Source organism: Trachypithecus francoisi, unplaced genomic scaffold (genome assembly GCF_009764315.1).
Source record: "Trachypithecus francoisi isolate TF-2019V2 unplaced genomic scaffold, Tfra_2.0 Lachesis_group15, whole genome shotgun sequence".
In the NCBI taxonomy this organism is placed as follows: Eukaryota; Metazoa; Chordata; class Mammalia; order Primates; family Cercopithecidae; genus Trachypithecus; species Trachypithecus francoisi.
Genome location: NW_022681460.1, coordinates 104,384,796 through 104,511,143, shown reverse-complemented (window position 1 = coordinate 104,511,143; position 126,348 = coordinate 104,384,796). Strand labels below are relative to the sequence as shown.

At 47.8% G+C, this 126,348-nt stretch overlaps 1 protein-coding gene, 1 non-coding gene and 1 pseudogene across 5 annotated transcripts; 1 reads left to right on the top strand and 2 right to left on the bottom strand.

The window, feature by feature from the left end:
* Nucleotides 1-5,811: 5,811 nt before the first annotated feature.
* Nucleotides 5,812-5,918, top strand: LOC117098228. The gene has a single exon (XR_004443269.1). It is a non-coding gene; the product is annotated as a U6 spliceosomal RNA (small nuclear RNA).
* A 14,970-nt stretch (nt 5,919-20,888) lies between these two features.
* LOC117097660 lies at nt 20,889-21,078 on the bottom strand (annotated as a pseudogene).
* Nucleotides 21,079-45,578: 24,500 nt separating this feature from the next.
* Nucleotides 45,579-95,072, bottom strand: EMP2 (epithelial membrane protein 2). Of its 4 annotated transcripts, none has more exons than XM_033235772.1 (6): nt 94,912-95,055; nt 61,685-61,911; nt 61,128-61,260; nt 57,193-57,283; nt 50,996-51,142; nt 45,579-45,924 (listed from the first exon to the last, which is right to left on the bottom strand). In XM_033235772.1, the coding sequence occupies exons 3-6, from the start codon at nt 61,203-61,205 to the stop codon at nt 45,737-45,739; spliced, it is 504 nt and encodes a 167-aa protein (XP_033091663.1). In that variant the 5' UTR covers nt 61,206-61,260; nt 61,685-61,911; nt 94,912-95,055; the 3' UTR covers nt 45,579-45,736. The 4 variants fall into 4 exon arrangements, with proteins under 4 accessions (XP_033091663.1, XP_033091664.1, XP_033091662.1 ...); XM_033235773.1 differs by having other exon boundaries at nt 61,685-61,908; XM_033235771.1 differs by lacking the exon at nt 61,685-61,911 and having other exon boundaries at nt 94,912-95,072.
* Between the last annotated feature and the right edge of the window lie 31,276 nt (nt 95,073-126,348).

Here is a 126,348-nt window from a genome sequence, read left to right as displayed (position 1 = left end):
GAAAGATGATCGATGCTCAAGTCTGTAGCAAATGAGCCTTTATGATCAAAGGAGGAGGGAGAAAGGCTGACAGCAAACATCGTAGAGGTGGTACCTCAGAAAGCATTACTGTTTTGCCTTTTGGAGAGGCAGGGGCAAGATCAACTGTTTGTTCATTTGTTTTTGAGATAGGATCTCTGTTACCCAGGCCGGAGTGCAGTGGCACCACCATCAGTGTCCCTGCAGTCTTGACTTCTTGGGCTCAAGTGATCCTCCCACCTTAGCCTCTCAAGTAGCTGGGACAACAGGTATGCACCACCATGCATGGCTAATTTGTTTGTTTGAATTTTAGTATTGCTGAGGTCTCACTATATTGCCCAGCCTGGTCTCGAGCTCAGGGGATCCTTCTGCCTCGGCCTCCTAAAGTGCTTGGATTATAGGCAGATCCTCAACTGTTAACACATCAGTGACACCAGGAAGGAGCTAGCCAGCCTAAGGACAAAAAAGTCCTGCCAGTAACACAGTCACACAGTACACAGAACCCACATCCGGACCCCACCCTATGAAATGCTTCCTATACTTCCAGTGGGAAACCTTTATACCTTCATTAGGTAACAGAATCAAACTGAGTAATGACTGAAAATTGAATACATTGAGAAAAGGCTATGCAGTGGCCCAAGGAATTACCAGGAATCCTAGAGACTCAAGGAAAAAAATACGTTGCAACAACCCAACCAAGTTTCAAACCTGATACAGTTTATGCAATTCACATTCTACATAATGGTATGTTAGACATTTTATGCCCATTTTAAAGATGGAGAGAAAGGCCCAGAGAGCTTAGGAGACTGGTGCAAGGTCATAGAGGCCCAGGGAATAATTACATCCGGGATTCAAAACCAGCTACATGGTTCTGATTCATGCTGTGTACACCATGCTCTGCTGTCTGTGGGAACTACACTGAAGGAACGGTTAGAATTCACACTCTGCTGCCTTGTGGCTCCAGATTGAAATCCCAGCATCTGATTGGCTTATCCTACAGCATACGTTCAAGTTGCAAGGTGAATTGGAGAAGCAAACCTCTGGTATTTCTAATCTTCAGTGAGAGGTGTACACAAGGTAAGGTTCTGGACTGTGTCCCGTAGCTAAGCTACAACTACCTACCCAGGATTTCTTTCCCTGGCTAGTTCAAGGTTAGCATTGATCACGAGAAATTATGCTGAGATTTGAAGAGCGGAAGTGAAATGGCATCACATGTCTTAGGTTCCGAAGGGCAGTGCAGGACATCAGAATGAGGCAGCTGATGTGCGCTGTTGCTGATCTGCGAGTTGACGGACCTGCAGCTCCTGTGGCTGCCATCAAAGCCACCTCTAGCCTATCCAAGTACAGGACACGTATGGGTGCTGCTGTGTGTTTTTCCCACAGCCCATTATTCCCATGGCGTCAAGGTGGGATTGGTGACACAGGTTCCAGTTTGTACTTGGTCCCAACCACATCCATCCTTCCTCCCCAACAGCCTGCCTGGCTGACTGATAGTGACTCCAGGGTTCACAATAGACACAAAAGGAACAGTTTGTGTGGACTTCTCTACCAGCTGTCATGCATAGGAACAAGTCTAACTCCATGAGAGATACGTCTTGTTGAATACCATGAGTTCTAAATTTCTCTTCAAACAATCGGTATGTCAGTATATTCAGTTCTTTGTTCTCCATTTCAAAGCTTAACTTCCTCATTCTCCTCACCCCTAGTTTCAGTAAACAACCTTTTCCACCAGTTCTAATCAGTAGTTCAGCTCTGTTCTCCTGTTCTGTCCTGAGTCACCCTGGTCACCTTCTCTGACCTGAGTCATCCTGAGTCACCTGTTCTGTAACCACCCTTCCCGCCAAACTACTCACCCCACCACTCCAGCTCATATCCCTGCTGTCTTTAAAATAGCCACTCGGAATTTAGCTTAGACTGTGTCGTCCAACCCTAGCCAATAGGGGAATGATACAGCAGTAGGGGCTACCTGTCTCAGAAATAAAAACCCCTTTCCCCTCCCTTGTTCAGGTGTGCTCTCACCATTGCTCCACCCACGAGTGGCACCTTTCACCACAACCTCGTCAAATGTTGGATGGAAGGAAAACTCAAACCGGCTTGGGAAAGGACTCTACCTAGTGCTTCTAACCACCGAGATCACAGTTCGAATAACTGACTCATCACACCTGGGTCAAAAGAGCAACACCCCCTCCAAAATCATGGATAGCTATTCCAGGGCCAATTCCAACCAAGCTACAGCTAAAACGGGTTTGATCTTCTTATATTGCATCTCTTTCTTTTCCCCTTCTATTGCTAGTCCTCTCGTTATTAATGTAACTAGGTCAAGTTCACCCCAAACTATTACTTTTGATGCTTGCCTTGTGATGCCCTGTGGAGATGTGCCAAACCAGAGGCAACTCACCACCTCAGAAAAGTATTTTTATCCTTCCTAGCTCTCCTCAGACTAGAAGTCTGTTAACTGGGATAAGTTAGTTTGGGAAGAGTTTGATGAAGATTCCAGTATAAACTGGGAATCTTGTCCTCCTAGAGCAGAGGTTCTCTGCCAAAGTTGGTCCAATGCTCTACAAAACTAAAGAGCAAGGATGGACCACCTCAACTAGTACTTGCAGCTTCTTGAAACCATATATTCATTTTACTAAAGGAGTTATCCCTCCCCATTGTCAGCTGAACCAGTGTAATCCAGTACAGGTTACCATCTCTTCTCCCCAGAGGTCTTCCCCTTCATTAAGCTGTTTCTATGATATAGGAACAGAAATCTCAGAGAAGGACCCCATAAGATCCTTTTAAATGTGCTTGATTGCCTCCTCACCTCCTGCACCGCCTTCTTCCTCTCCTAAGTTCTCCACTAACCAAACCTTCTCTCGTTATATACGCAGTGATAGGACCAAAGTAGACGTTGAGGAAGTAAATGATTTAAAATAAACTTTAGCAATAGAGACAGGATATCGAGATGCAAATGCCTGGTTGGAATGGATCCAATATTCTGTTCGCACGCTAAACAAAGCAATTGTTATGCCTGTGCACATGGCAGGCCAGGGACCCAGATTGTCCCCTTTCCACTAGGATGGTCCTCCAGTCGACCAGGCATGGGCTGTACAGTAGCTCTTTTCCAGGATCCCACCACCTGGGGTAACAAGTCATGCCAAGCTCCCTCTCTGCTATATCTCAAAGTTCGACACCCTGTGGGTCAGCCCACGAGGGCCATCCAACCTCCATCTCCCGACACTAAGGTCACTTCGTGTCTCTCATGACAAGGAAGGAACTTAGCATTCCTTGGAGACCTGAAAGGATGCACTGAGCTTAAGACTTTTCAGGAGCTTACCAGTCAGCCCTTGTTCATCCCCGAGCAGATGTGTGGCGGCATTGTGGTGGGCCTTTACTGGACACTCTGCCAAGTAACTGGAGCAGCACTTGTGCTCTAGTCCAACTGACTATCCCTTTCACCTTGGCATTTCATCAACCAGAGGGAGGGAAAATACAACATCGTAAAACAAGGGAAGCCCCTTAAGGGTCTTTTGACCCTCATGTTTATTTAGATGCAACTAGAGTCCCACGAGGAACACTAGATAAATTTAAAGCCCAAGATCAAATATCTGCAGGATTTGAGTCAATATTTTGGTGGGTGACAATTAATAAGAATGTAGATTGGATAAATTACACTTATTACAACCAACAGCAGTTTATTAACTACACTAGAGATGCTGTTAAAGGAATAGCTGAGCAATTAGGGACTACTAGCCAGATGGCTTGGGAAAATAGAATAGCCTTAGACATGATATTAGCAGAAAGAGGCGGAGTTTGCATCATGATTAAAACTCAGTATTGTACCTTCATCCCAAACAATACCACCCCGATGGAAGTACAACCAAGGCCCTGCAAAGTCTAACCATTCTGTCCAGTGAATTAGCCAAAAACTCAGGAGTAAATAACACTTTCTCAGAGTGGCTAGAAAGGTGGTTCAGTAAATGGAAAGAAATCATAGCCTCAATTCTTACTTCTCTTACAGCTGTAATAGGTGTACTCATTCTTGTTGGGTATTGTGTCATACCATGCGTCTGTGGACTGGTGCAGAGACTCATAGAGATAGCACTTACTAAAACTTCCCTTAACTCTCCTCCACCTTATTCAGAGAAGCTTCTTCTTTTAGAGAATCAAGCAGAACAACTAAGCCAAGAGAAAGAACTATAAAATTCAAGAGGATGGAGTTGTTGAATATAATGAATTCTAAATTTCTCTTCAAAGAATCATTATGTCAGTATGTTCAGTTCTTTGTTCTCCATTTTAAAGTTTAACTTCCTCGTTCTCCTCGCCCCTAGTTTCAATAAACAACCTTTTCCACCAGTTCTAATCAGTAGTTCGCATCTGTTCCCCTGGTCATTTGCTCTGTCCTGAGTCACCCCTGGTCACCTGCTCCATCCTGAGTCATCCTGAGTCACCTGTTCTGTAACTGCCCTTCCTGCCAAACTACTCACCCCACCACTCCAGTTCATACCCTTGCTCTCTTTAAAACAGCCAATCAGAATTAGCTTAGACTGTGTGGTCCAACCCTAGCCAATAGGGGACACGGCAGTAGGGGCTACCTACACCATGAATAAAAAACCCCTCCCTTCCCTTGTTCAGGTGTGCTCTTGCCATTGCTCCATTGTGGGTCACACCCTTCTATAGAAGTAAAATTGCCTTGCTGAGAAAATTAAATGTATGTTCGAGTGCTATTTCTTTTGTGGCACCAAAAAATTATTTGTAACTTTCTATAGCCTCAATGGCTCCCACCCTGAGATGATGGGGACTCCCAGAACACAGGAAGAGCAACCTTGCTCTGAGGAGTTGAGGAGGGCAGTAGCTTCCCAACCTATTGTGGAAAGCAGCATATCTCATTCACTGGTGTGTGCTAGAATATGGACTTCACAAATATACCCTTGGGTCTGAAAGTAAGTTCCAACACTTAACTGATTTGGGCAACATGTTTTATGTCTCTGAGCCTTCTTTTTCTCTATGTGCAAAATGTAGACAGTACTGGCTGCCTACATTTTGTAACAGTTTCCTTTCCTTCTCTGCCCTTCTCTTTTCTCTTTCCCCCTTCCTTCTCCCTCTTTTTCTCCATTTCTTTTTCCATAATTAACTGGTTCTTCTTCTATTAAGAGGTGAGACTAGGCCAGGTGTGGTGGCTCATGCCTGTAATCCCAGCACTTTGGGAAGCTGGGGCAGGCGGATCACCTGAGGTCAGAAGTTTGAGACCAGCCTGGCCAACATGGCAAAACCCCCTCTCTACTGGAAAAAACAAACAAACAAATTAGCCAGATGTGGTGACGCACAATTGTAATCCCAGATACTCAGGAGGCTGAGGCAGGAGAAATGCTTAAACCTGGGAGGCAGAGGTTGCATGAGCTGAGATCATGCCACTGCACTTCAGCCTGGGTGACGAGAGCAAAACTCTGTCTCAAAAAACAAAAATTTTTTAAAAGTGAGACTAAGAATCCTGATAGATACATACAGTGCCGTTGTAAGGAATATATCAGTGTGGTAAATTCTTACAGTTTTATGGTTCTGTTTGCTTTTTTTAGTTCAATAGTTTTTGGGGTATAGGTAGTTTTTGGTTACATGGATGAATTCTTCACTGGTGAATTCTGAGGTTTTATTATACCTGTCATCCGAGCAGTATACACTATACCAAGTATGTAGTCTTTTATCTCTCAGCCAACTCCCAATCTCAGCCCACCCCAAGTCCCCAAAGTTCATTATATCACTCCATATGTTTTTGCATCCTCATAACTTAGCTTCCACTTAAAAGTAAGAACAGTGCTTGCTTCGGTAGCACATATGCTAAAATTGGAATGATACAGAGAAGATTAGCATGGCACCTGTGCAAGAATGATACACAAATTCGTGAAGTATTCCATATTTTTTTGGCTGAAATCCCAGCACTTTGGGAGGCCAAGGTGGGTGGATTGCTTGAGGTCAGGGGTTGAAGACCAGCTTAAACAACATGGTGAAACCCTGTCTCTACTAAAAATATAAAAATCAGCCTAGTGTGATGGCGCACACCTGTAATCCCAGCTACTTGGCAGACTGAGGCAGGAGAACTGCTTGATGCTGGGAGGCAGAGGTTGCAGTGAGATTGCCCCACTGCACTCTAGCCCAGGTGACAGAGTGAGACTCTTATCTAAAAAAAAAAAAAAAAAAAAGGAAGAATGTACAGTATTTCGTTTTCCATTCCTGCTACTTCACTTAGAGTAATGGCCTCCAGGTCCATCCAAGTTGCTGTGGAAGACATTGTTTTGTTCCTTTTTATGACTGAGTATTCCATGGTGTATATATACCACATTTTCTTTATTTACTCCTTGGTCAATGGGCATGTAGGTCGGTTTCATATCTTTGCAATTGCAAATTGTGCTGCTATAAACTTGTATGCATGTGTCTTTTTCAAATGACTTTTTTTCCTTTGTGTAGATACCTAGTAGTGGGATTGCTGGATCAAATGGTAGGTCTACTTTTAGTTCTTTGAGGCATACTATTTTACAAAGTATTTGTTCTAATTTACATTGCCATCAGCAGTATAAACATGTTCCCTTTTCACCACATCCATGCCAATATATATTGTTTTTTGACTCTAATTATGGCCATTCTTGCAGGAGTAAGATGGAATCTCATTGTGGTTTTAATTTGCATTTGTATGGTTCCATTTTGAATACAAGTTACCCTTTCCTGTACCAGAAGCAGGGCTTAATTCCAATTAGCAGTTCTCCACCTCCTCCCAGTTCCTCAGTGTCATCCATCCAGATGTCTGCCCTATCCCAGTGACCACCTCCCCATGGGATAGCTACATACAACCTTCCTGACTCGCTCCAGTAAACCTCAAAGCCTGCATGTGCTGTGCAGATATGCCGCAGTGACCACTTTTCAGTCACAGCCAAACCCGTGCCTGCTTGCTTTAAACCAGGGCTGTTCAACCTTTTGACTTCTCTGGGCCACATGAGAAGAGGAGTCATCTTGGGCCTCACATAAAATACACTAATGCTAATGAAAGCTGATAAGCTAAAAAAAACACACACACACACAAATGCAAAAAAAATCTCATAGTGTCTTAAGAAAGTTTACAAATTTGTGTTGGGCCACATTCAAAGCCATCCTAAGGCCACATGAAGCCCGTGGACGGTGAGTTGGACAAGCTTGTTTTAAAGCCACCAGTGGGAACTCCGCACAGAAAACCTGCTGTGGTGATGCCCTGGACCTGAGTAAAGGCTTTAGTCCTGCAGATCCTTCTCTCTCTTGCTCCCCACCCACTGGATGAGCTCCCTGCTGCCTCTGAACATCCCATCAACCCTGTGGTCACCACTCTTCTCCTTGGATCTGTCAGTAAGAAAGCACTGCTGTGATTTCCTGTGTTTCGTTGCACTGCTGGCTCTGTGTCACCTGATTCACACACTTGAGCCTGACTCTCCTCCTAGTCAGCGCTCTCCTCCCAGAGAGTGGCTGTGTTGGTAAGAACAAAGTGGACACAGGTCAGACACGAACAAAAGGCTGCCTGCCAGTACAAATAAGTCTCCTGGGAGAGGGACACCTGGTAACCAGTTGGACGCAGGCTTTAGGTTGTCTACCAGAAAAAGAAGCATCCCATGAAAGGCACTGTCTAAACGCCCACTTCCCCTGGAGCCCCATCAGGACAGGGCTAGAGTTTATACATCCTCGCCCGAGAGAGACTTTAAGACCAAGTCACAGCAAAATCCCAACAATGAGATAACGTGAAATACCCAGGACAAGGCAAAAAGGCTAGGGGAGGGAGAGAATGAAAAAGACCTTGTTTCCTAACTGCTAATTTACCAAGACAAGGTCAACAGGAGACGGCAAGTCACTCAGAAGTAGTCATGGAAAGAAATATATATATCACTTATTTTTATATTTACTTTTATGTATAATAAAAATAAAAGATATATATTATATAATTATCATTTATTTTGTATAGCACTTCATTATATATTTTATATATAATAAAAATAAATAAAAGATATATATTATATAATTATCATTTATTTTGTATAGCACTTCATTATATATTTTATATATAATAAAAATAAATAAAAGATATAATTATATTACATAATATATCTTTTATTTATAAAAAAGATATATATAATTACATAAAAGCTATATATCATTAAATTATATATATATATTTATATATTAATGATATATATTATAAATATATGTTGGGATTTTTATATAATATGTATTATAGATAATACATACATATTATATATGTTAGGATTTTTTTTTTTTTTTGAAACGGAGTCTCGCTGTGTCCCAGGCTGGAGTGCAGTGGCATGATCTTGGTTCACTGCAAGCTCCGCTTCCCAGGTTCACACCATTCTCCTGCCTCAGCCTCCCGAGTAGCTGGGACTGCAGGGGCCCACCACCATGCCCGGCTAATTTTTTATATTTTTACTGGACACAGGGTTTCACCGTGTTAGCCTGGATGCTCTCAATCTCCTGACCTTGTGATCCATCCGCCTTGGCCTCCCAAAATGCTAGGATTACAGGCATGAGTCAGCGCGCCTGGCGTATTTTTATATATTATATATATGTATATATTTTTTATTTTTATTATATATAAAAATAAATAAGTGATATATATATTTATCTCCATGACTACTTCTAAGTGATTTGCCATCTCCTATTGATATATGTTAAATATTATATATATATATAAAGATACATATATTAAAATATAAATATATTTTATTTGGGTTTTGAGACAGGGTGTTTCACTCTGTTGCCCCGGCTGGAGTGCAGTGGTACAATCTTGGCTCACTGTAGCTTTGACCTCCCAGGTTCAAGCAAGACTTTCACCCCCCAAGTAGCTGGAATTACAGATGTGCGCCACCATGCCTGGCTAATTTTTGTATTTTTTGTAGACAGGGGGTTTCACCATGTTGGCCAGGCTGATCTTGAACTCCTGAGCTCAAGCAATCCACCTGCCTCGGATCCCTAATTTTCTGGGATGACAGGTGTGCTTGGCCTCTTTTTTTTTTTTTTTTGAGATGGAGTCTCACCCAGACTAGAGTGCAGTGGTGCGACCTTGGCTCACTGCAAGCTCTGCCTCCCGGGTTCACACCATTCTCCTGCCTCAGCCTCCTGAGTAGCTGGGACTACAGGTGCCTGCCACCACGCCCAGCTAATTTTTTTGCATTTTTATTAGAGACGGGGTTTCACCGTATTAGCCAGGATGGTCTCCATCTCCTGACTTGTGATCCGCCCACCTCAGCCTCCCAAAGTGCTAGGATTACAGGCGTGAGCCACTGCGCCCAGCAGCGTCTTTTTAAAAACTCACAATATGTGATCATATTCCCAATAGAAAATTATAAATACCGCACTTAAAAAAAATCAAAAGTCTCATTTTAGCACCACTCACTCCCAACTCAGTCTTTCCATGGCAGGCCAGGTCTCACTAACACAGGCCTCCATAACAACTGTCTCAGCACTGAAAGGCTAGAATGTGAAAGAAATCAGGCACATTCCTCAGTCCTGGGCCCAGTACAAACACCATATATCTCTCAATTTCCTGGGCCCAGTACAAACACCATATATCTCTCAATTTCCTGGGCCCAGTACAAACACCATGTATCTCTCATATCTCTCAACTTCCTGAGCCCATTACAAACACGTCTCACCATATATCTCAACTTTAGAAAAACACCACCTGGAAAAATCCCTGATAACGACACAGCCGTTTGTAGTTTTACTGAAAGCACGGGAACCAATAGATCACCGCTAAATATATAACTTAATATGTTAACCAATTGTAATGCTGTAACCTAAAGAATTCCCTTGTTCCTCTGTAACCTTACAAGTCCTATTTACATCGGGCTATAAAAAGCAAGTGCACGCATTGTTCGGGGCCCTCTTGTACGTTGTGGAACAGAGGGACCAAGTTCGAACTTGCAGTAAAGATCCTCGCCGCTTGGCTTTGACTCTGGACTCTGGTGGTCTTCTTCGGGGAATAAATGGTCTGGGCATAACAAATGTAACAAAAGTCCATCAAGAGTTTTGCCTAGGCCTTTCCTGGGCCTTATAAAGCATGACAAAATAACGAAGAAATTCTTTTTTTTTTTTTTTGAGGCGGAGTCTCGCTTTGTCACCCGGACTGGAGTGCAGTGGCCGGATCTCAGCTCACTGCAAGCTCCGCCTCCTGGGTTTACGCCATTCTCCTGCCTCCGCCTCCCGAGTAGCTGGGACTACAGGCGCCCGCCACCTCGCCCGGCTAGTTTTTGTATTTTTAGTAGAGACGGGGTTTCACCGTGTTAGCCAGGATGGTCTCGATCTCCTGACCTCGTGATCCGCCCGTCTCGGCCTCCCAAAGTGCTGGGATTACAGGCTTGAGCCACCGCGCCCGGCCCGAAGGAATTCTTAATGGGACCTGTTTAGGATTAAACAAGTTTTATTGGGAGGTCTGAAAAAACTCCCCAGGGCTTCAAAAAGAAGTTTACTGGAGGTCCTGTTAGAGCAGAGGGAGAGACGAGAAGGAACAAAAAGCAAGAGAGTGGCTCAAACACTTGAGACAGGGCTTCTGACTAGCAGGATCAGGGGGAAACTTCTCTTACAGTCTGAGGCGTTTAAAAAGGGCCCAGTTGGGGAAGTGTGCTCTGGGTGTGGTCCTACTGGGGAAGGGTTAGGTGAGTGCTGGCTGGCTGGGGACTGCTGGGGACTTTGATATGTTTGGTTAGGGTTGTTATGCTCTGTTGAAGATATAGGTGGGGCTGACTTTTGCGGTTTGGTCAGGTGGCAATGGACACTTCTGAGAAATGGAAACTTGATACTTTAAGGTGGTGGAGTCTTGTTAAGATGGTGGTAGTCTTGTCCTATCAAGACTAAGGAATTCCCCAAACCTCTGTGACTTAACAGGAGACAAGATAAGGGTAATCACCCCAGCACCTGGGGCCATTTAGATTAACTAAATTTACAGAGGAAGGTCTTCAGAATTGAGATCTTAGTTATAGACTAAAAGAAGTTAACCAGGTGCGGTGGCTCAAGCCTGTAATCCCAGCACTTTGGGAGGCTGAGGTGTGTGCATCACCTGAGGTCAGGAGTTCAAGACCAGCCTGACCAACATGGTGAAACCCTGTCTCTACTAAAAATACAAAACTTAGCTGTACGTGGTGGCATGTGCCTGTAATCCCAGCTACTTGGGTGGCTGAGGCAAGGAAAATCACTTGAACCCAAGAGGCAGAGGTTGCAGTGAGCCAAGATAGTGCTACCGTACTCCAGCCTGGACAATGGAACAAGACTCCGTCTCAAAAAATGAAAAAAAAGTTAATCACTTATGTCTTTAGATAAATGCACACTTACATGTAGACATACAGCTTAGAAGGTATATAAACTCTGGAAAACTTTCTAATTTTGAGTTAGTCTGGTGATATTTTCCAGGCCTTCTCCCTGTAACCAGTTACCCAAATAAAAATTCCCTCCTTTCCCAGTTCATCTGCATCTTGTTATTGGACCACAAGAATAAGCAGCCAGACCCTCCATTTAGTCTGGGAACATTTCTGTTGAGGAGGTAATTACTCTTACCAGTTGGGTATATTTTCTTCCAGGCTTTTCAGGGCACTTATCTGTGTAGAATCCTGACAGATTGCTCTCAAGGTTTTACCACTCCACACTTTCAACAGAGAATGGAGTATGCCCTCCCTATCATGAGATTTTTATTGTCAATAAAGTGAGGCAAAATTTTAAACCTGATGAAATTCTGTGTCTGTGTCAGAGACATTTGAGACGGAGCAACTCCATGTTGAATAGGGGCTGGGTAAAATGAGACTGAGACCTACTGGGCTGCATTCCCAGACGGTTAAGGCATTCTTAGTCACAGGATGAGATAGGTCAGCACAAGATACAGGTCACAAAGACCTGGCTGATAAAACAGCATGCGCTAAAGAAACTGGCCAAAACCCCATCAGAACCAAGAAGACCATGAAAGTGGCCTCTGGTCCCCCTCACCACTTATTATACGCTAATTATAATACATTAGCATGTCAAAAGACACTCCACCAACACCATGACAGTTTCCAAATGCCATGGCAACGCCAAGGAGTGACCCTATATGGTCTAAAAGGGAAAGAAAGGCTCAGTTGCAGGAATTCTCAGAAAACTCATGAATAACCTACCCCTTGTTTAGTATATAATTGAGAAATAACTATAAATATACTCATTTGAGCAACTCATGCCACTGATCTGCCTATGGGGTAGTCATTCTTTGTTTTTTTTATTTTCTTTTAATTGAGACTCTCGCTGTCTCACCCAGGCTGGAGCGCAGTGGCGCGATCTCAACTCACTGCAACCTCTACTCCCAGATTCAAGCGATTCTCCTGTCTCAGCCTCCCGAATAGCTGGGACTATAGGCATCCACCACCACGCCTGGCTAATTTTTGTATTTTTAGTAGAGATGGGGTTTCACTATATTGGCCAGGCTGGTCTCAAACTCCTGACCTTGTGATCCACCTGCCTCAGCCTCCTAAAGTGCTGGGATTACAGATGTGAGCCACCGCACCCAGCCAGAGTAGTCATATTTTATTCCTTTACTTCTCTAATAAACTTGCTCTCACTTCTTTTTCACACGAGGTCCAAGAACCCTCTCTTCGGGTCTGGAATGTGACCCCTTTTCAGTGACATCTGCTCTAGACTAATCTTATGTCCTGCGTTTGATGAATCAGGAATCTCAGGTGAATAGGGAAAATTGTTGGATTGGAAGGAGATTCTGGTTTCTGGTTTCCCTGGCTCTCGTTTAATATGTAACCCTGAGTAAGTAGCTTTCCCTTCTTAAATCGGTTTCCTCAACTACAATGAGAGGATTTAGATCTTCAAAGTCTCTTTTAGTACAGACCCTCAAAAAAATCCAAAACACACAGCCAGGCTCAGTGGGTCACGCCTGTAATCCCAGCACCTTGGGAGGCTGAGGCAGGTGGATCACAAGGTCAGGAGATTGAGACCATTCTTGCTAACAAGGTGAAACCCCGTCACTACTAAAAATACAAAAAATTAGCGGGGGTGGTGAATCACCTGAGGTCAGGAGTTTAAGACCAGCCTGGCCAACATGGTGAAACCCCGTCTCTACTAAAAATACAAAAATTAGCCAGGCATGCATGGTCGTGGACACCTGTAGTCCCAGCTTCTCAGGAGGCTGAGGCAGGAGAATTGCTTGAACTCGGGAGGCGGAGGTTGCAGCAGTGAGCCGAGATTGCACCACTGCACTCCAGCCTGGGCAACAGATCGAGACTCCATCTCAAAAAACAAAAAAAACAAAATAAAAAACACACAAGTTATATCAGAGCTGGAAGAATCTGGTGTAATGCCCAGACCCGCGATGACCCAAAAGCAACCACCGAAGTCCAGAGACAAAGCCAAGCGGCAGGGATCGCTTTATTTCGAGTTCGAACTCGGTTCCCTCCAGCTAGGTATCAGATCCTAGCGAGAGACCCCTAGCTCGGTGTTCAGCCGTCTTTTATAGTCAGACACAAACAAGTTACAGCAAGTTACAGAGTCACTGGGGATTTTTACAGTTGTACGTTTACCATTGGCAGACATTTAAAGTTAAACATTAGGCCAGGCACGGTGGCTCAAGCCTGTAATCCCAGCACTTTGGGAGGCTGGGACGGGCGGATCACGAGGTCAGGAGATCGAGACCATCCTGGCTAACACGGTGAAACCCCGTCTCTACTAAAAATACAAAAATTAGCCAGGCATGCATGGTCGTGGACACCTGTAGTCCCAGCTTCTCAGGAGGCTGAGGCAGGAGAATTGCTTGAACTCGGGAGGCGGAGGTTGCAGCAGTGAGCCGAGATTGCACCACTGCACTCCAGCCTGGGCAACAGATCGAGACTCCATCTCAAAAAACAAAAAAAACAAAATAAAAAACACACAAGTTATATCAGAGCTGGAAGAATCTGGTGTAATGCCCAGACCCGCGATGACCCAAAAGCAACCACCGAAGTCCAGAGACAAAGCCAAGCGGCAGGGATCGCTTTATTTCGAGTTCGAACTCGGTTCCCTCCAGCTAGGTATCAGATCCTAGCGAGAGACCCCTAGCTCGGTGTTCAGCCGTCTTTTATAGTCAGACACAAACAAGTTACAGCAAGTTACAGAGTCACTGGGGATTTTTACAGTTGTACGTTTACCATTGGCAGACATTTAAAGTTAAACATTAGGCCAGGCACGGTGGCTCAAGCCTGTAATCCCAGCACTTTGGGAGGCTGGGACGGGCGGATCACGAGGTCAGGAGATCGAGACCATCCTGGCTAACACGGTGAAACCCCGTCTCTACTAAAAATACAAAAACTAGATGGGCGAGGTGGCGGGCGCCTGTAGTCCCAGCTACTAGGGAGGCTGAGGCAGGAGAATGGCGTAAACCCAGGAGGCGGAGCTTGCAGTGAGCTGAGATCCGGCCACTGCACTCAAGTCCGGGCGACAGAGCGAGACTCCGCCTCAAAAAAAAAAAAAAAAAGTTAAACATTAGTCAGTTGTTCATTGGTTCCCACCCTTTGACCAAACCACAAACAGCCGCTTGCCCTGCTAGGGACTTTCCAGATAACCTTGTTGTTTTTAGCATTAAGGGGAGTTTCCTGACTTTTCTGACCTCTGATATTCCTGACTTTTCTGACCTCTGATACTCAGTATTTTTCCACTCCTCACTGGGAGCTCTTACTTTGGGAGATTTGGGTAAGGTTCTTATGGTCTCCTTTACAGTTTGTTTATTTCCGTCCAATCTGATAGATTCTGCCCTCAGACTCTATTTATAGTGATAACTGTGTGAAAGGAAAATAAATCTCAGGACCCCAAAAGTCACTAAGCTAAAGGGAAAAGTCAAGCTGGGAACTATGTCAGGCAAACCTGCCTCCCATTTTATTTCTAAATAACATAACTACAAAGATTTAACAACAACAGCAACATCAAAAAAAAAAAAAAGCTACATACCTCCCTCACAATTTACCGAGAAGGAAATTACTGTGGACAAAGGACAGACAGAACCGAAAGTCTTCCTTCACTTGAGACAAATGCCTATCTGACTGCTTCCTCTGCCTCTATTGTTTCACTAAACCGTAAGTGACTATTCCTCTACCCTCCTCTCACATGTAAACTGTATATTCATTGAAAGGCTAATCAGAGACTCAAAGGAGTGCAACCCTTTCTTGTCTACCTATGACCTGGAAATTCCCACTCTACACCCAGTTGTCCCAATGTCAGAGATAATTAATCTTCAAAAAGCTTTAGTTCCCCGTTCTGTCTCTTACAACCAACTTCCTTGTACTTCCTGATTTGTTTTTTCTAAGACCAGCAGAGCGGGCAGAAAAGAACCAGTGACTAGGCAAGGGTAGGAGCGAAACTGCAAATTTATTTTTGGTCACCTAGCTTCAGGGGAAGAAGGTGTGTAGGGAGAGGTCTGTCGGCCTCCGGCAGAGGAGGCCGACAGAGTCCCCCGGTGGGGCTCTCGGGCGGGGTTCCTGATGCAGTCCCGACATCCCGACAGGAGTGGGACTGGGAAGTCCGCGCGTGGCGTCCGTCCGGAGCGGCTTTTCTAGGAGTGGGAGGGCAATAGGCTCGTCCAAACACTTCCTACCTGTCTGTAAACAACCTACCTGTTGTTTTCTCCTACCTGTTCTGTAAACAACCTTCCCGCCTTTGCAGCACCCAGACAAGTCCTTCTGGCCTAGTAAAGGACAGTCCCTTTTCCTTCCCACCTAATAGACCCTATTCCATTTTAAACTTTGGCCAATCCAGTTAGCTTAGATTGTGAAGTCCAACTTCAGCCAATGGGGAAAGGACACAGAAGTGCTAGGAAGTGCGTCAGGGATCAAAACCCCTGCCCTACCTGGCTTGGTGTGCTCTTACACTCGTGACTGGCGCAAACCGCACTCTTCTGCAGAAGTAAATTTGGCTTGCTGAGAGATCTTTTGTTTGAGTGCTCATTTTCTTTATGACTCTGAGCTCTTATTTCTAACACCACCTTTCCAGGCCAAACCAATGTACATCTCACACGTATTGACTCATATCTCCCTAAAATGTGTAAATTCAAGCTGTGCCCCAACCACAGTAGGCACCTGTCATCAGGACCTCCTAATGTTAGAAGTGTGTGACCAGAGCAACTCCATCTTGATAGGGGCTGGGTAAAATAAGGCTGAGACCTTCTGGGCTGCATTAGACGGTTAAGTCATTCTAAGTCAGGACAACATAGGAGGTCAGCACAAGATACAGGTCATAAAGACCTTGCTGATAAAACAGACTGCAGTAAAGAAGCCAGCTAAAACCCAACAAAACCAAGATGGCTAGGAGAGTGACCTCTGCTTGTCCTCAATGCTACACGCCTACCAGTGCCATGAGAGCTTACAAATGCCATGGAAATGTCAGGAAGTTGCCCTCAGGCCTCTGAGTCCAAGTCTGCAGGTATTCATCCAGATGGCCTGAAGTAACTGAAGAATCACAAAAGAAGTGAAAATGGCCTGTTCCTGCCTTAACTGACAACATTACCTTGTGAAATTCCTTCTCCAGGCTCATCCTGGCTCAAAAGCACCCCCACTGAGCACCTTGTGACCCCCACCCCTGCCTGCCAGAGAACAACCTCCTTTGACTGTAATTTTCCTTTACCTACCCAAATCCTATAAAACGGCCCCACCCCATCTCCCTTTGCTGACTCTCTTTTCGGACTCAGCCTGCCTGCAGCCACGTGATTAAAAAGCTTCATTGCCCACACAAAGCCTGTTTGGTGGTCTCTTCACACAGACACACGTGAAAGTTACCCTATATGGTCTAAAAAAGGGGCGGCATGACTAATCCACCCCTTGTTTAGCATATAATCGAGAAATAACCATAAAAATGGGCAACCATTTTTTACAGGCTCATGCCTGTAATTCCAGCACTTTGGGAGGTCGAGGTGGGTGGGTCACCTGAGGTCAGGAGTTCGAGACCAGTTTGGCCAATATGGTGAAACCCCATTTCAACTAAAAATGCAAAAATTAGCCAGGTATGATGGCGTATGCGCCTGTAGTCCCAGCTACTCAGGAGGCTGAGGCCGGAGAATCGTGCCACTGCAGTCCAACCTGGGTGACAGAGCAAGACTCTGTCTCAAAAAAAAAAAAAAAAAAAAAAAAAAGCAGGGGGCAACCAGCAGCCATCAGGGTTGTTCTGTCTATGGAGTAGCCATTCATTCTTTTATTCCCTTACTTTCCTAATAAACTTGCTTTTACTTTAATCTATGGACTCACCCTGAATTCTTTCTTGTGTGGGGTCCAAGAACCCTCTCCTGGGGTCTGGACTGGGACCCCTTTCCTAAAACACTGAGACTGTGTGTCACACGCACATCCTTAACCTTAGCAAAATATACTTTCTAAACTGCGATCTGTCTTTGATACTTTTGGGTTCACAGTTGAAATGTGCAGTGAGACTTATTTTATACCATGTTATTTTGTATGTTTTTTTGTTTATTATCCTTTTTGTTTGCTTATTTTTCTCCTTCTCTTCCTTCTGTTGAAACCTTTCTTTACTTCCTTCTGCTTGTTTACAGCAATTTCATTGTTCTTCTGTTCTTTCAGTGACTTCCCTCAAATGTCAACATATATTACTGTTTTTGTTTTGTTTTGTTTTGTTTTTGAGACAGAGTCTTGCTCTGTCACCCAGGCTGGAGTGCAGGGGTACAATCTTGGCTCATTGCAACCTCTGCCACCCAGGTTCAAGCGATTCTCCTGCTTCAGCCTCCCAAAAATGATAGGTACGATAGGCGCCTGCCACCATGCTTGGCTAAGTTTTGTATTCTTAGTAGAGACAGGGTTTCACCACTTTGGCCAGACTGGTCTCGAACTCCTCACCTTGAATGATCCACCCACCTTGGCCTCCCAAAGGGTGGGGATTACAGGCGTGAGCCACCGCCCCCAGCCAACATATACTACTTTAAACCTTTTTGTTATGGAAAATTTCAAACATATACAAAAGCAGAAAGACCAATATAATAAACCCCATGTATCTGTCCAGTAAAAAACAAATCTAGCCTTGGGGAAGGAGAGACTTTATTAATAAAAGACTTATCACAATAGAAAAAATGCTCCAAACACAAGATCTACAAGTGTCTCAGAATAAAGGCGGGAATGGTTTTCCTTTATAGGAAGAAGTAAAGTAAATCTAGAAATTACTAGTTGTGGGGGAGTGGGGTGTTCCAGCAGTTGGACAGAAAATGCCTCAATCAGCAGGTTCTTGGGAGGAGTTGTTAAGGGGGAGGGTGGAGTAGGAGGTGTTACACATTCCATTGCTCACTGAAATTGAAGTGTGGCCAGAGTTCAGGAACCAGGGGAAAGAGAGATGCCTGCCTAAAATACGGTCAACTAGCAGGCATTTTGTCTAGATTGGTCAATGGGAACAGACAGTTCACCTAATCATTTATGTGACAAACAATGGGAATTTGGAGGGTCTGTGTCTGTCCTTATTAGAAAGTCAAACTATGGGTCTTGTCCCAGTCTCATGGGGAAGAGTGGGTTTCTTTACAGTAAGCCATTTCCTGGGTAATAGGTAATTACCAGGAAATTACCAGTAGTACTAAGGTTGGGGGTAATTCCAGAAGCACATATGAAGCTCAATATTGTGATGCTTATCCATTGCTCACCTTTAACAATTTTCTTTTTCCTTTTTTTGAGACGGAGTTTCACTCTCGTTGCCCAGGCTGGAGGGCAATGGCACATCTCGGGTCACTGCAACCTCCACCTCCCAGGTTCAAGCGATTCTCCTGCCTCAGCCTCCCGAGTAGCTGGTATTACAGGCATGCACCTCCACGCCCAGCTAATTTTGTATTTTTTAGTAGAGACGGGGTTTCTCCATGTTGGTCAGCCTGGTCTCGAACTCCTGACCTAAGGTGATCCACCCACCTCGGTCTCCCAAAGTGCTGGGATTACAGGTGTGAGCTACCACGCCCAGCCAACAATTTTCAACTCATGTCAACCTTGTTTCATCGAAACCCCATATACCCTCTCAGCTCCCATCAGCCACTGAATTATTGTGATACAGATCTGTGATATGTCATTTTATTCATAATGTTTTAATATCAACATACATTCAAAACCTTTTTTCCCCAACAAAGTCTAATCATCATATCCGTATCTCTAACATCCTTCCAGACAAGAAAAGGATCTTACAAGAAAATGCCTTAACGACAGGTTCCCTACCCCAGACAAATGCCTATTTGTTATTTATTTATTTATTTATTAAGACAGAGTTTTTGCTCTTGTTGCCCAGGCTGGAGTGCAGTGGCGCAACCTCGGCTCACTGCAACCTCTGCCTCCCAGGTTCAAGCAATTTTCCTGCCTCAGCCTCCTGTGTAGCTTGGATTACAGGCATGTTCCACAACACCCACCTACTTTTTTGTATTTAGTAGAGATGGGATTTCACCATGTTGCCCAGGCTGGTCTCAAACTCTTGACCTCAGGTGATCCACCCACCTCAGCCTCCCAAAGTGCTGGGATTACAGGTGTGAGCCGCTGCACCCAGCCTATTTGTTATTTTTATCAATAAGTTTAGAGCCATCTTTTAAAAGCAAAAAGCGCCATTACGGCTGTTTCCAGTCAATAATTGTTTAATTTACTGGCATTTTTATCACATTTCTATATTTACCATTTTCTTCCATCCCACACTTTTTCTTTCAATTAGGGGCTATCGTGTTAAATTATTTGATTGTGGATGTATCTGATATATCTTTATTCCACTCTCAATCTCAAATTTTGGTTCCAGGAATTGCCACATTCTTTTCATTAATGGATATCTAACAAATTCTGCAACATTCTCTTTACCATCAGCCTTGGCTCCAAACTGCTTTGACTTGGAAAGATATCCAGTCTGTTTACCCTCACTTCTTTCAAGACTTCGACAATTTTCTCGCTTTCTTTCCACAGGTTCTGCATTGAGTTCTTGCACTTCTCTATCAATATATAGACTTTAAGATGAGGTGGCTTAGAAGAACAATAAGGGGGCATAGTTTCGCATTAAATTCAGGTAAGTAGAGCTTAGACAGGATTTTTGGAAAACAGAGAAAATGCTAGAGTTTAGTTTGGTTTAGTTGCCAAAGGATTTCTCTCTACCCATCTCAGCAAGAGAGAATCAAGTCTCCTGAGATTAATTGGTTTTAATTAACTTATTTTTTAAGAGGGAGTCTCACTCTGTCGCCCAGGCTGGAGTGCAGTGGTGTCATCTCGGCTCACTGCAATCTCCACCTCCCAGGTTCAAACGATCCTGCCTCAGCCTCCAGAGCAGCTGGGACTACAGGCATGCACACCACCACACCTGGCTAACTTTTGTATTTTTTATTTTTTTTTTAGTAGAGTCGGGGTTTCACCATGTTGTCCAGGCTCCTCTTGAACTCCTGACCTCAAGTGATCTGCTTGCTTCCACCTCCCAAAGTGCTGGGATTACAGGTGTGAGCTACTGTGCTTAATTTGTTTTAACTAAGAGTATTCCAGGCACAAAAAGTAGAAAGAGAAAGAGATAACAGTCAAATTAAACACCTCTAAGTCTGAAATTCGCACCTGATCTAGCTCTCATAGAGAAATACTGGTTCTCAATCCTGGTCACGTATCAGAATCATGTGAGAAACATTTAAAACAGAAAAATGTTTTGAACAAATTCAATAGTAAGTCTCTGTAGCTGTAGGCTATAGGAAGCTATAGGAAGAAGTGACCTATCAGTTCTTCCTTTTGCTATTTTATTTTTATTTTTTTGAAATGAAAGGCCTCACATATTTATTACTGAACCCAGTCAACCAACGCATTCAGAATAGATTCAGAGAGGAAAACACATCAGACTCTCCAGATACTGGTGACATTTTCAGTTTGACATGGTAATGTGATCGTGACCTTCACACAGCACAAGTATGTGTGCCATCTCAAGTGCAATTCCTTATAGACCCAGCTTGGTTCTTCTCCAATGTCTCCTTTTGGAGTTGTACCTGATTTTATTTCCAGTTTTCATCCGAATCCACTGGGGAATGGGACGATTTTGCTTTTGTTTCTTGGCCAGGAATCACTTAATCCTGAAAGTCTTGTGAGAAGACATGGCGAGAAGCGGAGGCAAGAACACGCCACGATGGCGGAGAAAGGAAAAGAGAGGCCCTTTTGCTATTTTAATAAAAGCTGTCAGTTTTAGAAACAATTCAGGCATCAATTTTGGCTATAGTTGGACATTCCAAAAGTTTAAGTAATTGGTCTAAGGACATCTGAATAAGGACATCCTTTTATATTATAAAAGATCATTCTTTTGTAGTATAAGGACATCCTTGTATAATCTACCTAGGATATTCATTCAGTAATGAAGAGTTTTTGACTTTTGGCCTGGCCTGTGCTACAGTTGACCGCCTTAAACTAACTGTTAACAAAATGCAGATCCCATCATTGAGGACCCTGTGATTGCAAGCAAGTGTGTTGGGGAAATATCTTACAAGAAAGCTCTAGGTTGATTCACAGAAAGAAAACAACATCCAATTTTCTTTGTGATGCTCTCACTGGAATGACATGATATGCCAATCTTTGAAACAATAACTGTGCTAGGGAATGGGCTAATGTGATTAACATTCCCAACCTACCCCAAAGTAAGGAAAGAAAGGCCAAACAGGCAAAATTAACAGGTGTGTATGCCGGGCGGGGTGGCTCATGCCTGTAATCCCAGCACTTTGGGAGGCTGAGGTGGGTGGATCACCTGAGGTCGGGAGTTTGAGACCAGCCTGACCAACATGGAGAAATCCCGTCTCTCCTAAAAATACAAAATTCGCTGGGTGTTGTGGCGCATGCCTGTAATTCCAGCTACTCGGGAGGCTGAGGCAGGAGAATCACTTGAACCCAGGAGGCGGAGGTTGCAGTGAGCCGAGATCGCATCATTGCACTCCAGCCGGGGTAACAAGAGCGAAACTCCCTCTCAAAAATAAAACAAACAAAAACAGGTGTGTACTATGTAAATGCTTAAACAGTTGGGGTGAATTATTGCCACACTAGGCTGGCTGGTGGATTGATCTGGTAATTCTGCCTATTAAGTGACATGTTACTGAATAGGCCAGAGTAAAGCTGAACTGGCATCCTCTGTCTTTATTTGGAAACTTGGATCTCAGTTCAGGAGCTAAGACCATATACTTTGGTAAGGCAGCAAGCATGATCCCACCTAACTCTAGGTTCTTGGCTGCCACCTGGTGGTAATGTTGAAGGAACACACCACTCCCATCAGCAGATTAATGTGGATGGAAGGGATTCCACTCAAGACTTCATTTGGTTGCTGAGAGAGGAACTGAAAATATAAATGATTTTTAAGGGACACCGCTCTACAAAGGTGTGTGGTTCCCTTGCTAATGAAGAAAGAGAAACTGTACTCCATCATCAAGAAGCGTCCTCTGAGCCTTTCCAGCATTTATCTGCATCCTGTGTGCAGCTGGTTGAACTGGGTCCCCCACCCCAAGAGATGTCTTCATCCTAGAACCTGTGAATGTGACCTTATTTGGAAGAAAGGATCAGCCAGGCACGGTGGCTCATGCCTGTAATCACAGCACTTTGGGAGGCCAAGGTAGGAGGATTACTTGTGCCTAGGAGTTTGAGACCAGCAACATAGCGAGACCCCATTTCTAAAAAATAAAATAAAATATTACCCGAGCATGGTGGCTCACACCTGTTCCCAGCTACTCAGGAGGCTGAGTTGGGAGGATTGCCTGAGTCCAGGAGGTTGAGACTCCATGAGATATGATCATACCACACTGTACTCCAGCCTGGGCAATAGAATGAGACTTTGTCTTAAAAATGAAGAGGGGACGGGAAGGGAGCGGGGGGAGGGGAGAGGATCTTCACAGATGTAATTAAGAATCTCCAGATGAGATCATCTTGGATGATCTTGGCCCAAATTAAATGACAAGTGTCCTGATAAGAGACACACAGAGATGAGAGAGAGAAGAGATGCAATATGAAGACAGAGATGGAGATTGGAGCAATGCAGCCAAAAGCCAGGGAATGCCTGGGGCCACCAGAAGCTGAAAGAAACAAGGATAAGTTCTCTACGAGGGCCTCCAGAGGGGGCATAGTCCTGTGGATACCTTGGCCTCCAGAATGGCGAGAAAAATAATTTCTGTTGTGTTAAGTCACCAGGTTTATAGTAATTTTTTTTTTTTTTTTTTTTTGAGATAGAGTCTCACTCTGTTGCCCAGGCTACAGTGCAGTAGTGTGATCTCGCCTCACTCCAACTTCTGCCTCCCGGGTTCAAGTGATTGTCCTGCCTCAGCCTCCTGAGTAGCTGGAATTACACGTGTGTGCCACCATGCTCGGCTAATTTTTATATTTTTAGTAGAGACGGAGTGCCATGTTGGCCAGGCTGGTCTCGAACTCCTGACCTCAGGTGACCTCAGGTCCACCTCGGCCTCCCAAAGTGCTGGGGTTTCAGACATCAGCCACCGCGCTTGGCCATTTATGGTACTTTGTTACAGCAGCAGTATCCTGACTAATACATTCCATCTCCACTGGAAGCCATGGCTTGTTCAAAGAAATGATACTAGGCCCTCACTCCATATGCCACGGAGGTGGGTCCCCCTGGATACTCTTAGACACCCACATTTGCTGGGAGACCTTTTACCCACCAATAAGGAAGCTGCAAAGCCTTCCATCAATCCTCTCAAGCGCTCTTACCTCAGTCACATGTGCTCAGCATGATGAAAGCAGGGAAGCCTTATCCTGAATTGTCAGATGGCAGTGAAGGTTGCAAAAGCAGAGACAGACTAACGATCTTACTTGTTACCCACGACCACAAATCCAGGATGACAGAGTAGAAGAACTGAACTCAGAGGAAAAATAAGAGGATGGGTGTGGTGGCTCATGCCTGTAATCCCAACACTTTGGGAGTTGGAGGCAGGTGGATCATGGGAGGTCAGGAGTGTGAGACCAGTCTGGCCAACATGGTGAAACCCTGTCTCTACTAAAAATACAAAAAATTAGCTGGGTGTGGTGGTGGGTGCCTGCAAGGAGCCTGAGGCAGGAGAATTGCTTGAACCCGGGAAGCAGAGGTTGCAGTGAGCTGGGATCATGCCACTGCACTCCAGCCTAGGCGACAAAGCAACAATCCATCTCAACAACAACAAAAAAAATAAATAAATAAAAATAAATAAATAAAAATGAAGAGAAAGAGAGAGAAAGAGCCCTGTAAGGAAGAGAAATATGATCCTGTCAGTTCCCGCCTTTCACCCGCATGAGACTTTGGGAGGAGCCGTGTGCATCTACCTTGATTTTCTTTTCTTTTTTTTTTTTTTGAGATGGAGTCTCGCTCTGTCGCCCAGGCTGGAGTGCAGTGGCCGGTTCTCAGCTCACTGCAAGCTCCGCCTCCCGGGTTTATGCCATTCTCCTGCCTCAGCCTCCGAGTAGCTGGGACTACAGGCGCCCGCCACCTCGCCCGGCTAGTTTTTTGTATTTTTTAGTAGAGACGGAGTTTCACCGTGTTAGCCAGGATGGTCTCGATCTCCTGACCTCGTGATCCGCCCGTCTCGGCCTCCCAAAGTGCTGGGATTACAGGCTTGAGCCACCGCGCCCGGCCTCTACCTTGATTTTCTATCCATGTTGGAGGGCATCAGAATACATTACCCCAAAACAGGCCACTTTAGCATAAAGATTATTTTGATCTGAGGGCAACTGAGAAACTGCAGACAAAAAGAGCTCTCTACCCACTCCCTTTCTGCCTAAAAGCAGGGAAATTCCCCATGTAAAGATGTTTCTCCATTCTGTAGCAGGCTGACTGGCACAGAGATGAGTTGGCATGACAAACATTACTAAACGACCCCTACCCACCACTTCCTAGTCATCTTTCCACAATTTACCACCCCTAGGAACCCAAACTCTCCCTCCTTCCCTCTCTCTTTCTGAGTCTCTGTCACCTAGGCTAGAGTGCAGTGACACAATCATGGTTCACTGCAGCCTCCAACTCTTGGGCTCAAGAGATCCCCCCACTTCAGCCTCCTGAGTATCTGGGACTAGAGGCACACACCACCACTCCTAATTAAAAAAAATTCTATTTTTTTGACCGCGCACAGTGGCTCATGCCTTTAATCCCAGCACTTTGGGAGGCCGAGGCAGGCGGATCACCTGAGGTTAGGAGTTTGAGACTAGCCTGGCCAACATGGTAAAACCTCGTCTCTACTAAAAATACAAAAAATTAGCCAGACGTGGTGGTTTATGCCTGTAGTGCCAGCTACTCGGGAGGCTGAGGCAGGAGAATTGTTTAAATCCGGAAGGCGAAGGTTGCAGTGAGCCAAGATCATGCCATTGCACTCCAGCCTGGGTGACAGGGCAAGACTCCATCTCAAAAAAAAAAAAAAAAGGAAAATGATATGTAAGCCCCCAGGTCTAACCACTGCTTTGCATTTTTGCTCCTTGTATGTGAAGCCTTCATGCATCTATAACTATTAAAATTTGTCTTTCCTCCTGTTCATCTACCTGCTGTCAGTTTAATTTACAGACTCCAGTCACAGAATCTAAGAGGATGAATGAAGTTTTTCCTCTCCTGCAATTGAACTACGAGTGGTGGGACTGTGTCGGGGGAAGAACCCACTCTACTGGAATCCAAACATCCAAACACACAGGCAAAGTCTAAAAAGACAGTAAGTAACCACAGGAGTTACAACAGATTCGCTATTTAGATAGTGGGAAAGGACAAAAATTAATTAAAATGCAAACGATTACTGGTCAACAATCAAGGCCCTTTCATGCAGATAATGAAATAACAATCCATTTTATACCAGGATACAGTATTTTTCTGAGGTCTCTTTGAAAGGAACAGTTTCCCATAATTTTGATACTAGAGCTAGTGGGTGGTTTGTGGGGTGGACAACCATTTGTCAATGCCATTATGTTGTTTATTTATTTATTTTTGAGACAGAGTCTCACTCTGTCACCCAGGCTGGAGTGCAGTGGCACGATCTTGGCTCACTGCAGCCTCTACCTCCCCGGTTCAAGCAATTCTCATGCCTCAGGTTCCCGAGTAACTGGGACTACAGGCACATGCCACCACGCCTGGCTAATTTTTGTACTTTTTCAGTAGAGACAGGGTTTCACCATGTTAGCCAGGCTGGTCTCGGACTCCTGACCTCAAGTGATCCGTCCACCTCGGCTTCCCAAAGTGCTGGTTTTACAGGCGTGAGCCACCGCGCTAGGATGAAGTAAACTTCTTTAAAGATGACAGTAAGTCTGATCTACAAGGCTGATATCAACGAACATATCAACAGATGCTGTGATCACTGGGGCAAGGACACACCTGAACATTCTTTTTTCTTACTCTGATGGAGGTAAATGCTGTCCGATCTGTGAAAACAATCTTTCTACCCCAAGATTAAATAAACGGTTTCTAACCCAGTTATGATTCTCCAGATTTTGGGGAGCGGAGTATCATAAATGCCATTGAAGAAGCTGGGATTGACTGGATTTAGCCAAGATAACACAAAAGCCAGATGGTATTTGATTTCTGCAACACAGAGGTTTAACTATTCAGATTCAGGAAAGTATTGAGCCTCCACGGGCAATTCCTAATGATCTGAATAATCTGCAGGATTGATGTTCCAGATGCCTCTGAAGGGAGAACATGGGGCAGCGCGGGAGACTCCCTAATCAGAGCCAACCATCCATTCAAACCCATCTGACCACTATCGCAACAACACATGATGGTAATTATTTAAGATCATGGGGCATTCCCTGGACTACCAACAAATTACCCTAATCACCACTCCACAGCTTGAAATCAGTTCCTACTGGGCTAATTTTACTTATCTATCACTTATCTCCTTATAAAAAAAAAAATGTCCCATGAGCCAGGGACACTCACCCACCCCTTGCTTGCAAGTCAGGGCCCATGAGTAGCAAACAGAGAGATACTTGGGATTCTTAAATAGTAGGGCTGGAGGCCTTCTTTCAGGCCAGCGGGTTCTGTATCAATCTGATCTGGTACATCTATGGGCAGGGGTTACTTCTTGCAGCAAGATGGAGGCCAAACTTGGCTAGGTTGATTGTAACCCAAGACACAGGAGAAACTATTAGCAGTTGAACGAAGAGGTTTATGACATGGTAAAGGCCTGGAACATGCCACTCAGGCAACCCAAAACTCTATTTTCACCTATTTGTTAAATTTTCATTCATCAGGGAACTATCGACCAGTATGCCGGGCACTGCTACCAGGCACTATGATGGATAGCAAGACCAGACAGAATCCCTGCCTTCTTGCAGCTGACCTTCTAGTGGGGGACACAGGAGGTTGACACGTGAAAAGTACACACACAAGATTTCCAGAGAGCACTGTGATACAGTTCACGAGGACACGGGCAAGGAGACATGAGCTTTTATCTGGCCAAACCAGGTTGCTTTCTTTTATAAAGGCCTTAATTGGAAACAGAAAGGTACAGATCCCAGGTTAAGGGGAAGGAAATAACACCCAACCACGGCTGGAGCTGGAATGTTTGTGTGTTCAACTTAGATTCAACGACACGAATTTCACCCCTAAAACACCTGAAGAAACAATTTGGCTAAATGCCCACCAGGTGGCAGGAGTGCCTCTTCCCTTCATTTCTGCAATTGAAATCAAACATACATCTTACCCTTTTTTAAAAAAACCATTTTGTTTTCATAAGCTATTTTTATCCTTTTCAATGCTGAAACCAGTTGATTTCACAATGCTACTAAATAACATGTAAAATATAATGCCAATGTAGCAAGTCTCTAAGCTAGTATCTAGATAAAATATGGCCCTTACCTTGCAGGCCTCCATGTTGATCTCAGTTGCTTTTTATTCTTAACGTCATTCACAAATCTTACCTGGAATTGCTTACGAGTCAGTCCGCTTCTCTAAACTCAGACTTCAAGGCTTTTCTTTGGCTGTGTTCTTAATTCCAGAGCTTCAATTCTACTTAGAACCCAACGTCCTTGCTGACGGATTTTCTCATCAGCAACTTTCCCTACTGTTTTCCGTCGTGCGTTGATCCTTTTATAAAATTGGAATTGAATGATGTCAATTAAAATAAATTAGTTTAAGCTGCAAATCCAACACAAGTGGAAAAGTGTTCAAATCTCATTGAAACCACAGAAGCCATGTAGTCTATATAGTTGATGATGACAAAGCTTATCTGACAGACTAAGCTGAATGTGGTCAAATAAACCACATAAGAAACCTCAACTCTTTTCTGCTCCCTGCGAAAATATAAAACAGGACAAAGATTTCCAGAGCATTGCAGCAGGATGTAGTCATGGAATAAGAGAGAAAATTTTCAGCCAGGTGTGGTGTCTCAAACCTGTAATCTCAGGACTTTGAAAGGCCAAGGTGGGAGGATCACCTGAGGTCAGGAGTTCAAGACCAGCCTGGCCAACATGGTGAAACCCTGTCTCTACTAAAAATACAAAAACATTAGCCAGGCGTGGTGATATGCACCTGTAGTCCCAGCTACTAGGGAGGCTGAGGCACAAGAATCATTCAAACCTGGGAGGCAGAGGTTGCAGTGAGCCGAGGTTGTGCCACTGTACTCCAGCCTGGAGGACAGAATGAGACTCCGTCTCAAAAAAAAAAAAAAGAAGAAAGAAAGAAAAGAGAGAGAAAACCTTCTCAGAGTTGCCGAGAGCACTAGAACTTAATCAGGAGAGGGGCTGGGGAAAGCACATTGGGTAGCCCCCAGTGTAGGCTAGAGAAGTCTCAACACATAGCAAGGAGAAAATCAGAGAACAGGCTGAAGGGGAGACTTAATAGGAGACAGGTGCTGGAGGAATCAAGACCAACTGAGTTTCCATCCTTGTGGCATCCCACTGGGGAGCCCAGGAGAGGCTCCGAAAGAGGGAATTTGATTGGCCTGGTTTAGGTCATATGCTACAAATCACTTTGATTGACCTCTACAAGAGATTACCCATAGGGAGGGAGAGAGAACTCTCAGAAGGAATTCGGGGTGTTGATGTAGTTTGTATATTTGTCCCCACCCAAATCTCACATTGGTCCTTACCCAAATCTCACAATGAATTGTACTTCCCAGTGTTGGAGGTAGGGCCTGGTTGAAGGTAACTGGATCATGGAGGTGGTTTCTCATGAATGGTTCAGCACCATCCACTTGGTGCTGTCCTTGTGATGGTGAGTTCTTGCGAGATCTGGTCATTTAAAAGTGTGTGGTGACTGGGTGTGGTAGCTCACGCCTGTAATCCCAACACTTTGGGAGACCGAGGGAGCAGATCACCTGAGGTCAGGAGTTTGAGGCCAGACTGCCCAACATGGTGAAACCCTGTCTCTACTAAAAATACAAAATTAGCTGGGGGTGTTGGCACCTGCCTGTAATCCCAGCTACTCAGGAGGCTGAGGCAGGAGAATCACTTGAACCTTGGAGGTGGAGGTTGCAGTGAGCCGAGATCACACCATCACACTCCAGCCTGGGCAAAAAGAGTGAAACTCTGTCTCATAAATAAATAAATAAATAAATAAATAAATAAATAAATAAATAAAAATGTGTGGCACCCCCACCTTTGCTCCTGCCCTGGCCATGTGACATGCCTGCTTCCCCTTTGCCTTCTGCCATGACTGCAAGCTTCCTGAGGCTTCCCCAGAAGCTGAGCATATGTCAGCATCATGCTTCCATAAAGCCTGCAGAACCATGAGTCAACTAAACTTCTTTTTTTTTTTTTTTTTTGAGACAGAGTTTCTCTCTGTCGCCCAGGCTAGAGTGCAGTGGAGCGATCTCAGCTCACTGCAACCTCCACCTCTTGGGTTCAACTGATTCTCCTACCTCAGTCTCCCGAGTAGCTGGGACTACAGGCACCTGCCACCACACCCGGCTAATTTTTGTATTTTTAGTAGAGACAAGGTCTCACCATATTGGTCAGGCTGGTCTCAAACTCCTGACCTTGTGATCCGCCTGCCTCTGCCTCTCAAAGTGGTGGGATTATGGATGTCAGCCACCATACCCAGCCTTAAGCCTCTTTTCTTTATAAATTACCTAGTCTCAGATGTTTCTTTCTTCTCCTCTTCCTCCTCCTCCTCCTCCTCCTTCTTCTTCTTCTTGCTCTTCCTCTTCCTCCTCCTCCTCCTCCTTCTTCTTCTTTTTTTTTGAGACTGAGTCAGGCTCTGTCACCCAGGCTGGAGTACAGTGGTGTGATCTTGGCTCACTGCAACCACCGCCTCCTAGGTTCAAGCAATTCTCCTGCCTCAGCCTCCCAAGTAGCTGGGACTACAGATGCCCACCACCACACCCAGCTAATTTTTGTATTTTTGGTAGAGACGGGGTTTTGCCGTGTTGGCCAGGCTGGTCTTGAACACCTGACCTCAAGTGATCCACCTACCTTGGCCTCCCAAAGTGCTGGGATTACAGGCATGAGCCACCGTGCCCAGCCTGTTATTATATTTTCGAGACACCTCTTAGGGCCACTGTGTTTATTGTGCTTAGAGAGGGAAAGAAGAGAACTGACAGGGAAGAAGGAAGCTCCAATGCTCTGGGTCATAACCACCTCCTAAACTTAGCTCATTGGTCTAGTTTATGGAATCAAGCATCCCACAAAGTATTCCCAATTGCAATCACCAACGTCCCTCAATCCAAATCCCTGGAGAGCCTGTCAAAATGGCAGATCCCAGGGCCCCAGCCCTTGAGGTTCTGACTCAGCAAGTCTGGTGCACAGCCCAGGAATCTGCAATCTCAAGATGTCCCCCATGGATTCTAAGGCAGAGCATCCATACACCATGCTTTAAGCAACTATTTTCCCAGCCAGCAAATTATAGACTTTTTCAAGTGCAACGAGACAGAAAGCCAGGAGGAACTTAAAATTAGTTGACCTGCTGGCTACATCTGCTAAGCGGATCCTTGCCCCATATCACCCTCTGGCTCTCCGCATCATCTGCCAGGAAATGAGGCCAGCTGATGAGGCTGGAGCATAGCGGGCGGAGTCGTCTGTCCTTTAGCAGGTGCTCTGATTACTGGGTCAACTCACACATGGGACAGGGAGGCGGAGCCTGCAGGCCACACCTTGCCATCAAGTGGAGGCAACTCTTTTTCGTGTGTGAATATTCTTTTTTTTTTTTTGAGACAGAGGCACTGTCACCCAGGCTGGAGTGCAGTGGTACGATCTTGGCTCACTGCAACCTCTGCCTCCTGGTTTCAAGGGATTCTCCTGCCTCAGCCTCCTGAGTAGCTGGGATTACCAGCACCCGCCACCATGTCTGGCTCATTTTTGTATTTTTAGTAGAGATGGGGTTTCATCCTGTTGGCCAGGCTGGTCTCAAACTTCTGACCTCAAGTGATCATCCTGCCTCAGCCTCCCAAAGTGCTGGGATTACAGGTGTGAACCACCACACCCGACCTGGAGGCAACTCTTGAGGTTGGATGTCTGCCGTTCAGACTGAAGGCTCTTAATCCTGCTTGGAATTCCCAACAACCTGCCTCATGTTCATCCCATAGGAAAACCTACAGGATAAGCCAGCAGCTGCTCCACATGCTGACTGCACACCTTGCTGCTCTTCCTCAACTCCTCTCCTCCCCCAATGACAAGATCAGCCACCGCCTGCTCCAGTCCTACCCTTCTGATTCAGTCCTACTGTTTGCAGCCTCCCCACTTTAGCGGCTTCAGCACTTCTCTAACCATGTTTCAGATGTCACTGTTTTTTCTTTTCCTTCCTCCCTCCCTCCCTCTCTTCCTCCCGCCTTTCCTTCCTTCCTTCTTTCCTTCCTTCCTCCCTCCCTCCCTCTCTTCTTTCTTTCCTTCATTTTTTCCTCCCTCCCTTGATTCCTCCCTCCCTTCCTCCTCCTCTTCTTTCCTTCCTCCTTCCCTCCCTTCCTTCCTTCCTCCTTCCCTCCCTCCCTTCCTTCCTCTCTTCCTCCCTCCCTCCCTCTCTTCCTCCCTCCCTCTCTTCCTTCCTTCGTTCCTGCCTTCCTTTTTCCTTCCTCCCTCCCTTCCTTCCTCCCTCTCTTCTTTCCTTCCTTCCTTTTTCCCTCCCTCCCTTGCTTCCTTCCTTCTTTCCTTCCTTCCTTCCTTCCTTCCTTCCATCCTTGAGACAGAGTCCCACTCTGTTGCCCAGGCTGGATGGAGTTCAGTAGCATGATCTTAGCCCACAGCAGGCTCAAACTCCTGGGCTCAAGGGATCTTCTTGCCTCAGTCTGCTGAGTAGCTGAAACTACAAGAGCACACCACCACACCCAGACAATTTTTAAACTTTTGTAGAGATGGGGGGGGGGTCTCTCTATGTTGCCCAGGCTGGTCTCGAACTCCTGACCTCAGGCAACCCTCCCACCTCAGCTTCCCAAAGGGCTCCCCTCCCTCCCCTCCACTCCCTCCCCTCCCTTCCCTTCCCTTCCCCTTCACCTCCCTTCCCCTTCCTTTCCATCCCTTCCCCTTCCCCTTCACCTCCCTTCCCCTCCCTTCCATTCCCCTTCCCCTTCCCCCTCCCCTCCTTCCCTTCCCCTCCCTTCCCTTCCCCTTCACCTCCCTTCCCCTCCCTTTCCATCCCCTCCCCTTCCCCCTCCCCTCCCCTCCCTTCCCCTCCCTTCCCTTCCCCTTTACCTCCCTTCCCCTCCCTTTCCATTCCCCTTCCCCTTCCACCTTCCCTTCCTCTCCTCTTCCCCTCCCTTCCCCTCCCCTCTCCTCCCTTCCCTTCCCCTTCCCCTCTCCTCTCTTCCCTTCTCCTTCCCTACCCTCCCCTCCCTTCCCCTCCCCTCCTCTCCCTTCCCTTCCCCTCCCCTCCTCTCCCCTCCCTTCCCCTCCCCTCCTCTCCCCTCCCTTCCCCTCCCCTCCTCTCCCTTCCCTTCCCCTCCCCTCCTCTCCCTTCCCTTCCCCTCCCCTCCCTTCCCTTCCCTTCCCCTCCTCTCCCTTCCGTTCCCCTCCTCTCCCTTCCCTTCCCCTCCCCTCCTCTCCCTTCCCTTCCCCTCCCCTCCTCTCCCTTCCCTTCCCCTCCCCTCCTCTCCCTTCCCTTCCCCTCCCCTCCTCTCCATTCCCCTCCCCTCCCCTCCCCTCCCCTCCCTTCCCCTCCTCTCCCCTCCCTTCCCCTTCCCCTTCCCTTCCCTTCTCTTTTTTTTTTTTTTTTTGTTTGTTTTTTGAGATGGAGTCTCACTCTGTCGCCCAGGCTGAAGTGTAATGCCGTGATCTTGGCTCACTGCAACCTCCACCTCCCGGATTCAAGTGATTCCCCTGCCTCAGCCTCGATTGGCTGGGACTGTAGGCACGCACCATCACACCTGGCTAATTTTTTTTGTATTGTTAGTAGAGACAGGGTTTCATCATGTCCGTTAGGCTGGTCTCAAACTCCTGACCTCAAGTGATCTGCCTGCTTCGGCTCCCAAAGTGCTGAGACTGCAGGCCACTGCACCTGGCCTCCTTTCATTTTTGAGACAGTGTCTTGCTCTCCTGCTGGAGAGCAGTGGCACAATCACAGCTCACTTCAGCCTCAATCTCCTGGGCTCAAGCGATCCTCCCACCTCAGCCTCCTGAGTAGTTGGGGCCACAAGTGTGTGCCACCTCACCTAGCTAATTTTTAAAATTTTTTGTAGAGACACGGTCGCACTACATTGCCTAAGCTGGTCTTGAACTCCTGAGCTCAGGTAGTCCTCCTACTTCAGCGCCCCAAAGTGCCAGGCTTACAAGCATGAGCCACCACATCTGACCTGCCATCATTTCTTTCTGGATGAGGCAATGGCAGACCACAGCAATTGAACTTCCCTTCCAGGCCAAACAAATAAAAAATAAACATAAAAAATCTGGGCTTTAAAGTAATCCTGTGCCAAGGTGAAGTAACACCTCTCTTCCCTCACATGTGTTCAGGACCCTGGTGAAATTACACTATTGTCCTTCTACAAACACAGAGAAGCCATTTCTTCCTGGTTCCTCTGGTCTTTTTGCTCTAGCTGATGACAAAAATTGAGCCAATGTGCCGTTTCAGCTTTGGGATGGGGAACATCCTGTGCTGTTCTCCCATATGTTCAGAGACGCCAAGGGCCATGGTGGGGGAGACTGTCATTGGCTTTCCTTCCAGATGGGTGTGAGCTGCTCTAGACCAATCACCTCCCCTGGCAATTTCCAACAGCTCCCAGTAGCCCCACCATCATGGCTGCCAATCACCGTATTTCCTGGTGTATACAGGACCCAACAGCAGTGGCTCTCCCTCGTAGGCAATTTTGTCCCCACCCCTTGCATGGGGCATTTGGCAATGTCTGGAGATATTTTTGGTTGTCACAACAGTGGTGGGGGTTGGGGAGCACTGTTGACATCTAGTGGGTAGAGGCCAGGGATGCTGCCACACTTCCTATAGTGTACATACAGGACAGTCCCCACCAAGAATTCCGCAGCCCAAATGTCAATTGTGGTGATGCGGCAAAACTCTACCCTACAGGTATACAATATGGAGTTCTTACAAGAAAAACTTTAGAAAGAAAGAAACTTTTGAAAGAAAACACTCACAAAGACTTTTCATAATACACCTATTTAAAATGAGTTCAAGGCTGGGTGCAGTAGCTCATGCCTGTAGTCCCAGCACTTTGGGAGGCTGAGACAGGCAGATCACTTGACCCCAGGAGTTCAAGACCAGCCTGAGCAACATGGCGAAATCCCATCTCTAGAAAAAAATACAAAAATTAGCCGAGGGTGGTGGCATGTGCCTGTGATCCTCCCACCTACTCAGGAGCTGAGGTGGGAGGATCATTTGTGCCTGGAAGGCGAAGGTTGCAGTGAGCTGAGATCTCACTATTGCACTCCAGCTTGGGTGACAGAGTAAGACTCTATCTCAAAAATAAATAAGTAAATAAATAAAGAGTTCATAATAGGTTTGTACTGAAAATATATTCTCTTTCTCATGCAAGTATAGTCAATTCTACACTGACATTCCGTTGCAAACTAAATCTGTCTCAATGTAGTAATATTCTACTAATAAAAAAAAAGTACAAAAATCACATGGCTAATCCCATGGCTATATATTAATAAATTGAGACAAATGAAAATAGGTACATAGCCATGTTCTAGCAGTAACAGATTTAACTCTAAATTAATCAGGATTTGTGCACATTAGCTTTTATCAGCTGCGTTGGGTTTGGCTAAGTTGAATGTGCAATTGCTATCTTTGCTTCAATGCTTCATTGCTATACCGTGTTGTCACACACCACCACTAGGGGGTGGTAGTAATACCTGCTTTTTTACTTTCTGGACGCTTGGCTTCCCCTGGCCATAAAACAAACACATTGGAAGCTGGAAATTTTTGAGATACATGTTTTGAGGGATGAGTAGAGATTCATACTACGTATTGACATGTAAAACATTTTGGGTCCGGGCGTGGTGGCTCATGCCTGTAATCCCAACACTTTGGGAAGCTGAGATGGGCAGATCACTTGAGGTCAGGAGTTCGAGACCACCCTGGCCAACATGGTGAAACCTCGTCTATACTAAAAATACAAAAATTAGCTGGGGGTGGATCGGGCATAGTGGCTCACACCTGTAATCCCAGCACTTTGGGAAGCTAAGGCAGGTGGATCATTAGGTCAGGAGTTTGAGACCAGCCTGACCAACATCGTGAAACCCTGTCTCTATTAAAAATATGAAAATTAGCCAGAAGTGGTGGCATGTGCCTGTAATGTCAGCTACTCGGGAGGCTGAGGCAGGAGAATCGCTTCAACCCGGGAGGCGGAGTTTGCAGTGAACCGAGATAGTGCCATTGCACTCCAGCCTGGGCGACAGTGCGAGACTCTGTTTATTTAATAAAAAAAAAAGAAAAGAAAAGAAAAAAATAACTGGAGTGCCTTTAATCCCATCTACTCAGGAGGCTCAGGCAGGAGAATTGCTTGAACCTGGGAGGTGAAGGTTGCAATGAGCCAAGATCATGTCACTGCACTCCAGCCTGGGTGATGGAATGAGACTCTGTCTTTAAAAAAAAAAAAAAAAAAAACACTTTGGGAAGCCAAGGCGGAAGATTGCTTGAGCCCAGGAATTCCAGATTGCCTGGGAAACATAGCAAGACCCTATCTCCACAAAAATAAAAATAAAAAATTAGCCGGGTGTGGTGGTGCACGCTCATGGTCCCTGCTACTTGGGAGGCTTAGATGGGAAGATTGCTTGAGCCCAGGAGGTTGAAGCTGCCGTGAGCTATGATTTTGTCACTGCACTCCAACCTGGGTGACAGAGTGAGACCCTGTCTCAAAAAGGAAAAAAAAAAAAACCTAAATATATAACAACAGTGCAGACTATACATAATATAGCAAAAAATATGCAGGTGTGATATGGATGAATATAGTTTGGGAATAGCTGTGGGTAGACAGGGAACTGGGCTTGATAGGATTTAGTAGACATTTGATATTTTGTTTGCCCAACATCTGAACTTCCCTCGTATGTTGGGAAATTCCCTTCCTTCTGAGTCTTGGTGGGTTGCAGAACTAACCACCACGATGTAAACTGAAGTTGGCTGCTCATCATTTCCCAGCCTTGCCTGCAGCCAGGACACGGTCATGTGATCCAGGCTTCACCAATCAGAGGCACCATGCCAGGCTCCCAATCCACAGAAGGAGGGATAGCACACGTGCAAATATTGACTGCAAATGGTACCATCTAGTGGTGATGGCAGTGGGTTTTTTTGTTTGTTTTTTGAGATGGGGTCTTCTTCTGTCGCCAGGCTGGAGTGCAGTGGTGCCATCTCAGCTCACTGCAACCTCCGCCTCCCGGGTTCAAGTGATTCTCCTGCCTCAGGCTCAAAAGTGGCTGGGAGTACAGGCGTGCACAGCCATGCCCAGCTAAGTTTTCTATTTTTAGTAGAGATGGGGTTTCACCATGTTGGCCAGGATGGTCTCAATCTCTTGACCTCGTGATCTGCCCACCTCGGCCTCCCAAAGTGCTGGGATTACACGTGTGAACCACCGCGCCCGGCCCCGACAGCAGTGGGTTTCTTACCAAATTGTTCTGTGGAACGATCTGAGGCAACTAGGGGGGGATTTGGCTTCATGCTTTCAAGCCTGGGCACTACTAGCTTTCCCTTTAATAGATTTCCTTTCTGTTTAAATCAGCCAGAGTCACTATTGCTTGCAACTAAGACCCTTGACTAATACTAAGTTTGGTAGCTTATGTTGGTGCTGCAAGCAACAGACACTCATGTGGAAATGGCTGAATGGCAGTGGCAGGTCGGAGGGCAGTGGAGACCCTGTTATTCAGGCTGGGAAGCTGTTGCCCTTGTCACGCTACGGCAAAATACTCGGTTTAGACAAAATTTTTCTGGAAAGGGCCAGATAGTAAATATTTCAGACTTTGTGGTCTATATGGTCTCTATTGAAACGACCCAACTCTGCTTTGGAAAGCATCCATGAACGCTATGTAAATGAGTGGGTGTGGCTGTGTCCCAATAAAACTTAATTTACAAAATCAGGTGCTGCGCTGGATGTGGCCCATGGGCCATAGCTGAAGCCTGGTTCAAACTGTCACCTATTTTACACCAACCATGAACCTGTGGATGTTGTAGTATCAGGAGAAACTGTAGAAATACATCAGGATATTGGCAAGTTCAACTTCATAGATCCTTCAGTAAGATCCAACAAGAAAAAGTAAATCTTCGATCAAACATGGTCCAATGGCAAAATGGAAGAAAATGTGGCTTTGCTAAGATTCCTTCTGCCTGAAGCCTGCAATCTACATTGAAGGAGAATCCAAAGATTTAGAGAGTTACAGAAACAGACAAGTCAAGTGCTAGACCAAGAGTTGACAAACTTTCTCTATGAAGTACCGATAGTGCATATTTCAGGTGTTGCAGGCCACATAAGGGTTTTTGTTGTTGTTGTTTTGTTTATTTGTTTGTTTTGAGACAGAGTTTCGCTGTTGTCACCCAGGCTGGAGTGCAGAGGCGTGATCTTGGCTCACTGCAACCTCCGCTTCCCAGGTTCAAGCAATTCTCCTGCCTCAGCCTCCCGAGTAGCTGAGATTACAGGGACCCGCCACCACACCTGGCTAATTTTTTGTATTTTTAGTAGAGACGAGGTTTCATCATGTTGGCCAGACTGGTCTTAAACTTCTGACCTCAGGTGATTCACCCGCCTCGGCCTCCCAGAGTACAGGGATTACAGGCATGAGCCACCATGCCCAGCCAACATAAAGTCTTTGTTGTATATTCTTCTTTGCATTATTTTACTTTTTTTAAAAAAAACAGAGTCTTGCTCTGTTGCCCAGGCTGGAATGCAGTGGCATGATCTCGGCTCACTGCAACCTCCACCTCCCTGGTTCAAATGATTCTCCTGCCTCAGCCTCCCAAATAGCTGGGATTACAGGCGCCCACCACCACGCCTGGCTAATTTTTGTATTTTTAGTAGAGATGGAGTCTCACCATGTTGGCCAGGCTGGTATCAAACTCCTGATCTCAAGTGACCCACCTGCCTCGGCCTCCCAAACTGCTGGGATTACAGGCGTGGGCCACTGCACCCGGCCTACAACATTTTTTTCTTTTTTGATGAAACAGAGTCTCACTCTGTTGCCCAGGCTGGAGTGCAGCGGCAAGATCGCGGCTCACTGCAGCCTTCACCTCCCAAGCTCAAGCAATCTTCCGGCCTCAGCCTCGCAGGTAGCTGGGACCACAGGCCTGCCCCACCATTCACAGTTTGCCTTTTTTTTTTTGGTAGAAACAGTGTCTTGCGATGTTGCCCAGGCTGGTCTCAAACTCCTGGGCTTAAGTGATCTTCCTGTCTCACTCTCCCAAAGTGCTGGGATTACCCGTGTGAGTCACTGTGCCCAGCCATTTTCACAACTTTTTAAGAACGCAAAATAAATTCTCAGCTTGTAAACCATATAAAAGCAAGAAATCTGCTAAGCCCTGCTATAAACTAAGGATCAATAGCGTGGCAGCAAAAAGCTAAGCAGAAGATAAGATGTATGGGATTCCAGCAAAAGATACGCTAGGTCATTTAGCATTTTTCATCAGACAGAGGGACAGGCAGAGAGAGAGAGCTCAAATTAGAAGGGCTTTGCAGTTATTGCCTCAAGGGTGCAGTAAAGCTCAGAGGCGTGGGGCCAGGATTTCTGTGGCTCACATTATTAGGCCCATCACATAAAAGCCATAGGCAGAATTACCTAGATAAGCCACTACTGGATTCCTGAGTGTCAAAATCTCTGTGATAATCAATGTTTTGTACTTTGAAAAAAAAAAAAGACAAGATCTTACATGGCCAAAGGAATCCCATCTGCGACTGAGAAGAGCCTGTAACTGTGCAACCCTGAAAATCACCTCGGAGACACTAGGCCTCACACCCGGAGGAAGAAAGAAAGGGCCTCCTCCACACTGCCCGTCTTAAATCTGACCACAGGGGACAGTGGATGAGGGAGATGGTTCCACTGAGCAGAACCAAGAGCAACGGATTGAGCAGCCACAAGTCTCCCTCCCGCCAGGGAAGGGGCTTCCTGGTATTTGTGACCACTAACGAACCTGTGGCTACTGGACATGGATTCTCTGCCTGTCCCTTTTCCAAGGGGACAATTCATGGTGACATCCTGTGCCTTTGTCTCCATTACATACTAGAGACTTTTGGGAGGACATGATTGAACCTTTAGTCACCCATTACCAGGCCATAAGGAGCCCCAACTGGACCCAATTGAGATCACAGCACATCACCCATAGCTCTGGAGTGGGAGTTGGAAGTGGAAACTGGTTGAGACGTCAGGTTAGAGCCCTCTTGGGAAGGGGTTAGTTCATTTCGTGAATGTGTAAGAAATTTTATTTTTTGAAACAGTTTCTCTTTTCTGATCACAGCTCACTACAGCCTTGACCTCCCAGGGCTGAAGCGATTCTCCGCCTTAGCCTCCTGAGAAGCTGGGACTACAGGAGCACACTACCATGCCTAGCTAATTTTTCAGTTTTTATAGAGATGGGGTCTCGCTGTGCTGCCCAGGCTGATCTCAAACTACTGGCCTCAAGTGATCCTTCTGCCTTCACTTCCCAGTGATGGGATTACAGGCGTGAGCCACTGCACCCAGACCCTCATGTTTACATAATTTGATCTCACTCCCGACTCCAGCCAAGTACTGGGGCAATGATGAGTGAGTGTGTTACCCAAGACAGACCCATCAGAATCTAGCCCTGGAAGCTTGAAACTGAGACTAATATCATCTAGATCAAGGCAGGGACTAAGTTCATCAAGGTGATGGGTGATGTGCTGTGACATCAATGGGGTCCAGTTGGGGTTCCTCATGGCCTGCTAATGGGTGGCTAAAGGTTCAATCATGTCCTCTCAAAAGTCCCTAGTATGTAATGGAGACAAAGACACAGGATGTCACCATAACACCTAGCACAATGCTTGTACCATTACAGCTACGCAAATATGTGGTGAATGAATGAATGAGAGGCTGATTTCCTGAATGGAAGAAATATGAAATTGAGTGTTCTAGGATGATCACCATCCCCCAGCCACCTGGAAAAAAAAAAAAAATCCAATCTAGAAACACAAAGAAGGCAGACAGTAGTCTCTGAAAATTTTAGTTTGCAAACCCTGTGTGACAGTAAGGAAATGAGCGCTCTCAAGATACAGAGATAGCTTTTACTACCTTTGGCATTCCTTAGATATAAGTTAAAGGGATCTCTTTCTTTCTCTCCTTCTCTCTCTGTCTGAATTTTTCAGTTTTCAGCAGAGTATGCAGTAGAAAATAGTCTCATTCCATCATGACCTCATCCTTTAAAGCAGAGGTCTTTATTAAATACAAATGAAATGAAAGAACACGATCTAGTAACAATGAACAGGAAGGCTGAAAAAAAAAGAACAGGATCAGTCATTTGTGGGGATCCCTGAGAAGTGAAAAAATTGGGCTGCTTGTTCAAAATACAAGAACTTTAAAGCTGAGCGCAGTGGCTCCCACTGGCAATTCCGCTTTGGGGAGCCAAGGTGGGAGGATCACATGAGCCCAGGAGTTCAAAGCCAGCATAGGCAACATAGCAAGACCACCCCCTCACAAAAGAATGAATGAATGGATGGATGGATGAACGAATACATAAATTTTAGGAGCATTCTTCTTCATGACTATGAAATATTTATTTCTTGTAAGAATGTTCTAATTTATGCCAGATACAGTGAGTGGCTCACATCTGCAATCCCAGCACTTTGGGAGGCCAAGGCAGGAGGATCGCTTGAGGCCAGGAGTTCTAGACCAGCGTAGGCAACATAGCGAGACTCTGTCTCTACAAGAGATATATATAAAATAATTTAAAATGGCACGAGCAGATCATTCTCCCAAGCATGGGGGCCTTGGATGCATGGAACTGTGTGCGACTACACAGGCTGCAGGGCTGCAAAGCTGGCCCCATTAAAGAAGCAGAGGGAGACTGTCCAGTGACAAACTGTCCATTTATCAATTGTTCACTGTAAAAACCATACATTATTATCTTGATGAGAAATCGACTGACCCCCTGCCCCTCAAAACAGCAGCATTCTCCCCTAGATGTCATCACCGTTGGGAACATTAGAGTCTTGCTCTGGGCAATCTGGTTTTAAACTTTATTTTCCATGTACAGTTTCAGATTATACAAAACATAGAAAATAGACTATTTTCAAGGTACATTAAGTAGGAAGTTCCTAACTACCCTAAAATCACAAACCAAGATTCCAAATGAACCTCTAGGCCTCGCCCTAACATTTCCCCAACACCATAAAATTGGCCAACTTGCTCTATGGTAAGTAACCTTTTAACTATTAGCGAGTTAAGTAATATCCCGCAAGGCAGATTTTAAACTATGATACGGCTTCTATCTAGGCCACTGTGTTTAGTGTGTTTACAAACAGGCTTGGAGTTCTAGGTTTCTTCATCATCAGTGAACACAGAGCATCCTAGAGTGCCAGCCTGTTCATGAGGGGTGTGCACGAAAGCACGCAAACTATAGCAGAGTGTGTGGGAGTAAGGAGGTCTGATGTTCCTGTATTCACGTATATGTATACACATTCACACAGACCAATAAGTCAAGCATTCTCCAAACTCATTTGAACAGAGACCCAAAATAATTTTAATGCAAATAACAAAATGAGTTAGTCTGTCTCCATCACATTGCCCCTCAATGAAAGAATTACAGTACTTTATAAAAATGTCATAAAATGCGCAAACTACGGTTCCTTCAAACACAATTGATGCTATCTTTGGTCCTAATATTTGCTTCTTGGATGTCGACTAATTTTGTTGTTGTTATTGTTCTTGAATAACTGGTAATAAGCACCAAGTGGCGGCTGATTCTACCTACAGGTGAGAAGCTGGGATGTTTTCTCCCTGATGTTGTCATTTCTTTCCAACTTCCCAAATCCGTGTCACACAGCAGGGAAGAGGCATCTCTCATGTCTCAAAAAACCTTAATGGCACAGGTGGATGTGGGCACTGAATGTTGTACAGTAGTGGCAACCAGCCAGGAAAATCCACAGGGTCACTTCAGACGGCATTCAACACAGATACTCACGTAGCCCTGACGTTTCTTGTGAAGGGAGTTCACGTATTGCTTGGAGGGGGTTATCTCTGATTCTAAGGTGTTTTGTTTCCAGTGTGACTACCAGAAAATGATAGATGGCCGGGCGCAGTGGCTCACCCCTGTAATCCCAGCACTTTGGAAGGCTGAGGCGGGCGGATTACCTGAGGTCGGGAGTTCAAGACCAGCCTGACCAACATGGAGAAACCCCATCTCTACTAAAAATACAAAAATTACCTGGGCGTGGTGGCGTGCGCCTGTAATCCCAGCTACTCAGGAGGCTGAGACAGGAGAATCACTCAAACCCAGGAGGCAGAGGTTGCAGTGAACCAAGATGGTGCCACTCCAGCCTGGGCAACAAGAGCGAAATTCAGCAAAAAAAAAAAAAAAAGAAAATTATAGGAAAGCCACCAAGGTAGAAAGTTTCAAGGGAATTTAAGATTCAACTTCCTCTATGAGCCTGGGTAGCATCCTGTTAATCCCAGGGGTGTAAACCACATTCTAGCCCACCACATGATCAGTGATAGTATCTCATGGAGGCAGGAGGTGACATTTGTCCTGTCTTTGGCCCCAGGCCACCCTGTACTGCACTGGCGGCTTCTCCATAGGGAGGGGGTCGTATCTCAGACTCCAAACTTCATGAGGGCAGGGGGGATATCTGGATTTGCTCACCCCTGTATTTTCAGAGCCTCACACAGTGCCTGGAACATGATAAACATTTAATACTATCTGTCAAAAACAAATGAATGAAAGAGTAGATGGAAAGAACCAATCTTGCATTGAAGAGATATCCATGGTGGCCCTAAAACTACTCAAGTCAGACGTCTCTTCAGCTCCACTGGAACTGAGTTGGTGGCAAATCATCACTCCACTCAGCAGAAGGTCAAGTGCACAAGTATTTAAATAGCACAAGGTCCCACACCCCATCCCAGGACAGCCCCCAGCATCCTGCTCCAACATAAGCAGAAAAAGACAAAGAGGTGCAAACAGCTTCTCTCCTGGGGTGGTTCCTGGGTGGCCTGCATTGCCACACAGCACATCAGGCTTTGATCCTGAAGGACAAGCCCCTAAAAGCCCTATTTCTCACCACAGTCTTAAAATCACCTGCAAAACATTCACCCAGACCCGCTGAATCAGCCTGTCCCAAGCGGCATGGGAACCCATAAAGCTTGAAAACTCCGGCTCTATGGGACCCTCTCACCACATTTACTGTTGGGACCATGGGCCTCTCCACAGACATGTTTTCTGGGTGTTACACAGACAGGTACTGCCCAATAAATGTCATCTGCACGAACTGAATGGAGCTATATTTAGACTGATCTAAATGCCTAAATGCCTCCAGGAGCATTTAAAAATAGGCACACATAAAGCAGATTCCCTCCCATGTCACAGGCCTCGATTTTGAATTATTTTATTTTATATATATTTTTTGAGACAGTCTCAGACTGTCGCCCAGGTTGGAGTGCAACGGTGCAATCTCGGCTCACTGCAACCTGCACCTCCCAGGTTCAAGCGATTCTCCTTGCCTCAGCCTCCCAAGTAGCTGGTATTACAGGCGCCTGCCACCATGCCCAGCTAATTTTGTTGTATTTTTAGTAGAAACGGGGTTTCACTATGTTGGCCAGGCTGGTCTTAAACTCCTGACTTCATGATCCACCTGCCTCAGCCTCCCAAAGTGCTGGGATTACAGGCGTGAGCCACTGCACCCAGATGATTTTGAATTCTTAGTGGTATTCTTTGCAGTCTCCATCACAGTGTGTAATTAGTTTCTTTTCTTTTTTTGAGATGGAGTCTCGCTCTGTTGCCTAGGCTGGAGTGCAGTGGCACAATCTTGGCTCACTGCAACCTCTGCCTCCTCGTTCAAGTGATTCTCCTGCCTCAGCCTCCTGATAGCTGGGATTACAGGCGCGCATCACCATGCCCAGCTCATTTTTGTATTTTTAGTAGAGACAGGGTTTCACCATTTTGGCCAGGCTGGTCTCGAACTCCTGACCTCAGATGATCCACCCGCCTTGGCCTCCCAAAGTACTGGGATTACAAGGGTGAGCCACTGCACACAGCCAGTTTTTCCAATTAATTTTAAAACTGTCTCCTCCATTAAGCCATGAGCCCTAGGAGGACATTGTTTCGAGAGGGTATCCCCTGTGCCTGGCACACGCATGCAAGTCATGATTTATGTTGATGAATGAATGAATGAATGAATGAATGAATGAATAGTGGGTGGGTCCTCTGAGGCTCTAGAAATAGGGGTGAGAGGCCAGCCAGGTGTAGCATAAAGGGCTGGACAAGAAAGGAGAGGCCTTCTGAGATAGGACGGGAAGGAGGCTGCACCCCACTCCCTGAAGGTGTCTGAGTTCACATGGCCCAGGAATGGAGTTTGGGGGCCCTAGACATAGACAGCTGTGGCAATGGAGGCCAAGGTTTTGGCCTGCTGTGGGGATTACATTCACCTCCCCATCTCCACATGATGACATCCTAGCATTTTTGAGGCAGCTCTGCTCACCCGGCCCAGGAACTGTGGTCCCCAACTTCAATGCATCTGAAGCGTTGCCCAAGGAGTGTGTTAGAAATGCAGATTCCCTAGCCCCATCCCTTGAAGACTCTGATTATGTAGGTCTGGGGTGAGGCGGGGCGCTATAGGTTTTGCCTGAAGGTGAGTTTAAATCCGGCACGCAGGTAAAGGATCACCATTCCTAAGGCAAGCAGGTGATGCTGTCGGCAAATTGAGGTGAGACTTTTTCTGACCCACCCCTATACCAGAGGGTTGTTTGGGCTCTGGTTTGGATCCAGACAGAACGCCAGGGGTTACACCTGCTTCTCACTTGGAACTTGGCCTAAACCTCTCAGGAAGCTGTCATTCTTCCATACCCCACTTCACCCTCTTCCACCCACCACTAGCAGAGAGATTCGGGAGGGGCTTGGGCCGGCTGAAACCTACAGGAAGCGCATCCCCAGAGACCCGGCTTTCCCAGCCTCTCGTCTCCTCCCATCACAGCCCCACAGTTAAGAAATGTCCTGTCAAGCGCTTTTGGATTTGAGCATTGCTGGATTTTTGCTTGTGTCTTGCTGAGACTTTTGAGTGGGCAGCAGTTCTGAATACCAGCGTTCATAGTCTATTCTCTGATTTCAAGAATGCAAAAACTCTTCTCTCTTTTGGAGTTCTTTTCTTTTCCTTTTTCTCTCTCTTTTTTTTTTTTTTTTTTTTTAGCTTTTAAAGGAAACAATACGTTTGCTAGAAAAACCTCAAAAAAATAATGATTATATACAAAATGGTTATCTGAATGTGGATTCTGTACGGCAGTGAGAGCGACCCAGCTCCGGGGCTCTATTTACGCTTCCTCAGTATCAGGTACATCATGCCGCTGACGAAAGTGCAGGCAAACGCCACCCACGCCAGGATGTAGGAGTAGCCGTAGCTGCCGTCTTTGGTCATGGAATAGAATTGCATATTTTTCTCGTGAATGTCTTCACGCCTGTCTGTATAAATGGAGGCCGCAATCATGACACACAGACCTGTCAGGAAGAAAGGTGAATTTTGAATAAATCATGGACCACAGTGCACCCTGGGTACAAACTTCAGCTTTTACTCTTTCTTTATTATTATTTTGTTGAAGAGACAGGATTTTGTCATGTCACCCAGGCTGGTCTTGAACTCCTGAGTTCAAGCAATCCGCCTGCCTTGGCCTCTCAAAGTGCTGGGATTGCAGATGTGAGCCACGGCGGCCAGCCTTAAGCTCTTATTATTAACAGGTATCTATTTTAGTCTACTGGAAAAATTACAACTGATGTTTTGTGGAAGGATATTGTCACCTACCCTGTAGCTATTTTGCTTCCCATCCTTGCTAACGAAACCCAGTTTTGTTTGGGCAGCCACATCACCAACCCACAGCGTGAACATAATTGGTCTAAGCCAGAGGTCTACAGATGTGCCCCGTAGACAGGAAGCAGTTTAGGTTTTCTATGGGCCATAGTCACACAAGTCCGCCACAGTAGCATGACAACACCCATAGAAGATACAAAAATGAATGATAATGGCGGTGTTACAACAAAATTTTATTTACAAAAACACGTGGCAGGCCAGATTTGACCAATGAGCCATAGTTTGCCAGCCTTCTTCTTGGCAATCTGGTTCCTGTTTACTTGTTACAGCCGATGGGTCAGTACGTGTACCAGTCCTGACCACAGAAAACCTTCAGTGAAAAATATGACTCCCTGGGCCAGGCACTGTGACTCACTCCTGTAATCTCAGCACTTTGCAAGGCCAAGGCAGGTGGATTACCTGAGGTCAGGAGTTCGAGAGCACCCTGGCCAACACGGTGAAACCTCGTCTCTACTAAAAATACAAAAAATTAGCCAGGCGTAGTGGCAGGCGCCTGTAATCCCAGCTACTAGGGAGGCTGAGGCAGGAGAATCGCTTGAACTCAGGAGGTGGAGGTTGCAGTGAGCCAAGATCGCGCCATTGCACTCCAGCCTGGACAACAAGAGCGAAAACTTCCTCTCAAGAAAAAAAAGAAAAACACGACAGCCTGAAAAGAGAGAGATGAGGGAGGGGAAAGCTTTTTTAAGTTGCTCTACTTTCTCTTGCTGACTGCTTTAGATATTGTAGGTGCAGGATGAAATGTCTGGAGTTGCAACAGCCTTTTTGGAGCCATGAAGAGGTCAACACCAACACTAAAGATGACAGAATAGAAGGATGGAATGAATGAGTGGAAGCTTGACGCTGACGCTGCCAAATCAGCTCTAGAAACTTTTCTACCTCCAGAGTACTTTTTACGTAAAAATAGTAACTATCTTTGCGACTGAAGACACAGTTAATTCGATTTTCTCTTACATAAGGCCAAAAGCACCCTAACTGTAATACTTGTGGTCCTTGGCCAGGTGTCTGTAATCCCAGCACTTTGGGAGGTTAAGGCGGGCCGATCACTTGAGCCCAGGAGTTCAAGACCAGCCTGGCCAACAGAGCAAAACCTCATGTCTACTAAAAATACAAAAATTAGCTCAGTGTGATGGTGTACACCTTGTAGTCCCAGCTACTTGGGAGGCTGAGGCACGAGAATCGCCTGAACCCGGAAGGCAGAGGTTGCAGACAGCCACGGTCGCACCACTGCACTCCAGCTGGGGCGACAGAGCAAAACCCTATCTCAAAAAATAAAAAAAGAAATACTTGCTGTCCCAATATTTACAGATATTAGAGCTAAGATGAGGTTAAGTGTTGTGGTTTTCCTTGGGGGACCTATCCCTCTCCTGGCCAGGCAGTTTTGGTGGGACTGTCCTTCAAGATGCCCAGACATTCTCTGGCCAGGGGCCAAGCACGCAATCTCTGCCAATCAGATTCTCACTCCTAGTAACCTGAATCTCAACAGTGACCCCGTTAGGCTTCCTTGATTCTGACGGCATCTCCCTGAAGCCGCTGCCTGTCATTGGCTGGTGCCTGGATCTTCTTTCCAAGACCTGGATTTTCAGCTTTTCCTTTGATTCTTGCAAGCTATCCCCAGAATCCCATCTCTCACATGAGTAAGGGTATCTGTCGCTTGCGTCTGCCTGATATGGCATCTAAACACTCTGCAGTTTGAAGCAGAACAGGGAGGGCCAGGTCTTTGGACCAGAAAATGGCCAAAGAAATTGGGGAGAAGGGGATGCTATGGAAGGAAAACAGGAAGACGTGTCACTTTCATATTAAAATATGGGGGAATTTTCATATATATGAAAATTTATATATAAAATTCCTAAATATATACATTAGGGTAATCAATTTTGACTAAGCGGCTTTACAGATCAACAGACAAACATAGACAATAACGAACATAAACTTCAGAAGCTGGGCGCAGTGGCTGATGCTCGGAATCCCGGCACTTTGCTAGGCTGACGCTGGCGGACTGCCAGACCAGCCTGGGCAACACGGTGAAACTCCATCTCTACGAAAAGTACAGAAATTACCTGGCCTAATGGCGCATGTCTGTAGTCCCGGCTATTTGGGAGGCGGAGGTGGGAGCATTGCTCGAGCCATGGAGGCTGAGGCTACAGTGAGCCAGGATCACACCACCGTACTTCAGCCTGGGCAACAAAGTAACCACCCAAGCCCCCCCACCCCAAGTTAAATGATGGGATTCAATTGCCTTTAATGGGGTCAGGGAGGGTGGGGGTCCACACCTCTAACTGGCAGATACACAGACAGTAAAGGAGGGAGATCAGACACCTCCTCACTACCTTGCCTGGGGTCCTTGGGGAGGTCGCATCCCCCCTTTAGGCCTCATTTGTTCTGGCTCATTGCTCTCCAACGCTTGGCTCAGGGACAGGAGTACAAGTCCCCATGCTCTAACCCAGCAGATTCTGATTCAAGAGGGCAGGCTGAAGCCTTGGGAGTCTGCACTTTAGAAAGGTCCCTGAAAGGGCCGGGCGCGGTGGCTCAAGCCTGTAATCCCAGCACTTTGGGAGGCCGAGACGGGTGGATCATGAGGTCAGGAGATCGAGACCATCCTGGCTAACACGGTGAAACCCCGTCTCTACTAAAAAAATACAAAAAACCAGCCAGGCGAGGTGGCGGGTGCTTGTAGTCCCAGCTACACGGGAGGCTGAGGCAGGAGAATGGCGTAAACCTGGGAGGCAGAACTTGCAGTGAGCTGACATCCGGCTACTGCGCTCCAGCCTGGGCGGCAGAGCCAGACTCCGTCTCAAAAAAAAAAAAAAAAAAGGTCCCTGGAAGGACTGTGGTGGATTTCAGGGGTTCTCAAGATCAAGTGACCATCTGGAGTCTTTTGCACTTGAAAACACTTTTATTCTCTGCCTAGAAGGCATGGTATCCTGCTGTCCAGTGAAAGTGCCCCAAGGGGAGGGGACGCTGAGTGTGACCAACCACCCCACTTTGCCCTGGACTGGGGTTTCCTAAGATGCGGGACTTTCAGTGTTTTTATTTTATGTTGTATTTTATTTTATTTTATAATTTTTTCAAGACAGTCTCACTCTGTCCCTCAGGCTGGAGTGCAGTGGTGCTATGGTTTGGCTGGGCTGGTCCCCACCCAAATCTCACCTTGAACTGTAATAATCCCCACGTGTCAAGGGCAGGGCTGGGTGGAGGTCACTGAATCAAGGGGGCGGTTCCCCCATACTGTTCTCGTGGTAGTAAGTCTCGCGAGATATGTTGGTTTTACAAATGGGAGTTCCCCTGCACACGCTCTCTTTCCCGCCGCCATGTAAGCCCTTTCGTTGTCCCTTGTCTTCCACTACGACTGTGAGGCCTCCCCAGCCATGTGGAACTGTAAGTCCATTAAGCCTCTTTCCTTTACAGATTACCCAGTCTCAGGTATGTCTTTATTAGCAGCGTGAGAATGGACTAATACAAGTGGTACAGCATCCCACAGCTCAAGGCAGCCTTCACCTCTCAGGCTCAAATGATCTCCTACTCCAGACTCCCGAGTAGCTGGGACTATAGGTGTGCTCTGCCATGCTTGGCTAATTTTTTTTTTGTATAGATGAGGTCTCACTATGTTGCCCAGGCTGGTCTTGAACTCCTGGGCTCAAGCAATCCTCCTGCATGGGCCTCCCAAAGTGTTCCTGTACCTGGTCAGGACGTTTAGTTTTAAACCAGAGGATGGTCCCAGGCAAACTAGAACAAGTTGTCACTGCACTGCACTGATGACACGTCTCAGGGTCATCCTGAGGGTATGGGAGGTTTGGACTTGAACCTAGCTGGGGAGGTGGAGGGCTGGAAGGAGGTGGTAGTTAGGGTGATTAGGGCCAAGCAGCCTAAGTTGGCTCTGACACCCGGATTTCTTGCCTTCATCAAGCCACTCATTAACTCCTGATTGGAAAGCACCCTAGAAGGGACTTCTGCATTTTGTCATCAGGAAGCTTGAAATCGTCACTGAGACACAACAAATGATCATGGTGTGGCTTCTGACTTCTGATCTGACTTCAGCCTTGCTAAAATTCCTAAGTAGAAAAAAATGCTCTGAGACCTCTGCTTCCTCCAAGTTTCTCCAGGACTGAGGCTGTGCCTTGTTCATCTCTTGAGCCCCTGCAGCCAGCACAGGCCTGGCGCAGTGTGGGCACATCTGTCACCCACCAGCCTGAAACTTGTGGATGGCTTCCTACCAGCTTAGAACAAAGACCCCAAACCCTTTCTATGGCCTGCAAGACTCCATGGAGCATGGCCCTACCTGTCCTGCTGGTTCATTTCCCACTGCACTCCAGCCCCACTGGGCGGCTCTCCGTCCCTCCCATCACAGGGCTTCTATCATGCTGTTCCCTCTACCCAGGACACTGTTCCCTCCTCTCTGTACTGAGACAGAACACTGTCAACAGCAACTCCTACTCACCCTCCAGATCCTCTGGCTTCACGTCTCCAGGACGCCTTCCCTGGACTCCCAACTCAATCCAAACTCCCGAATATAAAACGTCCCACTGTGGTACAGCATGTGTGCGCGCACACACATACACACACAAACACACACATGCACACAGCACCCCATGGCTGCCAATTTCTCCTTTCCAAATCCTCCCTCCTCCTGGCTTCCCTCCTGGTGGCTGGGAAGGGAGTGCTTATTCCAGGAAGCCCCTTGTTAGGGAAGCCTGTTGATTTACTTACATGCCATTAGCTGCATGATGGAGGTTAGGACAAACCTCTCTCCCTGCTTCAGGCGGAAGAGCTGGAGCACGAAGATGAAGAAGGCGATGCAGCAGAGAATGGTGGAGAGGATCATCGTGGCCTGCACCGCCTGCAGCGTGGAGTACTCTGCGGGAAAAGGGTGGGGGCGCAGGACTGAGGACCTCGGCCAGCCGGCACCGCGGGGTGCACGGTGACTGTGGCAGCTCCAGAGTAGGGGTGACAGGAGGCAAACAGGCAGGGGTTCAGGCTGTCACCTACACGGTCCGAGCACAAGGACAGCCAAGGAGTCTTCCAGACCCCCTGCCCTTCACCTCCAGTGTCCATCTGACCGGACAATCCTCAGCACCCTTATCTGGAAGACGAGGCAAGAACCACCTACTCTGCATTCTTCCCGGTCTGGGTCACAGCTCCCAAATGCTTGGTTCATGAACAGGGGATTCTTTCGAAGTACAAATCCCAGGTTCCAACGTGGTAGATTCTGACTCAAGAAATCAGGATGGGGCCTTGGGGGTCTATATTTTAGAGAGGGATTCTCGTGGACTCGGGGCTCACGGGACCGAGACCTTGTGAAGTGCTCTGTGGACTCCATAGTAGCCTGCAGGTATCAGAGGCTGATCTTCACGGTCACTACTTACAAAGAGGAGGAGAGCTCCTTTCTTTTCAGGGCAGCCTTAACAGAGACTGGGGTGTGAAGGTTTGGGGCTCAGTACAGAGAAATTTCAGTGGAGAAGGGAGGTCTAGGGTGGAGGGTGTCACATGGGGGCAGGTCACAGTGAAGCTATGCGTAGAAAGCTATGTGGCGTAGGGAAGGCGTCCTGCACATGGGTTACAGGCACCTTCGTGGGCCTCAGTTTCCTCTCCTGTAAAATGGGGATATATATATATATATATTTTTTTTTTTTTTTTTTTTTGAGACAGGGTCTCACTCTGACATCCAGGCGGGAGTGCGGTGGCACAACCATAGCTCACTGCAGCCTTGAACTCTTGGGATCAAGTGATCCTCCTGCCTCAGTCTCCTGTGTAGCTGGGACTACAGGCATGTCTGGCTAATTTTTTAAAAAGTTGTGTAGGGATGGAGTCTCGCTATGTTGCTTACGCTGGTCTTGAACTATAAAATGGGGATACTAATAGCTCCTCCCTCATCGGGCTGGGAAGGGAGAGTAAACTCATCTACGTAAGGGGGTTTAGAGGGTGCAGGCAAGGTGGGAGTCCTGTGTAACAGCTGAATGCTGAATGTTAACTACCAGGATGAGGCCAAAAGATAAGGTGAGGGGACAGTGTCCATGCTGCACAGAAAACCTAAGGACACACCTTCCTTTTCTTTTTCTTTTTTTTCCTTCAATTTTGCAGTTTTGCCCAAAAACTCACTGGAGTGAACATAATTTGTAAGTACTTAACAAAACGTCTAGAGCTGTGGATTTAATCCATTCTGGCTACACATTATGGTTACTTCGACAGCATCTAGTCTCTCCCCCAATTCCGTACGGGGAGCGAAAGAAGTCAGATCGGCTCCCCCTCTGTGACACACACCACATGACCCCGTTCCTACGAGGTCCAGGAACAGGTGGAAGTGAGTTATAGTGACAGAAGTCAGAAGTGGTTGCCTTCAGGGCAGAGAGCGGTGGCAACTGTGTGGACGGGGGCCCGAGGAACTTTCTGGAGAGTTGGGAATGTTCTCTGTCCTCTTTTGGATGGTGGTTACATGGGTGTTTATACAATTGTCAAAACCCACCAAACTGAGCCCTTAAGAAGCCTGCACCTTGTTTGTAAATTATAACTCTATTAAAAAACAAAAACGAAAAAAACCCCGCAGGCTCTACTGAGATGAAATAAATCAGAATGTCGGGCATTGAGACCAGGCATGAGAGCTTCATAAAGCCACCGAGGGAATTCCAATGCGGGGCCCAAATGGTGACCCTCTGGCTTAGAGCAGCACTTCCCAAATCTGCCCAATCCCAGGGATCACCTGGGATTGCTTATTAAAAATGCAGATTCTTAGGCCTCTCCCCCTAGAGACTCTGCTACCATTGTCCTGGAGTGGGCACCAGGAATCTGTATTTTCAGCAACAAGTGACCCACGATGGGGCAAATGGGGAAAACATGCCTTTGGGGGAAAGGATGAATTCATGCTCCTAGAACAGGGTTTCTCAAAGCTGGGAGGGGGTGCAGGATGTGCCCGCAAGGCAGTCCCTGAGATGGGTGTGTGTGGAACCCAATGAGGACGGGAAACAACAAAAACTCACTGAATGAGAGGGATGCTCACTTTGCTCAGTTTAAATTCCTCTAAGGGCCGGGTGCAGTGACTCAGCCTGTAATCCCAGCACTTTGGGAGGCAGAGGCAGCTGGATCACCTGAGGTCAGGAGTTTGAGACCAGCCTGGCCAACATGGCAAAACCCTGTCTCTACTAAAAATACAAAAATTAGCTGAGCGTGATGGCAGGCACCTGTAATCCCAGCTACTCAGGAGATTGAGGCAGGAGGACGGCTTGAACCCAGAAGGCGGGGGCTGCAGTGAGCCGAGATGAAGCCACTGCATTCCAACCTGGGTGGCAGAGCAAGACTGTGTCTCAAAAAAATAAATAAATAAAAATAAATAAATAGATTTCTCTAAGGACCTCAAGGAGGAGTTCTTCACCAGCTGCTTTTGCGCTTTAAAAACATCCACTAATATCTGGGTGTTTGGGGTTGTTTTTTAACATGAAAAGGGCCAGAAACAGGCTCAGAGGCCTCAGGAGGGAAGTGTGTCTGGCCAGACTTTCATAATGTCACCGGGCTTTCGATCTAGTATTTTCAGAAAGCTTCCCTTCTTTTATGGCAAGTGAGACTAGTTTATCACTTTCTTTAACATAGACTTATGGTTTGGGAGGCCGAAGCGGGTGAAGCGGGAGAAGTGCTTCAGCTCAGGAGTTCAAGACCAGCATGGGCAACATGGTGAAACCCTGTCTCTTTTTTTTTTTTTTTTTTTTTTTTTGAGACAGAGTCTGGCTCTGTCGCCCAGGCTGGAGTGCGGTGGCCGGATCTCAGCTCACTGCAAGGTCCGCCTCCTGGGTTTACGCCATTCTCCTGCCTCCGCCTCCCAAGTAGCTGGGACTACAGGCGCCCGCCTCGTCGCCCGGCTAGTTTTTTGTATTTTTTTTTTAGTAGAGACGGGGTTTCACCGTATTAGCCAGGATGGTCTCGATCTCCTGACCTTGTGATCCGCCCATCTCGGCCTCCCAAAGTGCTGGGATTACAGGCTTGAGCCACCGTGCCCGGCCACTGTTTTTTGTATTCTTTAGTAGAGACGGGGTTTCACCGTATTAGCCAGGGTGGTCTCGATCTCCTGACCTTGTGATCCGCCCGTCTCGGCCTCCCAAAGTGCTAGGATTACAGGCTTGAGCCACCGCGCCCGGCCTGGTGAAACCCTGTCTCTACAGAAAATACAAAAATTAGCCAGGTGTGGTGGCACACACTCGTAGTCCCAGCTACTTGGGAGGCTGAGGTGGGAGGATCACTGGAACGTGGGGGGCAGAGGTTACAGTGAGCCGTGATTGCACCACTGCACTCCAGCCAGGGTGACAGAGGGAGACCCTGATTCAAAAAATAAAATAAAATAAAATAGATTTATGGGCGAGTGCAGTGGCTCATGCCTACAAATCCCAGCACTTTGGGAGGCCAAGGTGGGAGGATCACTCGAAGCCAGGCATGAAAAACCAGCCTGGGCAACATAGCAAGACCCTGTCTCTACTAAATAAATAAATACAGTAGATTTATGTACAGAAAAGTGGGCTATTTTAAAAGTAAACTTTTTAAAGTAAAAAAAATGGGCAAACTTCAGGAGAGAGAGAGTGAATATTTTCGGTTTTGTGAACCATATGGTCTCTTGTCAAATGTTCTTTTTGTTTTTAGGGGGGTGTGTGCGTGTGTGTGCGCGTGTGTGTGCGTGTGCGTGCGTGTCATGCGTGCGTGTGCGTGCGTGTGTGTGTGCGTGCGTAAGTGCGTGTGCGCGTGCGTGTGTGCGTGTGCGCGCACGTGTGTGCGTGTGTGTGTGCGTGTGCGTGTGTAAACAGCTTTTGAAAATGTAAAAACTGTTCTTAGCTCCCAGGCCAAACAAAAACAGACCTTGGACTGAATTTGGCCAGTGGTTCACCAACCCGTTTTAAAGAAAAATAAGTTAACAATCCCACGTGGAGGATGCGGAAAAGCAGCCACAGGGCACAGCAAGCCCTCCCAGCTGGCCTTGCACACTGGCGACAGCGGGGGCTTGCAGAGCACAGGGAAGGAGGGCTGCTCCCAGGGCCAGAGGTTAGTGTGACAGAATAACAGATGAGATGGAAGGGAGCACTGATGGTGTTCCGTGGTTAAGGGCACCGGCTTTAGCATTGGTCACATCGAGACTGGAATCCTGCCGCCATCATTTGCTCCTGGCTATGTGGCCTTGGGTAACTTAACTGCTCTGTGTCTCAGTTTCCCCATCTTAAAACGGGGCCTATGGTCCCTGCCTGATGGGGCTATTAAATCACCCATGTAAAGGACTTAGACCCATGCCTCACAGTTAAGTAAATGGTGCCTTCTACTGGTATTTTTGCTGCTTTTATGATGAATATAGATATTGTGATTGAGTGTGGTGAGAATCTGGGACCCAGGGAGTAGACTCCTTTGCTCCCTAACAGGATTGTCAGATTTGGCAAACAAACCAAAACAAACACAAAGACAGGAGGCACAGTAAATGAATATCCAATAGACAACCAACAATTTTTAGGCGAGGCATGGTGGCTCGTCCTCCTCCTTTAGGCTGAGACAGGCAGATCTCTTGAGCCCACGAGTTCGAGACCAGCCTGGGCAACATGGTGAAACTCCATCTCTACAAAAATTATAAAAATTAGCTGGGCATGGTGGTGAGTGCCTGTAGTCCCAGCTGTCTGAGAGGCTGAGATGGGAAGATCACTTGAGCCCGGGACGTCAAGGCTGCAGTGAGCTGTGATCACACCACTGCACTCCAGCCTGGGTGACAGAGTGAGACCCTGTCTCAAAAAACAAACAAACAAAAAACTAAACCCTCCCCCCCACCAACAAAACCAAATAATTTTTAGCATAACTATGTCCCATGTTATATTAACATTTGGGCCATAGTCATACTAAAAAAAAGTACTTATTGTTTATCTGAAATCTCCAATTTAACCGAGTATACTGTATTTTATCAGGCAACTGGGATCCCAAAGTATCTATTCCATCGGTTCTATGAAGAAAAACAGAACCATTCACTTCATAATGACAAACAGTGGTCAGCATGTTTTCGAATGGAATTTTCGGTATTTCAAAGTCTTTTCATATATTTTAGCTTATTGAAGAGGTGGGCACAGCAAGGGTCGTTATTACTTCTGTTCTACAGCCGAGGATGTTGAAATTGACCTGCCCAATGCGAGGCTACACAGCTTGTCTAGGAACAGAAGCCAGATCTCAGATTTCTGTTTGCTTGTTTCTGAGACAGGGTCTCATTCTGTCACCCATGGTGGAGTGCAGTGGCGTGATCTCGGCTCAGAAAATGCAACCTCTGCCTCCTGGGTTCAAGCAATTCTCTTGCTTCGGCCTCCTCAGTAGCTAGGATTATAGGCATGCACCACCACGCCCAGCTAATTTTTGTATTTTTAGTAGAGACAGGGTTTTGCCATATTGACCAGGCTGGTCTCAAACTCCCGACCTCAAGTGATCCATCCGCCTCTGCCTCCCAAAGTGCTGCTGGGATTACTGGCATGACCGACTGCGCCCGGCCAGATCTCGGATTTCTTACTGCTGGACGGGGAAAAGGGACTGGAGAGTAAATCATGGTCTCTGAGACCATTCAGAGGCAAGTCTTGGATAAAAAAGAAGGGAAGAGAAAATTCTAGATGAGAGCTGAAGCTGGAGAAAAGATGAGGAAGGGAAACTCGGCTGTGCCAAGAGACAGAGAAGAGAAGGCACGAGGTCCAACTCAGCTGGAGTTGGTCTCCCTCCAGCCTCCGGCTTCTCCACACCCCGGACATCTCCAGCTTGTGCTGTCCTCCGCTCCAGCACACACTGAGCAAACGTGGCCAGGCCCACCGGAGTATGCAGCAAGTGGAGGAGAGGGTGCGGAGTCGGGGAACCCGAAAGCCTCACTCCTGAACGTTCTTTCCTCCCTCAGTGCTTCTCAGTCAGCTTCCTTCATTCACACTCACCTTGAAAGCTGTCACTGATTACTGTACAATTCGTGTTGTTGGTACATATTCTCCAGACATCTGCAAAAAAGTCATCTCCTACCCACCAGGCCTGTAACACAAAATGGAACCAGAGAGAAAGGCTGTCCGTTAATGATACAAACACTGACTCCTAACTAGGCACGAGGCATGGTGGGCCTCTGGGATTCTCAAACTGCAGTGCATTTGAGAATTCCTAGGGAGCTTATTCTAATGCAGACTGACTCAGGAGGTCTGGGGTGGGGCCTGGGATTCTGCATTTCTTTCTTTTTTATTTATTTATTTTTTTTGAGACAGAGTCTTGCTCTGTCGCCCAGGCTGGAAGGCAGTGCCATAGTCTTGGCTCACTGCAGCCTCCATCTCTTGGGCTCGTGCAATCCTCCCACCTCAGCCTCCTGAGTACCTGGGACTACAGGTGCACATCACCATGCCTGACTAATTTTTGTATATTTTGTAGAGCCAGGGTTTACCATGTTGCCAGGCCAGTCTTGAACTTCTCACCTCAGGTGATCCGCCCACCTCAGCCTCCCACAGTGCTGAGATTACAAGCATGAGCCACTGCGCCCAGCCAGGATTCTACATTTCTTTTTTTTTCTTTTTTTGGTTTTTTTTGAGATGGAGTTTCACTCTTGTTGCCCAGGCTGGAGTGCAGTACATGATTTCAGCTCACTGCAGCCTTCCCATACCGGGTTCCAGCGATTCTTTTGCCTCAGCCTCCCGAGTAGCTAGGATTTAGAGGCATGCACCACCACACCTGCCTAATTTTGCATTTTTAGTAGAGACAGGGTTTCGCCATGTTGGTCAGGCTGGTCTCAAACTCCTGACTTCAGGTGATCCAGCTGCCTCGGCCTCCCAAAGTGCTGGAATTACAGGCGTGAGCCACAGCACCCGGCTGGGATTCTACATTTCTAACCGGCTCCAGGTGATGCCCTGCTACTGTCTCCCAAAGGATAAAAGGTGGTCCAGGCCCTCAGAGAGTATGGGAGAAAAGATGAGGCTGAGTTGGTAGAAATATTAGCAGACAGGACTGGGCACGGTGGCTCATGCCTGTAATTTCAGCACTTTGGGAGGCTGAGGTGGGAGGATTGCTTGTGCCCAGGAGTTTGAGACCAGCCAGGGCAACTCATCTCTACAAAAAAATACAAAAAAATTAGTCAGGCGTGGTGGTGCATGACTGTAGTCCCAGCTACTCAGGAGCCGGAGGTGGGAGGATCACTTAAGCCTGGTCAGTAGAGGCGGCAGTGAGCTGTGATCGTAACACTACACTCCAGCCTGGGTGACAGACAGAGACCCTGTCACAAACAAACACTGCAATGGATGGGATGACCAGACAAGATTCTCCTGTCTTCAGCCCAAAGCATTCATTTCCCTCTGTGCTTTAGTGGCTGCTGTCCTTCACCTACTGCCCAAGATGGCCTTCCTTCTACTTTCCAGTTGCCAAGCACAATTCCAAATGCGTAATGAATACCCTCAGACGCACTGATGGACAGAGTCCATCTGCGTCTTCTGAGTATGTGCCACGATAATATACATGCCCTGGGAGTGCTAGATACGATTCACTAAGGCTGATGGTTTCCTGCCCCTAATGTTTGTCTATCCTTTTCACTTAGTCTGGGGCCTTTTCAGGATCCCAAAGGACTAGATGGGAAGAAATAGAAAAAAGATTCTAAAAGAACATTCGGTCCCATTGATTTCACAGTGAGCTCCTGGAATGGTGGGTCCAAATACTATCATCCAGAGTTCCCCAACCCATGGGCCACGGACTGGTACCTGTCTGTGGCCTGTTAGGAACCAGGCCATGCAGTAGGAAGTGAGCAGCCAGTGAAGGAAGCTTCATCTGTATTTACAGCTGCTCCCCATCGCTCACACTACTGCCTGAGCTCTGCCTCCTGTCAGGTCACCAGGGACATTAGATTCTTATAGGAGTGTCAACCTTATTGTGAACGATGCATGCCAGGGATCTAGGCTGCACGCTCCTTATGAGACTCTAATGCCTGATGATCTGTCATTGTCTCCCATCACCCCCAGATGGGACCGTCTAGTCCAGAAAAACAAGCTCAGGGCTCCCACTGATTCCATTATGACGAGTTATATAATTACTCCATTATATAGTACAATGTAATAATAATAAAGTACATAATAAATGTAATGCACTTCAATCATTCTGAAACCATCCCCTTGCAATGCCCCCTCCCCGATCTGCGGAAAAATTGTCTTCCATGAAACCAGTCCCTGGTGCCAAAAAGGTTGGGGACCACTGCTATACTCTATAGCATCAATGCGGTCTCTACCCAGGCCACTCACAGCAGCTGAGCAAGAAGCTCCAGAACCCAAATGCGATGACTGCGCTCATCACCCCTGACAGGCTCTAGGACCAAGAGCCTCTGGAATGGCTCAAATCCTGGCTCTGCTGCTTACTGCACTGTAAACTCTGCCAAGTGCCCAAATGGCCCTGAGACTCAGCTCCTTCACCTGTAACCCAGTGCAAGGAGAGGTTGGTGCCCTACCTGGTACAGTTGGGGTGGAGATCACATGAGATGACATGCATAAAAGGGCTATAGTGATCACTAAGTGACAGATGTCATCATTTATGTTATTATTGTCATGATGATTCAACAGAAGCCGTATATGTACGCAGAGTTGGTGGCCACTCGTATGGTGTACTTTTTGGCTTTCTGAGCAATGTGTCTGCCCTTTAATTATCTCTGCAGTCTAAAATGAGCAAGATGGACGCCAGGTCTTTGGATCGGTGTATAAGCCAGAGAGAAGCTCTGTTAAGAAGCTTCCCTAATGTCACTCCCTGCTTGGGGGGATATTAATCTATGCCAGGAGGTTATTTATCCAATACGTTCCTGCCATATGGCTGCAAGCTGGATACTAAAGGAAAACGTTAAATTTTTCATAGGGGCATAGGTTGAGTCTGGAAAGTTCCATGCATGAGCTCTGCTGGGGAGGACATGGCCGGGTGGGCTAGCAACAGGGGACCCTGGTTGATAAAGAGGTGTCAGGGGTTGGGGGCAGAGGCCACCTGGGATAGGTCACCTGGAGGATCTAGGGCAGTGGTCCTCAACAAAGGGTGATTTTGTTCTCCATGGGACATTTCCCAATGTCTGAAGATATTTTGGATTGTCATAACCAGGGGTGGGGGTGCTACTGCATCTAGCGGGTAAGGCCAGACATATTGCTGAACTTCCTACAATGCACAGGGAGGCTCCCATAACAAAGGATTACACAGCCCAAAATGACAATAGTGGCAAGGTTGAGAACTCTGATCTAGAGGAAAGCTGAAATCACACAACATCCTCAAAGGGCTTCCTAGAGACCAGCTCTATGAAAGAATCACGGATGGGAGGACAATCGTCCCTGCCTGCCAGGACCTGCCCCCAAAACCTGAACCTTCACATTTAGGCCAAGAGTCCTCAGCCCTTGGGTCAGAAGATGGGTGTGCCTTCGCAGGGAGGACAACCCTAAACTATGGTTGAACCTTGGCAGGGTTCTCAACCTGTGATATGGTTTGGCTGTGTCCCCACCCAAATCTTGAATTGTAATTCCCATAATTCCCCCATGTCATGGCAGGGACCCAGTGGGAGGTAACTGAATCATGGGGCGAGTTTTTCCCGTACTGTTCTCGTGGTAGTGAATGGGACTCATGAGATCTGATGGATTTATAAAGGGCAGTTGCCCCGCACACACTCTCTTGCCTGTCGCCATGTAAGACGTGTCTTTGCTCCTCCTTTGCCTTCTGCAGAGGCTTCCCCAGACATGTGGAATTGTGAGTCCATTAGACCTTGTTGTCTTTATAAATTACCCAGTCTCTGGTATGCCTTTATTAGCAGCATGAGAACAGACCAATATAACCCACTTCTATTGACTCCAGGACCCGGGGTTCTGAGCGAGTGGAAGGAAATGAAACTTACATTGTCGATGGTGGCAATGAACAGCAAGGCTGCAGAGGTGATGTGGAAGGCGATGATGAAAGCAAGAAGCACCAACATTTTCACAGGGCAGGGCAAGGCGAGGGGTCACGTTTAAAGCCCAGAGTGGGATGTGCTGAAGGGGTTAAGAAAGAGAAATTCAAAATCTGTCAACGACAAAACAAAATTACAATAAAAAATAAGCACCTTTTAGCTGGGTGTGGTGGCTCATGCCTACAATCCTAGAACTTTGGGAGAAGGCAGGAAGATAGCTTGAGCCCAGGCGATTGAGACCAGCTGGGGAAACATAGTAGCCACTGTCTCTAAAAACAATAAAAGAAAATTAGCTGGGCCTGATAGTCATACCTGCAGGCCCAGCTACTTAGGAGGCTGAGGCAGGAAGATTGCTTGCGCCTAGGAGGCTGAGGACGCAGTGGGCCATAATTGCACCACTGCACTCCAGCCTGGGCAACAAAGCAAGGCTCTGTCTCTTAAAAAGAAAAGGCAACATTTCATGGGGTCTTGGAAAAGCAAAAACAGTGCTCCCCATCTTTACTCGCCTGGAGACTTTACTGGACAAAAGTCTGGCATGAGAGGGGCTGTCTGCTGTTGCATTCACATGCCAAATATTCCTTGTGGAGGAGGAGGGTGAGGACTCATTAGAATCCCTAATGCAGAAAAGCATCACGCCTCTTCGGCACGAAGGAGTGGCTCTGTATGTGGTAAGATGCTGTTCCTGATTCCCCACGCCCAGAAGCTCATTGAGGATTCCTGATCAGAGCGCCTGCTTCATAATAAAGAAAAAGTGATCACAATACATAAATATTTCCTAATGATCTGACCATTTATAAAATTAATACCCAGCTGGGCATGGTGGCTTATGCCTGTAATCTCACCACTTTCGGAGGCCAAGGCAAGAGGATGTTAATTAAGTCCAGGAGTTTGAGACCAACTCGGGCAACAGAGCAAAACTCCATCTCTACAAAACATTTGAAAAACTAGCCTAGTGTTGTGGCATGTGCCTGTGGTCCCAGCTACTTGGTAAACTAAGGCAGAAGGATTGCTTGAGCCCAGGGGGTGCAATAAACCATGATCTCACAACTGCACGCTAGCCTAGGTGACACAGCAAGACCCCATCTCAAAAAAATAAAAATAGGCCAGGTGTGGTGGCTCACGCCTGTAATCCCAGCACTTTGGGAGGCTGAGACGGGTGGATCACGAGGTCAGGAGATCGAGACCATCCTGGCTAACACGCTGAAACCCCGTCTCTACTAAAAAACACAAAAAACTAGCCGGGCGTGATGGCAGGTGCCTGTAGTCCCAGCTACTCAGGAGGCTGAGGCAGGAGAATGGCATAAACCCGGGAGGCAGGGCTTGCAGTGAGCTGAGATCTGGCCACTGCACTCCAGCCTGGGTGACAGAGCGAGACTCCATCTCAAAAAAAAAAAAAATTAAATTAAAAATAAAATAAATACTCACTCAGAAACTATTCTTCTTAATATATATTCCCATTTCAACAACACTGGACCCCAGAAAAATACAACATGTGGCAGACAGCTGCCATTTAATTTTTCCCTCTCTGATCACACAGGAAGATGACATTTCCTGGACTCCCTTGCAGCTAGGGGGGGAACTCGTGGCTAATAGGCCAGAACTACATGGCATGGCCATTTCCAGGCTGATGAAGAGGAGAGCAGGTACTCATGACTAATTCTAACCAATGGGCCAGAATTGCATGACATGGCCATTTTCAGGCTGATGCAGAGGAGAGCAGGTATGAGTTTTCCACGTTCCCTCTCCCTAAGGAAGTAGCTGGGGATGGTGCACCCATAGTAGGTTGAAACCTCACATCTTGGACAGATACCATGATTGGGGAATTAATAAGCCTTTGAATGTTAAACCACTGAGATTTCAGGGTAATGCTTTACTTTGGCAGGACAGTTTGAATGATATACAAACGAAGCAACTGCAAAGTGAAACTGCAAGTCTTACAACAGAACTACAGTTGTCCAAAGTTGATGAAAATGTCACGGGAGATCAGATGAAAATCCACTGAGGGCATGAATACCTGAGGACTTGTCTGAGCTGGACAAGTTCCCAATAAATGAGGAAAAAGCATTCAAAAGAATGCTTTAACTATCAAACAATTAAAAGTCACATTGGGGAAAATTGATAAAATCTTTGAGTATATTATAACCATCATCTTGGTCAACAAAACTCAAATGTCAAGAGAAGATGTCACATCAAATGATCTAGCTGCAAGATGCAACCTCCTAATATCAACATTGGTTCATTCTTCTTTTATTCCAATAATTTGTGACCAGACAGTTACTAAATTTTTTGGAAAAAAATTAATTTGTAGTTTCATGTTTTGAAGTACAGTGCAAATCAGACCTTCTGTTCACTGGGATGAAACTGTAGCCCCAGTTTTAAATGGATTAATGCACACCCACACACACGCTCTCTCTCTCTCTTTTTCTGCACCACTTGAGAGTAAGCTGCCTAAACCATATAACTAAGTGCTTTAGTGTGTGTTTCTGAAAAACAAGGACATTTTCTTTCTTTTCTTTTTTTCTTTCCTTTTTTTTTGAGACAGAGTCTCACTCTGTCGCCCAGGCTGAAGTACAGTGGCGCGATCTCCGCTCACTGCAACTTCTGCCTCCCAGGTTCAAGTGAGTCTCCTGCCTCAGCCTCCTGAGTAGCCATCCATATTGTGGCATGTGTGGGAAGGTATTTTGAGATATTGTAAAGATCCTATCTCTCATGAAACTTTCACTCTGAGTTTAAGCATTCGCTGATATTTCTGAAATAGGACTTTTTTTGTTTTGTTTTTGAGACACAGTCTTGCTCTGTTGCCCAGGCTGGAGTGCAGTGGCACAATCTTGACTCACTGCAACCTCTGCCTCCCGGGTTCAAGTGATGCTCCTGCTTCAGCCTCCTCAGCAGCTGGGACTACAGGCACATGCCACTACACCCGGCTAATTTTTGTATTTTAGTAGAGATGGAGTTTCACCACGTTGGCCAGGCTGGTCTCGAACCCATCACCTCAGGTGATCTGCCCGCCTCGGTCTCCCAAAGCGCTGGGATTACAGACGTCAACCACCATCCCCAGCCCGAAATAGGATCATTTTAAAAGGCGTTTTTCTGATACCAACTATTCCCCCTCCTCTAGTGGACATGCACTGACTGCACAAACCCTCCACCTTTTCACTGCCAGCTCTCCTCTCCAACCATGCTCATTCTCACCCCCATTATCCCCTCACAGAATGGAACAAGGCTCCTGGGCTCATACAGGGTCCACTCCTTGAGACCTAGGATGCATTAACAATGAGCCAGGAGCTGTATGGCTGCAGAACTCAGTCTGAGAGGTCCTGGCTGTGAGTCTGTGCATCAACAATTAGAAGGACCCAATGAACCAGCTTAGAGATTCTTCTAATTCTTTCAAAAAGGACAAATTCCCCTTTGTTTAGGCCTGCATCATTCTTAGCTGCCATCATATGCTGCTGCCTCCAAAATGATGCATTCCTTTTTTTTTTTTTCTTTTAAATAGATGCATTTCTGACCCTGGGGGGAAAAAGTGCTCATGTACCACGCTGAATGCCCTGTTACTTTAACATCAGCAGGAATGCCCAAATGCCAACTTCACCAGGGCCATTAACTCCAGGGTGATAATGGCTTCATATGCTGTTCAGCTCAGATGACACAAATGCATATGGACATGTAACTAAAACTTTGTAGAAAAAAATGGTTTTAACCCATTCTTTCCCAAAGGATGGAATTAAAATGTTATAAGGCATGGTTTTGGATAGGGCATTAAGCAACACTGAACCACATAGTGAAAAAGTCCCCATTCCAATCCTTCTGAGTTCACCAAGCAAAGACCCAGTTTGGTGCTAGTCAGTCTCCAATACTTGCTAATTTCTTTTTAACAAAAAGAGAAAGCAGATCTTTGGTTAGAACGTATTTGTAGCTAGAATTTAATAACATCATTTTGAGTTTATTGTATTTATTCGTAACACTCTTTTTATAAGAAATAAACACCACTTATAGTAGTGATAAAAAGTATCATTTTAAACCAAGTTATTGAAGCCTTAAAAGTGAACAATTCAGGGAAAATGTTATGTAAGTAAAAGGACAGGTGGTCCTCAGTGTCAGCTGAAATCCTCAGGGTGGCTGTCAAATGCTGATGTCTGGGAGGTACTGCTTTAAGCTCTGGGAATGGTTTCAATTGGACATTTCAGACATCAGGAACAAGCTTCTACAGAGAAAGGGATACGTTTTTATGAGAAGTCAAGTAAGGTTTCGACTACAGTGTAAGGGAAATGGCGGCTAGCGGTTGGTTTGAACCATCAGGCGCTCTAAAAAATAACAAGAGAAGTAAAGGTCTCCTATGACATCTGGAATTCAGATCTCCAGTAAAAACCATAATGGGGTAGCTCAATTTTAGAACTTGTGAACCCAGGACATTGCTGGTGACTTCACCCGAGGCTTTGGAGGAAGTTATTCACAAGTAGCGGAAATCCCCCGAATGTTTAAGAGGGAATAAAAATAACTCTTTATTCCTGCATCTCTATACCAAAATAAGTCTCCCTTCTGCGCCACTATTCCCGACGCCAGTCAGCCCCTGCCCTCTGAGAGGCAACCACGCTTCTCAGTTTCCTGTGCCTCCTTCCAGAGATATTTACTGGGAAAACACTTATCCTTCACTCCACGTTTCCGTGTGGCGCGAGCTGTACCAGAGTAACAATCCCGGCCTCTTGTCCCGCCCCTCACTCACCCCTTCACACCTGATTGGAGGAAGCGCCACTGTTCGCTTTCTGGATTGGTGGAGCGCATTTATTCAGGCCCTGGTGCAGTGCTTTGGCCTCGACCGCCCCTCCTCCTGGGCATGGCTGCTCCCACCGCGCCCCAGTCAACTTTCTTTGGCTGGAGGGGCCGAGGGCTAGTAGGGGACGGGGTGGAGGTGGGAGCTCCAGCAAACTCCTTTGGCCACAAGTCTAAGCCCCATCCTCCAACCTAGCTTTTCTAATAATATCCCTCAGAGAACATTCTTTCCCTGTGCCTACGAATACACCTCATTCCTTGAATGGCTGCCTGGTGTTCCCTTGTGCGGCTACACCACAATTTACTTAACTAGTTTCCTATTGGTAGCCATTTAGGTTTCTCCCAGACTTTCTGCTGCTCCATACGGCACTGTCAACGAGCATCCTTCCACTTATTTCTTTCACCTTGCATTAATATATTTAAAGATAGATTCCTAGTGGTGAAGGCGTTGAATCAAAGAGTATGTGCATTGATTTTACTTGTAATTTAAACAATTTAATTTACTGCCATGTATACTGGACACTGTTCATACTGTGTCAGTCCTGATCTTCACAGGGTCTTCAGAGGGTATCGAAACCTTTTCTTTTTTTTTTTTTCTGAGATGGCGTCTCGCTCTCTCACCCAGGCTGGAGTGCAGTGGCGCGATATCGGCTCACTGCAACCTCCACCTCCTGAGTTCAAGCGATTCTCCTGCCTCGGCCTCCTGAGTAGCTGGGATTACAGGAGTGCACCACCATGTCCAGCTAATTTTTGTATTTTTAGTACAGACAGGGTTTCACTATGTTGGCCAGGCTGGTCTCGAACTCCTAACCTCAGGCGATCCACCAGCCTTGGCCTCCCAGAGCGCTAGGATTACAGGCGTCAGTCTCCGTGCCCGACCAAGCATTGGACCAACTCTTAAGCATTTATGTGAGTGGGTGGAGAAGCCGTGATGTTATGTCTTTGACTCCTGACATAAGTTGCCCCCAAGAAATATAATTCTGGTCCCTAGAGACCAGCTTCCCTAGGGCTTTTCCAAGTGGTGCTATCTCCTTGCCACCACATACACCCATGTTGTATCCTGCCCTCTCTGATGATACGAAAGAACAAACAGCTCCCGGGGCTGTGTGTCGGATGAAGGCTGGTCCACTAAGCCCAAGGTGGCATCAGAATTAATCCTTGCCTTTCACAAAAAGTTATTTTCCCTTTGAAAAGTGTAATAGTAAATACGGATCCATCTCCTTCCCCTACCACACCCCAACCCCTATGCCCGCCCTTGTGCCTGCAGACTTCAGTGCTCTGCTGCTTTAGGGGAACTAGCCTTGGTTCCCGGAACATGGTTCCCTGGAGCAGCTGGCTCTCTGGCATTGTCTGGGTCTTAATTCAAACATCACCTCCCCAGAAAAGCGCCCCTGAGCATACCATGTAAAGTAACCACGCCCCCTCCAGCATAATTTAGCCCATCCCCCTAGTTTATTTTCTTTGGAGTATTTGCATGGTCTGAAAGCATCTTATTTGTTCAGTTGTTTATTGTCTCTCCCCCTCTGACAGCTATTGCTATCATTGTCCAGTTCTAGAAATGTAGAGCTGTAAAGGCCCTTGGAAAACTCAAAGCCCTATTGTCCGGGGGCATTAACGGAAACCAAGGAGGGCCAAGACTTGCTCCAACTCACAGCAAAGCAGGAACAAGTTCAGGACTAGACCAGGGTCTCCTGGCTACTACTCCAATCACCCTATCTCAGTGGGAGACCCCTCAGAAGCCCCATGACAATCTTTCAAGAGTCAATGATGTTCCCCAAAAGCCTCTGCCACTTTGAAGCGTAACTTTCGCTGTGGAATATAAACTGCTTTTTTCCTTCTTCAATTTCTTCAGGGGCCAAGCAGAACATTCCAAAAGGCCACTTGAGTTTTCGCATTTACCCACCTGAAGGTAGGAGACTACACTAGATGAAATGTTCAAGTTTCTATGTAGAAATCAAAGTCCTATGATTTGCAGAACTTCTGTTTTAAAAATGTTTTGATATACATAAAATGATGATTTTTTAAAGAAGATAACAGAACCAAAAGGCATATGGTGAAAAAACAGTCTTCTGTCATACACCTGTCCTACAACCTGGAAGCAGTCACTTTTTTTTTTTTTTGAGATGTAGTTTTGATGTAGTTTTGGTTTTTCTTCCCAGGCTGGAGTGCAATGGAGCGATCTCAGCTCACCACAACCTCTGCCTCCCGAGTCCAAGTGATTCTCATGCCTCGGCCTCCCGAGTAGCTGGGATTACAAGCATGCACCACGACGCCTGGCTAATTCTGTATTTTTAGTGGAGATGGGGTTTCTCCATGTTGGTCAGGCTGGTCTTGAACTCCCTATCTCAGGGGATCCTCCTGCCTCAGTCTCCCAAAGTGCTGAGATTACAGGCATAAGCCACCACAACTGGTCAAAGCAATCACTTTTAATCTTTGCAGGTGCTTCTACTCTACTTCCCATCTCCATATTTCCAAACAATATTCATGAACTTCAATAATTTGTCATTTACATGATTGCTATATAAATATTGTACTCTACAGAGCCAAATAGTGTACTATGATTGCACTTTTCCTTGAAAAACTCCTTTTCCCCTAGCATTTCTAGTTTCCTTCCTTCTTTTCTTCCTTCCGTCTTTCCTTCCTCTCTGTGGTTCCACCTATTTTCCATATTGCTTCAGTTCCTTCCCATTTTTTTTTTTTTAAATAATTTCAAGTCTTCTGTTGCAGAACCCCAAATGCAACAAATGTATGGTTTTGGTTACAAGCCTGTGGTTGGCCTGATTCTTTGCAGTGCACATTCTCCAGCCAGTCTCTCTCCTGACTCTGCCTTTCCCTGCTGCCTGCCAGGTGCAGCCTCAGCAACTGCTGCTGTCACAGGATAAGTAGGACAAGCAATCCACGTGTGGCACTTTTCAGGGAAGACAGCAAATTCGCTTCTAACTGTGGGCAGGACACAGGGGTTCAACACAACCCCAAGATGAGTAGGCGATAAGGCAGATCCCTGGGGAAGGGGTGCCCATAGGGGTCATGCCACATGAAAACGAGATTCTTCATGATTAAACGTCAAGCTTCAGCTTACACAACACATCTTGCACCGGGTTTTCATGTCAACCTTATGATGCTGGCAGAACAAGGTATCATTATCCTCATTTTACAGATAAGAAACCAAGGCTCCTAATGGCTCTGGGTGATTTGCCAAAATTCACAGGACTGGAACTCACTAGTTTTCCAGTTCCAAATACAGGGCATTTTTCTACCAAATACAGGGCATTTTTCCACGACTCTCTTTCCTACTCACATGCTTAGGGCCTGGTGAAAACCACGCAGCAGCCTAACTAAGATCAGGAGAGAGGGCGCAAGGCAGTGTCAAATCATCTCTGTGTCCACTGAGCTTTGTACCAGACAGGAGGAATCTGTCAAGGTAGCCTCTCTCTGCACTGGCCCATTAGCTAAGGTTGAGGGATGACTGGGCTAATTAAGAGAGGGCCTGAATAAGAACCATGCTTTAGGCTGGGTGCAATGGCTCATGCCTATAATCCCAGCACTTTGGGAGGCCAAGGTGGGCGGATCGCTTGAGGCCAGGAGTTCGAGACCACCCTGGCCAACATGGCGAAATCCTGTCTCTACTAAAAATACAAATATTATCCAGGCGTGGTGGCAGGTGCCTATCATCCCAGCTACTCGTGAGGCTGAGGCATGAGAATGGCCTGAACCCGGGAGGCAGAAGTTGCACTGAGCCGAGATCCCACTGCTGCACTCTCCCGCCTGAGTGACAGAGTAAGACTCCGTCTCAAAAAAAAACCCAGAAAGCAAACAAACAAAAAAAACCATGCTTTAGGCTGCATAGGGTTGGCTGCATTTTTCATCCTGTTAGCTCACTGGCCAAGCTGAAGCGCTTGCTGTCTTTATTGATCTAACTTTGAGACTGGTTTGGATTATGGATAAAGTTTTTCCTTGATATCTAAAAGGAACTAAGCACATGTGGTAGAATGGGTTCAATTCTGTTTTCGAAATTAATTTCTAAATGAATCACTTTTTCTGAGTATCCAGAAACTCGGTGAGGTAGATCTCACTGAGTACACTAAATGGCCTGGATGCCCCAACCTTGATTCGATGCATTGTAGGTACCACGGTAAGCTGTCTTCACATTCAAGGCCTGAATACTCCCCAAAACTACGCATAAAAATAATCACATAAAATCATACAGAACACAGGAAAGTACAACTTCAGACTTAAATTTCTTTTTAAAGGAAAAAGAACCCATAACCAGGGTAGAAGAACAGCAAATGGGTTTTTCAAGCTGCAACAAGCATCCTCCGGGCATCAGAACTGGAGAGAGTGGGGCTGTGGAGGAGGAACAAGAGGGAGGAGAAAGGGGTGAGACACTGGGAAGTGTGGGTGGTGTTATGGAAATTCTGCACACAAAGTGGAACATTTGTGGCTCAGTGAGTTTCAAGTTTTTTTTTTTTAAATAGGATCTCTCTCTCTCGCCCAGGCTGGAGTGCAGTGGCTCAAACATTGCTCACAGCAACCTCGAACTCTTGGGCTCAAGCGATCCTCCTGCCTTAGCCACCCCAGCAGCTGAGACTACAGCTGTGCACCACCATGCCCGCCTAATTTTATTTTTCGTAGAAATGGAGTCTTGCTGTGTTGCCCAGGCTGGTCTCAAAACTCCTGGCCTCAAGCCATCCTCCCACCTTGGCCTCCCAAAGTGCTGGGATCACAGGCATGAGCCATGGTGCCCAGCTGGAGTTTCAAGTTCTATAGTTTGACAGGAAGAAGGATAGTGCTCCCAGAAATGTCCATCCTGACCCCAGATAACAAAGAGAATTATCCTCACTGTTTCCTAAGTAGAGGTGCCGTCCTGCTATGCCTTAGTCCAATGTTTGCTTAAAGTGTGTGTGTGTGTCGCACATCTAGCTCCGGGTGTGGAGAAACACAAACAACCTTCTGGAGGCTCTCTGGCTCTTCCTCTTCCAGAAGCAACATTTGCTTTGCTGTTGCTCGTGGGAAGTCACCATGAGGGTCTCGTGGATAAATAAAAGTCTTTGGGATCTGCCCACGGACAGGGTAAGGGTCCACTCCTGTCCTCTTCTTCATAGCAAAACGAATCTCCACTCGTGAGCCCCAGCCCCTGCCTGCTGTTGCCAAAGGAAGTCACTTTGGCACATGCTCCCTTACGTGCCAGGGAACAAGAGTCAGAGAGCCCAGCTGGCTTCCCGTGGAGGGAGAACGTGCTGTTAAGATGACCACTCCGTCCGCCCAACTCCATTCCCACCCTCGGGAGTTCTTCCTACTATTTAAACCACAGCCGATTCCCAGCCTGAGTTGGAGCCTTTTCCCGGAACTGTAGGCAAGAGGACAATCCCGAGGTGTGGAACCTTTCCATACAGACCTGAGATGTTTGGCGTCTGGAGGTCCGAGGCAATCTCCCAACTCAGAAGTGTTCCACCCACAGCTCCTGCTCCAACGGCCAGGAAGGCTCTGGCCCAGAACCCTGGGGAGGGCCAGGCTGGAGAGCAGTCACCCAGGCCACCCTGCAATGACTCCCAGGCCTACTCCGGGGCTGGTGGTTCAACCCCAGGCTGGCCAGAACCCAGGCCCCTCCTACTGCCCAGAGCACTCTGAGGGGACGGTGGCTTTGGCCTCTGTTTTCAGGAAGGCAAAGGTCAGCCCAGCCTTCTGCCCTAGTATCTGGACACCAGCCAGCCAGGAATATTCAGGCGTCTGAGATGTTATGGGGAAGGAGGAAGCCCATTTACCCTGTGCCGCCCAGCTCCATGCTCACGGTGGCTGGAGCTCTGGGCACAAAGTCAGCATTTGGCTCTCTCCGGAAATGGCAGCAGGCGGGACACTGGAATTTGGCAGTGCCCCAGGGCAGAAGCCACTGAGGATCATTCTGTCTGTGCAGCCCTGGGTCTTCCAATCTCTTGGAATAATAACAACCACAATTGCAACAATAATGATAGCCAACATTTGTTGCCTAGTATGTCCCAGGCACAGTTCCAAGCCCTTTTGCCTGGATTAATTTATTCATTATTCACCAAAACACTATGATGAAGGTGTTTTAATTAGCCTTACTTTATTTTTATTTTTTTGAGACAGAGTCTCGCTGTGTTGCCCGGGCTGGAGTACCGTGGTGCGATCTCAGCTCACTGTAACCTTCATCTTCCAAGTTCAAGCAATTCTCCTGCCTCAGACTCCCGAGTAGCTGGGATTACAGGCACCTGCCACCATGCCTGGCTAATTTTTGTACTTTTAGTAGAGACCGAGTATCACCATGTTGGCCAGGCAGGTCTTGAACTCCTGACCTTATGTGATCTGCCTGCCTCGGCCTCCCAAAGTGCTGGGCTTAAAGATATGAGCTGCCGTGCCCAGCAGCCTTGTTTTACAGGTAAAGAAAACAAGGCCTAGAGAGGTTAGACAACTTCCCCAATGTCACACGGCTAGTAAAAGCTGGAGGTGGCATCTGAATCCAAGCAGCCTGGCACCAGACAAACCATTATGTAGCCCACGTTAATCTGAATTTCCTTTCCCTTTTGGGGTCCTGTTACTTTAAGAGCTGATCAGGGATCTAGCCAAAGTCCTAGGCCCACACACGTAGCTTCAGATGCTGGCCACTGCTAAGTTGTTCCTCCAGGTCCCACATCCTGGAAACATGCTTTGCAAAGCACACTGGGGACAAGGGAAGCAGAGAACACAGGTCATCCCTGAGTCCTGCAGGATGACGGCTCTTCCCACCACTGCATGCAGGGCAGATACCTGTCAGTGAGGGGACAGTCCTGTCAGAAGGACGGGCAAGGACTACGATCCACTTTGTGGGTGAGAAATCAAAGTTAAGGAGTTTGTTCACATCATCCACTTTGCAGGTGGCAGAGCCAGAGCTCTAATCCCAGCCTTCTGATCACTGCCCCATTGCCCGTTCTTTAAAAATGGAGCAGTTATTCACCCAGCATTTATTGAGCACCTGGTATGTACTGGGCATGAGTAAGGCATGCGCTGTGTGTCCTGGGACTTCTGGGTCCCTAAAGGGCAAGGGTGTATAAACGGATGGACATGACGTGATGGCACGCGATGGGAGACACGTGTGCTGGGGTGGGAGCAGCATCCGAAGTGTCATGGAAGAAGCAACACCTGAGCTGGGTCTGTCACGATGGGCAGAGTGGTGGGGAGAGGGTATCACAGGCAAGGAGTTCGGGATACCCCATGGTGCAGAGTGGCACACTTGGGAGGAGAGCATGTGCTGGGCTGGGCCCCAGGATGGACCAGGACTCTCCACTGAGCAAGAAGTTGAAGGGCCTTGGAGACCACACGAAGGAGAGGGAATGTTATCCTGCAGGCCATGGGGGCTGGGGAAGCTTTGTAAGCAGAAAGGCATGATCTAATTCTAGAAGAAAACCATTCCACAGTCAGAAGGATGGAGTAGCAGGAGGCAAATGTGGGGAAGCTGTTGCAGCAGCCCTGTTGAGAAATGATGAGGGTAGCAAATGAGGTGGGAACAGAGGGGACGGGCAGAAGGGAGGGAGCAGAGAGTGCTTCCAGAAGCAGAAGCCACAGGACTTGATGATGGGCTGGGGAACGGGGCAAGGATTCTAGTGCCATGATCTGCACTGGGACAGGGAGCAGAAGGAGCATGTTTGAAGGATGAGGGAAACAGTTCATTTGGTTTTAGAAATTGGTGACATGGTAGAAATGTGTTCAGGTGGTTGGAAATATAGTCAGGACTGTCACTCAGGAGAAAATGGGCTGGAAACAGGAATGCTGGTGTCATGGGTACACAGATGGCAGAAAAAGCCACTGGGAATCCTGCCCAGGGAGATGAGAAATCCTGCCCAGGGAAAAAGCATTAAGGGAGAAGAAAGGATGGAAGAGAGAAAGCCAGAGAAGGAGACGGAGGAGTGGGCACAGAGGTGGGAGGACAACCAAGAGCACATGGCGGGACCCAGAAGCCAAGAGAGAAAAGACTAGAAAAATGGGACAAGGAGGGAGAATTAGCTCATTGGTCGACTCGGCAATCACAATTTTAGGGAAGTGAACTAAAGCCCTTTATTTTTCTCCGTGTAGCATCTCTCAGGGCCTGATGTTACCCCGTAGTTGTTTACTTGGATATTACGTATCTGCCTGCTACAGTGTCAGGGGCCTGGCATGTTTTTGCAGGACAGTATTCCCAGCACTTAGAACACGTCTTCCTTATAGATGGTGCTCGGTGAATATGTGTTGAATGAATGACTAAAGGAATCAGATTTCAAGGAGCTAAAGGGCTAATAACAAGTCAAAACATAAAGCTAGATTTTTCTTTAAAATCTGGCAATAAAAGGAGAAAAAAAGGTTTATCCAGGGCCTGGAGTCTCTTCTCATAGAGGAAACTCCAGGCACAGATGGCTTAATGGGTGAATTCTGCCAAACACTTAATGCAGAATAATACCAATTCTAAACAAACTGTTCCAAGAAATTGAAGGGAAGGGGACAGCCCCAACTCATTCTGTGAAGCCAGCATTGCCTTGATTCCAAATCCAGACAAAGACATTACACAAGAAAGGGAAAGACAGACCAATAGCCCACATGTGCACAAGTGAAAAAAATTTAAACAAAATTTTAGCAGATCAAATCTTCCCGTCAAGAGGTACAATCTATTTCTCCACCTGCTGAGGATCAGCTGGCCTTGAGATTTTTTTTTTTTTTATCAGTAAAAGGTGGCAGAAGTGTGACATTGTGCCAATTCTGAGCCAAAGCCTCAAGAAGCCTCATGCATGTCCTCTTTTTCTCTCTTGCCCAGTAACTGTGTGAACAAGCCCAGGCTGGTCTGCTGGAAGGTAAGATACCACTTAGAAGAAAGACAAGTGAAGGACACTTTGGTGAAGGACACCCTAGACCAGCCAGCCCCCAGCTGACCCACTAGCTGACCACAGACACATGAATAAGCCCAGCTGAGATCAGAAAAACCACCCGGCTGAACTCAGCCCAAATTCCCCACCTACAGAATCATGAACAAAATCAATGTTTTCTATTTTAAGCCATTACATTCTGGGGTGGTTTGTTACCCAGCAAGAGCTAACTGATACAGTGGAGATGCTGCTTTATTAGATTCAGAGTTCCTCAAGGACAGAAACCATGACTCACTGACCTTCGCCTGTGCCCAAGGCTGCTCAGCAAATACTTGTTAAATGTTTGCTAGTTTGTGCAGCTTTCACAGAGCGGCTAATAACTGCCATCCTGCCAATGACTGCTGCCTGACCCTGTCAATTAAAGAGCTCACTGCTGGCTGCTGTCATCCAAGGAGCTCCTATAATTACACCACCCAGTAAAACCACACTGCAGCCCAGAGAGGGTTAATGATATACCTACAGGCACACAGCATGTCAGAGTGAGAGGTAGGTTGATATGGATTACGCTGCTCGGGGTGAGGCAGGTGTCAAATATAAGGTGTTCCCCAGCCTCACACCCATTAGTTTAGGACTATTCTTTCCTTCACAGAGCACCTTGTCTTGGTGACTTTCAAGTAATCCCCAGGCCCATCAGTCACTCTTGGTTTAACAGTTTTTCCTCTTTCTTTTTCCTTTTCTCTTTTTTTTTTTGAGACAGAGTCTCACTCTGTCACCCAGGCTGGAGTGCAGTGGCACAATCTTACCTCACTGCAACCTCTGTCTCCGGCATTCAAGCGATTTTCCTGCCTCAGTCTCCCAAGTAGCTGGAACTACAGGCATGCACTACCACATCCAGCTAATTTTTGTATTTTCAGTAGAGATGCGGTTTCACCATGTTGGCCAGGCTGTTCTCAAACTCCTGACCTCAAATGATCCACCCGCCTTGGTCTCCCAAAGTGCTGGGATTATAGGCATGAACCCAGCAGCTTTTACCTCTTTCATAAGTGACAAGATGTATCATTTTTATAGATGGATCTTTGCTGGCAAGTTAAAGACTGTGCATCACTGTCAACAACTCAGCCAGGCCCAAGGAGTCTCAAGACTTGGAAACCAGGGCCTCACCTGGTTAACCAGGAAGTTAACATAGGAAGCAGCCACAGGGTAGAACATGAACAGGAAGTAATTTGAGTGAAATGAGGTAAGAGCACAGACTTACGCCAGACTGACTGGACTGTAGACTAGCAACTCAACCACTCAGTGTCCCTATTTCTCCTCTTATCTCTGAAGTGGGGATGACATTGGTATCCCTACTCCCTGAACTGTTGGGAGATAATGAAGTGAAAGTACTTAGAACAGCATCTGGCATGTAGCAAATGCTATGAAGTGTTACTGACACAGGGCAGGCGAGCCCCCAAATTGGGGCTTCACCCAGGAGGGTTCTTGGCTTTACCCAGGAAAGAATTCGAGGGTGAACCAGTGGTGTTAGCAACTTTTATTAAAGTGGCAGTGTACAACAGCAGCAGAGGGACTGCTCCCTGGGGAGCAGGGCTACCCCATAGGCAGTATGCCTGGAGGTAGTTCACCACTTTTAAGTATATGCCAATTAGGGGGTGGGTAATGCATAATTGTCTAGGAAAAATGAGGCATCAGGCAGTTGCCATGGAAACGTGCAGTCACTTCTGCGTGGACATGTCTTACGGTGGCCCGGTGCAGTGGCTCATGCCTGTAATCCCAAAACTTTGTCAGGTTGAGGTGGGTGGATCACCTGAGGTCAGGAGTTTGAGACCAGCCTGGCCAACATGGTGAAACCCTGTGTCTCCTAAAAATACAAAAATTAGCTGGGCGTGGTGGCAGGCACCTGTAATCCTAGCTATTCAGGAGGCTGAGGCAGGAGAATCGCTTGAACCTGGGAGGTGGAGGTTGCAGTGAGCCGAGATTGTGCCACTGCACTCCAGCCTGGGCGACAAAGTGAGACTTTGTCTCAAAAAAAAAAAAAAAAAAGGTACTTCTGCCCTGTCCCTATTTTAGCTAGTCTGGTGGTCTGATGTGTGAGCCCTACCTCCCAGTCCCACCTCCTGCCTCATTACCAATCGCTGCCAGCATCATAGTCAATGACTCTGTCATAGAACAGACACCCCAGGCCTTTTTCTTCCCCAGAAAGCTAGTGTTCTCTCCTCCCATTGACATCGACTACCACCATTCTCAGAAAGGAAGCCACCAAATGGAAATAAACCGCCAGGGCAGCCTCCAGGAGGGAAGGAAATGCAAACACACAGCTCAGAGCATGTGGACAAGTAGGGGACATTTCAGGCACTGTCCCAGCGACTCTTCTGTCGACATTTCCCCAAATCTGCCATTCCTGCTTAGCTCACTCACTTTTTAAACTTATATTTTTATAAAAGGAAACCTTATATTGCAACTGAGATGGAAAGTCAGCATCACCTGCCATAAATAGAAGGTGCTGGAAAAAATAAATACAATGAAAACAAAACATTGTTATTAAATTCCAGCTCCAAGCTCTTGCTGCTCAAAAGCTCCAAGTCCAAGGCTGGGTTTCTATTTCTTTGCTAAAACAGGATGTCACACATGTTTGGGAACTTTTAAAGACATATTTGCACAAAACTGAGATTTCCTCTTTGAAGAGGTGAAAGAGAATTTAAAAGGGAGTGATTTGAAAGGTATTCTATGTTACTTAATGTTATGTGTGTGGTCCAACAAAAGCATCTCAGACAGTTCACTTAATAAGTCAACTTGTCTGGGTCACGGTGTTTCTATGAAGGTGTTCTGGGATGAGATTCACATTCCAATCAGTGAACTCTGAGTCAAGCAGACTGCCCTCCCTAACGGGATGGGCCTCACCCAATCAGTTGAAGGCCTGGTAGAACAAAAGGCTGACTTCCTCCGAACAAGACGGAATTCTGCCAGCAAATGACCTTCAGACTTGAGATCAAGGGTGGGACAGCAGATTTTGAACTTGCCAGCCTCCATAATCCCATGAGCCAATTCCCTAAAACAGACTCTCTCTGTAAATATATATGCACCCCTTTGGTTTCTCTGCAGAACACTGACTAATACAGCATCACTGTCTCAGGGTATCCAGGCCATAGGGGCTCACCAACCCGAGAGCTGGAAGGTTGTCCCTTAACTGGGGACTTGAGGTGGGGAGGGATCCAACAGGAAGTGATACCACCATGAAAAATTTAACACCAGGGCAGATGCTGAGCCAGTACCATGGGAAGTCATTCCCATGAACTTGGAATCCCACAGTAACATTTCCCTGCTAGCATGCCTAGAGGGCTGTGAGGTGACCATGCTGGAAAGAAAGGCAACCTCTCAACCTCTTGCCCATCCCACTGGAGTGCTTCTGATGATGTTGCATCTGCTCAATGACATTGTCCGGCTGTGCAATTGGGAAACTGACTCAACACAATGGGAATCACGCACTCATGCAGTCTCAGCTGAAAGGCGCTGGTGTGATCATGAGAACACCCCACCCCCAGCCTCTGCCTGGATTATTTTTCTAGCATCCACTTTCCATCTGAACATGCCCCGGGACTGGGGACCTCACCATTGCCAAGACCACATCTGATGACTGGACCCTAAGCTCCAGAACAAGGGTTCCCAAACTTCAGTCATTTGTCTACCACCTTCTCGAGTACAGCTGGAAGATTTTCCTTCATAATTGTCCTTAAATCAACCCACTTTCTAACATAAATACATGTATTTTAAAAAGAAATCTTTTGGCTCCCTGGGAATGGAAAATCAGCATCATTTGCCATAAATAGAAATTAATTGTGAAAATAAATACCCCCATCCCCAAAGTTCACAAATTCTGGTTCAAAGCTATTCCCTGCCATAGGAACTAAGCTGCAGACCTGCTCTAAGTTAAAGAAGGGAAACTAGACTTAAAGAGGCACTAAACACCTTAGCCTCAGCTAAGATTCCCCGTTGATGGAATCAGAAGAACTGAAAGAGAACTGAAAAGGGAATTGCTTTCCCACTGAGTGATTTAATGTCACTTAATGACAGAGCCACCTAAAATCACCCCAGCATCATGAATTCCACTGTGTAGAAAACAGCATTAAACAGGGATCTCTCTTCCATTGATTCCACTTCTGTCTTCAGTGGTCTCCAACCAGGAAGCCACAAAGCGGGTGCCCTCACTTCCTTCTACCTCACCCAGCCCACTGCCCTGGGCCCAGCCTGTCCCAGAAGCTCTGGCAGGGCCTAGCTTAGACCCAGGAGCCCTGGCCCCTAGGAACCTGGTCTAGACCTATAAGAATTTCCCCACTGGAAGTTTTCTGTGAGCTAGGTATCAGGACAGGCCTTAAATTAAAACCTGGGGAAGCAGAGAAGTCGACCCCTCACAGACAGCTGGTGGGAAGATAAAATGGTGCAGCTACTTGGGAAAATCTGTCAGTCCTCAAATAATGAAACACAGAGTCGCCCTGTGGCCCGGCAATTTCCATCCTGGATATACACCCAAGAGAAATGAAAACAGACGTCCACAAAAAGCTTGCACATGAACGTTTATAGCATTATTCACAATTGCCAAAACACGGAAAGAACTCACACATCCATCAACGGATGAATAGATAAATAGGATATGTACATCCATGCAATGAAGTGTTAGCCATAAAAAGGAACAAAGCACTGATCCACACCACAATGTGGATGAACCTTGAAAATATTATGCTAAGTGGGCTCGGGGTGGTGGCTCACACCTGTAATCCCAGCACTTTGGGAGGCCGAGGCAGGTGGATCACAAGGTCAGGAGTTTGAGACCAGCCTGGCCAATATGGTGAAACCTGGTCTCCACTAAAAACACAAGAATTCGCCAGGTATGGTGGTGGGCGCCTGTAGTTCCAGCTACTCTGGAGGCTGAGGCAGGAGAATCGCTTAAATCCCGGAGGCAGAGGTTGCAGTGAGCCAAAACTGCGCCACTGCACTCCAGCCTGGGTGACAGAGTGAGACTCTATGTCTCAAACAAAACAAAACAAAACAAAACATAAACAAACAAACAATAAGAAAATATTATGCTAAGTGAAAGAAGTCAAGCACAAAAGGCCACATATTCTATGATTCTATTTAGATGAACTGTCCAGAAGAGACAAAACCATAGAAAGAAAGTAGATTTAGCCGGGCGCGGTGGCTCACGCCTGTCATCCCAGCACTGTGGGAGGCCGAGGCGGGCAGATCACGAGGTCAGGAGATCGAGACCATCCTGGCTAACACGGTGAAACCCCATCTCTACTAAAACTACAAAAAATTAGCCAGGCGTGGTGGCGGGCGCCTGTAGTCCCAGCTACTCGGGAGGCTGAGGCAGGAGAATGGCGTGAACCCGGGAGGCGGAGCTTGCAGTGAGCCAAGATCACGCCACTGCACTCCAGCCTGGGCGACAGAGTGAGACTCCGTCTCAAAAAAGAAAAAAAAAGAAAAGAAAAGAAAAGCCAGAAAGTAGATTCTTGGCTGATTAGAACTGAAGGAGGATAGGAAAATGGGGAAGTGATATCTAAAATGTATACAATTTCTTTTTGAGGTGAAGAAAATATTCTAAAATTGTCTGTGGTGATAGTCGCATATATCTGTGAATACACGAAAATACAACGAATAGTACGCTTTCAGAAACTCATTAAACAGGCCAGGTACAGTGGCTCACACCTATAATCCCAACACTTTGGGAGGCAGAGGTGGGGGGATAGCTTGAAGCCAGAAGTTTGAGACCACCCCAGGCAACAGAGCAAGATCCCATCTCTACAAAATCAAAACATTAGTCAGGTGTGGTGGCACACACCTGGAGTTCCAGAGACTCAGGAGGCGGAGGCAGAAGGGTTGCATGAACCCAGGAGTTTGAGGCTGCAGTGAGCTATGATTGAACCACTGTACTCCAGCCTGGGCAACAAAGCAAGACCCTGTCAAAACAAAAACAAAAACAAAAACCCTCCTTAAACAAAGTTTTTAAAAACCAGGAAATTCTGAGTTCACTGGAAGCTGGTATTTAAAGCCTCTGTCCCCCTGGGTCTAACGCAAGAAGGATAGCCTCTGTTGCCTCTGCTATGTGAGGGAGGGTGGAAACCATGGGTCAGGAGCCAGGGTCTTGAGTTGGAAAGGGCTGGTCTGGGCTGGGAACCCTCTCAACCCTCAGACCATGCCACAGCAACAACTGATCAGCTACCCTCCAGGGCCTGGGACAGCATTCAACAGGGATCTCTCTTCCATTGATTCCAGTTCTGTCTTCAGTGGTCTCCAACCAGGAAGCCAGTTCTCCACTTCTCTGAATGCCCCAAGAGGTGGGGCGTGTGTGTCCCCATTTTCCCAGGTGGCTACCTGTCCATCAGTGTGTTTGCTGAGTACACACAGCATGCAAGGCTCTTTGCAGGCACTATGGGAAGACAGAGAGACATAGACCACAGGGTCCCGGCCCTCACAGAGAGCTAAAAAAAAATGTGAGGTTGGTTTCACGCCTCAAACCAGTGCCCCTTCTTTTTCCCCAACAAACCAAGCTCATCTCCCACCCCTCAGAGTAGTGGGACCTTCGCGTGTGCAGACCCCTCTTTCTGGAACGTTCTTAGATCTTGATGTAACTGACTTCTTCTCTTCATTCAGCCCCAACTCCTCAGTCAGCAGAGAAGCCTCCCTGGCTACTCTGGTCGATGTGACCTGCTTGCCTTCAGCTCCTGAATCACTAAACATTACATGCTATTTTCTTATTTATCTCTGTGCACTTCTTTTTTCTGTCTTGCCTCTCTGGAGTGGAAGCTCCCAGCGGGCAGGGATTTATGTCTGTCTCATCACTGCTCTGTCCCGGTGCCCAGCCCAGTGCCCAGCCCACAGCAGATACTGAAGTCATTATCAGTGGAGTGAGGAATGCTGTTTTCAGGAGCGTTCTCCTCCCCATGCCAGGTCTCGTCAAGAAGCCTCAAGCCTCGAGATGACAGTATAGCATTCTCTTCCCACGGCCTCCAGCTCTCTGACTCCTCTGAGGGCAGGGAGCATGAATAATTCCATGGCTCATGATCTGCTTGGAAACTGTGGTAAAAACACAATGAGGATGCTTGAGGCAGGGGGAGAAGGGGCTCAGACCAGGCTCTGGAACACACGAGGGTGGGAGAGCCAGGCATTCGGTCCACAGCCCAGGGAGGGCCAGGAAACTCAAGGTAAGGCCAGGTGTGGAGGGGCAAGTCCAAAGTGAGGCTTTAGCAGGACGGGACACTGGTTCTCCAGGAGCCCTAAGACCTCCTGAGGAAAAGGCAAAGTGGAGAGACTTGGGTTTCCCCAAAGAGGACTGCCAGGGCCCTAACACCCTCATACAGCAAAACAAAGCTCTTCTTGATTTATATCCTACTAGGGTTGTACATGGACTCACGCTGTGTGCAGCACGAGATACCACAAAAGCAAGGGGAAACAGAAGAATTGAGACGTTCAAGCTAGTCTCCACCAGAATACTGTCTGCTTGGGTTCATTGCAACCCCCCTTTTATAGATGAGAAAATGGAGGGGTAGCGAGCTTAGGTACCTTGTCAAAGGTCATATCCCCGGTAAGTGGCAGAGCTGGGAGTGGAACAGTCATACCCTTCCCCACCATCTTGCCTCAGGAAGGCCAGAGCTATGGAATAAAGGAAGACAGACACAGAAAATACAGCAAAGGCTTAGATGTGATCAATTTACAGCAATACCAGGGCTGCAGAGAAATCAGGCTGCAGGAAGTAGAAGGGTATAGCATTGGGGCTTTACGTTAAACCAACTAAATCCAAACCTCTGGGGACGGCCCCCACCAATAGTTGCTAAAAGATGCCCAGTGATTCCAATAAACAGCAAAGTTTGCAAACCACTCCCCTTGGCCCTTAAATGAAAACATTCAAAGCAGCAGCTGCCTCATGTTCCTGATGAATTGAGGTCAAGTATAGCTTATACACACATATATATATATATAATATATTTACATGTGTATCCACAGGTGCCTCTCAGATTGCTTGGTTCCAGAGAGAGAACTAAATCCTTTTTTCATGATGCCTCCTTGGAAAGAGAACAGACTTATTTTCCCAACACCAAGACCCTGCTGCTAGAGTGGTAAACCCGGTCCCACTAACACACCAGCGAGTGAAGAAAAGTCATTGGTGCATCTTCCTTTATCTTTTGTTGCCTCCAACTGGCCCTGCCAGGGAGTCACAGGGTAACCTGGGGCAAATGGCACCTGCTCACTGGGCCACAGTTCCTCCCAGACAGACCAAGAGGATGGTCGGATTAAAGCCGCATTCCCTAAGCATCACCACCTTAGGTCCGGTTACCTAGAAGCAAAGGCTGGGGTGCAGATTCCTGTGCTACGATTTTCTTTTCTTTTCTTTTTTGAGATGGAGTTTCACTCTTATCACCCAAGCTGGAGTACGTTGGCGCAATCTCGGCTCATTGCAACCTCTATCTCCCGTGTTCAAGCAATTCTCTTGCCTCAGCCTTCTGAGTAGCTGGGATTACATGTGCCTGCCACCACCCCGGCTAATTTTTTGTATTTTCAGTAGAGATGGGGTTTCACCATGTTGGCCAGGCTGGTCTAGAACTCCTGACCTCAAGTGATCCACCCACCTTGGCCTTCCAAAGTGCTGGGATTACAGGCGTGAGCCACCGCCCCAGCTGTGCTAGGGATTTTCTAAGGGATACTCTTGGGTGAAACCGAGAAGAAAGTCATTTGAAGCCCACACCTATGACAGCCGGAGGTGATGATTCAGCAAATGGGACCTGGGTGGGGCCCCACTGTGACCATTTCTGTGGGTGCACCACCTGTTCTACTCATTACTCACAGTTTTCCTTAAAACACATTAAGCTTAAATTGATTCACTTTTAAAATATTTATTCTGTTCTGTTTTTTGTTTTTAAAACAGGGTCTCACTCTCCCAGGCTGGAGTGCAGTGGCATGATCCCAGCTTGCTGCAGCCTTGACCTCCTGCGCTCAGGTGATCCTTTTGCCTCAGCCTCCTACAGATGCATGCCACCACACCTGGATAATTTTTTTATTTTTTGTAGAGATAGGGGTCTCTCTAGGTTTGCCAGGTTGGTCTTGAACTCCCAGGCTCAAGTGATCCTCCCACCTCAACCTCTCAAAGTGCTGGGTTTACAGGCATGAGCCACCACACCCAGCCCGATTCATTTTTTAAACATGCATTACACTGTAAATGGAAAATCAGCATCACTTGCCAAGAGACGTTTAAGTAATACACTGAACACGAGCATAATACAGTCTTTAACATCGCCTGTATGCTACAGCAGTCATTTCCAAATGCCTGCGGGCGTGCAGACCCCACTCAGGCTGTGTTGATGATTAAGCCTCTCTCAGGCTCTGGTCTGGGAAGAATGTGACCCCGTGTCACACTGGTATAAACGGATGCTGATCATGCCACTCGGGCCTGATGTGGCTCCAGACAGAGCCAACTGCAGGAGGGAGAGGGAGCAGCTGCCCTGATCCTAGTGACTTCTCAGGGCTTCCAAACCCCCTGCCCCTGCAGCCTCCAGCTCAATGGTCACCCAAGGCTTGGGGTCTCCCTTCTCCCACTCCTCCCCTGGGTCCGCTGAGACGCTGAGGATACATTATGACGGTTACTGGGGTGCCCTGGGGAACTACTGGACAGGAATTGATGGTCCCTGTGCCTGCCAGCCCTTGCTGGGCTTAAACAAATACCAGCAGAACTAATGGCAGAGGAGAAAATCTGACTTAACTTAAGGCTAGAAAGCATCCCTGAAAAAATGGTGAGTCTTTTTTTTTTTTCTTTTTTTAAAGACAGAGTCTCACTCTGTCACCCAGGCTGGAGTGCAGTGGGACAATCACAGCTCACCATAGCCCTGAATTCCTAGCCTCAAGCGATCCTCCCGCCTTAGCCTCTGGAGTACCTAGGACTACAGGTGCACACCACCACACCTGGCTAATTTTTATTTCATTTTATTTGTGAGACAGAGTCTTGCCCTGTCACCCAGAGCTTGAGTGCAGTGGCGTGATCTCAACTCACTGTAACCTCTGCCTCTTGAGTTCAAGCAATTCTCCTGCCTCAGCCTCCCGAGTAGCTGGGACTATAAGCCATGCGCCACCACACCCGGCTTATTTTTGTATTTTTAGTAGAAACAGGGTTTCTTCATTGGCTAGGCTGGTCTCGAACTCCTAACCTCAAGTGATCCGCCCACCTCGGCCTCCCAAAGTGCTGGGATTACAGGCATGAGCTACCGCGGCTGGTTGGCTAATTTTTATTTTATTTTTTGTACAGATGAGGTCTCACTATCTTGCCCAGGTTGGTCTCAAACTCCTGGCCTGAAGCAATCCTCCTGCCTCGGCCTCCCAAAGTGCTGGGATTATAGGCATGAGCCACCATGCCTGGCCTGGTATGAGTCTTAAAGGTCTTAAAGGATAAAGAGAATTAGCTGGACAGAGAGAGGAAGGGAACATGGAAGAAGAAGGACAAGGGAAAGAGCAGGTAGAAGCAGTGGCGAGAGAGGATTAAGAGACGCAGGAAATGGCCAGGCCCGGTGGCTCATGCCTGTAATGCCAGCACTTTGGGAGGCTGAGGCAGGCGGATCATGAGGTCAAGAGATAGAGACCAGGCTGGCCAACATGGTGAAACCCTGCCTCTACTAAAAATACCAAAAGTAGCCGGGCATGGTGGCATGCGCCTGTAGTTCCAGCTACTTGGGAGGCTGAGGCAGGAGAATCGCTTGAACCAGGGAGTCGGAGGCTGCAGTCAGCTGAGATCACACCACTGCACTCCAGCCTGGTGATAGAGCAAGACTCCGTCTCAAATTAAAAAAAAAAAAAAGAGTTGTAGGAACTAAGAAAAAAGAGTGGGCTAGGGTAGAAAGCAACAGGGGAGAGTGATGAGTCCAGAGAAGGGGTTAGACCAGTACGTCTCACCACCAACCACACCAGGGCACCTGAAACCCCCTGTGCCCTGGCCCCTGCCTCCAGAGATTCTGATATCATCACTCTCAGGCGGGGACTGGAAATCAGCATTCTATCCAGATTGCCCAGGAGAGTCTGAGGGGCAGCCAGCCAAGGACCTCAAAGTTAGATCATGTAAGGCCTGGTTTTTGCTTAGGAACAGCTGAAACTACTGAAGAATTTTAAGTGGGGCAGGGGAAGTGACTTGGTCAGCTTTGTGTCTCTATCAGATCCTTCTGGATGCATACGGAAAATGGACCTCAAGACCAGAGTGGCTGCGGGGACGGAGGTCATGGAGCTTGTGCAATTGTCAAGGCAAAAGATGGCAGCGGTCTGGGCCAAAATAGAATCCACTGAGATGAAGAGAGGGGATGGATTCCAGAAGGACTGAAGGTTTGCATGAAGAGACAGAGGACCGCTCCAGGCTTCCACTGTAAGCCAGGGAAGGGTGGTGGTGGTGTATACTGAGAGGCCACCACTGGTGGCTCAAAGACCAGCCTGCTCCACTGCTCTCAGCCTCTCCTGCGCTCTAGGCCCTGGGCTTTAGGACTCATGACCATTCATCTGAATTTCAACACATTTTCCGCATAAATAAGAGAGAGGATTCAAGGCTAGCTTGCCACATTTTACTCAAAAGATCGTATCATCTCATGATGTGAACATATTCAGAGAAGTAAATGAGGGAGCAGGAAAGAAAGGGGTTTTTCAGTTTTCTTCTGTACCCTAGACAGACAAGGGCAAAGACCCTTAAAAGATTTGGGTTTCAGCTGGGCACAGTGGTTCACGCTTGTAATCCCAGCACTTTGGGAGGCTGAGGACAGAGAATCACTTAAGCCCGGGTGTTTGAGGCTGCTGTGAGCTATGATGGCACCACTGTACTCTAGCCTGGGTGACCCAGCGAGATCCTGTCTCAAAAAAAAAAAAAAAAAAAGACTTGGGTTTCAGTTGGGCACAGAGGTTCATGCCTATAATCCCAGCACTTCGGGAGGCTGAGGACAGAGGATCACTTAAGCCCGGGTGTTTGAGGCTGCTGAGAGCTATGACGGCACCACTGCACTCCAGCCTGGGTGACCCAGCGAGATCCTGTCTCAAAAAAAAAAAAAAAGATTTGGGTTTCTCTTGACCCTCCCATAGACGATCTTCCATCCACTGCTAGATAAATTCCATTACAGGGGCCGAGTCTATTTTTGTTCACTGCCCAGCTCATAGTACGTGGCCAATAAATGTTAGAATGAACACATGAGGAATAAATCAGCACAGATGACCTGTCACAGAACTCCCAAGTTCAGGAATTAAGGATTCTCTCCGGAAAAAAATGTCACAGCCTGGAAGTCAGTTTGCAAACTGCATCCCCTTGACCCTCCACATGTCTGTACACAGCCCCCTGCAGCACCCCACAATCCAGTTCTCTGATCCCACTGGCATCTGCCTGCTGTCTTCAGAATGCACCTGTCACCCTTCAGCAGACACCATTTTATTCATGCAAGAGTTACGAAGCACTCATTCTGGGACAGATGAGGACCTCAAGGCTGGAACACTGTGATGAGTTAGAGCAGCTCCCATCCCCACTCCAAAGACAAGTGTCCACTATAAGACAACTGGGACCCCAAAGCTTCTCCTCCATCAGTTCTAGGAGAGAAACAGAACCCTTCGCTTCACAGTGGAAGGGAATGGTCAGCATGGGTTTGTTAGTTTTTTTTGTTTTTGTTTTTTTAAAGAGATGGGGTCTTGCTCTGTCACCCAGGCTAGAGGGCAGTGGTGCAATCTCAGCTCATTGCAGCCTCAAACTCCTGGGATCAAGCGATCCTCCCACCTCAGCCTTCAGAGCAGCTGGGACTACTGGTGCGTGTCACCATGCCTGGCTCATTTTTCTATTTTTTTTTTTTTTGTAGAAACAGGGTCTCATTATGTTGCCCAGGCTGGTCTCAAACCCCTGTGCTCAAGCAATCCTCCTGCCTAAGCCTCCCAAAGTTCTAAAACTACAGGCCTGAGCCACCACACCTGGCCACGGTTAATCCCTGTGAACAGCAACCAGACTGGAAACACATTATGTTCATTGGCATCTGCAATGTGATGTTCCCAGGGGGATGCTTCATGGGGACTGGACAACACCTGCTCAGATTGGTTACCATTTCCTTGTCTCTGGATTTCCAAAACAGTTCCTAACTGGTCTATCCACGGAGTCTCTGACCCCCCCACAGTCAAACGCATCATCTCTCCCCATCGTCACACCTGCACAACCTCCACTGCTTACCAAGCTCAGGGAAAATGAGTGTATTATTACTGAAGTCGGTAATTCATGAAGATACTCTCTTGGTTACAGATAAGACTTGAGATAAGATTGTATCCTTTCAATCCAGTTCCTTCCCTCCCCTCCCATCAGAGACAACCACACAGACCTACTCCGAAGTCTCCTTCCAGACATTGTTCCTCATATAAACATGTGAGGCCACAGAAAATACAACAAGAATTTCTGTTTATGTTTATATGAATAATACATTTTCCCACATATACTTCTTCTGGTTGTTCTTTTTTTAAACTCAGTAATGCCATAAAGCACTTTCCATATGGGTACAATGGATAAACCTTGCTTTCTGTTTTTTTTTTTTTTGAGACGGAGTCTCGCTCTGTCGCCCAGGCTGGAGTGCAGTGGCCGGATCTCAGCTCACTGCAAGCTCCGCCTCCCGGGTTTATGCCATTCTCTCGCCTCAGCCTCCCGAGTAGCTGGGACCACAGGCGCCCGCCACATCGCCCGGCTAATTTTTTGTATTTTTTTTAGTAGAGACGGGGTTTCACCGTGTTAGCCAGGATGGTCTCGATCTCCTGACCTCGTGATCCACCCGTCTCGGCCTCCCAAAGTGGTGGGATTACAGGCTTGAGCCACCGCGCCCGGCCGTTTTTTTTTTTTTTGAGACAGAGTCTTGCTCTGTCACCCAGGCTGGAGTGCAGTGGCACAATCTCGGCTCACTGCCACCCCCATCTCCCAGGTTCAAGCGATTCTTGTGCCTCAGCCTCCCAAGTAGCTGGGATTACAGGCGCACACCACCACGCCCAAATAATTTTTGTATTTTTGGTAGAGATGGGGTTTCACTAGATTGACCAGGCTGATCTTGAACTCCTGAACTCAAATGATCTGCCTGCCTTGGTCTCCCAAAGTGCTGGGATTAGAGGCTTGAGCTACCGCGCCCGGCCCCTTGTTCTTTTTAACTGCTGTAAAACATTCTGCAAAATGGCTGATGGATATGTAAGTTGCTTCCACTTTTCCTTTTCTCTGTTTCTTATCTATCATTGGATATTCTATTCCAATAATGCTCCATAAGCATCCTCACACTTGCCTCCTTAGCCACATTCTTGGGGATGTGGAAGGGAAGCTGGCTGCACACTGTGGCCCTGCTCATCCCTCCCTGCTCCTTCTCCCTCCCTTCATGTACCCAGCACTGAAGACAAACCAGGCACCCACTTCTCCTCCAGCAGGGTCCCTGCTCACAATCTCTGCCTTTTCTTTTTAAAAATTATACATTTTTTTAAAAAAATATACTTTTTTTTTCTGTCACCCAGGCTGGAGTGCAGTGGCGCAATCTCGGCTCACTGCAAGCTCTGTCTCCCGGGTTCACACCATTCTCCTGCCTCAGCCTCCTGCGTAGCTGGGACTACAGGTGCGTGCCACCATGCCTGGCTAATTTTTTTGTATTTTTGGTAGAGACAGGGTTTCACCGTGTTAGCCAGGATGGTCTCGATCTCCTGACCTGACGATCTGCCACCTTGGCCTCCCAAACTGCTGGGATTGCAGGTGTGAGCCACTGCGCCCAGCCCATATATATATTTATTTTTTTAATGTAAGAGATGGGTTTCACTCTGTCTCCCAGGCTGGAGTATGTGGAACAATCATAGCTCACGGCATCCTCAAAGTGTCAGCAGCCTTAAGTGGCAGCCTCAAAGCCCTGGGTTCAAGCAATCCTCCCGCCCTAGCCTCCCGAGTAGCTGGGAATATAGGTGTGTGCCACCAGATCCAGCTAACCTCTGCCTACTCTCTCACTGTTCCTTATTGCCTGACCTTTCTGGAACCATCACTGCTTGGGGAATTTGAAATATCCTCCCAAGCCCATCTCCAACACCAGGAGCTTAAGGAAACCTTTGCACACCACATATGGTGGGCTTCTCTGAAACCACATCTTATGGCCCTGCTCCTGGAGCTTGCATTCTTGGACTTGTCACCCCCAAAGCTAGATGATAACCTCCTCTGAAGACAGGGAAATTTCCCATTGTATTGCCAAAGCCTGCAGCAGCTCATTGCACAGAGTTGCTTACTCATAACCCAACAAGATTAAAGTGAGGAAGCCAGCCTCTCCCTCAGCCTTCCTTTGCTTCAAGCAAACCACAAACAACTCAAGCCACTTCCATGTGCATCAATATATCATCTCCTCTGATCCTCAGACACCTGGCGAAGGTCATCAGAGTGGAATCATGACCCTCATTAAAAATGAAGGGACTCCCTTGGAAGTTAAGTGGCAGGTCTGAAGCTGAACATAGGGACCTCTTTGCAAAAGAGGGGCTTGGTCTGGGAGCTCTCAGATAATCTTTCAGGACGAGTCGTGTTTCAAAAAAGTGTGACAAGTCCATCCCAGCTCCTCTTATAAAACCATCTCCCAAAAAGCAGGCACTCTAGTACTCAGATTTTTGCCAAATGCAAGGACCACTGTGCTTCTTAACTAAATTCTTTGAGTATCTTAAACTGTTTTAAAGTTTACAGCATCTACTTTTGTTTCAACCTAAGCAGAAGTATCTGTGAAACCATGGGTTTGTGTGCTACTTACATTTTTCCCCCAATACCAATCAAGAAGAAGACATAATTATTCTTTTCTGTGTTTATGCCATGGGACTTTGAGAATTATCTTGTGTGACACCAGCGGTAACACGTTTTGGAAAACATTCATAAGATCGACAAAAAAACTTTGGGTCTTATTTATTCACTGCAATTTTTTAAAATTCATTGCATTTTGAGGAAAGACAGTTCAGAGAAGTTTGTGATCAGGTCGTCAGAAAGAGAAATCTTCAAAGCACACGACTTTGCGATTGGGAAAACCTTGCTTGATCTTAGACTATGAGTGGTCTGCACTGAGGGGCTTGGCTTGTCTGTCTTTATATCCCGCATGGTGATGGCTATTTTGCATCCTAGATTTCTCAGGACAATCCTGGTGTCAAATATCACCGTGGTGACCCCTCCCTCAGCTCTGGACCCAGAGTTCCAGGAAGCTTCTAGAAGCTGATGTCATCTAGCCTGTCCCTAAAGAGCAGAAACTGGAGAAGTCTCTTCTTTATCCTCAGTCCCTTTTACATCAACAGAAGCCCAGCTTGCTAAGGAAGATGAGGGCCCCAGGAATTCAATTATTCACTTTAACAACTACTCATTAAGCACCGGAGATACTACATGAACAAAACCAACAGTGTCTCTGCACAGGAAGGAGGGAGGGACTTATTCGGCCAGTTCTCCTCCAGTCTCCTTCCTCCCTATATCCTGCCCCAAGATGGGCCAGCATTCCCAGGGTTCAACAGCTTTGCCCGGGAGCAACCCAGTGCTCAATGGGAAGTGACCTACTGCCTGAGCAGGGCTCTTGCTCACCATTGTCCCATCAGCACGGGAGCACGGAAATCCAGCATCCTGGACAGATGACACGTGCTATAAGGGCCCCAGGCCCTGGGGACCTGGGCCTGGAATCCCACTGAACTCCCCTCAGCTGTGACCTAGATCTAGCCCTGGATTGGCTAAATTGCTGTGTGACCTGGGCAAGTCACTCCACCTCTCTGAGTGTCCCTAGCTGTCAGTGTGATCCTGGGACATTCTAAGGTCCTTATGCCCTGAAATTCTCCAGTCTTAGCCCAGGGCTGTCCTGAATGCAGTGAGCGCTCACCCTTTAAGGCACCTGGAGGAGCATGAGTACCTCTGGAGCAAAGCAGGACGGGTGACTTCCTCACCACCACCAGCCTCCGCCCAGGTGTCAGATTACCAGCCCGGCACTCTCGCTGGGTGGCAGCTCTGCCTCTGATATTTTTAGACTCCCCCCTGGCCTGTCCCTAACAAGAGCCAGATGCATCTGATTCCTGCCACAGTGCTGCCGAAATTGCACTCTTTGGCTAACTTCTGCAGGGAACCAGACTTCACCACTCCTGGGGTGAGAAGGGGAGACTCCTCTTCCTGCCACCTCCACACCAATCCCTATTCCTTCCCTGCCCATGCTGAGGCCGTTGTCCAAGAGTCAGGCCTCCAGTACTTTCTATGATGCCAACTGCCCTCTTCCTTCATTCCAGCTGCAGCTGCCAATCACCTGCCCTCCTGAGACATCCCGACACACACACACACACCCCTCCTGCACAGGCATCCCAAGGCTGGGAGAGCTCTGCCTCCTCAATGCCAGTGCCTGGGGCCCCACCCCACCTTTGGGTAAGTAATGTCACCTCCTCCCATCTGGAACTCCCATGGCTGGAGAGACCCGCCCCATCCCCACCTTAGCCCCTGTAGCCCGTGTCAGAGTCCCCACTTGGCTACAGAGCTGAGAAGCAGCCACATGTTGACACACACACACACACACACACACACACAATTATCTGACTCCCCCGCTCCCCACAAAAGGAGAGTAGCTGGACTCCTGCTTCCCAAACAAACCTCACCAAGCAGCCAGCAGTCCAGCGCCAGCCCATCTAGCCTGGAAAGACATTTATATATTTTCATCTCGACAGACTTCCCCTCCTGGTCCCATGTGGCGCAGTTTACTATGACAAAGAAGTGGCCTTTGCTGTGCCCTCCAGACCTGGAAGGCTGTATAGCAGAGGCGAGGGCAGGAGAGCGTTACTCTATGCCTAGGGTGAAAAATGGGCTGGTTGATCCGCCCTGTGAATTACCTGTTGCTGGAAAATGGGGAGTCTGTGCACAGATGCATGTGGTTTGAGCTGCTACTATGAAGACATTATGTGAAAGGCAGAGGAAAGAAATTGAGGTGAAACATTCACTTCCGTTCCAGGAAGAAAGGATTTAAGTGCCATTACTGGGGTGGGGGTGGAGAAGCAGGGACGGGTTGCTAAATGGATGTGTTCCGTAGCCACAATAAAATGCCACCAAGCCCTTTTAGCCCCTCATTAGCTAGACCCTAATCTGGGGTGGTGCCAGGCAGAGCGGGTGCACCCCCTCCTCCCGCCTGGGGTGGGGCAGTGTCAGCCCCAAGCCTCACCCTCCTCACAGGGACGTTTCCGCCTGGCCCTGCCCTCACCCACTCAGCTGGTCAACTCCGCGTTTCCAACACAAACACATTCTCTGGATTTCAGGCGCACCTCAATCTCTCCACTTGAGGGGCAGAGGAGGCTCCAAACTGTGGCCAGCCCTCTGCCTCCTACTCGACTCCCTGCTTCCCCACGGGATGGAGGTGGTGAGATCCAAAAACCCTCAGTGGGAAAACAGGTTCTGCACCTTCCTGCCACCTCCATGCCTCTCCCTGGGCTGTGGTCTTGGCATCTGCCAAGGCCCCCGTGGGCATCCACGCCTTGTTTTCCCCAGAAGAGTCTCCCCTCATTCCCTGCAAACCAGCAGGACATCTCCAGGTGGAAAGAAGGGAAGGGCTTGGGAGGCAGATGGAGGTTCAAGGTCTAGTTCTTTGCATTTACCAGGTCAGTAGCCTTGAGCAAACCGACTTAGATCTCTAGCCTGTTTCCCCACTTGCAACAGGAGAGTGTGCTGGAAACAGCTCAGGGGTGAGGCTCCCAGGGAGAAATGGAGATGAAGCGCGAGCACTAGCCAACTGCAAACCTCCAGCAGCTCAGGTCGCCATCCTTCTCCTTGTGTGACTCCTGGGAAACCAGGACCCCCTCCCTTCCTCATCCTCTTTAAGCTTTCTTAACTGGAGGCCAAATTCCAGGAAGAGGTGCCCAGCAATAGCATGTTGGTTCTTAGATTTCTCTCTGATTCAGACTTGAGTGCAGAGGTGGCTAGAGGTGGCTTTAAAAAAAATTTTATGATAAAATATATATAACATCATAATCATAATTGTAACCGATGGTAAGTATACAATTCAGTGGCATTAAATACCTTCACAATACTGTGTAACCATTGCCGCTATGTATACCCAAAACTTTTTCATCCTTCCCAACAAAAACTCTGTCCCATTAAACAGTAACTCCCAGTTCTCAGGTACCCCCAGCCCCTGGCAACTACCATTCTACTTTCTGTCTATAAAATTTGCCTATTCTAGGTGTCTCATAAATCACGCTGTATTTGAACTGGAAGCTTCTTAAGTCCCTCTCCAAGCCCCTTACTTAGACACAGCTGAATTTTAAGATCAAGGCACACACACACACACACACACACACACCCTCAAAGCTTGGGAGGGGCAGTGCTCACTTCCTCAAACCTGAAGCTGGCAGGGGTTGGACTCCGTGGCCTGGAGGGAGAGCTTTGCCCTGTGGTGTCTTCGGAGTCCCCATGTCCAGCTCCACATCTTCACCTAAAAGACCTCCCTGGAGCGTGCTCAGGTCTCCAGATTTGCTGAGCTCGTAGAATCCACACCCCGAGCTGCAGCCTCCCCTCCCTCTGGAACCCATGGGTGTGGTCTCGCCTCTTTAAAGACCCCCAAGCCCTACTAGAGTTGGCAGGGAGAGAGGTGTCATCCCAGCAGCGCCTCCGGGCTTCTCCACCGCTCCTAACCCCCAAGAAGTCGCTCCTCGCCGCTCGGGGGCGCGACGGAGCAGCGGTGGGAGCCGAGAGGGGTGCGCAGCCCAGGAGGACCCGCTGGCCCGGCCTGGCTCACCAGTCCTGCCCGAGCGGCGAGGCTGGGGACGCTGTCCGGGGGTCCCTCAAGCGACCTGGGGATCTCCCTGGACTCTAAGGGCCCGGGGTGTGAGTCCGGCGGGTCGAGAGGAGGCGCCCTGACTCCTCCCCAAACTTTTCCCGCCCGCTTCGGCTCAAAAGGCGTGGGAAGCTGTCCCGGGGTGGCGAAGTGGAATTCGGGGGCCCGAGCGAGCGTGGCGCAGAGTGGAGGTCGGCGGCATGGGTGGCACCTCGGCCCTCCCGTTACTGTCACCAATTCCGGGGGTTGCTCCCAGTCCAGTAACTGGAGGGGTCGCGTCCCTGCTGCCCGGACGTACGCGATCCCGGGGCCCCCCCGATGTCGCCCTACGCCCTGGGCGCGCCCGCAACTCACCCGGCGCTGGCGGCTGCGCTGGCTGCTGGACCGACGGACCGGCAGGGGTGCGAGGCGAGGCCGCCGTGCTGTTTTGAAGCTCTGGGCCGGGACTGCGCGCCCTCCCTCCACCCTCTTGGCTGCGGGGCCCCTCCTTCCCAGTCCAGCCTCCCGGGCCGTGACGTCAGGAGCCGGGAGAGCCGAGTGGGAGGGGCCGTCGGCGAAGGGAGAGGGCCCTGGAGGGAAAGGCCGAGCCCTGGAGCGCCCTGGCGCCCCCCAGTCCCCGCCCGCCTCCCTGCGGCTCTGTGGCCAAGTTTGGGGCGGAGCCGGTGGCACGGGCCCGGGAAGAGAGGGAGAAAGGGAGGCTCCCAAGAGCAAGGGGCTTGCCTTCTCTGCAGGATTCCACATCCCTCTCTTTCTCTTTCCTCTCCTCTTCTCCCCTTTTCTTTCCTCTTCCCTAAGGAGTTTTGGAATCCGGGCTCCCTGCTCTAGAACCCCTTCTCTGACCTTTTATGAACTTCCTGAGCTCGTCCATAATCTCCCCTGCCTCATTTTCCTCTTCTGGAAATGGGAGTGATTATAGGTCTGAAGGTGATAATATGTCCACAGTGCTTGGCTCATGGTACCTGTTCCGTAGACGTCAGCCATTGTTATTTTTATCATCTCACCTGGAGTTCCGGCCTTGGTGTGACATGCCCAGCAACCAGTCTTTAGACTCTTCCAGGACCCCCCCACCCCGTTCACTACCCCCACCAATACACACACACACATACATACTCACACTCACACAAACCACTCCCCACAGCCTTTCAACCCACAGTCCTGGAAGTCAGTGTCCCTGGAAATGACATCAAAGGAACTGCCTTTCTTTCCAGCCTCAGTTTCCCCATCTGGAAACTGGGAGGGCTGATCTGCTCTAGGGTCTCTTGGGAGGACGGGGGAGGAGACCAGAGGCGCCTGAGCCCCATCCTGTGTGTGGAAGGAGGGAGTTGGAGTCAGTGTATTTTTACAAATTGAAGAAATTCCAAAACAGGGTCACAACATATAACAGTATATTTTGCCGGGCGCGGTGGCTCAAGCCTGTAATCCCAGCACTTTGGGAGGCTGAGACGGGCGGATCACGAGGTCAGGAGATCGAGACCATCCTGGCTAACATGGTGAAACCCCGTCTCTACTAAAAATACAAAAAACTAGCTGGGCGAGGTGGCGGGCGCCTGTAGTCCCAGCTACTCCGGAGGCTGAGGCAGGAGAATGGCGTAAACCCGGGAGGCGGAGCTTGCAGTGAGCTGAGATCTGGCCACTGCACTCCAGCCCGGGCAACAGAGCAAGACTCCGTCTCAAAAAAAAAAAAAAAAAAAAAGTATATTTTAAAACTTTTAATGTAACAAGTTCATGTTACTTGCACATACTCCAGAATACAAGGCAATTGACTTGTGCCACTGACAAGAGAAGGAGAAACCCTTTTAAAAAATGTTAATTTATTGTGCAATCGTGTGCTCTGGTTGGACTCCATGTTTATATTTTCTGTTGAGCATCTTTTTTTTTAATGCTGCTGTGGAGCTCTGTCACGAGAGGGCCTTGCTGGGTCTAAATCAGAGATCCTTGGGGGATTTGAGACCCCCTCTAAAGGGCCATCCCCTCCCCCAAGCCTTGAGCTTCCCAAGTTGGCCTAGGGTCTGACCTGCCACATCTCGTTTAATTCTATTGTTAACCAAGACTCTCATCCCCCAAGATAATTGTGTGTGTGTGTGTGTGTGTGTGTGTGTGTGTGTGTGTATTTGGAGCTGGAGAGGGGACAGGAAGGCAATAATAGGAACTGAGTCCTCTTCCTCCATAAAAGGGGAGGAGAGTGAGGTCTGGTTGCTATAGAGGAGGGCCAGGCAGGGCCCACCTACCTGCCTGTGGCCATGTGGAGGAGAGAGAAAACCCCAAAGTGCTCCCAGCTAGGGGATGGAGCAGGCAGGTTTCTGCATTTGCTGAGGGCTTAGTGTGTGCCCGTTACTTTACAAACATAACCTTCAATAGAACATGGCAGCCCTGCAAAACAAGTTGCCCTCATTTTATCCGTGAAGAAACTAAGGCTCAGAGAAACTACACCAGTAACTTACCCAAAGGTTCTATGCAATTGATAAAGTTTGGGTTTGAATCCAGACTCACTGCAGCAAACCCCATTCTCCTCTTTCCACCCTATCGCTATTTACCAAATGCTAACCACACTCAAGCTCTAATTTTTGCCATATCCACCTTCCACCTGAACTAGTATTCACTTGCTTTCTTTACATTAACTCCGTTTATTTTGTTTATTTGAAAAGAAAGCCCTATATTGCCACGGTAAACAGGAAATCAGGGCCACCTGCCAAAAATAGAAGACAAACTTATGAATATAAACACTATTGAAATAAAACAGTGTTAGTAAATTGTAGCCAGATACTGTTGCCTGAAAGACTCCGTGAGTCTGAGGTTTAGGGTCTATTAAAAGGGAGCCAGGTGTGGTGCTGCTTGCTGGTAATCCCAGCTGCTTGGGAGGCTGAGGTTGGAGGATTGCTCGAGCCTAAGAGTTCCGAGGCAGCCTAGGCAACATAGCAAGACTCTGTCTCTTAAAAAAAACAGTGGGGGTGATCAGCAAGATGTTAAAAGCATGCTAACACAGAGAAGTCTTTTTCCTGTTATCAGAATTATTGCAAGATCATTGGAAAAGAGTGTCATGTTCTCACTCTGATTCAGAGCCAGGAGATGCCTCCTCCCTGTACTATCTCCCAAGCCACCACCTGATAGGGTGTGTCCCAACAGGAAAGAACCTGTCCAGACCCCCAAGATCCCTCTCCAAGACCCAGAGAAAAAAACGGGCCAATTGTTCCTCTCCCTTGTTTCTAAACCCTCTCCAGAGCCCAACCTGTCTGTCCCATTCACCTGCTACTTGCTATTCTTTGTTTTCTGTCTTTAAATATACTCCTGTCCCTCTAGGAAGATGGGAGACAGAAACCTGCCCCATACCTGCTTGTATTCCTGCTTCTGGTGTTTCGATAATGAACTTGGTGTAGGGGAAAGTAAAAGTGTGTTTGATTGAGTTCTGGTCCCAGTCCTTCAGCCCCTTGTAGTAGTATACATCCCGACTCTAGCCATAGCCTCATGAAGAGAGGAGTATATTCCTCAACTTGATCTTGAGCTTGGCCATGTGACTTGCTTTGCCCAATGAGATATTAGCAAAGATGACACACACAAAGAATGGAAGGGTGCCTGGGTGGTAGGATTTGCCCTCTCTCTCTTTTGCCATTTCCATGAGCATAGTATACCTCTGGTAGCTTAGCGGTCCCAGAAAATGAAAGGCTTGTGGAGTAGAGCTACCCTAAAGGACCTACAGAACTTCCGTCAGAGACACAGAGCTACTCCAGTCAAGCCACACACATGTAAATGAGAAATGCATGCTAATTGTTGCATGCCACTGCGGTTCATGGTTGTTTCATGAACAGCAGTATCTGGTCTATATGGAGAGAGAGAAAGAACTGTAAGGAAGGTATTTGAAGGTATGGAAAGTCACCGAGGATGGGGGCTCGGTTCAGGGTGGGATAGAAGATAATTGATTATGCAGTGATCTCTCTTGTGTCTTTTCTGGCTTGAACATTTTAGGGTTCTGCAGTCTCTTGTAACTGGATCCTGTTCACTCTTTCTTGTTCTTAGAAGGAATGACTAGGGGTGCCCACGCCTGGGTGCAAATCGGATCCCCAACCTTAAGAAAGCCGAACAGAACTCAATGTTGTAGCAGCACAGGTCATGGAGAAGACAATGTGGACTCTTGTTAAGAAGGATGAAGATTTTTTTCAAATAGCCACAAACTCCTGATGGGAATAGATTGAATATGAATGTGATTCAACCATCATAACCCACTTTTGGTTGGTGGGTTAGCTGAATCTTAACAGATGCCAGGGGTTTTACTAACTTCCATTCAGTAGCTGTTTCAGCTGAAAACAAACTGGTGCATAGGCTGCTAAGATGACTCCCATGCCCCTGCCTCCTGGTATTCATGCCTTTGTATAATTCTCTCCCGTTGAGAGTAGGCTGCACCTAATGACTTGCTTCTTTTTTTTTTTTTTTTTTTGAGATAGAGTCTCGCTCTCTCGCCCAGGCTAGAGTGCAATGGCACAGTCTCGGCTCACTGAAATCTCAGCCTCCTGGGTTCAAGCAATTCTTCTACCTCAGCCTCCCGAGTAGCTGGGATTACAGGTGCCTGCCACCATGCCTGGCTAATTTTTGTATTTTTAGTAGAGATGGGGTTTCACCATGTTGGCCGGGCTCGTCTCAAACTCCTGACCTCAGGTGATCCACCCACCTCAGCCTCCCAAAGTGCTGGGATTACAGGCGTGAGCCACCATGTCCGGCTAAAAAGGCACTTCTAAGTGTGGCTCAGCTGGCTACCATCGTGGTGTGAGACAGATGGTTAGGTAGGCCCCAAGTCCCTACTGTATGAAGAGTCAGGAAATCGGAATTCCTTAAATGGGATCTGAGAAACATGCTTTCTTGAGGCCATTTCCTCCCTGTCGCCCACCTCCGCAGACTGGGTTGGGGGAAGGATGGAGATAATGATTTCAAGCCCTTGTATCGTCCGACTTAAAGCTCAGAGCTCTGGGTCTCATAGCTTCTCCCCATGAGTCAGAGGGTAGAGCCATACGTTTTGAGTCTGACCTTTCCTGCTTCCTTTTGTCTCTGATTTCTGTCACAGAAATACCTACAAACTACTGTCATAAAACATCCTGCAAATGCAATAAGAATGAACAGTACAGGCCGGGCGCGGTGGCTCAAGCCTGTAATCCCAGCACTTTGGGAGGCCGAGACGGGCGGATCACGAGGTCAGGAGATCGAGACCATCCTGGCTAATACGGTGAAACCCCGTCTCTACTAAAAAATACAAAAAACTGGCCGGGCGACGAGGCGGGCGCCTGTAGTCCCAGCTACTCGGGAGGCTGAGACAGGAGAATGGCGTGAACCCGGGAGGCGGAGCTTGCAGTGAGCTGAGAGCCGGCCACTGCACTCCAGCCTGGGTGGCAGAGCAAGACTCTGTCTCAAAAAAAAAAAAAAAAAAAAAGAATGAACAGTACAAATAGTATCCATTTGACTTACGACAAAGAGGGCTTGACTAAGCACCAAAGGCAACAACCACAGAATTTCCAAACTTCTGGAGAAACAGCCCCAAACCATGCTGTCTTAGGCTGTTTCATGTCTCCTAAAGCCATCACATGAAATGAATGTAAATGTCTGTGAGTAGAACAAAGGTAAGTGGCTGTGCCCGGGCTTTTCCCATTACAGAAACATCTGGCTGCTTGACTCTGGTTCTGTTTTCATCAGGAGGTTTGGCACCACAGGGATGGAGCCTCAGAGCCCTCCCAGATTTGAATTTCCCTGAAATATGGTCAGAAAGCATAACAGGAAGCAGGGGGTGGGGCTTGTGCTCCACCACCAGAATCATTACTACCCGAACGTCTGGAACCCAGCATGGTTCATGGGATGTTCTTGGCAAGTCGTAGAAGAAAGTCCCCAGGTGTCCCCAGAGTGGCAAGGAGGATGGAGGCCAGCTCTCTAGGCCTGTCTTCTGAAAAGAACAGTTTGGCACTGAAAAGTTCTGCAAAGAAGAAGAAAAAAAGATGTTTCTGTTGTTAATAATGTCCCAGGAGTGGGCTGTCATTTTTCCAGGATCCTAAGTATAGTCATAAAAGCGATCCTTCAGTCTATGAGAGCATCCTTGTTCTTTTCTTTTCTTCTTTTCTTTTCTTTCTTTTCTTTTTTTTTTTTTTTTTTTTTTGAGACAGAGTCTTGCTCTGTCGCCCAGGCTGGAGTACAGTGGCGCCATCTCGGCTCACTGCAAGCTCCGCCTCCCGGGTTCACGCCATTCTCCTGCCTCAGCCTCCCCAGTAGCTGGGACTGTGAGTAGAACAAAGGTAAGTGGCTGTGCCCGGGCTTTTCCCATTATAGAAACATCTGGCTGCTTGACTCTCTTTCTGTTTTCATCAGCGCCCACCACCATGCCCAGCTAATTTTTTTGTATTTTTAGTAGAGACGGGGTTTCACTATGTTAGCCTGGATGGTCTTGATCTCCTGACGTCGTGATCCACCCGCCTCGGCCTCCCAAAGTGCTAGGATTACAGGCGTGAGCCACGGCGCCCGGCCTTCTTTTCCTTTCCTTTCCATTTCCTTTCCTTTCCTTTCACAGAATCCTGATGGTTTGCCCAGGCTGGAGTGCAGTGACATGATCCTGGGTCACTGCAACCTCCACCTCCCAGGTTCAAGCAATTCTTGTGCCTCAGTCTCCAGAGTAGCTGGGATTACAGGCACCCACCACCACACCCAGCTAATTTTTACATTTTTGTTAGAGACGGGGTTTCACTATGTTGTTCATCCTGGTCTCGAACTTCTGAGCTCAGGCAATCCCCACACCTCAGCCTCTCAAAGCGCTAGGATTACATGCATGAGCCACTGCACCATCCTTGTGCTTTTCTAAATATATTCTTTTAATTTTACAAAAAGTTTCTTTCTCTTCTGCCAGAAAAGTGGTTTTTTCCAATTACTCAATGTATACATATTTTGAATCTCCCGTGTGCCAGACATTATTGGAGACATTGGGAATACAGCAATGAGTGAACCAACTTGTCCCTAAAACCCCCTGATCTCATGGAACTCACTAACCAACTCTGGGCAGTTCTTCTCATTATCCTTCTTCATACTGATCTGTGTTTTATTTTTCTTTCCAAGATTGCTGGATATCTTTTTGTGAGGTGTCTCTTAGGCTATAAAACCATGGAAATATCTTCCTAATCCGAGTGACCTCAGTTGCCTACCCACCCCGCAGGCAACTTCAGCCTTAGGACTCTGGCCAGACTCTCGCATCCTTATGAATCTTTGGATCTGGGGAAGTAAGGATGCCTTCCATTTCTACCTACTGCCCCATGCATGGTCTAACAGTTCAAAATTCAAAGAATGACGTGGCGGGGGGAGGCCTAGGAATTCCTCCCCATTCTCTCCTCCTGGCAGCAAGGTATGTAAACTATTCTGGATGAATGAGATTCTTGATCTTAAAGGCCTTATACATTGACATTCTGGAACTCCCTCGTAACGTGGGATTAAAATCCTTTTGGACACAGGCTATGTCTGTTTGCTCTTGTTGGTTCCTCCCTTGTTTGATGTCCTCTGAGAGGTGGGGGTCCGAGATAAGGCAGTCTCAGCCTCCAGACTCCAGCCTCTGCCGTCAGCAACCAGCACAGTGGAGATGCTCACGTGAGGGGCTTTTCTTCCATAATGCTGATTCCAATCTGTAATTTCATTTGTATTTTTTCAACCGTGTGCTTTCTTACTTATTGTCTTCATTCCCCAGTAGAACACAAGCTTACCAAGAGCAGACGTTTCATCTATCTTACCCATGGCTTTTCCACCAATGTCTTCACATAGTGGGTGAACAATCAGTGTTCCTATTAGTCTTTTACATTTTTATTTAATTATTATTATTATTTATTTTATTATTATTATTATTATTATACTATTAATAGAAATGGAGGTCTCACTCTGTGGCTCAGGCTGGAATGCAGTGGTGAGATCATAGCTCATCACAGCCTCAAACTCCTGGGCTCAAGTGATCCTCCTGCCTCAGTCACCTGAGTAGCTGGGACTACAGGTGTGTGCCACCGCGCTCGGCTAATTTTCTTATTTTATGCAGAGATGAAGTCTCACTATTTTGCCCAGGCTGGTCTCAAATTCCTGGGCTCAAATGATCCTCCTGCCTCGGCCTCCCAAAGTGCTGGGATGGCAGGTGTGAGCCACTGCACCCAGCCCCACTAGTCTTTACAGTGCCTATATGAAAATAAGAAAAAGGTGCCTCTTCTGAGTCAGTGATTTAGAAAATAGTAACCTCTCAGGGCAGATAGCTTGACAAATAGATAGCACCTTGGTGCAAAGGGGGAAAAAATGCCCCTTCCTCTAGGCAGACACAACCCCAAGCCAGGCACATGGCTTGGTGAACAGTCTGTAGGCTGGATTTCACCCTCTAACCTCTTGGCTAGGAATCCTTGTGCAGGACACAAATTATACAAGAGGAAGGGGCATGAGAACCAATAAATATGTGATGAATGAGTTAATGAATGAAAGGCAGATCCTTGGGTGATATGTGGTGGTTTTTAAAAATGTCTGCAAATTCTATGACAGCCCATTGAGAGCTTTGGACCCATTGATCAGTATCCAGTCAATCAACAGTATATGGTGCAACCAAGTACGTGGCTTCCAAGGCTAGGTCATGAAAGACCATGTATGCTCACCCTGGTTCTCTGGAGGACCTACTTACTGAGCACCTAATTACTGGCATTGAGCCAGGCACTGGGACTACAGTGATGAGCAGAAACAAAGACAGCTCAAGGCCTCATGAAGTTTACAGTCTGTTGGGGGCACTACTATTAGGATGGCCACAACATGTATCATCCAAAGTAGGACACTTCTGAGAGTGAAAAGGGTGCTGTTAGTAACTGCAGTGGGACAGTAAGCACACCTAGAACTATCCCAGGGCAACAGGGATGTGCAATTGCCCTAACTATAATCAACTAATTAATCCCTCAACTAAATGTCAGTGTATCAGCGTGACAATGTGCTGTGAAGGAGGAGAAACCCAGTGCTCTGCAAATCTAGCGTAAGGGGATTGCCCCAGCAGAGACGTCAAGAGGGCTTCCCTGAGGAAGGGTACTGGAGCTTAGGCCGAGACCCAAATGGTAAGTAGGAGTTGGTTGGCAGAAAGCAATGGGAGACAGCACCAAGTGGAGGTGGCAGTTCGTGCAAAGACCTTGTGGATGGAAACATGAAAGGCAGGAGGACCTGAAAGAAACCATTGCAGCTAGAAAGGCCAGAGTGAGGATGAGGCTAGAAAGATGGTCGGGCTATGGTAAGGCTGGGGAATTCGTTCTAGGAGCAATGGAACACCACTGAAGGTTTTTCTTTTTTTCCTTTTTTTGAGACAGAGTCTTACTCTGTCACCCAGGCAGGAGTGCAGTGACATGATCTCAGCTCACTGCAACCTCCGCCTTTTGGGTTGGAGTGATTCTCCTGCCTCAGCCTCCCGAGTAGCTGGGATTACAGGTCCCTGCTGCCACACCTGGCTAATTTTTGTATTTTTAGTAGAGACGCAGTTTCTTCGTGTTGGCCAGGCTGGTCTCGAACTCCTGACCTCAAATTATTTGCCCGCCTCAGCCTCCCAAAGGGCTGGGATTACAGGGGTGAGCCACTGTGCCCAGCCGAAGGTTTTAAGTCAGTAACAACATGATCTGATTGACTGCTGTGTGGAGAAGTTTGGGGAGGGAAAGCGTGGGGTCAGGTGGAGAAATAACAAGATTAGAAATGATAGTAACTTGAAATTCAAGATTTCATTCATACTGCAGAATGATGCTGGGTCTGGGAGAAGAATAACCCAAAGGGCACTCAGAGATTCTTTTGGGGAGATGTCTAGAGAAAATCATGTTATTTACAGAACTGAAGAGTCTGGGGGTCAGATGAAATGGGCACTTCTCTGGGGGCCATATGTGAAGGGCTTGGCTTGGTGCCTTGGAGTGTCTGATGGTGCACATGTTTCTTGAAGTGCTGGGGACACCCTGGACTCTGGGGATAGGATGGTCTAACTCAGGTAATAAGGAATAATTCGCTGGGCAGCCTCTATGTAAGCTGCACTTTGATGATGGATGAGTTGGCCAGAGAGCAGGGGGCAGGGGTGGTTCCCATCCTAGCCTGGTCACAAATGAAGCTTCATGTATTTACCTGTCTGGCTTCCAAAGAGAAGCTTAGAGCAGCTTACCATCAAAGACACAGACACAATAGAGCTGACACAAAAGGAATACAAACTACACAGATGGAGGAGGAAGCAAATACATGTGCCCAGAGATTTGGAAAGGTGAATGCACCTATGAGTCACCTGAGGTACAGAGTAACTATGTAAATTTCTGGGCCCCACTTCCTAAGGTGCTGGTACAGTAGATCTGGGGTGAAAGCCCAGCAATCTGCATATTTAACAAGCCTCCCTTCCCTGCAAACTGATTCTGACATAGGTGATGAATGGACCACATTTCAAGAAACACTGCTTTAATCCGTTCAGCAAATGCGGCCATAGTAACTGAGTATCAAATTTAACTTTGGAGCCCCTGACACCCTAGGCACGATGGTGAGCTGACATCCTATTGAGGAAGGTTTCCTTGGTTGATGGAGAGTCGCCTTATATTCCCATAGAGGTGGCCCACAGGAGAGCATTGAACTACTTGATCTTCAGTTGCATCTCTCTGTTGCTAGAGAGGGCTTTGTGTGAATCCTTGGCTAGGGTAGGATTCAGATTTTGCCACCAAGGCACCGTGGCACAAACAGCACCGAAACAACCAGCCTAAGTGTGTAAACTGCTGGAATATGCATGGTCAACTTGGCATTGAGAATGACGATGAGCTGGTAAGATAAGGATGAACATTTCCAGCCCTGGAACAGCCACTCTCCCTCCTGGGAGAGATCCCGGGCAGACAAAGTGGGACCATGTTTGTTCAACCTCCAGGACCAGAAAAACTGGGAAGTGTACGGATGTGATGCCTTTGAAATTCTAGTGTGTGTGCTGTCCTCAACTAAGCTTCCAGAGCATCTTTGATTCTGTGCTCCTTGCACTTTCTCGTACTTCTTTATTAATCTTTTCTTAGGTTTCAGTAGCCCCTTCCTTGCTTCCGAAAAGCTTGAAACCTCTCCCCAGGCATTGAGCAATGGGAGGGAGATATAGATGGTGAGGTGGCCGACTGAGAAGGACAGACATTATGTAGGACACTGCTACTTAAAGGGTGTAAGTAGATGGTCCAGCAGCATCATCGTCCCTGGGAACTTGTGAAAAATGCAGCCTCTGAGGTCCCTCCCAGACTTGGTGGCTCAGAATCTACATTTTCACAGAATCTCTAGGTGAATCACCTGCAAGTTAAAGTTTGAGAAGTGCTGCTGTACTTATTCCTTCATCCCACAACTATTTTTTGAGGGCCTCCCAAGGGCCAGGCTCTGTCCCAGTGCTGGGACCCAGTGATAAATGAAAATGACATAGTCCCTGACTCAGTGAAGGGAACAGACTAGTGAGGGAGCTATGAGATATTAATAAATACCCAAACAAACAAATGTTCAATTACAAGTTGTGGCAGCTACAATTCAAAAAGGAAAAAAAGATCCAAGTGACAAAGTATAAAAAAAGTTGTGGCCGGGTGCAGTGGTTCATGCCTGTAATCCTAGCACTTTGGGAGGCCAAGGTGGGCAGCTCACATGAGGTCGGGAGTTCAAGACCAGCTTGACCAATATGGAGAAACCCCGTCTCTACCAAAAATACAAAATTAGCCGGACATGGTGGTGCATGCCTGTAATCCCAACTACTTGGGAGGCTGAGGCAGGAGAATCGCTTGAACCTGGGAGGCGGAGGTTGCAGTGAGCCAAGATTGCACCATTGCACTCCAGCCAGGGCAATAAGAGTGAAACTCCATCTTAAAAAAAAAAAAAACAGTCGTAAGACAACGGACTTAGAGAAGGATTTGTAGCAGACAGAATAGACACAGAGTTAAAAGGAGGGGAAAGACCAAGGACAGTCAGGGCCAGGGAAGGCCTCTCTGAAGACATGTCTTTTACACATGGAAAGTGGGTGGTCCTTGAAGGAGTTGGAAGATTCTAGAATGGATGCCCAGGTCTTATCCTGAATCAAGTGAATTGTCCTGCAAGTGAATTAGAACCTGAAATGTGAGAGCTCAGATTGTAAGATTCCTGGAGAAGCAGCTAGCACTGACCATACAAGGTTATAAGTTCATCCTGTCCATGTGCGCCCATGGGATCCTCTTCAACCCAGCCCTATGCAGCCTGGTGCTAAAGCATGGAGGCTGAGGCTCCCCGGGCTCATTTCTTGCTCCAGGATTGTAAACGCCTGTTAGACACCAGTCCTAGGGCTTGAAAACTGTTATTCTAGGGCCTCCTTCTTCTAGGGTGGATCCCAGGTTTTGTGGCCAGAAAACTGGCAAATCAGCTTTTGGCTAAAGATTAGGGAAGGAGATGTTTTGTTCTGTTTTTCCTGAAATGGTTTCTAAATGTTCCCGCTCTCAAGGGTACTAATCACGTCTCCAACCAGCCAGTTCCGATGGCATGACAGGAGCCAACGGCATGAGTCTCCACATGGTCACCCTCTCCCCTGGCAGCACTCGAGACTCCCCTAACCAGAGAGAGGAGGCCTCAGGTGGGAGGGGGTGCTCAGAGCTGAAAAAAATCCTGGGAAGCTGGAGAGATGAGGGAGGGAACCACAAAGACTTTTTCCCAACCTAATACAATGGAGGTACTCCCCTGGGCAGGGGTAGATTGGGTGGGAGGGGAGTGTTTGTTAAAATTTTACATCACTGGGTCCATCATCCAAACCCACTGAATCAGAATCTCCAGGGAAGGGGGTTGGGAATGATCATTTTTAGAAGTAAGGGGTGGAGCGCTAGGTGACTGTATGTCCAGGCGAGTTGGAAAATCTGATGTGGAAGGAACAAGCTGAGAGAGGACTTGACTTGCTCAAGGGCACATGGCAGGTCAGGAGACAACGCAAGATGTTGGTCAAGAAAACCAAGCTCCTGGTCCAGTGGATTTTCCCTTAATTTTGTTGGTTTCAACCTTTTCTTTTTTCTTAAAAGAGATGGGGTCTCACTTTGTTGCCCAGACTGGTCTTAAATTCCTGGGCTCAAGTGATCCTCCCATCTTGGCCTCCCAAAGTGCTGAGATTACAGATGTGATGAGCCACCATGCCTGGTCTCAACCTTTTAGGAGTCAGAATCTTTTATCTTTGTGTTCAAATGAAATATTGTAGGGAATAGAATGTATAAGTCAGACCTAAAGGAGTAGGGGGTGAGGGGACCATGGCACATAGTAGGTGCTCAACAAATACCTGTCAAATGAACAAAAGAATAATACCTCTCCTAAAGAAAGAGCACAAGGCCTCGACTCAGAAGTTCGATTAGGCAACAGCCTCCAGGTAGAATTGAAAAACATTCTTTTGCTTTGGCTCTATTTCTCTAATTTCTTTCCATTTAGGCTAGAAATTCTGATTTTCTGTTTATGGCAGTGGTAAAAAAAAAAATTTCATTTAAAAATAAATGTAAGTCAAAAACATAAGTTGATTTTTTTAAATGAAGTAAAATCAAAGATCACGAAACTTTTTCTGTAAAGGGCCAGATAGCAATTATTTTTAACTTTGCAGGCCATACATCTCGACTATAAATGGCTGGGACTGGCTGTGTTCCAATAAAACTTTATTTACAAAGGCAGACTTAGGATCATATTTGGCCCACAGGCTGCAATTGAACAAACTCTGAAATAATAATATAGGTAGGAGATACTGAAAAGGCAGTAACTGTAAAGGTGGTGTTGGGACAACCAAATTCAGAACTCTGTTCCAGCATAAATCTAGGAAATCAAGGACAATAACACAGAGTAGTAGAGAGTGAATCCTGGGGTCTCTTCCCACGTGCAGCCCCCAGACCTTTTGTGGCACATCTGTTCATCCCCCCCCTTTGCATCCCCCAAAGGGGAAGTTAAAGGATCCCCCCAAAAACGTTCTAAGGGCTTTAATTCCTGTCTTTCCTCTTTGCAGTTGAATCCAGTGCCTGTCCATTTAATAACCCAGGGCTGGGTCTAAGGACACTTAGCAGACATAGGAGAGCCCAGGAACCACCCTTCAACCCAAAATCACCCTCTCGTATCCCCTTCTCTGTGCCAGGCTCGGCAGAGAATGTTCCTTTGGCTTCTCGAGGTGTCACTGGGTAAAACTCTTAGATGGGAAAGCATGCTAATTATCCCATTAGCTACGCATCAACTGTTAGCACTTTAGCTAGAGCATGAGCAACCAGCTTTGCAAAGTGACAGAACAGAATATAGAGTGGAAAGAGTCCAGAGAGGTGGGGCCCATCACTTCATTTTCTAGGAAGGGAAAGTAAAACTTAGGTGAGAGAGAAAGGAGACACAGCAAGTGATAACAGACACCAGACTGTCCTCAGTATTGGCCATCTAAGCTGCTCTTCCTTATTCCCACCTTACTGAACGCCTAAGTGCTGAACACTTTTTACCTGCCCTGGCTTCATCTAATCCTCGCCACACTAGAAAGTAGGTGCTATGACGCCTGTTTTACAGATGAGGGAGCAGAGGCTCAGACAGGTTAATTAAGTAGGTGGCGAGAGGTCTCAAAGGTCTGCGGAACTTCAAATTTTTTTTTTTTTTGAAACCGAGTTTCACTCTTGTTGCCCAGGCTGGAATGCAATGGCACAATCTTGACTCACTGCAACCTCCACCTTCTGAGTTCAAGTGATTTCCCTGCCTCAGCCTCCTGAGTAGCTGGATTACAGGCGCCCACCACCACACCCAGCTTTTTTTTTTTTTTTTTTTTTGTATTTTTAGTAGAGACTGGATTTTGCCATGTTGGCGAGGCTGGTCTCGAGCTCCTGATCTCAGTGATCTGCTTGCCTCGGCCTCCCAAAGTCCTGGGATTACAGCATGAGCTTCTGCACCCAGCCTCTAAATTCTTTTTTTTTTTTTTTGAGACGGAATCTCGCTCTGTCCCCCAGGCTGCAGTGCAGTGGCCGGATCTCAGCTCACTGCAAGCTCTGCCTCCCACGTTCACACCATTCTCCTGCCTCAGCCTCCCGAGTAGCTGGGACTACAGGCGCCTGCCACCTCACCCGGCTAGTTTTTTGTATTTTTTAGTAGAGACGAGGTTTCACCAGGTTAGCCAGGATGGTCTCGATCTCCTGACCTCGTGATCCACTCGTCTCGGCCTCCCAAAGTGCTGGGATTACAGCATGAGCCTCTGCACCCAGCCTCCAAATTCTTTAAAAAACATTTTTTATTATTATTGCTACTATTTTTAGAGACAAGGTCTCACTATGTTGCCCAGACTGGTCTTGAACTCCTGGGCTCAAGTGATCCTCCCACGTTGGCCTCCCAAAGTGCTGGGAATACAGGCATGAGCCACCATGCATGGCCAAAATTATTTTTTTCATTTAAGTTAATGTATTCATTTTTAGTGATATATTAGATGTACATATTTTAGGGTACATGTAATAATTTGATACATTCATATAATCAAATCAGGATAATTGGAATATCCAAGAAGCTCCAGATTCTTTTTTTTTTTTTTTTTTTTTTTTGAGACGGAGTCTCGCTCTGTGGCCCAGGCTGGAGTGCAGTGGCCGGATCTCAGCTCACTGCAAGCTCTGCCTCCCGGGTTCACACCATTCTCCTGCCTCAGCCTCCCGAGTAGCTGGGACTACAGGCGCCCGCCACGTCACCCGGCTAGTTTTTTGTATTTTTTTTAGTAGAGATGGGGTTTCACCGTGTTAGCCAGGATGGTCTCGATCTCCTGACCTCATGATCCGCCCATCTCGGCCTCCCAAAGTGCTGGGATTACAGGCTTGAGCTACCGCGCCCGGCGAAGCTCCAGATTCTTAATGACCACACTCAACTGTCTTGTGTCCCCTTCAAGGTTTCTCTCCTTACTGTCTTCTTCATGCATTTATCTAGACCCAATCTCCAGTTCATTTCCAGCCCCGGAATACTTCCTCCTTTCCCTCCACCAGGAGGTGAGATGCTCTCAGGAAGCCTGACTCAAGTGACCTTCTGCCCAGCACATCCTCAGTTCCTGGAAGGATGCCAGGGAACCTCTGGGTCCTTTGAGTTGATGGTCTCAAACCCAGAGTCAATGCAGACTGGGGCTGCTCTGAGGGTGGGAGACCAGATGCCTCCCCATCTCCAGGGCAGGAGTGTCACAGTTCACTGGCTGGCACCCTCACCAGCCCACACCCTACACTCGCCCAACCAGTTGGGTCACACCACCCATATGCCAGGTGGATCCATTTGGACAGGCGCACAGCATGACCCAGCTTGTCTGCCACCTGTCCTCGGCTGCTGGGTTCCTCCCATCCTCCCACCTCCCAGGTGCCCCAGGTCCGGGTGTTCAAAGGCTCCTCCGTGCACATGCCCCTCCTCCATGAGAGCGCTTTGTGTGTCTCACAAAGAAGAGAAACAGGTCATTTCCTGGAAGCTCAGGGAGGCTCACTGCTGGGGATTCCCTGCCCCTGGGTGCCGGGCTCCCGTTTGTGGGAAGTGATTCGAAAGCCCAAGTATTCCTGATGGAGGGAGGTTAGAGAAGCTCTTCTCCAAGGTGATGGAAAGCCAGGTTGCTATTCTGATATGGCTTCCTTGTCTCTTGCCTGGCCTCAGTTTCCCCATTTGAAAACAGGACAAAGAATTCCCTCATTGTAACTCTCTGAAGTATTCCATAGGAGGATTACTTGGCATTACACACACTCCATTGCCCCATTAATTTATTCATTTATTCAAATATGTTTAAATTTTGTATTTTTTAATTTTTTTAAAAATTTTTTTGAGAAGGAATCTCAGTCTGTTGCCCAGGCTGGAGTGCAGTGGTGCCATCTCGGCTCACTACAACCTCTGCCTCCCATGTTCAAGTGATCCTCCTGCCTCAGTCTCCTGAGTAGCTGGGACTACAGGAGCCTGCCAGCACCACGCCTGGCTAATTTTTGTATTTTTAGTAGAGATGGGGTTTCGCCATGTTGGCCACGCTGGTCTCAAACTCCTGATCTCAAGTGATCCACCTGCCTCGGCCTCCCAAAGTGCTGAGATTACAGGCGTGGGCCACAGTGCTCGGCCTCAAATATCATTTTTTTGAAACGCTGGCCAAGTTCCAGGGGCTCTGCCTGGCCCAGGAAGGTAGGGGGAGGCACGACACTCAGGGAAGGGGCTTACACCAAACAGGGGAGGCCTACAAAAGCAAACCAACACATAAGGCAGCCAGCCAACCTCAGCTCACAATATGTGCCCTGAGGAAAATACAGCTGGAGGACATGACAGACGCTGACCACAGGGGCAGGGCAGGGCCTCTCTGAGCACACCGCTGATAGAGGCTGAAACAACCAGAAAGAACCGCCGTGAGAAGGAAGGTCTGCTGCTGAATGTTCTGAGCGAGGAAGCAGCAAGTACAAGTGCCCTGGGGTGACTAGGAGCTTGCCCTTCCGAGGCATAAACAGTGACGGTGTTGCTGAAACATGGCGCATGATAGGGAAAGTGGCAGGAATGAGGTCAGAGGGAAAGGCTGGGGCGGGAGCCTGTGGGGAGCCCTCTGAGGATTCTGTATACAGCAAGAGCCTCCCCAGTCACAGTAGATACAGGATCTTGCATGACTTAGGAGGAGCCCAGAAGTGGGTACCACCTTCCTCCTTCATCACCCCTGGTTCCCTGGGGCTGGGACTCCTGTTTGGAGAGAGGATCTGATCGGCTTAGGTTCGGTTATATGTCCACCACCATGGCCATGGGGAAGCCAGAACCCCGTATTAGACACCCCTGCCCCCCAGATCTGTACAGCATGGCCAAAGGGTAGTTCTCAAAAGGGAATGCATGCAGCTAGCAGAGAAAGGAGGCCTGGGCACTTGCAAACAGAAGCCACAGCTGTGCACTCCTTTCCACCCGACTCCCACTTCTGACCTAGATTCTGATGCCTTTCTCTGCTGTCTGAGCCCCACTCCCCACCATTTCCTACCCACTCCAGGAGTTTCTGGCATACTGGGTGGCACCCATTTGTCACTTAATAGAATCATAAAACCAAGAGAAATGCCCAGGACCATCCTGTCACTGTTGCACTTTGGAGCTGGGGAAACTGAGTCTGGTGTGATAAGAAGCCATGGGTCCTAGAACTTTGTGCTTCTGATGTGCCCACCATAGGATTCTGCTGCTTCTTTTACGATTCCTGAGGGAATTCCTTGTCCCCTGTTCCCGCCTTCAGCAGCCTCATTTCACCCACATGGGTGAGGCCACAATGTAAGGAGATGGATTTTCTTTGCCTTGTGCAACCCAGCTAAGAAGTTTGCATCACACCTCCTGTTTCCCCGTAGACATACTACAGCTTAGGGAGCTGGCTATGCCTGGGTTTGACTGACTATGTGACCTTACACAGATCATTTAACCTCTCTGTGCCTTCATCTTCTCATCTGTAAAATGGGACTACTCCTAGTACTCCCTACCTCCTACGATTGTGGAAAGGTTGAGCTCATATACACAAAGCACTTAGAATAACCCGTGGGGTGTATTACCTTCAGAGTGGTGATGTGTAATTCCTAAGCCCTACAGGGCCTTGCACACACTTCACACTTTGAAACTCTTTGTGAATTTCTTTTGTTCCTTCAACTAACACCTTTTGGGCATTTGCCAGGCCCAAATGCCCTCACTCATGGTGAACAGGCCAGACAAGGTCCCCACCCTCTCTAGGGGTAGAGATAGACCACGGAGGAAAAAAAATCAATCATCAATAAACAAGAAAACAAGACACTTTCAATAGTGACAAGTGCTAGGAAGAACTGAAACAGGGTGACAAAGAGAGAGAGTTGTGAGGGCGCTGTTTAGGCAGAGTGATCTGGGAAGATCTGCCTGAACGGTGACAGAAGAGTAACCAGCCACAGAACAAAAACTTCTTGTAGAGGACATAAACAGCAGGTGCAAAGTCCCTGGGGTAGGAAAGAGTCACGTGTGTGTGATGGAAAGGAGAAAGTTGTTATGGCTGGAATGAGTTGGCGGAATGGGAGATGAGAAAGCAGAGAGGCAGGCAGGGGCCACATGAAGCAGCTCTCCTTGACTATGGCAGAAATTTGAATTTGATCCTAAGGATGGTGGAAGCCTGTCAACAGCTGAAGCTGTGGAGTGAATGAGCCAATTCATGTTTTCTGGCTACTGTGAGAGAAATGGATTGGAGGGGACAAGATTAGAAAAGCAGAGACTGGTCATGAGGCTGTTGAGAAGTGGTGAGACATATCCTTGGGTCCGTACAGAGCACTTAGCCAGGTACCTGGGGCACCTCATCAAAGAGCACTGCTCATGGCCCGCAGGTGGTCCCTGTTTGTGAGGCTGCATCATTCCACCAATGAAAGAGGGTAACTCCACACAACCTGGGTGCCCTAGGCAGAGAACTGGAGATGAGTCCCTGCCCGGAACCTACTCCAGGATCAATCTTTTTTTTTTTTTTTTTTTTTGAGAGGGAGTCTTGCTCTGTCACCCAGGCTAGAGTGCAGTGGTACAATCTCAGCTCACTGCAACCTTCGCCTCCTGGGCTCAAGCGATTCTCCTGCCTCAGCCTCCTGAGTACCTGGCATTACAGGTACCCGTCACCACACCCAACTAATTTTTATATTTTTAGTAGAGACAGGGTTTCACCACATTGGCCAGGTAGGTCTTGAACTCCTGACCTCAAGTGATCCACCTGCCTCAGCCTCCCAAAGTGCTGGGATTACAGGCGTGAACCACCGCGCCCAGCCAGGAATCAGTCTTGTTCCAGCAGTCCTGCTAGGGCCCTGGCTCTGGCTTCCTTCCAACCTCCGGGGAGTGCCCAGGGCAGAAATCCGGCCCTGCCCACCCTGGGCTGCACACCGATAACCTCCCCAAAGGGAAGCCGTTTGTTTGGAAGGAAATGGTGCAGAATGAGCAGTGGCCACGCTTAAAATAGGGCTGGGGCCTGGTTTCCAGGGCTGAGCTGGGAGCGCTGGAGCTGAGATTTCAGTGGCTGAGACGTTTGGTGGCCTTTCCTGGGACTGTGGAGATCGGATCCGGTTCGGCACCCTCTGCCTTGCCCCAAGGAGCTTCCAAGAGTTTGCATGTAATGCCATTCTTGGGGCAATGCGCTAAGCACTCAGGGGCATAATCACTTAATTTTTTTTTTTTTTTTTTTGGAGATGGAGTTTTGCTCTTGTTACCCCAGCTAGAGTGTAGGGGTGCCATCTCGGCTCACTGCAACCTCCGCCTCCCAGGTTCAAGCGATTCTCCTGCCTCAGCCTCCCGAGTAGCTGGGATTACAGGCACTTGCCACCACATCTGGCTAATATTTGTATTTTTAATAGAGATGGGGTTTCACCGTGTTGGCCAGGCTGGTCTCGAACTCCTGACCTCACGTGAAGGGGCATGATCACTTTTAATCCTCAGTCCTGGGAAGTCGGGGCACAGTAAGCCCTCATTTCAAAGAGCAGAGCCCAGGGGTATTGATGGGTTTAAAGTCCTGTCCCAAAGCAAGCTCCTCTCAGTGCCGTGGGGGGCTCCGTAGGAAGATGACAGCTCCACAGAGGGGTCTTTGGGGCTGACCCATGACTCTTTACTCTCCCTGTCTCCACTTCCTCCTTCATTCTGGCATTTTCTTGTCCCCATCTTGTCCCATGATGAGGAATAGGGTTGGAAGTGGGGAATTATAACCGCCTGGCTGCACACTGGCAACACCTGGGGAACTTTTAAAAGTGCTGCTGCCAAGACCCCACCTCTGACCAATTCAGTCAGGTACTGGGGTAGGGCCCTGGCACTGGTCTTAAAAAAAAAAAAAAAAAAAAAGAAGGAAAGATCTCCCGGGGGATCCTAACATACAGCCAAGGTGGACAGCCACTGCTTTAAAGCCTTTCCAATCCTGCAGTTCCCGGCCTTGACTGGTCGTCGTAAATCACCTGGGTAGATGCTATGAACTCACGTCTGAGCTGCACCCCGGGCCAATCAAGCTAGGATCCCTGAGGATGGGGTCTGGGCAGTACATTTTAAAAGAGCTCTCACAGGCGATTCCCAAGGGCAGGCAAGGTGGGGAAGCTCTGTGAGTCCAGTCTCGTAGGTGTACACATATGGAAACTGTGGCCCAGAGGAACGTGGCAACTTGTCCAGGGCCACAGAGCAGCTAGTGGAGTTCAAACCCAACACTCTAGACCCCCAGGCTAGCACAGCCCTGATGGAGGAGGTCTAGGGGCCCACTGCCTGCTGTGATTGTAACCATCAGCCCCCGAGACCCTCACCCTTCTCTAATCCCCACTTTGAGGATGGATAGGACCTGAGAATATACTGAGCTATCGCTCCTGTGACTATATTACCTTTATTACCTTACTTAACAAAAGGGATTTATCAGTTGCCTTTGAGTTCATCAAAAGGGACTTATCTAGGTGAGCCTAATCTAATCACATAAGCCGTATAGAAGCAGAGTATGGCCAGGTGCAGTGGTTCATGCCTGGAAGTACAAAGCCCAGTACTTTGAGAGGCCGAGATGGGCAGATTGCTTGAGCCCTGGAATTCAAGAGCAGCCTGGGCAACATGGCGAAGCCCCATCTCTACAAAAAAGTACAAAAATTAGTTGGGCATGTTGGCACACACTTATCGCTCTAGCTTTTCGGGAGGCTGAGGATGGGAGGATTGCTTGAGCCCAGGGGGTTGAACTGCAGTGATCCGAGATTGCACCACTGCACTCCAGCCTGGGCGACAGAGTGAGACTCCATCTCAAAAAAACAAAACAAAACAAAAAACCCACCACCCTTTCCGGTGGGTGGCCCACGGTCCCCCACTGTGGCCAGGTAAGTATAGGCAAATGTAGCAAGGTTACTGCACCCAGTCTCCCCTACAAAGGTGTGACCCACCTTCTGAGGCTGTTTCTCAAAAGGACAGCTTTGCCCACTCACTCCTTTCCTTGACTCAAAAGTCCCAGAGACTTTCCCTGACCCCAGTCCACACTTGACATACTGCACCCCACCAACCCCACCTTCCTTGATCCCTTTTTGCATCATCCTGTTGTACTTCCCTACAGCTCGTAACATCACCTGAGACCATCTGTTTCATTTACCCGTGTGTTCACTGTCTGCACTCAGTCCCAATTCGCAGTCACAGGAACCCAAACCCAGAAAGGCAGGGACCTTGTGGATCTGCAGCCTAACACAGTGCACCAGCAAGATCTGTGGGGCTACTGAGGGGGTTTCAGGGAGAGGGTTGGGAGGGAGGGGAGAGGCCCGGGGCAAAGAGTTGACCCTGAGCCAGCTGCCTTATGCATCCCACCCCAGGATCCTGGGAGCCGCTGAGGGATTCCTGGGTCCTGTAGACCTCAGCCAGGCCATGCACACTCCCTGCCCTTCGGGGAAGCCCTGGCAGGTCCCCTGGAAGTTCCTGGAGGGTCCGAGCTCAGAGACATGGAGGAAAGGAGATGAGGCAGGGTGATCCTGACAGCTCCCAGGGGAGCTCTCTTCCTGCAGGTCCCTTAGCTCGGTGTTTTTCAAATGATTTGTGGTGAAGGACCAGTCTGTGCATCTGTTCTCAATTGCTGATTCATCACACACCAATACTTTCACAATTTACCATAAAAATCCCCCTGTGCCTACATGTCGCAGCAATGGCTAATTGCTATGTAGGTTTCCAAACCCTTCCTCTGGGAACTGCACTCAGCTCTTCGAGGACAGATAACTGTGAACGGCTTGCAGGCCACACTTTGAGCTGTACAGATCTGGATACGCCAAGGCCCAGGATGGGTGGGTGGGTGTTGGCAGCTACAAGGGCCCTGACACCTGCCCAGAGGCTGGGTGTTGGAGGAATGAAGGGCCGGGTGGGATGTGCGGGTGAGGCGGGGACCTGATGTGCAAGTCTATGTCCCCCAGCAGTAAAGAGCCAGGGCTGGGAAGTAGAAGGAATCTCCTCTGTTCTCAAACCACAGGAGACAGGCAGGCAGGAGTGGGGAACTCCTCCAGCTCAGTCCATGCCTCCTGGTCCTTCTCACAGTTCAGGGGAACCTTCTTTGGGGGAGGGAGCAGTTTTGCCCCACTCCGTACTTGTCATCGCCATGCCACTTTGGCCTGGAGTCATTAAACTCCTCTAGAGCTGTTTGCCTTGTACCTTCTAGTGCAGATTCCAGTCTGGAAGGAATGCACGCTCATGACATGAAGGCAGTGTCAGAGGGCCTTGCATCTCTCTGCACCCAGCCTGGGGACAGCTGGTTTCCATCTGCCAGACGTCAGGCTGTTGACAGGGGTGGGGTGGTGATACCGTCCCAGCCCAGCATTCAGGGAGCTGGCATCTCAGATTGCCCCACCCTGCCCCTCCCCGGCCCTCAAGGAGCCGAGAGGAGAGTGAGATCGAAACTCCACTCCATCAAGAGTGGGCTGACCCAGCCCCCTCCGTTTCGGGTGGGGTCCCAGGAATGCCTCACTGCTCCCCCACCCCCACCCCGTCTTGCACATAGTAGGCACTTAGAGTATTTGCTAAGCACATGCAGGGTCCTCAGCTGGCCTGGAGGGAGCCCCAGCCCAGTGGCCTTCCCCAGGGTCACCTCAGTAGCCTTCAGGCCCTGGCCGCATTGTTCCAATTCCTACAGGTTTGGAATGTCTCTGTTTACTGTCAATGTCAATCTGACTGGGAGAACATCCAGTTCCCAGAGGCCTTCTGGGGCCTGGCAGGGGACACAAGGCTGAGAGATGGGAGCAGACCACACCTGGGCCCCCCAGCTCCCTTCAGGATCCCCTGTCTTACAGACCCCAATCCAGGCACATTGTCACTCTGGGTCCTGGTATTGCATAAGCAGATGGGTGGCAGCCAGCAGGATTTCCACAGGGCCTCGTACCTCTACCCACGACTTCCAGCCCTTCCCCTCCCTCCTTGTCCTTTTATTTGGCAGGATATGGGGAGCAATGGCTGCTTCTGCAAGGAGCTGCCCCTCCTCCTATGCCTTTGAACAGAGTCCCTCCACCTACCACCTCCACCTGTCCAAACCCTCTCCGACTCATAGATCTCAGCTCTGTATCCAAATGGCTTGGATTCAGATCTTACCTCCACCATTTCTAGCTGTGTTGCCTGGGCAAGTGACTCAACCTCTCTCTGCCTGTTTTCTCACCTGTAGAGTGGCATGTTGGGAGCATTTCTTCTATTTCTGACTGCCCATCATCTCGGAATCCCCTTTCTGTAACTGGAGATTTCTCCATTTGTCCATAGTATGAGTCTGTACTCATGAATGTAGAAGTCAGAATTCAATTTCCCAACCCCTGTTTGATTATCAATCTGGTGCAACCATGTAGGACTTCCATGGAGAGACAGATCATTAGTTCAAGCACTACCTTTTCTTTGGTGAACATGGTGGCAGGAACAATCGGATCTTTGGGGACATCAATGGCTGAACTCGTGTGTCTGTAGAAGCAGTTGCACATTTGCTAAAGCATCCTCCGTAGAGTGGTTGGGTATTATCTCTCACTACCTACCACCCAGACCCAGTTTTCTGTCTCCTCACCCTGAATTCAGAGAGCTGCCTACTTTTAAAAAGCCTTTGCTGTTTAAATTAGCTAAAATTCTGTTATTTGCAACCAAGACCCTTAACAAAGTCATGAGGGCAATAGTAATAACTACCTCGTGGTGGTGGTGTGAAGATCAAACCCTCCTATAGGCTTGGTGGGAAGTCAAGAGGCAGCCAGGCCAGCTCTTTGAATATCTTCCTTGTGTCCAGGGTGTCCAGCTTTATGGTTTGGGGACAGTGTCCTCTGCCTGTGTCCCAGAACACAGCCTCACTTGCAGGCAAGTTGCTCTTCTGAACCTTCCCTCTCCTTGAAGAAGCACAAGAACCTCAGGGTTGCACTAGGTCCCAGGGTCAGTCACTCACCTCCCCGAAATAAAAGCAGGACATCTGACCCATATGGCAAAGAGCTCCATTCTCTGAGTGCAGCATCCGAAACAAGACCTGTTTGCTACAGGGGATGCTACGGCAGCCCGGCAGCCTGCAGCTGGGAGCGGCCCCTTTCCCCTTGGGAAGTTCGGTGGAGACTGAGAAGCACTGAGGCTCCGGACATGGGGGCACCTCCCCAGTCCCAGAAATACCTAACTGGAGAAGACCTGGGATTTCTAGGTCCCTGCTAGTTAGTGACACAGCCAGACCTTGCATGTGGCTCCTATATTCTTGGTCACTTCCCTGGGGCAGCCATGGTGAGCTTGACCGGGCAGATCTTAGAATCCACTGCCTTGCAGCCCCAGAACTGACATCTTCCCTTAGTATCCCAACTTTCTGTACATGGAGACATGCCCCCACATGGCCACTCTGGGGCAGGTCTGGCCTCCCAGGCATCCTGAGAGTGACCCATCGGTCACTGAGAGAATCGATGCCAACCCTTGTCTACTGGCGGTCCCCAAGACATGGCCTCTTTCCATTTGCCTCTTATTCACCACAACAGGTCGCCTTGGAGAAGACCTTCGGTGTCCCACTCAAGTAGGTCTCTGTACCAGGTTGAATGGTGTGCCCCCAAAACTCACATATACTTGGAATTTCAGGAAATTACCTTATTTGGAAATGGGGGTCTTTGCAGATACGATTAGTAATGAAGATGAGGTCATACTGGATTAGGGTGGGCCCCAATCCAATGACTAGCGTCCTTATAAGACAAGGGAAATTTGGACACAAACACACAGGAGAGAAGACCACGTGACAATGGAGGCAGAGGTTGGCGTGATGCAGCTGTAAGCCAAGGATTGCTGGCAAACCCCAGGAGCTGGGATCAGATTCTCCCCCAGCCCTTCCCGCAGGAACCAGCCCTGCTGACACCTTGATGTTGGACTACTGGCCTCTGAACAGTGAGAGGACGCATGTTGGTTGTTTTAAGCCTCCTAGATTGTGGTAACTGGTTACAGCAGCCCTGGCAGATGAATACAGTTTCCTTTTAATTAATCTTGTTATGAACAGCAAAGACAGGATTGTGGGAAGGAGTGAGTGCCAGTGATACTTTTCAGACTTGGGTTCTGTAGGCAAATAAAGATGAATTGCCCATCTTTTCCTCCCTGTGATGTTTAATTGTAATTTAAACATAATTGTAACGGTGATGTGTAATTTAAAGGTGGCGACAGCCGGTCGTGGTGGCTCATGCCTGAAATCCTAGCATTTTGGGAAGCTGAGGCGGGCGGATCACTTGAGGTCAGGAGTTTGAGAACAGCCTGGCCAACATGATGAAACCCTGTCTCCACTAAAAATACAAAAATTGGCTGGGCATAGTGGCATGTGCCTGTAATCCCAGCTACTCTGGAGGCTGAGGTGGGAGAATTGCTTGAACCCGGGAGGCAGAAGTTGCAGTGAGCTGAGATTGCGCCACTGTGCTCCAGCCTTGGCGACAAAGCACGACTCCATCTCAAAAAAAAGGGGTGGTGAGGATTGCAGTTAGGAAATTTTGCATAAGCAGCCTTTGGCAAAGGAAGCAATTGAGACACTGCCCCCGATCTATGGGTCAGGGATTGTCCAAACCCTTCCCAACCAAGAGATGTCAGCTCTGTATCCAGGCAGCTCGGATTCAAATCTTACCTCCACCATTTCTAGCTGTGTTGCTTGGGCAAGTTACTCAACCTCTCTGTGCCTCTGTTTTCTCACCTGTAGAGTGGTGTGCTGGGGGCCTTTCTCCTATTTCTGGCTGCCCATCATCTCCGAACCACCTTTCTTTCACTGGAGATTTCTCCATTTCCCCATAGAGTGAGTCTGTACTCATTAATCTAGAAGTGAGCTCAACAGAAATACAGTAAGAGGCCGGTGGCTCACGCCTGTAATCCCAGCACTTTGGGAGGCCGGGGTGGGCGGATCACGAGGTCAGGAGATCGAGACCATCCTGGCTAACACTGTGAAACTCCATCTCTACTAAAAATACAAAAAATTAGCTGGGCATGGTAGCATGCACCTGTAGTCCCAGCTACTCGGGAGGTTGAGGCAGGATAATCGCTTCAACCCAAGAGGCTGAGGTTGCGGTGAGCTGAGATCACGCCATTGCACTCCAGCCTGGGTGACAGAGCGAAACTCTGTCTCAAAAAAAACAAATTCAATTTATTTTATTTTAATGTATTAATTTTTTTTTCAGAACAGGGTCCTGCTCCCTGCTCTGTAACCCAGGCTGGAGTGCAGTCGTGCAATCATAGCTCACTGCAGCCTCAAACTCCTGGACTCAAGTGATTCTCCCACCTCAGTTCAAGTAGCTGGGACTACAGGTGCACGCCACCATGACTAGCTAATTTTTTGTAGAGATGGAGTCTTGCTATGTTGCCCAGGCTGGCCTCAAACTCCTGAGCTCAAGCGAATCCTCCCTCTGCAGCCTCCCAGTGGGCTGGGATTACAGATGTGAGACACTATTCCCTACCCAAATATCTCAATTTAAACAGTAGCATCTAATTTTTAAGCTTTGTGTGGAAAAACTGAAGACACCAGTTTGCACTAGTTTTTATGAAACAATTGGCCAAAAACTGATGGTGTAACTCTCTCCAAACTGTAGATACATTTCATCTTCTGTACTCAGCAAAAGACCCCCATTATCCTTTATTCGAGTAGTTCAATCAGTGATTTTCAGAAAGAGGCTTAGTGACTTTATGCCTCAGTTTCTTCATTTGTAAAAGAGAGATAATGACAGTTCCTACTGCATAGGGTTGCTATGAAGATTAAATGAATTAATTTTGTGATTCACTTACACAAAATAAGTGCTCAGTAAGGATTGGCGGTTATTGTTATTATCGTTAGCCAAAGCAGCTTGAAGGGAGGATGTTCTGTATTACAGGAAGTTCTCAATTTAGCCCACTCTGAGCCTCCTGCAGGCTTCCTACTGCATTCCTGGGTTCTCTCCTTCCCTATGGAGACTCAGCCAGAGGAGAACCTTCTTCCTGACCCACCCCCACCAGAAAGTGGGGGTCCCAACAAGGCACACACAGCCCTTGTAAAGACAGAGATTAGGCCGGGCGCGGTGGCTCAAGTCTGTAATCCCAGCACTTTGGGAGGCCGAGACGGGCGGATCACAAGGTCAGGAGATCGAGACCATCCTGGCTAACACGGTGAAACCCCATCTCTACTAAAAAAAAAAACACACAAAAAACTAGCCGGGTGGGGTGGCCAGCACCTGTAGTCCCAGCTACTCGGGAGGCTGAGTTAGGAGAATGGTGTAAACCTGGGAGGCAGAGCTTGCAGTGAGCTGAGATCTGGCCACTGCACTCCAGCCTGGGCGACAGAGCGAGACTCCGTCTCAAAAAAAAAAAAAAAAAAAAAGACAGAGATTACATCCTGGTTTTGGTGTGGTTGGGAGGTAGCCTCCTGAGCACTGTGCCTCCAAATCATGTTTGCAAAGTGATTGTTCAAGACCCATGGTTGGGAAGCTGAATGGCTCAGGTTCTTGGCTGAACAATAGATGAGAGGGGGCCCCTGGCTTCCCAGAGGAAGGGGAAGAAAGGGACATGAGTGAGTGAGCGGCATGGCAGGGAATAGAGAGCAAGCGGGTGACAGCTTGGGCTCTGGCTGGTCCACCCACCTGGTGCAGCCCCACACTGCATCACAAAGCTCTTGCTCATGACAAATCCCCGGGCTCCACTCCCATGCTTGACAGCATCCCTAGCTCCTAAGCACATTCGTTAGCATTCAAGACCTTCCTGGTTTCCCCTGCTGACTGCCACCTTCTTCCCAGCTTTGAACTTGATGCTGCCTGGAGGCCCCTTCACGGAACACACTCTCTCATGCCCATCAGCTGTTCCTTCTGCTCAAAAAGCTCTCCCCTTGCTGGATTCTAGTCCTCCTAGGAAACTGCCTCCAGGAAGCCTCCTGACTCCCCAGTGGGGTCGCATTCTTCCTGGATGAGGAGGACATTTCTGTTCACTTAACCATTTCCCTCATCGAGGCTGGCAGCACCACACAAGGGCAGGGAGGGGTCTGAGCCCCCAGCTGCATACTATGAGGTGGACCTGGGAACCCCAAGGAGAACTCCTTAACCTTAGGTCCTCCCCTGACCCCTTCTCCCTCAAACTTTATTTTTACCAAAGATCATCTCTCTATTGCACGCCCATCCAGTTCTGCAAGGGGTGCAGCGGAAGGGGGAGGCTCTCCCTACTTTAGAGAGGTGTTATAGGGTGAATTACATCACTCCCAAAATGCATATGCTGAAGTCCTGACCCCCAGTATCTCAGAATGTCACTGTATTTGGAAAGAGTGTCTTGAAAGAGGTAAGTTGAAAGAGCTAAGTTGAAGTGAGGCCACTCAAGTGGGCTGTAACCCAGTATGACCAGTGTCCTTATGAGAAGGAAATCTGGACACAGACACGTACAGAGGGAAGACCACGTGTAGACACAGGGAGAAGAAGGCCGTCAACAAGTTAAGGAGGGAAGGAACCATCCCTGCTGACACCTTGATCTTGAACTTCCGGCCTCCAGAACTGTGAGAAAATACATTTCTGTGGTTTAAGCCAGGGTCTCCAACTCCCCAGGAAACCGGACCAGTTAGGAACCGGGCCACACAGCAGGAGGTAAGTGATGGGCAGGCAAGTAAAGCTTCACCTGTATTTACAGCCACTCCTCATCGCTTCCATTACCACCTGAGCTCTGTCCCCTGTCAGATCAGCAGTGGCAATAAATTCTTACAGGAGCTGGCCGGGTGTGGTGGCTCACACCTGTAATCCCAGCACTTTGGAAAGTCAACGCAGGCAGATCACCTGAGGTCAGGAGTTTAAGGCCAGCCTGACCAACATGGTGAAACCCTGTCTCTACTAAAAATACAAAAATTAGCTGGTCATGGTGGTAAGCACCTGTAATTCCAGCTGCTTGGGAGGCTGAGGTGGAAGAATCACTTGAACCTGGGAGGCAGAGATTATAGTGAGCCAAGATCGCGCCACTGCACTCCAGCCTGGGTGACAGAGCAAGACTCTGTCTCAAAAATAATAATAATAAATAAAATAAAAAATTAAAAAAATTTTTTTTATCAGAGCGTGAACCCTACTGTAAACTGCATATTCAAGGGATCTAGGTTGCGTGCTCCTTATGAGAATCCAATGCCTGGTGATCTGTCACTGTCCCCCATCGCCCCCAGAGGGGACCGTCTAGGTGCAGGAAAACAAGCTCAGGGCTCGCATTAATTCTACCTTATGGTGAGTTGCATAATTATTTCACTATATATCACAATGTAATGATAATAGAAATAAAGTACACAATAAATGGAATGCACTTGAATCATCCCAAATCATCCCCCAACCCCCATCTGTGGAAAAACTGCCTGCCATGAAACCAGTCCCTGGTACCAAAAAGGTTGAAGACCGCTGGTTTAAGCCACCCAGTCTGAGGTGCTGTGTTACGGCAGGGTAGGAAACTTACATAAGGAATTGATAGTTCTCCGTTTCTGCCTTTGTAAAACAGAGATAATAATGGTCTCTACCTCATAAGGTGGTCAGGAAGACTGAGTAAGTCAAATGTACATAAAACAGAGCTGATATTGACGCATCAAACAATCCTAGGATTTCAGAGCCGGGAAGCCTGCTTGGTGTCCCCCTCCCTTGTCTGATGAATGAGCAGAAGAGAAGGGACTTTCTCAAAGTCTCATGGTAAATGGGGAACACCAGGGCCAGAATAGAGCTTCCAGGCTCCGAGCCTTGGCCACACCATCATGCTGCTCGTGGGTTTCTATTATTAAGCAAAATGCATGCTTGTTCTTTGTTGCACAGCCTGCATCAGGGCCTGGCCAGCCCACTCGTGGGGTGCCGGATTGATCCTCGCTTGATGAGACACAGACTGCAAGGAGGAAACAGTCTGGCCAGTAGGGACTGGGAAGTAGCTGTTTCCAGCTTTGCATCTGCTAAGCTACTTACTCTAAGGGCCTCTCCACACCCAGGCAGCCAAGAGCTTCCCTTGTGTGGGAGCTCTGCACAGGACCTGGAACTGAGCAGAGAGCCATGAGGGGTCCTCCCTCTGCACACTATCTGGGAGCAGGAGAAAATGGGGGTCTCATGGGGCTGACCCTGGAGCTGGGCTAAGCCACAAGGGCATAGAAGGCAGGCAGGGTCCGGTGCTCATTCTGCCAGTCCCTGCCCCCTGAACCAACAGTAGTTCATGCTGGATTCCTGTTAAGAAGAGATGACTCCTGCTGTGTGGAATGAGAGCTGCTTTCTAGGCCACTTCCAGGAAGATGATGAGCTGCTCTCTAGCTATGCACTTCGCTGTGGTCCCAGAAGGCCCTACACATCGAGGAGACCCAGGCGCTGAATGGGTTCTCAACTCTGATGTCATCACGTGTCGTCCCTACTTCGCAATCATCCACCTTCGGCTTGAAATGCTCTCAGGACAGGGAACTCACTACTCCACAAACTATTCTCTTCCATTGTAACAGAGGTTTTAATCAGTACTACCCAACAGAAATATAATGTAAACATGTTAACATTACTTTTTAAAGTATATTTAAAAAGTAAAAAGAAACAAGTCAAATTAATTTTAATAATATATATAGTTTTTCCCAATAGATCTAAAATACGGTCATGTCAACATGTAATCAATATTCAGAAATGTAGGCCGGACACGGTGGCTCACACCTGTCATCTGAGCACTTTGGGAGGCCAAGGTGGGTGGATCACCTGAGGTCAGGAGTTCGAGATCAGCCTGACCAACATTGTGAAACCCTGTCTTTACCAAAAATACAAAAATCAGTTGGGCGTGGTAGCACACGCCTGTAATCCCAGCTACTCGGGATGCTGAGGCAGGAGAATTCCTTGAACCTGGGGGGTGGAGGTTTCAGTGAGCTGAGATCATGCCACTGCACTCCAGCCTGGGTGACAGAGCGAGACTCAGTCTCAAAAAAAAAAAAGGAGTTAGAAATTTAATGAGATGTTTTACATTCATATGTATTGT

Bases quoted from the DNA above. Each gene is read 5' to 3' on its own strand.
- EMP2 (XM_033235771.1), bottom strand. From the start codon at position 61,205: ATGTTGGTGCTTCTTGCTTTCATCATCGCCTTCCACATCACCTCTGCA. The intron at 57,284-61,127 runs GTAAGTTTCATT...TTTGTGTTACAG, and splicing joins TCATTGCCACCATCGACAAT to GCCTGGTGGGTAGGAGATGA. The intron at 51,143-57,192 runs GTGAGTGTGAAT...CTTTTCCCGCAG, and splicing joins AATCAGTGACAGCTTTCAAG to AGTACTCCACGCTGCAGGCG.